We start from the raw sequence: 144179 nt of genomic DNA on the forward strand, positions 1-144179 counted from the left end.
GATTAATAAATAAATAAACAATTTATAAAAAAAATTCAATAACATATTTTCTTTTTGTTACTTTATTTACTTTGGCGGAACATTAAACATAAGCATTCCTTAACTGTGTCAATGAGGTTAGCTTTGTACGTTGTCAAAATTAATCGTAAAATAACATAAACTTACCATAAAATTTCAAACTAAAATTTAAAATTACTTGTGAAAACAACTGTGTGTATACTATAAAAAAACTTTAAAAATGCAAAAATTCGACCAAATAACAGCAAAAAATTGAACAAACTGACAGCCACAAAAGTAAACAAACCAAAACGTCAGAAATTGTACTTAAAATGTGAAAACATCCCTAATTGTCTTTTTTTGTACCTATCTCTTTTCAATGTATTGAGGCTAGATCGTTTATAAAAATAACATGTGTTTTTACTTAATAACAGGCGGTAGCTGGTTTGTCATTAGTTTCATACGTGTAAGAGAATGACGCACGGGTAAAGACTCGCGGACTCAAGTGTAGGTCTATGTATAATGTAGGATTTTTTCTGATCTGTAACAACAACATTCGTGAAACCACAATTCGTGTCGTAAATCGATGAAAAGGGGTTCTGAGAAAATATTATCTTGTATCATGTTTAAGTTAAATATTGAATTTATATGGAATCAAACCGCAATTTCTACATTTTATAATTGTTTGACATTTCGAACACCAATCCTCAAATCGTTTTCAAGAAAGATTATTACAAAACAAGGAGTTTTTTTAACCACTGTAGTTTTTAATAATAATTGAGCGCAGTGATGTGGAAGAGATCTCTTCGATATTCCATATCACTGATCAGCCAATTTGATAGAGGTGCCTTAGTGGGCCTCGATTGTGTCGTTAAATAACCATGTTTCGAGTGGAAATTCTGTTCAGTTAATTGTAAATGATGGATCTCTGAACTTCTATTAATCTATTAATGTTAGTAGATCTATAGTTTCGTTGACTTCTTATTTTATTATTAATAACCAGATTCTGCTACGTTATGTTCTCTTCTATGAATTTTAACTCAAAACATTGCTATTTGCTTATAATAGCCAGGCCAAGTAAGTCACCTGTCAAATTGGCTGAAACTTAGCCTAAGGCCAGACCAGAGACACGTTAACAATAGACCAGGCTAGGGATATGCCACTCAATGCATCGGGGTGTAACGCCAATATCAAGTACGGTGGTCTAGCTATCTTTGTCTGTTGTGTGAGTGTGAGCGTATCTAACAAGAGGTGGGAGCAATGGAACGACACAAGCACAGTGGTGGCGGCCATCATATGCTAGAGAGAGAAAGCTAAGCTCCGGTAGAGAGAGATAGATAGACCACCGACCCGAACTGTTCCGCGTTACGCTATTTTTTGGACCTGGCCTAATCTACGTGTTACTGTATCTATGGGCTAGACACACGATAATTTACGGCGCTGTAAGAGCAGTAAGCGCTGTAAAAAGCATGGCCAGACGGGGATGTAAATTACGGAGTGTGTCGCAAGGTGCAAATACAACGTTTTGGTTGTTGTTGTGGCGAGATTAGCTACAAATTTGGACAAAGTACATTCGTTTTCGACATGACGCCAAAGATGGGCCCGTTCGATATTGCTGCGCGATATTTTACAGCTCAGTCTCATCCACTACTCTCACCGTGGAACCCATTTTCGCGCTTCATTTTGCGGCTTTTATGGCGCCGTAAATTATTGCGTGACTGGCCTTAGGCTTAGCGCAAATTAATAAACAACTACCAGGTTAAAATATCTCCTCTTTTTATTAATGAGAAATTGAACCACTCCCTGAGATTGCGCAGCCATTCATCTCCTTCCAACAATATTATGCTCTCCTAAAATCTTTCCTTGCATGATATTGTGCAGAATCTGGTATTTTGTTCCTCTCACTACGTGGCCAAGGTATTGTAGTTTTCGTATCTTTATTTCATTATTCAGTTCTGTTTTTTTTTTGGAAGTCTTCGCATGACTTTTTCATTCGTGATTCTATCTACGTAAGATATTCTCAGGATTTTTCTGTAAAGGCAGTGGCGCACCCAGAGGGTGTTTTGGGGGTTAAAACCCCTCCCAGGGCATGTAAAAAATATACAAAAATAGTAGGAAACTGTAACTTCCCTTTCACAAACAATACAAAAAAATGTCCAAGCCAACCCCCCCCCCAGAGAAAAATTCTGGGTGCGCCACTGTGTAAAGGAACATCTCAAAAATTTCCAATTTCCTCATGATCATTTAGTCAGGGTGGCTGTTGATAAACCGTATAGAAGAATACTAAATATTTAATATCTAAGCATACGCATTTGTATGTCGATACTCAACGTTCTATTGCAAAAAAATGATTTCATTTTCATAAATGAGTTACGTGCAATTTCAACTCTACTTGATAGTTCCTTTGCCACATTATTATTCTAATTTATTGTTGTTCCAAAGTGCCTATTTATTCACTAAACAGCAAAATTACCGCAGCACCTTAAAAATGGGACATTTTTAATGTCTCGAATTTCCTAAACCTTTTGTCCGATTTTAGTGATTTTTTTTAGTATCTTATAGCCTTATTCTTTAAGAATATCGGTGTAGAAATATTGTTGCTGAAAAGGTAAATGTCATTGTATACCGGGTGTAACATTAATACTGTGATTTTTCCTCAAAGTTCGGAACACCCTGTGGAATATTCTAGCGTTAAAAATTATTTAGATTAAAACTCAATTGTAGCCTTAGGCTTTCTTAACATTTTGTTTTTTGACTCATTCACTTTATTATGTTGGATAATAAAAAAGTTAGGTACTTTGACAACTAGCCATGTTCTTCATCAATACAGGGTGTTTCTAAATAAGTGCGACAGACTTTAAGGAGTAATTCTGCATGAAAAAATAATGACCCTTTGCTTTGTAAATATATGTCTGCAAATACTTCGTTCTTGAGATACGGGATGATGAATTTCGCTCTAAAACCGGCTGCAAATGAAATTTAGTGGGTTTTAAGAGGTAGTTATTGCGCATTTTTATATTCACCATTGGCGTGCATACGGGTCATATTACCCGGTCATATTACCTGTATTCACGTCAATGGTGAATATAAAATTTTTGTTTATATGTCAAAAAATATGAAATAACTACTTCTTAAAACCTACCAAATTTCATTTGCATATCTCAAACGGCTTTGGAGCAATAAATAAATCGTCATTTTGTAAGAAAAAAATTCAACATCCCGTATCTCGGAAAGGAAGCATTTGCGGACATATTATGTTTATAAAGCAAACTGTCATTATTTTTTCATGCAGAATTATCCCCTAAAGTTTGTCGCACTTATTTAGAAACGCCCTGTATTGATGAAGAATATGGCTAGTTGTCAAAGTACCTACCTAACTTTTCTATTATCCAACAAAAGTGAATGAGTCAAAAACAGAATGATAACAAAGCCTGGCTACAATTGACTTTTAATTTGAATATTTTTCAAATTCTAGAATATACCACAGGGTGTTCCGATATTTGAGGAAAAACCACAGTATTATTGTTACAATGACATTTACCTGTTCAGAAACAATATTACTACATCGATATTCTTACATAGCTATAATATACTAAAAAAGTGACTAATAATATGGGACAACAGGTTTAGGAAATTCGAAATTTCGAAAATGTCCCATTTTTAAGGTGGTGCGTTAGTTATTATTTTGTTGTTTAGTGTATTTATATACATGTCGGCTATCAATAAGAAGTTGAGTATTACCTATTATTGTGTTTCTCGGTAAAAATTTTCAATAAACACGTGTAACGAACGCGCTAATAAGCGGCAAAGTAACGCAAAAGATGGAAAACCTAATAAGTTGTGACATAAAAAGAGATTAAACTGGTGTAGGAAATAAATTATCTGTATAAACCTATAAAGTTACATTACATTACGATATTTCGCACCTTTATATACATTAGCTTAAGAACTATAGTTCACTTCAGTCATAATTATAGGTATGACGTCGAAAAAAAAATTTATTTTAATATCCCATGTTAGAAAAAATGATTGAATACATTAAGACAGATGCTAGTAAAAAAACATTAATTAACAGCCATTTTAATATTAAAACAAACTAATAATATATAAATAGCTCAACTAAAATATGGATGCCTCAGAAGTCAAACGGTGTAAGTCAATTCTCCCTAAAAATGACTTATCGAAGTTTAACACACATTATTATATATAATAATATTATTATTTCCTTGTTTGTATTTCTGAATATGTTACCCATATTATGATAAATAAAGACGGTTTATTTGTTTTTAATAATTATTTATATTTCTGCAACTACATTCAGAAACATCTTAGTATCTCATTTTAAACACTTACTGACTTATTACACCGATTGGATTCTGAGGCACCAATATTTTACTAAACGTCATACTAGACGTCATACGGATAATATTATGACTGAAGTCAACTTAGTCCAATCAACAGCCATTTTCTCGTGGAATTTTGAGAACCAAGGTCGATTTCCTTGAAAATTTGGATTTGGGTAGTAATTATAACCTTTGTCAAAATCTACCCTATGTCGAACTGCGCTTTTGCCCTGGGGGTGAAAACAAACCCATCTAGTGGATGAAATTTTTTATAGAATGACCAATTCTGAGTAAATTTTGTTTTATAAATTTTTTTTGAAAAATTAACACTTTCCAAGTTATTTGCGATTGAAACTATGCATTTTTCATTGAAAAAACTATAAGGGTGGCGGTTGTTGACAAAACACCGGTTTTCGGTTATACCGTTTTTTTTTACCTAGGGTTTAACCTGCCGGTTATAACCGGTCAAAAAACCGGTTATTACAAAAGCCGGTGTTGGGTTTTTTTTAGTTATAGCCAATACCCTATAGGTTACATTTACATTGCGCTTTAGTTTGACACTTTATTCAAATCCATATCAATATAGAAATCAGTCATCAGTGCTGTGAAATTGGTTTCAGTCAGCTTAAAATTTCTCATTTAGGCGCGGGGGCGAAAAATGTTCCCATTTTTTTCTCTAAATTCAGTATTTTTTCCGCTTATCCGGTTTTTCACCGGTTACTATTTTATAAAGAAAAAACCGGTTATAACCGGGACAAAAAAACCTTAAAAATCGATTATTGCAGAGGAAAAAAACCGGTTTTACGTTAAAACCGGTAGGTTTTTTCCATCCCTAGAAAAAACTCACGTTTTATAACCGTTTTTCATGAATAACTTCTAATTTAATAATATTAATAACTATTTAATTTTATAAGAAGAATCATTAAGAACAAAAATGTAGCTAGTAAAAAAAAAGAGATTCGCGTCTGAAAGACCTATGTAAACCCAATTACTCCAGTGAAATAAGGCAAAAATATACCATGTTCGGGACACATGAGCAGCCAGGTTGCAAATAGGTTTTTTGGGTACTATATACCTAATATATTATACATACAAAAATGCCGGTCACAGTTCGGACGAGAAATTTAGTTATTAACAAATAAGTGTCAAAAATGGCAGTTTTTTCGTTTAAATCGCTACGGGTAAAAATAGGGTAATTAAATATCTTATTTATACTATTATTCTCGTAGTAGATGAGCCAAGGTTTAAAATGGTAGTTTTTGAATTTCGGTTCGATCATTTGTTGCTTCAGAAATTGCAAAATAAGACTAAAATTTCTAAAATAAAAAAATTGCTATAACTTTTGTGAAAATGACCTTAAGACTTTCATATTGCAAGAAAAGTTGAGACAAATAGTCCATATAATGCACAAAAAATTTTAAGACGATTCGCAATTAGTTTAAATTTTATTCAATTTGTTTATCCCAATGAGCTTTTTTTTTGGAATAATATTGTTCAGAAAATAGTAATGTAATAGCAATTCTGTGAAAACCACATGTAAGAAGAAAAGTCATCATTTCAAAGTATTCAAAAAAATCATTAAAACTCATTTCTATCATTCCGAAAATATTTTACTAAAGTAGGGTCATTTTTAGTTCATAAACAATTTGAATAACTTTGTTAATATTGACTGTAGATTAAAACTACTTTGGGATTTGAAAAGTTGATATTTTTATACGAATTTTCAAAAAAACACTTTTTGCCTAGGCTAATTACAGTCAAAGTTAGCCACTTTTTTATTTAATTGACAGCTTCTTTGTTTATAACAACTAAGCAACCCAACTAGCGCCATTTCGAAGTTCTTCAACTTCGAAATATATAAGTATATAGTTTATGTGTAAAAGTTTGAGTAAACTTTAAACTTCAACAGAGTTGTTAATAAAGCTTTAAAAATAACGTTCTAACGAAATCGATTTGTGGTGGGTGGAAATGAATTATTAAAATCCGTGCACTCAAAAAATGAAACTGATTCTTCAAACATATGCTGCGATTAATATCTCCAGAGCTTTTTGATGCATTTTGATCATATTTTTTTTAAATTGTATGTACTCGTAGTCTTGTAGAGTATGTTATGTACGTAAATCCCCACTTTACATTTCAAAATGTTAGGGGGAGTTCCCCTTATCACTCAGGAATATGAAAAATAGATTACGACCGATTCTAAGACCTACCGAATATACATATATAATTTCATAAAAATCGGTCAAGCGGTATCGGAGGAGTATGACAAGTAACACTGTGACAGGAGAATTTTATAGATGTAAATATATAGATGGGTATTAACAAATAGGGGTTGGTGATGGAAAAGTGTAAATTAAGGGTTGTATGTATTTTTTAATCCTACATCATATAAAATTAAGATAGACAATTTTGTCCAAAAAAATAAAAAAAAAATGTCAGGCGGGCAACCCCCCTTATAACTTATGGATATGAAAAATAGATTAAAACCTATTCTTAGTCCCATAGGATACACTTGTAAAATTTCATAAAAATCGGCCAAGCCGTTTCTGAGTAGTATGATAACTAACACTGTTACAGGAGAATTTTATGTATTCTTGTTTTCATGATCATTTTTCAGTGCGTCATTAATTATGACGTCATATACTGTATTGGGTGTGTCGAGACTTATTTCATGTAATTATTGACGAATCTGACAGATGCCAGAATCGTACTTAGCCATAGGTGAAAAGCTTGTGGAATTAAACTAATTAGTAATTTAGTAGATTTGATTTTTACACAATATGTTAACATGTAGGTATTTTTTATAAAGGGGAATAAAATTAAAAAGTAAACAATATTGTTAATTAAATTTATAAATATGGAAACATTAAAAAATGACACAAAACTTTCCATAAACTGTGTGTTTATCTTCTTCTCTAGGTGCTGTCTCCGCTTCAAAAGTTGATAATCATCAGAGCGATCTTTATTTCTGAAACCGCGGCTCTAAATAATTCATTGTTATTACATCCAAACCATTTCCTAAGGTTCTTCAGCCATGAGTTACGTCTCCTTACTATGGATATTTTTCTTGCATAAAGACCTGGAGTATAAACTAACTTCTAACGAACTAAATTCTAAACCAAAATACAAAACTAACTTTTAACGAACTAAATTCTAAACCAAAACACAAAATAATGCACAAAAACGTTGTGAAACACAAGGGAAGTCGAATTCGAAATTTCAAAATGACAGTTACACAAAATACTGACCTGAATAATAACCGTCACTTGACTCTTTGACACTTCTAAAAAATGGCCAAAATGGACGAAGTTTTCGTCAAATGTTCGTAATACGTGTATTTGATTGGCTAGAAAAAACGCGCATTCTAAATATCAACGAATCAAACGTAGGTTAGGAATAGACATCTTATGTATATAACCATTGTAATGCTGCATTATTTTTGTGTTTAATCACGGAGCTACCGCTTTTTCCGTCTCATCAAACTTAATGCATTAGAGAGAAATCGAAAAACTGTGACGCACTGAAAAATGATCATGAGAACAACAATATATTGAAGTAACTGTGAATTAAATAATAAAAGTGGCTAACTTTGACCGTAATTAACATAGGCAAACAGTCTTTTTTTTAATTTGTGTAAAATAACAGCTTTTAAAATTCCAAGGTAAATTTACTCTACAGTCAATATTAACACAGATATTCAAATTGTTTTCAAGCCAAAAATGACTCTACTTTAGTAAAATGTTTTCGTAGTGACAAAAATTACTTTTTAATGATTTTCTTCAATAATTTGAAAACAAGATTATTGTTCTTTCATGTGGTTTTCACAGAATTCCTATATAATTATTATTTTCTGAACAATAACATTACAAAAAAAAGCTCTTTGGGATAAACAAATTTAATAAAATTTAAACTAATTGACGAATCGTCTTATAATTTTTTGTGCAGTATATGGACTCTTTGACTCAACCTTTTGTGAAATATAAAAGTCGTAAGGTCACTTTCGCGAAAGTTATAGCAAATTTTTTATTTCCGAAATTTTAGTTTTATTTTGCAATTTTCGAAGCAAAAAATGATCGGACCAAAATTAAAAAACTGCCGTTTTAAACATTGGCTCATCTACTAAAAGAAGAATACTATAAATAAGATATTTAATTATCCTATTTTTACCTGTAGCGATTTAAACGAAAAAACTGCCATTTTTGACCCTTATTTGTTAATAACTAAAATTCTCGTCCGAACTGTGACGGGCATTTTTGTATGTACATATAATGTATTAGGTATATAGTACCCAAAAAACCCATTTGCAACCTGGCTGCTCAAGTGTCCCGACAAAAACCTTATTTCCCTGGAGTAAATAACTACTGAGTTATTGCTCTTTAAAAGATGGTTATTTTCGAAGAATATCGAAATGGAGAACCTTTAATCTCAAATAACTCAAATGTGGTGCAATTTTTTGGGAAAACTTAGGATACATATTTTAAAGTCCATTAAAATTACTTTCATATAAGCATTGACAAAAATTTTTTTCATAAGAACTGATTGACTTATGACGAAAATAATGTCGCTGTCTGATTTTTTTCTTTTTAAAATGTAAAAATTAAACCATCGTCGTTACAATACTAATGAAATGAATAGTTTCCCACTTTAAATTAATTTTTTAGGTATAATTGATACGATCCATGTGATTTGACCGGTTTGGAATGCTTAGTTTAGAAAAAATAGTTGATTAAATCAAAAATTACATTAAAATTTAAAAAAAGTGTATTTTTCTTAAATAAATCTAAAAGTATTCATAATATGAAAAAATGTTTCAAATACTAATTGTAGAATTTCTTTTACTTGTTTTTGTATCATGAATATTTTAGGTTTGTTTAAGAAAAATTCATTTTTTTTCATTTCTATTAGGATTGTAACGACGAGGGTTTAATTTTTACATTTCAAAAAGAAAAAGCAAAAAGCGACTTTATTTTTGTCATAAGTCAGTCAGTTCTTATGTAAAAAATTTTTGTCAGAGCTTATTTTAATGAAGTTTAAAAGATCTCTGTTTCTCCATTTCGAGGTTCTTCGAAAATAACCATCTTTTAACGAGCAATAACTCGTCGATATTGGGTTTACCTAGGTCTTTCCGACGCAGATCTCTTTGTTTTTTTTTTATTAGCCACAATTTTGTTCTTAATGGTTTTTTCTATAAAATCAAATTTTTTTAAGTTATTGATGAAAAACGGCCATAAAACGTGACTTTTTTTCAATGAAAAATGCATAGTTTCAATTGCAGATAAATTAGAAAGTGTAAATTTTGCAAAAAAAATTTATAGAACAAAATTTACTCAGAATTGGTCGCTCTATCGATTTCCATAGTTCTTTTGATTTAAAAATATTTCATCCCCTAGATGGGATTGTTTTCACCCCAGGGCAAAAGCGCAGTTCGGCATAGGGTAGATTTTTAAGAAGAGTGTCAACAGAGCTTAAACCCAAATTTTTATTAAAACCATTTTACAGTTTTTTTACTGCTGATGAGTGGTCTAAACTAGAGCTAATGACTAAAGGTGGAATATATCGTAATGTAATGTATATTTATCATAGACGTAATACGAATAGACTAGGCATGTGACAGACAAAGATGGCTAGACCACTCAAAGTGAACATTGACCAATTACGTCCCTGATAATGGCGTTACACCTCGGGGCACAGAGCGGCCCATACCTTACCTTGTCTATTCTTATTACGTCTATGAAATTTATAGGTTTATACAGATAATTTTTCACCTCTACTAGTTTCATTTTTTTTATATTTCATATCGTATTATGTTTTCTATCTTTTGCGTTATTTTTCCGGTTATTAGCGCTTTCATCACTGTAGTTAATCTAAAATAAAATAAGGACGCCACTTTGTTACAGTGTATGTATTTTTGTTAAATAGAGATTATACAAAATGGCATACCATGTAATGACAGCGTCAGTGGGCGATGGCAAAGATGTGGATGCTACAGAGATTGCAATTTTGTTCGTTATTATGAATCTACTAATACAGTCCATCTACAGAGGAACTTTACTTCGTATTTACCATATTTGTTGTAAGTAATTAACTAAGGGCCGGTTGTTCGAACGCTAATCAACAATGATCACTATCAAATATTTAATTACTGTCACCAAAACTGTCAATGTCAACTTTTATTGGGTTGCTGAAAACATAATTATTAAAATTATGAGATTAGTTAATCAATTAACATAACAATTATTGGGGGACATGAAAGGAGCCTCCACGTAGATTGTGATCACTTGTGAATACAATCGGGCGTCCCCTGGAAACGAGTAATGTCGGCTAATCCTTTCAACACCGGTGAACCAACAACACAGATGTAATCAACATCAAAACGGTCTTTATCAAGGCCATTTTTGATGACGACCTCAATTAATATTGAAGGACTATCAGCAGATAAAGAAGACCTGTTGTCTAATATGTGCAGAGAACATGGTGTCGATGTTCTACTGGTTCAAGAAACCCATAGAGGTACTGCAAGCCGCAGACCAAGGATTCGGGGTATAAAGCTCATACTGGAGAGACCACACGACCAATGTGGTAGCGCAGTCTTCGTCAGACCAGATATCGACGTAGCATCCACATCTCTAACAGATCAAAATGACATCGAGATCCTCACAGTGGAGATAAACTCCTGTACAGTAACGTCAATCTACAAACCACCAAACGCTGACTTTGCTATTGAGGAACCGAATAACTTTCAATCACAGCAAATCAAATTCGTAATGGGTGACTTCAACTGCTGTCACAGTGTCGCGTGGGGTTACAACGAAACAGATTCCAATGGCGAAGAACTAGAAAAATGGGCTGAAAGCATGAACCTAAAACTTATTCACGATCCAAAGCAGCCTGCGTCGTTCAACAGCGGAAGATGGCGCAGAGGTTACAACCCAGACAATATATTTGTCAGCGACAGAATTGGAGACCAGGTGACAAAAATCGTTGGAAGCGCCCTCCCAAAGACACAGCACAGACCAATAATTTGTCTTTCCAACGCGGCAATCAGATACGAAATTGTTCCTTTCAAGAGAAGGTTCAACTTTACTAAAGCAAAATGGGAAAAATTCTCTGAAACATTGGATCAAGAAGTTTCCCAGCTAGAACCTTGCCCTGATTCATACGATAAATTTGTAGAAATCGTAAAGCAAGTATCACGGAAATTTATCCCTAGAGGTTGTCGAACTGAGTACATAGCGGGGCTCAATGAAGAATCTAAACCCCTACTTGAAAGATACGAACAGCTATATGAAGAAGACCCTTTCTCGGAAGCGACAATACGGGCTGGGGAGGAAATGTTACATGCGATATCCGCCAACAGAACGGAAAGGTGGTGCAAGCTGGTCACGAGTCTGGACATGAAACAAAACAGCAGACGTGCCTGGAAGCTGATTCGGAATCTTGGCAACGATCCCGCTGCTCCGGCAGTCAACATGACAGAAGTCACACCCGATCAGATAGCCCATCATCTTCTAATGAACGGTAAGACGACATCAAGAAAGAACAAGGTGAGAGCTCAACGGAATATCGACGAAGAAAGAGATGTTCTAGGTACCTCTTTTTGTCTAGAGGAGATGAGAGGCGCGATCCATCAAATGAAAGATAATAAAGTGGCTGGCCTGGACGACATACGAACAGAGCAAATAAAGAACTTTGGACTAAAAACCGTAGAGTGGCTCGTAAAAATGATGAATTGCTGCATCCGTATATTACAAATCCCCAAAATCTGGAGAAAAGCTAGAGTGGTAGCCCTCTTAAAACCAGGGAAGGATCCGGCGGATACAAAGAGTTTTAGACCTGTATCTCTCTTGTGCCACCTTTTCAAGGCCTTTGAAAGAATGATACTGAACCGGATCGCAGAATATGTGGAGACTAAAATTATTCCAGAACAAGCAGGATTCAGGCCCGGAAAGTGCTGCTGCAGTCAAATTCTTAATCTCACCCAACATATTGAAGATGGTTTTGAACGGAAGGAAATAACAGGAGTAGCGTTCATAGACCTAACTGCCGCCTATGATACAGTTAACCATCAACGGCTACTCGCAAAACTCTACGAAACTACAAAGGATTTCCGACTAACAAGGTTAGTGAAATGTCTCCTCCAGAATAGACGCTTCTACGTAACGCTCCAGTCCAAGAACAGTCGGTGGAGGGACCAAAAAAATGGGCTACCACAGGGAAGTGTCCTCGCGCCGATTCTATACAACATATACACCAACGACCAACCCATACACCAACAAACAAGGCAATTTATTTGCGCTGATGATACAGCGGTGGCAGCTCAGGGAAGAACCTTCAATGAAGTCGAAGTGAAACTGACAGATGCCCTGGGAGACTTAGCTCTATACTATGATAAAAACCATCTGAAACCCAATCCCACAAAAACCCAGGTATGTGCTTTCCACCTGAGAAACAAGCATGCCCGAAGGTCGCTGGAGGTGGAATGGCGTGGTCAGATGCTGGAACACAACAAGACGCCAAAATACCTTGGCGTGCGTCTGGATAGAACTCTGTCTTACCGATACCACTGTCAAGATGTCAAGAAGAAAGTAAGTGCCAGAAATAATATTATCCGCAATCTAACTAATACAAAATGGGGAGCACAACCACACACTGTCCGCACTTCTGCCTTGGCATTATGTTTTTCGGCCGCGGAGTTTGGAGCACCAGTATGGGCAAATCCTGCTCACGCAAAGAACGTCGACGTGGCTCTAAATGAAACGGTCCGTATAATATCGGGTTGCCTGAAACCGACACCTATCGAAGAGGTATACCCCATTGCTGGAATTGCTCCACCACCTATCAGGAGGAAGGTCACGTCAGAGGTAGAACGGAAAAAGCAGGAGACGGACCGAAGACACCCCTTATATGACCACCAAACTCAGCCAAGCAGACTAAGATCTCGGAAAAGCTTCCTGAAAACATCAAGATCCATCCCCGAAGCGCCAGAGACGCGCCGAATACACCTATGGTAAGCGTCAGCTACCGCGACACATTTTCCTCCCTCGGAGGAAATGGCTGCTGGACACAATTTACCGTATCCGACTTGGAAAGCGCTAAACAGACTAAGAACCGGCGTTTCACGTTGTGCTAGTAACCTGAAAAAATGGGGATACCAGGAGGACGATACCTGCGACTGTGGCGCGGTTCAGACCAGCCGGAATCTACTATCATGCACAGAGATGAGAGAGACCTGCACAGAACAAGACTTAATTATAGCAAATGACAGGGCCATCTTTGTGGCCAACCATTGGAAATACAGAATTTAAAGTTGTTGGTGTTCCGGACACGGAAAGTAAGTAAGTAAATAAGTAATAACAATTATTAACATAATTGATTAAGTAATTTCATATTATGTTTTCAGCAACCCAAACAAAGTTGACATTGACAGTTGGTGACAGTAATTAAATGTTTGATAATGATCATTGTTGATTAGCTTTCGAACAACCGGCCCTGTGTATTAAGTAAATTATAAGTTGTTAATGTCTCAGTATATTGCATTTAAGTTTTCTAAATTTTTGTTTCACCAGCAACACATCATGGTACCATGGTACAGCATATACCGATTATGGTGAAGTTTTGTCCCACGACTTGTATAAGTCTTTTAGCGGTATATTTAATTTATCGGTTAGACGGATGACTTTTGTCGTAAAAGGTCAATTTCATACCCACAGGTTCAAGCTTGTTTTAATCGATAGATTATGATGCCAATAGTTTATGTTGAAAAGTTTATAGAAAATTTTCAATGGCAACTTATTTATTTTTAGTATCATTTCTCAATCTATATACTCAATCAAGTATAGATATCTGACTAAACAGCTAAGTGCTAAAGCCAAAAATAAAAAAACCTATTTATTTTTAAAAAATTTTAAAGAATTTATAAAAATTTGCTTTTTTCGCATTAAAACCATTTTTTTATAATTTGATTATTTTAAGTTGACAGTTACCTATTCCTGTGATTTTTTATAGGTACATTGAGCGTAAAATGTAAATAAACAATTAAAAATGCTGAAAAGGCTGTGTCAATGAAGCAGAAGGGACGGTATTTTTTTATTAGAAAAAGAAGTCGCATTCACCAAAAGCTTATTAGCGACGGAACAAAATATAAATAACAAAAGTAAATAACTACAGATTGTACAAAATGTTTATGGATCTTAGATAATTAACTATATTGTCAAACAGTTTTGACATAAAGCCTCTGGTAGAGCGTTTGAAATATTGTACTTATTAAAAAGTTTTCGACTCGACTGTTAATCGGATGTTACACTGATCACATCGCACCTTTAATAAAAAAAAAAGAAATAACTCAAAAAACACAGTTTGTGGGAATTGGCAGTCAAAGTTTTTAAGTTTTGCACAGTACAGGTTAAAAATTAATTTCACAAAAATCATACGGGTTAGAGAAATTCTAAAGGTTGGTGTGGAGAGTTTAATTAGTAAGCTCTTAGATTTTAGTAAATGCTAATCCTCTCGTCTATTGTTAAGGGTGCAAATGGGTTGTTCTTTTGATAGTTTGTAGTTATTTCACTTTATGATTAAACATATATTCTGCGCCGATGAAATAATTCTACATGATGCTCTTTTATTGCTAAATGAACTGTCATGTAAAATAAACAATTAGGTTTGTTGCAGTTTTGATGTAAAAACTTTGAGTTGACACTGAATTAATCCTATTTGTTTCTATATTTTCTTAAATACAAAATGAATTTTCGTTTTCTTTATAATAAAATACTGATTATTCGTTTATTTATCTTTAAACAAAATTGCCTGATTACAAAATTAAACTAAAACATAAGTAACACTATAATAATACAATGAAAAGATGTTAATACATTTTAAAAATAAACCCAAAATATAAAATAGATTGTTTCAAGAAATTTGCGTGGCTACTCTCAAATATGGCACAACGTTTATCTTGGATGAATTTAAAAAACGATTAAATTATTGAATTATAAAATTGGGAGTAAAAAGAAGGAATCAATCCTTTAGATAGCAATGCTTGCAAATCTTTCCGTTTGTTTGTACTCAATTTTTGTTTTTCTGTATAGGCGGGTTTGAGTGCTATTTTCGTTATTGATCCTATTTTTTTTTCGTTTGCTCCTTACATCTACCTGTTTATAAGTCTCATCCTTGTATGATGTCTTATAAAAAAATATGTAGGATTATCTTTGTTCACTTGTATTGCTTTGATTTCGTTTCAGTTAACATTTTCTCCCTCAGTATTAATTGTAAAATTATACCCCAATTCTTCTTGCAAACCTTTTAAATCATAAAATGATTTGTAATTCATCTCGTGCACAATTAAAGGTGGGTTCGCGATTTTCTAGCATTCCTTGTTAAAGTTACATATTGGTCTGGAGTGTAAATAGATCCAGATTTCAAGCTCTTTTTAACTCCTTTCTCAATAAGACTGTGCACACTATCGGCTTCGTTCTGACTGTGGCCCCTTATTAAAAATGTATGTGTAATTCTCTTAATTTTTAACGTGTGCACAGCGAATAAATACAGCGACGTTATATACTTATTCTTGTTTTGGTCCACAGCAATTGTTTGAATACAATATGACTTCTTTTTCACCATCGCCCTCTTCACTTATATTTTTTAAATAGGCCCATATGCAAGAACCGATTTCTATGGAGCCTTGTTTTGCATCACATTTAGATCAAAAATAAGAGTGTACATTTTTATATGCCTGCTTAGATTCTTTCTGTCAGTTTCGACACCGTTAAATTGTAACAGTTCAGTTTTGATTTATAATAAAATGAAGAAGACTGACCTGTATGACATTGCAGCACCGCTAGCTACTCTTACATTTTTGCTGACTTTGTTTCGGTCATTTAATTTCTCAGCCCTAATCCAGTTTTTTTTCTTCTAAATTTGATTTATATTTTTGCTCCAGGTCTTTATTTTCATTAACATTGGAATTGTTGTAGGTATTACACAGATCGCATTGATCTTTTTTTTGGTTGGAAGAAACCGATATTAAATTCAGTAGTAAATATTTTATAATAGGTAATATATGTACCAATTTCTTTATTGTTCCGCTCTTGTTCTAATTTAAAATCATTGTATAAATCTTTAATGCTGCCTTCTATGTATTCTCTTGAAGTAGAAACGCGTAAGTAAACTCAATTGAACGAGTAAGTAATCTTGTATATCTGGGTACTCATATTAATGAAAGCTGGAACCCTAGTACAGAAATAAAAAGTAAAATTGCCAAAGCAAGAACAAGTCTTATGAAATTTAAGAAAATCCTGTGCAGTCATGATCTAAATTTGGAACTTCGCATAAGAATGGTCCGATGTTATATATTCCCAGTACTACTTTACGGGGTCGAAGCATGGACACTGACAGAATCGCTTTTAAAAAACCTAGAAGCATTTGAAATGTGGATCTACCGCCGTATCCTGAAGATCAGTTGGGTAGAAAGAGTCACAAACGAAAGGGTTTTGCAACGTTTGAATAAAAGTTGCGAAGTAGTGAACACGGTTAAAAGGCGCAAATTGGAATACTTTGGTCATATAATGCGTCACCCAGAAAAATATGACATACTTCACCTTGTCATGCAAGGTAAAATAATGGGAAAAAGAAGTGCGGGCCGCCTTTTTTACTTCTTGGCTTAAAAACCTACGCCAATGGTTTGGGAAAACTAGCACTGAACTATTTCGTGCGGCTGTAAATAAGACAATGATTGTTAATATGCTGGGCAACATGAGAGCCAACGATCGACAAGCGGTCTCGGCACCTTAAGAAGAAGAAACGCGTAGGCAGTGAGATTCAACCCTTGGTATAGAATTAATATGCCCCTTGATGTCCGTTATCAGCTCGGGATCATTTTTTCTGTGCTTGCCATGTTTTCCTCTTAAATCATCCAGTTCAAAACCATTTGCATCAATCTTAGTCTGTATTGTAAAAATCATGCGGTCAGAAATATCTAAAGTTGATTTAAAAAATGTTTTGCACACTCTAATTTTGACATCATTTATAACAAAATGGAAAGCCTGGTTGCAGCGCCTAGGATTCTCAGCGTTTGTGTACCTGTACTTAGGTTGAATATCATCCATACAAGAATTTATGTATGCTCTTTGCTTTAGCAAACTGCCCAATTCCCAGAACTTGCAAAAAATACCATATCTGTTTGCTGTATTGATATTAGCGGAGCACTTAGTCTGCACTTTTCTGTACATGGCTCTTTCAGACAACGAGCGGGGATAGTTTTTTTTTGTATTTTTTGACATAGATACGTAAGTTTACTATTATTACGTAAGATACTGTTACTGTTTGATAGAAACAAGTAAAAGCCTTAGTTTATAATAAAAAAATGTGTATTTATACATATATTAAAGTAATACAAATTGAAAATTACTTCTTCCGTAGTTTCACATTTATTATTAACGGGTTTTTCATTGATGGAATTATTATCCAATGAGGAATTTTTCGCTACTAATCCAAGTATTTTTGTGCTCTAGACTAGAAGACGCCACTCTAAAACAACAGTATAAATATTATACCGGTTAGTTAGACAAGAAGCTGATAGTCAACAAGAATCTAATTAAATTGGATTATCAAAAAATAAGTACATAAGTATCAATGCAAACATCAAACCATTGCACATTAAAAGTATTACTATTACAATAATTATTGTTGATTTTATAATAAAGTGAAACAAGTCAAAAACGTGAAGGTTTCTAACTACCTATCTAATAAAATAATAGTAGAATATTGAAATAATACTTATTGTACTTTAGTAATTTTTTAAATTTTTAATTAGAAACTGCATAAAGTTGAAATAATACGGCACATAATAAGAAATAATTTCTACTAAAATGAACTAACTCATAAATGAACTTTCAAGAACAAGGAGATCTTAATCATATCTTTTTTAACTGTTCCAAATATATTCAGCATACAGGAACTCTTTTAAGCAGCTTGCAAACGCTGCAAATATTTCCTCCGTACCAAATAAATAACCTATTGACTACTAATGACAAAAGAGTATATGATTGTCTAATCAAATTTATACATAGTACAAATGTATGTCTGTAATCAATTTTAGCCAATTTCGTTAACCTTTTTTTTACCCAATTGTTTATTTTCCCTCCTTTTCCCTATTTATAGTAATGTCTTTTAGTAATTTTTAAGAGGTTTTTTTTTCCTTTGACAATTTTGATCTGTTTGCAATAGTAGGTATAGATAGACACTTTTTTATTTAGTATTAAGTAAATTAGAATAATATGTTTTTCTTTTTAATAATTTGTATTAGGTTTAATAGTTTTTTTTTTGTATTAGTATTAATTATTATCAAGTTGTATCTGGCTAAATAGCTAAGTGCTAAAGTCACAAATAAAAAAAAAAAAAAAATAAATGAACTAACAAATCTTCAACTAGTTTTCTAATAAAGTGAAATAAATCTGAAAGAATACACTTTTCTAAAAAGCGATAGCAAATAATATACTTACTCGTTAGTAAAACACAGAATTGTTTCGTATTGTATCACTTTCTTTGAAAATACCGGATATCTTACCTCCAAACACAGCCGGAGTATAACTGAATTCCACCACTTTACGAGTACCGGTTTGTGCAAAGGCGTTAGTAGAAAAGAGCGGGAAAATCATTTATTTTTCTCATTTTCATCATTTTAACCTGGCTGTTAAACGGAACAGGTTCTTCTCGTCTAGTTATTTCACTTTATGATTAAATCTCAAAAACCATGAATTTTGAGTTATTTCGCTTTTTTATTAAAGGTGCGACATATTCTTTGTGAAAAGGTAAGAGTGCGTTAACCTGGTATGTCCTAGACATAAACGCGCAACCACAATTTGTTCTCGTCTATTGCGCGACGATGGAATCCACTGAGACACATTATTTTTGATTTTATTCAGGTTAGAATTATTTTGAGACCACTCATTTCGCCACAAACACAACACTTTATTTTTAAAATAAGCTTTTAAGTCACTGGAACCACACTTGCCTATCGGCTCCGAAAAATCACTTAAAATTGCCTCTCGTGCAGTCCTGTCAGCTTCTTCATTTCCTGTTATTCCGACGTGTGAGGGAACCCATAAAAATTGGACGCTTCTTCCATGTTCATGAGCTTGGGACAGCTGGTAGGGATGGTAATTAATCTGATTCTTTTGGTCCTTTATTAAATAAAACTGTATTTCGGTTCAGACAACATTATATTTAGATACATATCACATACTATGTCGAAACGCAACCGTCTACATATCACATACTGATCTAACACACTATTTCGAAATAGCCTTTTCTAATAATAATATACGAATCATGCATGTCTTTGAACCCAGTCTGTTTGCTCGAAACAGGTGTTAGTCACCAGGTGCAAGATTCGAACTATACGGCGGATGAGTAAATACCTCCCACTTAAATTAAAGACACGAGTTTATCAGTCACAATGCTTGGCCGTCCACTTCGTTCTTGCTCGAAACAAGTGGTACTCAGGCAACCAAATAACGTTTACAAAACGTTAAAAAGGCGTCATAATTATCACCAAACAACGTTAGTTTATCACGTTTTCTCGACGTCGAAAGTCACGTGAATTTGTCCCACCATAATTGACGTCATTTTTATCACGTTTTAAATACGTGTTATCAAAAACGTAGTTTTTACATCGTTTTTTAGATTTATTTTTCATTTTATGGTTTTAAAAATACACAATAATTATTCCTCGTTTTAAATTTAGCCCATAGGCTGAAAGTAAAACCAAATGGAAGACTCTCTAAAATGCATAGAATTAGGTACAATACCCTCAATTCAACATAATAGAATTTTCACTTTTTATAAGTATACCTACCGTGTCAAAACTGAAACAACATATAAACTAATAAATAATTTATTAACAAATTATTCAGCATATCTTAATTTAACACTATCCATTAAATCAAAAATAATCACGAACAATTCATTCTTGGAACTGCCTGTATAGGTGCAGTATACATGAGCTTCATTTTTATCCACCAGCTCATAGCTAAATCTTGTAGGTTACTCTAAAGTAATCTTAGAAGGCTAAAAATAAATTTAATTAAACTCGATAACTCATAATTAGTTCATTAACATAAAGTAAACACCAAAAACAAAAACAACCTTAAAAACTCACCTGAGCAAAAAACGAATAAAAATCTCTTAGTTAATACGTTTCTTCAACTAAATATCTAAACGAAATGTCTTATTTTACCTCACAAAGCACGTAAACAATAAATGAAAAATTTCTTAGGCCGTTATAAACGAAATTGTTTGGAGTCAATATACATAGATAAATAATATAGTATATACGGATATAAGTGATATAAGCTTTAAGCTCCTAGCTCCTCCCAATTTTGTGACGTCAGAAGGTAAAGCATGAAATGAAAACGTTTTTTGAACGTATTTTAATGTCATTAATCTTCCGTATTTAAAATCACCTACAAAGGACGTCTATATGACGTAATGTTCAAACACGTATATATATTCAACCAAAAACTGATGTTTCCTCGACGTTATTGACGTCACTTGATTGCCTGGATAAACCCCGGTTCTACGTTTTGCTTGACCGACCGCAGTATGTTTCTCTACATAATCACAGTAATTAACTGGGAACAATTTAGCTTTAGTAAATTCAAAGAGATTTTTCAGCGCTGCCTCTCCGTCTATTAGCCTTGGAAACAATTATTGTAATCACTAAACTAACGTTCTGAAATGTTCGTTATGTTTGCACACTTCACACTGATCACTTCCTATCATTTTGTATTTGACTACTACATAATAGGGCTTTTCATTCACAGTCATTTGTTTCGAGCTTCTGTCATATGTCGTATAATCCGTGTATATTAATAATATACATACAGATTATACAACATATGACAGTAGCTCGAAACAAATGGCAATCGATGAAAAGCCCTATGTTTTAAGTATAGTGATTTCAAAATGACGTTTGTTGTTAACAATTTCAACCTTCTGCAGAACTTAAAGTGCATATTAACGAAAACCTGTATGGTGAAATTTTAAACAAGGATTATTAAACATTTATTACTGAGAGGGTATCAAAGTTGCTTTCCTACGAATGTAATTAAATCCATTTACTAAGGCTGAAAATCAGTACACACATTCTAAATTGAATATAAAAAGAAGTTAATATAGTCGGTCAGCTGTATGAAGGAACAGAGCCGGTCGGTCGGCCCCAATGAATGTACAGGGTTATTCACTATATGTGTATTATGTAAACTGCTTTATTTACATAATTAGAAAAAAACGTGAAATACAAAAGTTATTCGATTTTTTAATTATGATTTTTTGACATATATATCGTACTAGTGACGTCATCCATCTGGGCGTGGTGACGTAATCGACTATTTTTTTAAATGAGAATAGGGGTCGTGTGCTAGCTCCTTTGAAAGTTTATTCAATTCTATATACAGCACTGTAAACATTAAGATCATTATTTATACAGGGTGTCCAAAATTTTTTTGAATTATTAATTAAACAATTAATTTGATTAAAAAACATTTTTTTGACATCCTGTATAATTAATCATGTTAATGTTTATATTAGTGAATCGGGAATTGAATAACCTTTCAAATGAGCTAGCATTCGATCCCTATTCCTATTTAAAAAATAGTCGATTACGTCATCACGCCCAAATGGATGACGTCACTAGTACGATATATATGTCAAAAAGTCATAATTTAAAAATCGAATAACTTTTGTATTTTATATTTTTTTCTAATTCTGTACATAAAGCAGTTTACAAGGGGGTCAAAATATGGTGAATAACACTGTACATTCACTGAGGCCGACTGACCGGCTCTGTCCCGTCATACAGCTAACCGACTATAATAACTTTTTTTATATTTAATTTAGAATGTGTGTACTGATTTTTAGCCTTAGTAAATGAATTTAATTACCTTCGTAGGAAAGCAACTTTGATACCCTCTCAGTAACCCCTGTTCTACGTTTCGCTTGACCGACCGCAGTATGTTTCTCTACACAATCACAGTAATTAACTGTGAAAAATCTAGCTTTAGTAAATTCAAAGAGATTTTTCAGCGCTGCCTCTTGGACTATAACCTGACCAAAGCTATGTTTTGATTGAATAAGCTTAGAAATTGCTAACATCACAGAAATATTTTGTTGCAATCCAAAGAGACCACAGCTCGCTCTAATGATTCCAAAAGAATGGAATGCATATGAGCGAATGGTGGTACTCGGTATACAAATTAAATCTTATAGGTCTGGATCTCGCGTATGAAAAAAAAGTTGATTAATAGCAAGTTGAAAATTTGTTAATAGTTAAGGGTGTCTAGTCGGATAAACTTTGATATATGTGAACACTGGAACAGGAGCAGTTTTAATTGTGGAACAGGTTTAACATTTGGAACGGTCAGACTACGAAAACGGCACATTTATTTTGTTCGACAGAACAGACTTAAACTCTCCGAACAGAGATTAAACTCTCATGAAAAAATCAGACTGCCATTTATCACCTGTCATAATTCCTGTCATTTGACATATTCTACATGTTCCACTCATTAAAACGTCCATTTGGTGATAAACAGCCGTCTGATTTTTGCATGAGAGTTTAATTTCTGTTCGGAGAGTTTAAGTCTGTTCTGTCGGACAAAATACATGTGCCGTTTTCGTGGTCTGACCGTTCCAAATGTTTAACCTGTTCCACAATTAAAACTTCCCCTGATCCAGTGTTCCCATATATCAAAGTTTGTCCGACTAGACACCCTTAAGCTATTAACAAATTTTCAGCTTACTATTAATCAACTTTTTTTTCATACGCGGGATCCAGACCTATAACTTTCTTATTTTAAACACAGCTTATTGGCAGTATAATCTATCTATTAAAACAAGTTGCAACTTGTGAGGATGAAATTGACCTTTTCATAAATCGTGACAATCAAACATTGGCAGGCGTAAATCTGTCTGAATAGCAGATAACACCACTTACTTAGCAAATACTTACGCCACTAAAGAAATATAGAGCCTCCTATTAGTTCGTCGATCCGAGGACTCCAAGCGAAAACACTTTATTTAAAGACTGTCACCATAAATGACGTATGTTGTACCAAACATCCATTGATGCTTATTACATTAAATTTTTTATATATTGATAGTGGTGGAGTTGAACTGAAAGATCACAGTGTCTTAAGAATATACTTCAGGGATCTAGTTGGCTTTAAAAATAGAAGGCAACTAAACTTCACTTGGGATCAACTCGTAGGTAACTATACACAACATTTTCCTAGAGTACGATATTACCCCCTAACTACTGACGTGGATGTTTCATGACGTAGACTGTAGACTATGACGTGCGGTATGTCATACCATTGCCTATTTCTCTTTGTTTTCAATATGAGTTTGTCTTATAACACTGTATTTGTTTTTTAAATCAACTACGGAATCTTTCTTCACACAGCTGTAGAATAAAATATAATACTGCTTTAACTAAAATAAACTTTATTTTTTCAAGAAAATTATGAAAGCATGTATAAAATAAAAAAAATGGTAAAGGTTCTTACAAAATCCTTTATAAACTGAATTACAAAAAACTTGAGTATTGGTAACAAAAAATAATAAAAAAGTGTTTCCACTTGAAGGTAGAACAACTGAATTTGCTACCATACTAATAGCGAAAGAATTCACTAGACTGCTTTTACCTATAGAAACAAAAATACTGGCATGCGGTACGTGGTACCGCAAGATAACTTTATGTCAACGTAGCTCAAAGACTAAACCATACTAAAACTGCAGCAGTCGGAAGCAGGTATAATTACACACGTCTTGACGGTACACAGATAGTGTTTTGGAAATCTTTTATTAAACACGTTTTATAACAAAATATATTTTCGACTAGCTATGACATACCGCATGTCAGTGGTTAAGAGTTAAGGGGACTTTTACTTCCTAAATTGCAAGACAATTTTAAAATATTTTTAATAAGACTATTAATTATACAGGGTGTCCCGAAAAGATTGGTCATAAATTATACCACACATTCTGGGGTCAAAAATAGTTCTATTAAACCTATCTTACCTTAGTACAAACGTGTCCATAAATAAAGTTACAGCCCTTTGAAGTTACAAAATGAAAATCGATTTTTTTCAATATACCAAAAACTATTAGAGATTTTTTATTGAAAATGGACATGTAGGTATCATTTTTATGGCAGGAATATCTTAAAACAAAATTATAGTGAAATTTGTCCATTTCATAAAAATTTTATAGGGGTTTTGTTCCTTTAAACCCCCCCAAACTTTTGTGTACGTTCCAAATAATTCATTATTGTGGTACCATTAGTTAAACACAACGTTTTTAAAACTTTTTTGTCCCCTAGTATTTTTTCGATAAGCCAGTTTTTATCGAGATCCGGCTTCTTTTTTAATACATTTACATAAAAATTTTATGGGGGTTTTGTTCCTTTAAACCCCCCAAATGTTGGGGATGGTGCCATTAGTTAAACACAGTGTTTGTAAAACTTTTTTGCCTCTTAGTCTTTTTTTTGATAAGTCACCTTTTATCGAGATGTGGCTCCTTTTTCAAAATATACCTAAAAATGTAAATTATAAATAAATTTTCAGATTATTAACAGGTCTCTATAATCGTACTTAACCATATACAAATATGTGGTGGATTCGAAAAATATTCAAAATATCTCGATAAACACTGGCTTATTGAAAAAGTACTAAGGGACAAAAACGTTTTAAAAATATTGCGTTTAACTAATGGTGCCACAATAATAATTTAATTGGAACGTACACAAAAGTTGGGGGGTTTAAGGGAACAAAACCCCCATAAAATTTTTATGGGGTGTACAAATTTCACTTTAATTTTTTTTAAGATGTTGCTGCCATAAGAATGCCACGTGTCCATTTTCAATAAAAAATCTCTAGAGTTTTCGATATATAAAAAAAATCCATTTTCATTTTGTAACTTCAAAGGCTGTAACTTTTTTTGTGTGCATTATTGTATATAGGTAAGTGAGGTTCAATCAACCTATTTTTGACCCCAGAATCTGTGGTATAATTTATGACCAATATTTTCGGTAGATAAAATTTTTTTGCATTTTTAAAGAAGTTTTGGGGGATACAAAAAAAAATTTTTTGGCACTCCTAGTTCTTTTTCACCACTGCAGAGGGCGTATTCCAAAAGATGCATTTTAATTTGGGAGACTTAATTCTGCGCCTTTCTGTAACATTTTTTTTATTCCAACGGGATTCAATTCGTGAGACTTAAAAAGACCTACGTCACAAATACGTCTATTTTGGGGGTGAATTTACCCCTTTACTAAAAAGGTGTGGTTTTTTAAGTTCTAGATGTTTAGTAGTCATATATTGTATAATTTATCAAAAAAATTTTTTACCGAGATAAGTCCAGTAGATTTACGAGAAAAACGCGTTTAAATATTTTTACTGCAATTTTATAGCAAAAAATGGTTATTATTAAAGACCGGATTATATGTTTTTTGCATATCGAAAACCATCAAAGATACAATCAAACGCTTCAGGATGTGGACGAATTATGATAATTAAAGGCGTTTGACACTAATTTAATTTTACATATTTAGAATATTTTCGGTTTTTTAACATATTTTGATGGTTTGAACATATTTTCGACCGTTTGACATATTTTGGCATATTTTTAACATATTTTGGCATATTTTTAACATATCTTGGCATATTTTGACATATTTTTGGCTGTAAACAGCTTGACACAGTTAACCATGTAACAATGGTTAGGTTTTTAAATGATGCATTCATGAACTTTTTCCTTCCCGACATTGTTCCAGCTAACAAAATCTTGCTTATGGTTTCCGATGCTGCGTCATACATGGTCAAATCTTGCCAACAACTAAAAGTTTTATATCCCAATTTAATTCATGTGACGTGTTTGGCGCATGGTTTAGACTTTTAGACAGAGTGGCGGAAGAAATTCGAAATTCATTTCCTACATTTAATAGTTTAATTAGTAACGTGAAGAAAATATTTTTAAAATCGCCTTTAAGGATTCAGATATATAAAGAAAAATTTCCAAATACTCCTTTGCCACCGGAGCCTATAATCACAAGTTGATGAACATATTTAAAAGCTGCCTGTTTTTATGCGGAACATTTTCTCCCCATAAAAGAACTAATTTTATGTTTTGAAGAAACAAATATTGGTGCGATTTTAAAATGCAAATCAATTTTAGAAAACAGAATCGTTTCCACTACAAGAGTCCCTTAATTTAATTCAGAAATTTAAGGAAAACGCTGAAGAAGTTTCTGGAAAAATTGGACAATCAATAAATAAAAAATGGATTGAAACTTTACAGAAAAATAGTGATTTAAAATTATTATTACAGGAAGCAAACCAAATTATTTGTGACGATTTTGATGTCACTACCAATTTAAATGCGGAGATTGTTAAAGTTATAAAATTTGCATCAATCACATCAGTTGATGTTAAACAAAGATTTTCAACATACAAATTACTACTAACGGATAGGCGACATAATTTTACTATTGAAAATATTTTAAAAAATTGTGAATTGTTTTTATAAGAAGGAATAAAATGTAGAAACGTAAGTAATAGTAATAGGTACTAGATAGGTATACATTCGTATATTTAGGTTAATTTTGTCAATATATGTACTTACCGTTATTTAATAAAACTTTTATACATTTTTTAATGCACATTTTCTTCTTAATTTAAAATATTTTTCACATATTCCACATATTTGGAACATATTTTAAACTTTTAGGGAATATTTTCAACATATTTTACTCATATTTCAGACATATATATGCACATATTTCAGTCAAAACAGGAACATATAATCCGGTCTTTAGTTATTATTTATTTTTTCTTACAATCAGCGATTCCTGGGGCCTATTGGGTGCCCTCACTGTCCAGCAAAAGCTATAAATGATGAAATGTCAATGATCAAATTTTTGTTCATAATTCTGCCCTCTTTTGATGCCTCGCTGCTCCTTCTATTTGCTTGAGCAATATGAGCTTCGACAATATTTCCGACCAACTGGTTGGTATTTCTCCAATTTTTATTGGTGCATTTAAGATGCATATATTTTATAAGACATCACTAGATGCCGTGTAGAAATTGATTACCTACCTTTAAATTTTCTTTTAATATTATACGTCCCCTTACTTCGACTGCTTTTTAAATGACCACTTGATCCATAGTTCAGAGAAATAAGGAAAAAAAATATCATGTTGGTGACACAACCCCCTCCAGGCCGAAACCAAATTTTTTGAGTAGTATGGACATCTATATTAATAACCTATATGTTTCCTGCAGCCGATTTTAATGATATACATAGTTATAAACAAATGAAGATCAAAAAACGCTAAATTTTAGCTTTTTTCGTCTATAACCAAAAAGTTAAGCATTTTAAACAAATTTGAGAGTGAGAAACTCATAAATCGTATAAAAAACTTCAATATTTCGTCCGCTGAATATGTCTATCCTTATTGGTTGCTTAGAAAATTGCAAAATAATTCATAAATTTTGAGTTTTTATAAATATTCATAAGTTATGTAAAGATTAATTTAGAACCTTCTTATTACATGGAATGCTGGGACTTCTGGTGCTTAAATTATACACTATATTTCATCACAATTGGTCAAATAGTTTAAAAGTTATTTAATTTGTTTATCCAAAATTAATTTTTTTTGCAACACTGTAAGTCAGAAAATTATGAAATTACAGTAATAGTTTGGATAGTTTATGAAAGGAGATGGTTTATGCTAATAATTTAATTTAAAGAAAATGACAAAAAATAATTCTAAGTATCGCAAAATTATTTTGCAAAAACATGTCGATTTTTTGCTTATAAACAATTAGAATAACTTTTTAACCATTACCCGTAGAAATATTATTTTTTCATATTTAGAATGATTAATTTTTATACAAATTTGAAAAAGAAAAAATTGTCCTAGGACAATTAGGGATCAAGTTGCCCGCTCCCCATTTTTTAAGTCACAGCAGCTTTCTTTATAACAATTACGAAATCAGATCAGTCACATTTAAAAGAACATACTTCAGAGCTTTAATGTACCAAATATAAAAAATATATACTTACAAACAAATCTTACACAAAACTTCAAAATGTGAGCCTTAAAATCGGCCTGTTTTGAAACTTGGGAGATCGATGAGAAGGGGAAAGGAACTATTAGCTGTATCTCTTGTTCTCGCCTATGGATTTCGACGTTTCTTTTTTTAATTTTTATGTACTTTTTGCGTACAGTACGAGTATGCATTATTTAAATAAATTAATTGTTATATACACCATCAAATTTGTTTAAACAATTTTTTTTTTCAATTTTTTTTATAATATTTTAAGTAATTTTAATCACAAAACATGAATATTTATGAATAATATAATAATACATAGTTTTTTATTAAACTTAGTAATAATTTAAAGTATGAAAAAACAAATTATCCCATTCAATTGTTTCTAAAAATAGTATTGGTCTATGGAAATCAGAAAATCTCAAATGAGATTTTGGTACACTATTTTTTGGTAAACATGCTATTAGATGAATGAAAAACTGAAGTTACAAAACCACCAAACAAGAGATAAACGTAATTGATTGGGGTTGGAAATTTAGCTAAGAACCGTTAGTATCAATCCGATCAACAGATCTTCTTTATACACGGGCGCCCATATAAAAATTTTCAGGGGGGGCGGACGTGAAGATGTTGCACATTATATTTTGTATACTTTGGATAACCATATATAGTTAATAGCACCCGAAAAGCTACGGGGGCCACGCCCCCCCCCCTGCCCATGGCATATCTTTACACCAAATATTTTATTAAAATAAACTATCTGCTCTTACAAAACTGGTTGCACCGAGTACTTGTTAGTACAGAGATTAGAGATATAAATAGTTTATGGACTTCGATAACCAAAACCTCCATCTTTCTCTATTATCTATTTTGGAATTTCTGTTTTTAATCTGTATGTACTCTTTGCGTACGTTACGGATATGTTTTTTGTTAATAAAGTGGTTATTTAAATAACTATGTAAATTGTGTAAACAATTTTTGGAAATTCTTTTACGATATTTTTAGGATGACTTTGTTGGCAATCATAGGATTGGATCATATGCACTTGACTTTACAATAACTTATAATAAATACATAAATAAAAATACATAAAAATGTTTTTCATAAAAATACAAGTATTCCTAAATAAATCTCCTTTAATTTTATTTTAATAGTCTTGTTATAATACCAAAATGTATGAAATATCTTAATTTTTGCTTTTTTGCAATCTTAAAATTATAACTTTCAATCTTGTAAGATACAATTATTACAATGTTGTAGAAAATTTCTGAAAATAATTTTGTTCTTTTTATCCTCTCTCTAATTTTGTTACGTTTCATTTTTCGTTTTCTAGTAGCATGTTTATCAAGAAATAAAACTTAGTTTATTTGAGATTTTTTATTTTCAATTCAATATTATAAGCCAATGTTAGATTTAGGAATAATTGAATAGGATTAGTATATAATAATTACGGGGCGTAACAAAAATACAGGTCATAAATTTAATCGCATATTCTGGAACCAAAAATACTTCGATTGAACCTAACTTACCTTAGTATAAATATGCACATAAAAAAAGTTACAGCCCTTTGAAGTTACAAAATGAAAATCGATTTTGTCCAATATGTCGAAAATTCCGCGAGATTTTTATTGAAAATAGATAATATGTGGTATTTTTATGGCAGGAGCATCTTACAAAAAAATTATAGTAAAATTTTGACACCCCTTAAAAATTTTATGGGGTGTCTTTTTTTTGTACGTTCAAACTTTTGTGTACGTTCCAATTAAATTATTTTTGTGGTACCATTAGTTAAACACAATGTTTCTAAAACTGTTTTGCCTCTCAGTACTTTTTCGAAAAGTCAGTTTTTATTGAGATATTTTGAATATTAGTCAAATCCACCACCTATTTGTAAATATAGTTAAGTACGATTATGGAGACTTGGTAATCGTATGAAAATTTATTTATAATTTATATTTTTAGGCATATTTTGAACCATATTAAAAAAGAAGCCACATCTTGATAAAAGGTGCCTTATCGAAAAAATACTAAGAGACAAAAACGTTTTAGAAACATTGTGTTTAACTAATGGCACCGCAATAATAGTGTAATTGGAACCTACACAAACATTTGGGGGGTGTAAAGGAATAAAACCCCCATAAAATTTTTATGTAAACATATTAAAAAAGAAGCCGCAACTCGATAAAAACTGCCTTATCGAAAAAATACTAAGAAGCAAAAAAAGTTTTAAAACTTATAAAAATTAGTTATAATAAAGTTTATAAAATTTTTATGGGATGCACAAATTTCACTATAGTTTTTCTTTAAGATCTTCCTGTCATAAGAATGATACATGTCCATTTTCAATAAAAAATCTCTAACAGTTTTCGATATATTGGAAAAAATCGATTTTCATTTTGTAACTTCAAGGGGCTATAACTTTTTTTATGTGCACATTTGTATTAAGGTAAGTTAGTAATCGATCTATTTTTGGTCCCAGAATATGTGATTTAATTTATGGCCTGTATTTTTGTTACGCCCTGTATAACTAATATGTACATTTTACAATAAAAGTTACATCAAATATTATTTAAAAAATTGAAAAAAAAATGTTTAAACAAATTTGATGGTGTATATAACAATTAGTTTATTTAAATAACGCCTATTCGTAATGTACGTAAAAAGTACATACAAATTAAAAAAAGAAACAACGAAATAAATAATCGAGAACCAGTGATACAGTTAACAGCTCCTTCCCCCCTCTCATCGCTATCCCAAGTTTCAACGCCGGCCGATTTTAAGGGCCATACTTTTAAACTTTGTGGATGATTTCCTTGAAAGGAAATCTTTTGTATACTTGGTAAGTTAAAACTTTGAAGTATGATCTTTCAAATGCGGCTAATTTTATTTTTTAGTTGTTATAAACAAAGCTGCTGTGAATTAAAAAAGAAGGGTGCTAACTTCGTCCCTAATTGTGCTAGGACAATAATTGTTTTCCTTTATGAATGTGTATAAAAATTCAGTCTTTCTAAATATGGAAAAATAATTTTTCTACAGGTAATGGTTAAAAAGTTATTCTAATTGTTTATAAGCAAAAAAACGACATGTTCTTGCAAAATAATTTTACACTATTTAAAATTAATTTTTGTCATTTTTTTAAATTAAGTTAATAGCATAAATCTTTTTCTTTCATAAACTGTCAGAAGTATTAATATAACCTCATTGTTTTCTGACTTAAAGTGTCGCAAAAAACATTAATTTGGGATAAACAAATTAAATAACTTTTAAACTATTTGACCAATTGCTTTGAAATTTAGAATGTAATTTAAGCACCAGAAGTCTCAGCATTCTGTGAAATAAGAAAGTTCTAACTTAATTTTTACATAAGTTATGAACATTTATAAAATCTCAAAATGTATGACTTAGTTTGCAATTTTATAAGCAACAAATAAGGATATAGATATGCAGCGAACGCCATATTGAAGTTTTTTATATTATTTATTAGTTTGTTACTCTGAAATTCATTTAGAATGCTTCACTTTTTAGTAATAGACGAAAAAAGCGAAAATTTAGCGTTTTTTGATTTTCATTTGTTTATAACTATGTATATTATCAAAATCGGCTGTAGGAAACATATAGGTTATTAATATAGATGTCCATACTACTCAAAAAATTTGGTTTCGGCCTGGAGGGGGATGTGTCACGAGAAAAATCTTATTTCTCTGGACTACCAGGCATTTTTCCCATTTTAAAAACAATATTTTCGAGAAATTACAATATTATAAAATACGTACTCGCTTTATAAGTTTTATAGCTCAACTGTCAAGTTGCAGGTGCACAGGTCAGGCGCCGCGTGCGTTTTTGTATAAAAACGGGTTTAAGCTTAAGTAGGTACCGTTATAAATACAGCTATAACTTCGTTTCTATTTAGAATTTAATAATCAAATTTTAGGATAGTATTTCGATGACACTAAGGAATGTTTTAACGTAACAAAACAAGAATGGTTTTTTTTTATTTAGAAAGTAAAAGTCCCTTAAAAACGTAAAAACAGTTGATTTTGATCGTCTTAAGTGGGTAGGCTTCAAATTTTGGCTCCAATGATTTTTAAATGTATTAATTTTTTTCGAATTCTGAGAAAACTATCTAACTACTGGAGCCTAAATTTTGCGCCTACTTTCTTAAGTGAAAAGTGCAAATAATATTTTTAAATTTTAGCATTCTATGGTGGACTCCTGGGCATATTTCTGGGCTTCAGTATCGTTTGCGGCATTGAAATATTGTACTTCTTCATCAAAAGTGTTCTTACGCATACAATGGAATACATGGTAAAACATTCCCCCGTCCAAAAGTATGGCAATTTTCGAAGAGTTTTAAAAGGCACGCCTATACAAGTATATCCAGCCAATACTAGAAGCAAAATACCAGCAAAATAAAATATTATCCTAAGATAATACTTAAATATATATTGTGAATACTTGCCTAATAATAATAGTTTGTTGTAAGGTTGCTACCTGTAGTTGAAACCTGAATATGTATAAATAAAGTACTTTAATAATGCTTTTAATTGAGTCCATCAAAATCAAAACCTGCTAAATCCAAATTTTTTGTTCTGCTAAATTCAAACTGAAAGTATAAATTTCTGACGATGCCGATGTAAGGGACATGCAGAAAAATGACAAATTAGTGTGGCATTTTATAATATTTATTGACGCCCCTTTGACTGAGAAATGCCTGATACTTTTGGAAAATCTACATTTTTAATGTTTTTTGAACCTCCTGACAACATTTCAAAACAAGAATCTAGCAGGTTTTGATTCTATAGGACTCAATTTTCTAATACTGTTGCTTGTAATATTATCTTTTAACAAAGTCTCTTCATTTTTATATTTTGGTAGGTAGGTATACTTTAGCATTGTCATTTTGATAAGAAGTAATAGTAAAAACAAATTAAAGGGAAGATCACAGTGATTGGCGGTATACCCACGGGCGCCCATATAAAAATTTTCAGGGGGGCAGATGTGAAGATGTTGCACATTATATTTTGTATACCTTGGATAACCACATATTATAGTTTACAGAACCCGAAAAGCTAGGGGGGCACGGCCCTCCTGCCCGTGGGTATACCGTAGTTAAAAAACTTACATAGAAGTAAAAAAACTTCGGTTTGTATAATGGTATATAATTGTTATTAACATCGGTCTGTGTCATTCAACTTGACAAGTTCCCTTCAGCTATTTCGAGCAGGGAAGCCATGCTGCTTTCGAGTACTACTAATATCATATCATAATCTATTAATATCGACATTGTGTCGTACTACAATAGTACAATTAAAGCAATATTTATGTATCAACTAGTGGGCTAGTTTCAATTACTATTCAGAATGTCACTGAAGATGATCTGACTAGATCGAAAACGTTCTGATGTTTTTATAATCCATTTGGATGACTTTTTTTAAACTTTTTTAATAAAACTTATATACCATTATACAAACCGAAGTTATTTACTTCTATGTAAGATTTTTAAGTAATAATAAATGTAATGAGCTTTGCTTTGGTTTATTTTGGGGCTGTCTGTTATAAACATAAAATTTAAAATGAAGAAAGTTTTATTAACATTAAAAATTATGGTTAATTTCGAAAACAACATAAGTCCACAAAATTAAAAACTTAAATAATGTTACCAATTGAACGGTAAAGGTAGGTAATATAGAAATGAAAACCCCAAATAAATAGAACAAGATGAAGGCCCCGTAAAAGATGGATGGACGATGTAGAGGAGGACCTATAAACTACGAATATTAGGCAGTTGAAAACTAAGGTAACTGAAGTACCAAATGGAAGAACATTAAGCAGGTCACAAAGGTTTGTACTTTTATAGCGCCAAAAGAAGAACACATGCTTTCCTGTCTAAATTAGTTAATGACGTTAATTTCACGATATTAATTGAGTAAGGCGGCTGCACAATTGCCCGGGAACGGTAACGAGAACGGAAACGGGAACGGGAAAAAAGTTAACCTCTACGTAAATTAATGTTGTAGATGCACAATAACCGAGAACGAGAAGCTGTCCGGTAACGGGAACGGGAAAGTTGACCGTGTTTTAACTTTCTCGTTCCCGTTGTATTCCCGGAACCAATCAGAAGGCAGTATTAAAAATACTGTCAAATGCCCAATAAAAATTTGTTAGAAGTGTGTGACCAAGTTTTACTAACAATTTTTATACATTTTGCATTAAAATAAATGACGAATTATTGATTTCTTTATTGGAAAAATAATGTCCTCAACCGTATGGTGATTGATGTAGATCATAGTACGTACTTATAATAATATGGTAATTAGATACATAATAATAATATAAATATTTGAATGATATGCTTTTTATCTTTATGCTGACAAACCTTTGTGATTGAACAGATATTGTGTAAATTAGTTCCAAGATCATAAAAGACGAAAATATTAAAAGCTCGTCATCAAATAAATCCATATTTTTAGAGAAGAGACATTTTCTTTTAATAAAATTAGAAAAAGATCGTTCCACAAAATTTATTTTGAGACGAAAAATAATTAACAGCACAAGTGACAGTGACACAAAACAGCTGTTTACCATTTAATTGTGAATCTGCTGATGCTTTCAGTTTCCGCTCTCGTTTCCGTTCCCGGTCAATTGTGCAGCCGCCTTAAGAATAGACAACCACTTTTGTCACATAAACACATATTTTAAGCTCCTCCATGTAGTTTTAATCATGTTATTTATTTATGATGTCATGGTTTTAATCATGATACTATAAATAACGTTTTAATTATCCTAATAATTGCATTATGGAAATTTGGATGGCATATCTAAATATGTCGACTCTACCACGATTCGGAACCTACTTCTGTCAAAAGTCGACTTCACGTTCTGTTCTGTGTCAAATTCTCTTTAATTGCTGTTCTATGCCCGGTGTTCATGACCGACGTTTGTGGTGGAGTGATGTCTAAACAAATTTTTGTATGTAGTTAAATAAAAAAAGTTACAATAATGGGTGCTTCGTCAAGTGCAACAAGAAAGTTAACAGTAGAAAACGATGATCCTACAAGCGTCATTAAAGTTTCAGAAGAAGTTGTGGATCGATTAAAAGGAAGTCAAGGTAAGGTTATGAATGTTACATAAACTTGTATTCAAATAAATTTGATATTTCTCAAGTTTTCAATTAAAACTCAATTTTCCTTTGTGATATTTATAGTGTAAAGTCTTTTAACCTGGTTAACGATAAAAGTAAGGCGCCCTAAAATAGATATATCCTAATTCAAAACTTAAAAATAGGAACTGTTAGGTACCTTTTGAGTGATGACATACCCCATTTGATAGAAGAATAGAATCCAAAGAAATTTAGATATAAGTATATTGAATGAAAAGAACTAATTGAACAATTAAGACTGGCAAATTATGAGAGAGCTAAAAAAATTGTGAAGAAGGTAGTGATTTGTAAAGAAGAGTAGTAGTGACTACAACCATACAACATTGATTTAATTAATGAAATAGTTGGGAGAACAGAGGAAATTACTTAATGAGTAGCAGAAGTATTGATAGAAATATAAAGGAGTGACACTAGATCAATACATTAGAAAAAGGATATGTTTAATTATACTGATATCTGATAATGAAAACGGACTAAAGGCAGCTTTTATTGTATATTGGAAGATTGAAATAAGATTGGACCGGAGAGAGAACAAAACTCCTTTAAATATTATAATAAGTAAACAGGGTAGCAATGAACAAATTCGTAATTACACTTTTTACTTTATTATACTTAGGTAGTAAAATGTTTACAGTTTTCAGTGAGTTATACATAATATATGGAAATATCCACAAACTATGTCACCAAAAAAAATGAACTGCCTACCCTCTCTCTCTCCTTCATTGTAATGTGTGGTTTACAGCTAATGTAACCCCCTCATGTGAATGTTGCAATTGCAACTCATGACCCCCTTTTCAAAAAAACAACTATAAACTTTATTTACGAAACTCCCAAACATTTTCGACAGGGTTCATATCAGCGCTATTACTGGACAATCCAACAAGGGGCTGTTTTGTTCTGCCAAAAAAGCTTTAACAAACCATGCTGTATGGCAGGGAGCTCCATCTTACATAAAAATGAATGGTTCCCCATTTAGAAACCACTCTTGGAGCTGCAGAATCAACTGCCTTTGCAAGACATAATTGTACTGGTCTTGCCGCATCATTCCTTTTACTATACAGACGTCCAGTACCTTTGTCATTGACTGACCAAATCATCACTTTTGAAAGCACATTTGAAATTTTGCAGAACAAAGCTCAGTTTGTGCATTGTTATCATGGAGAAAAGTTTCATCCTGTGTTGGTCAAACTGTGAAGCACCCTACAAAAGTGATGATTGGGTTAGTCATTAGTGGCAAGGGTACTAGACGTCTGTGAGTGGTAAAAGGAATGATGCACCAAGACCAGTACAAAGATGTCTTGCAATAGCAGTTGATTCAGGAGTTCCAAGACTGGTTTCGAAATGAGGAACCAGTTAAGGAATAGAAAGAATAATTTAGGTGTGGAGTCATCATCCTCAAATGTAGAAGACAGTACAGGTTTGCATTGATAGTATGCCATGCAGAATAAAGCTCTAGTAGATAATAAAGGTTAACATTTTTTATAAAATCTTACAGTGTGCCTAATAATTTAGCCAGGGACTGTATGTGCACTCATGCCCCACTCCCTCTTGCTGTATACCATTGTAATAAGCTAAGTCACCCCTTCCCCTTCACTACATCATAGTTTATGGATGTTCCCTAAGCATTTTAAAAGTCTTTGATTTTAATTTTTGTTAGTGTAATCTCTCTCAGATAGTAGGATTTTTGTTGTCACTGTAGCGACAAGCTACAATTACTATTTTTTAATTACTAATATTCAATAACTTTTCTTTCTAAATTAAACAATAGGATCTCTTTTAAAATTTACATTTTTTCTGCTCCTAATATACAAAAACATATTTATATCATTAATTGCCTAAACCTCTTTCAGTTTCTATGTATACAAAACAAAATACTATATCTAATCAAGTACATCATCCAGACCGTTACAGCAATAAATTTCCGTTTTAAGAGGGTTCAAATCTGAAACCCTTGATTGACAAAAATTAATATGAGTTCAGTTGAGTCACAACTAGCGTTCGGTCAGGAAGGATGAACCACACCTCCTTCGAAAAATAAACATGCTTTTTACAGTAATAAATACACATTAATAACAGTTGTTTTACATTTTATTTAATTTTATTTGTTTCTGTGGACAATAAAGTTATCACATGCAATCAATACAACCACGGAACATCGCCAATATTTGGATGCCTCAGAAGCCAATGAGTGTAAGTCAATAAATGTTTGAAATGAGATATGATTTTTGTGAAAATAGCTGCAGAAAATTGAGGAGCCATTAAAAACAGATAAACCGTCTTTATAAATCATAATATAAGTATTACAGTAGAACCCCGCAAATCCGAACCCCGCAAATCTGAACTTTCGGCAAATCCGAACCAACGGAAAGTGAAAAAAAATTTTAAAAATTCAAAATAAAAATTTAAAAACATGTTTATTATGTGAGAAAATAATTACGTAAGACGCTAGCTACAGTATTAAACACTGGAATACTAATGGGTGAATAAAAGCGTCGAGTTAGACTAAACACAATCAATAAAGGAATGTGCATAATACACATTTTCCATGGTATACTATGAACGAAAACATTGAAAAAGATAAGAAACATGAGAAACATAGTGTAATCAATATCCAGATTACAAATTAAATAAATCATTTACATGGCCGAATTCCCATGTCCCGTGACGAAACAAAACTACTGGCGTTAGCGATTTAATATTTCAGTGACCTAAATATTTTTCAGCTTTAGAATATTGGAGGCATAAACGTGCGGATAGAGTTTCATAAAGGGATCGGTGGCAGTCCAAATCTTGTAAAAATCATCTTCGTTAGCTTCTTAGGCTAACTTTCGGATAATCCGAACTTTTCGGAATCCGAACAGGCTGTCCCCCCAATTAGTTCGGATTTGCGGGGTTCTACTGTATATTCATAAATACAAACACGAATAAGCGATTTGTCATTGGTGTTACATCTCATAAGTCATTTTGAGGGAGAACTTAACTTACACAGCTTGATTTCTGAAGCATCCATTCAGCTCTGCTTGTCATAATAAATTCTATTCTTATTATCTGAAAATATTCATTGTTTTCAAAGAGGTTTTTATAGTCTACAAAACAGGCATATCTTGTTATGGACACTCTTCAGATGTAGACACGTTTTATTATGGAGTAAGTGACTTCATATTATGCAGTTGTGCCCACGAATGTGTTAACACAATCTAGTGGTAGTGAGATCACTATAAATGCAAATTCAGTTTCTTTGGCATTTCTAAATATATGAACTAGTTCTCGCTTCCTGTAAACTTAACTATACAGTAGAACCCTGCAAATCCGAACTAATTGGGGGGACAGCCTGTTCGGATTCCGAAAAGTTCGGATTATCCGAAAGTTAGCCTTAACTAGTAGTTCAAAGCTTTCATTGTGATTTTGAGTAGCCAAACGTTCTCGCAAGAGTGTGGACAATATTTTTGGACTCAAGTTGAGTACGAGAGAACCAAAGTAAGTTTGTGTTTAACCTTTATAAACACTTTATAAACCTATATATTAAAGTATAATATTTATTTTTAAGAAATTTTAAATGTCAAAGTCCTAGTAATTCTACATTGTCCAATTTTCTGGCTTTACGCTGTATAATACACATGTTTTTAAGTTTTTGTCTTGAATTTTTAAATTTTTTTCACTTTCCGTTGGTTCGGATTTGCCGAAAGTTCGGATTCGCGGGGTTCGGATTTACGGGGTTCTACTGTATAACTACTTTTTCTAACTATTTTTTTAATATGCCCTATTATTCTTATAATGCAGTAATATTGGACACTTTTTAGCCTTTCTCTTAGGTTCATCTCATGTAATATGATTTCCCAATGTTTTCAAAATTGAATATGGCAGATTATCTGAATATAATACTTAACAGTTTTTTAGAATTCCTAATAATACTTAATCCTAATAACTTAATAATAAAGTATGACCCACATACTATAACTTTCATTATTTGTTGTTTTAGTGGTAAGAAATGAATTCAAACAACAAGCTGTTCCTCCACCAGTTCAAGGGGGCTCTTTTCCCATATTTATAAATGAACCTAGTTTAACCTCCTATCAACTTCGACAGGCAAATGTAGCTGAACTGAAGAAAAACGATGAGTATTGGCAACAGAGGCTGAAAAACTTAGAAGAGAAACATAAGAAAATGAATGATGTCTTGGACCAGGAGTATCAAAAAGCTGTATGTAGTATGACACCTTAGTAATAATGTTGCAGTTAAGGGGAGGGTATAGTTAGAAATTCAAATTTCAAGCACATTTTTGTGATTTTTTTTTGAAACTATGGTACACTTATTTTATTTTTAAATTAAATACCTAAGCATATTAAGTACAATTCACAGAATATCCAAAAAAAATTTTAAGGAAAAATATTGAAAAATGAGCCAACAGTGGCCAATTTTTACAAACACCTAAAAAAATGCAATTTGCGGTGCACATCAGAAGTCATCACCGGATTATGTGAAACAAAAAATTCAAAAAGATTTTATTATCTTACGAGTTCGTCGAGGTAACCATATTCCATAATTTCATACCATATTCCCCCTTAAAGGCGGGTTGACATTACTAGTGAATAACGAATGTGGCTCACGCTTACGTATTTTGCCCGTGTGATTGCTAGATATTGTATTATCTATTTTCTAACTCAAGCAGTACTTAATTTGTATCTGCATTGCATAAATACAAATGTACTGCTCGAGTTTGAAAATAGATAATAAAATATCTAATAATAGCATGGGCAAAATACGTAAGCGTGAGCCACGTTCGTTATTCACTACTAATGGCAACCCGCCTTAAATCAAATTGAATTTTAACCCAGATATGCCTAAAACTTATCTTAAAATATTTTTTAATATTTTCTTCAAATGTACGTGTTATGTAAGGTAACAAAAACATATTTGTCGTTAAAACAAAATATTTGTGTAAAATAAGTAAAAAAAATGCTGTACAAAATATGGTACACCAGGCATATAACCTACTATTAGGTTTGGGTATAGTATAAAACAAAACATTTGGAATTTAAGCATACATTGCATTTTGAACATCATATTTATGAAATATTATGGCACAAATCATACTATCGAGTTCTTTTTTCCTGTGGAATCACCAAATGGTCTAGTCGATGATAGCAAATTTAGACGTTTTCATTGGCAGATGGACGACTTAATCTAAATTAGCGTCCTCTAAATTATAACTGATCCAATTGTGTAGGAATTTGATGTTGACAACAAGGAATGTTGACATAACCACTCAATAGTAGAGTTCCCAGAAATGCTTTGACCTCATACTCCAGAACTTCTTGTTGGCGATCCTTCTGTGAAGCATATCGATTAGTTGCTTAAAATCATATTTTGGAAGTCCCTTTTTCACCAATACATTGACCTTCTCTCTGCATGTTTTCGTTTACCTAGTGATATGTATTTTTTCTTTGATCCTTTACCTGTCCATTTATCTCTCAGCTCTGTGAATGGAATGTTTTACTGAGAATCGGTTAACAATATGCCTTCGTCATTATTTTGCACATATATTTGAGAACGAGGATATAATTGCGAGCTAGGTAAATTATCCATTACCTTTATATCTCTATCATTAGTTTTCGTCTGTTAGGACATCACATTCATACTGGAGACTCCAAGGCAATACTGTCTACAATTGCTACTAAATTTTCATGATTCTCCAACATACCAAGCGCATCCTCCAGTGAAAAGCCCCTAATAATAAATAGTATGGTATTTCCTGGCGTACAATATTTTGTACACTAATATGAAATAGCCCAACGCATATTGTAGAATAAAAATTGAATCAATTTCTAAATCTAAATAGAAATATTCGTGTTCTCTACCGGTATGTACAAAAATACATATATATATTTTCTGCATAAATATGACAAATATTTAATTATTTATAAAATCGTTTTCCAATTATCGCCAGATATCACAAAGTGAGCAATTCATAACTACACCTTATGCTGGCCACTCACTTGAGGATATCGAAGAGGCCGGACGACTGACAGGTGGTTAATTGAAGGCCAAAATCACCACATACAGCAGTTTTCGTAAAGGCGTTGGCACGCTCGCTCACAAAACTGCATATGTGTGGCGTCTCAACTGCAGTTCATTAACCTAACTACTCAAATAACGGCCTTCAGTCCTGGCCTACAGGCCATGGCCTCTTCGATATCCGTAAGTGAGTGGCCAGCATTATGGTTGGTTAAGACTTACTGAAAGTATTTAAGCTGTTACCAAGACAAAGAATGTGCATAATATGTACAAGTCAAAACAGGTTTATGGTGTACAATTTATTGTACATCTGGGTGTAATTTGAATTAATTTATTCGCTGTCTTAATATATTTGTACCTATTTATTGTAGTTAGAAGAAATGTCATCTGGAAAATTAGGAAGATACGCCCAAAATATACCTCCATGCAAAGATACAGAACGTGCTGTCATGGAATGCTACAAGTGCAATCCTCATGAACCAATGAAGTGTGCTAGAGTAGTTCAAGCCTTCCAGGAATGCGTAGACTTGAAAAGAAACTGCCTTCTTGCTAATAGAACAATTGCAAGTAACTAAAGGAGTGGTATGAAGCTTTTAGATTTCTTTTTAGATTGTTTCTCTGTAAATATAACTTTTGTTTAAAAGTTAATGGTTTTATTCCTTAATCCAGATAAGAGAACAACCCTCTAGGGAATGTAGCTATACATAGACCTTGGGCCCACACTTAAAAAAAAAATTATTACCTCATATGACTTTTTTTATTCAGTTATTCATGTCGAGTCGGGCAACGTGTCTATTTCAGAAAATTTTTGTGAGGGAAGTGTTTTGTAAATATAGAGGTTTCTAAACTTTGGTGCCTCTGACAAGTGGAGTACTCTTAAAAAGTTGTCGGGCAATGTTATCAGTTAATTATAAATATTTCTATCAAACAATCTTGCAAAAATCAGATGGGAGGGTATAAATTTTATGACTCTTTATCCTATATGGGGGTGCCACTATTAAGTCATAGATTATGATATTTTGTTGCAGGATGATAAAAATACTTACTGTTTACTGGTAGTAAGGTCCGACAAATGTTTAAGGATACTTCAGTTGTCAGATTCATGAAAGTTTAGAATCATCTGCATATAATAATTACAAAACGCCCCCCTCGCGAAAATGTTCCGAAATGGGAAATTTTTATGACTTGGTTGGCAGGTTCAAACCAACATGCTTGAAACCTTGGTTTAAACCAATTGGTTTTTTTAAGAAAAAAACCGAACTGGTTTAAACCAACTGGCTTTTTTATGAAAAAATCCAAACTGGTGTTTTTATTTACAGTTTTTAACACATCTGTCGCAAATGAAGAAACTGAAGATGGTGCACCATATAAAAAAAGACAAGAAAGATTCTTTATCGTAAATTAAACGCTGAATTTAAAAACAATTTTTAATTTAAAATATCCAAGCATACTATTTTTTTCTTTAAAAAAATTCAGACCATTACCCGTAGGCGCGCCACTGATGAATACAAAATTGTTATTTGTATATCACAAAATGCGCAATAACTACCTCTTAAAAACCACCAAATTTAATTTCCATAGCTCAAACGGTCTTGGAGTAAGTAATAAAAAATTCGCAGTTTGAAATAAAAATTTCAACACCCCGTATCTCGGAAACAAAGCATTTGTGGGCATACGTTTATAGAGCAAACTGTCATTATTTTTTCATGTAGAATTGCCCCTTAAAGTTTTTCATACTTATTTACTAACACCATGTATATACGATTATAATCTGTACAGCTTATAAGACTATACAAATCAAAGAAAATAACCATTTTATAAATGCAATAAACACAATTGATTTGTTTTTATACCAAATTACAAATAAAAGGGTTATACTTCAATACCCTTTTCATATTTGGCTGATTACAATTCTGATAACTCACTGTCAGGTTTAACTAAAATGTCATGTCATAAATGCCCAGATAGCAATATAAACTTGTTTCAAACTTGCAACAAGTTTGATACATCAAACATGAAAGCTTGCTGCAGGTTTGCCATGACAACTTTGCAAGCTTGCAGCAAGTTTAAATCAAACTTGCTAGTTGGAGTGTGACAAACTTGTATGAAGTTTGCTTTTTCAAACTTGATATAATAAACTTGCTGAAGGTTTGTTTTTGTTTTGTTGCATGAAGTTTGTTTTTTCAAACTTGATACAAACTTACTTAAGGTTTGTTTTGACATACTAGCCACAATTTGAATAAAAAATAGAATACCATTTTATATAACTATTTATTCAGTAATCACTCAACTAAAATACAATCTATTGCCTAAAATTATTTAATCGAACTTACATTAAACCCGCTAGCTTTAGATTCCGATGCTCAGTTTTGTCTCAGCTCTGAAACAAATACAAGAAATTGTTATAAAGTCTTGCTGGCTGAAAACAGAATTAATATTTGCTATTAAAAGAGATAAAAACATGATAAAGTAACAATTTTGCAATAAAACCTAAAACTTATTTATAAATAATATATTATAATAGGTTTATTTTAGATAGTATGTATGTAACTACAGTTAGAAGCTACAAAAAACATAAAAAAACTTACCTCAATTTCACCAAAGCAAAAAGAATACCAATCTACCTAATCAGCACAAGCAAGTGGGTCTATGAAAAACTGAAGAAAACAAGCTTCAGCTTAGTAATTAAAGGAATAGTCTCGGAGAATTGTACGGTAAATGTAAAAAAATCAAAGAAAAATATCAACATAGGATAGGACATAACCACAAATTATCACCGCTTGGCAGGATGGCAGGTTACTTTCCCCGTGTTGCCAGCTGTCGAGTAAGCTTTTTCCCTCAAACTCAATGTACCTTAAAAATTCCCCCTTTTATGATAAAATTCCCTCCTATGCTGCTATTTAAAAAATCTGTGAAAATATGTTGAATTATTTTCAAATATTTTGATTTTTATAAATATTTTACAATTTTGACTGGAGCAAGGATTCCCTTATAAGTTAACTTTTTTCCTTTTATGTTGAAAATTCTCGCAGAAAGGGAAATTTACCACGGGTGGCAACACTCTCGTTTTCGTGGGCGTGACATCAGTCAGGGTAACGAACGAAACCGAACCGACTGTAACTGCAACTGTACGCTTGCAGCAAAGTTGCTACAAACTTGAATCATCATCTTTGTCATAACAATATTGCAGCAAACTTGACACAAACTTGCCTCGTCATATTTGACGCAGCAATTTAAAATCAAAGAAGAATCAAACTTGCCACAAGTTTACATGCTATCTGGGTGTGTATTATCACGGACTTACTTTTTTTCTCTCACTTGTGACTCACTGAAAAGTGCCTGTGAAAAGGACCATAATAATTATCCAGCTCGTAGGATACTTAACATATATCTAATGATAAGTTCTAGCTTCCAGGCTATTAGCTTTGAGGTAAATCACTTAACACGTTCGGTGTTCATCTTGAACAAGCGCCACTTGGCAGGTACCACATACTTAAATCGTTCATTTAGTAACACAGTACTTCTGACGCCACTTGTGCGTCATCGGTACCTTTGATAAAACCTTAGTGATGCTACTCATGCGTCATGGGCACCGAACGTGTTAAGCAGATTTCAACAGAAGTGATGTGTGGGTAAGTCTTAAAAGAATTCTAGATATAAAAGATATTTCAAGCTTTAAAAAATAATATAAACCTGACTTTGAAAGAAATATACAAGAAATAGTTATTTTCCTAACTAGTGCGGAAAGTGATAATTTCACGCACGAGACTGCCGTTGACCCGAACGATGCGACAGCGGAGTTCGGGCAAGCAGTCGAGTGCGGGGAAGACATTTTCCGCATGAGTTAGGAACAATATTTTTTCTAGGGCCGTACGTGTGAAAAAAAAGCCACAAAAAATAGAGTTATATCAATTTTTATTTAGAAGTGAAAATACACAAATTAATTCTTTGACAAGGTTGTCAAAACCAAACTTTCAATATAGTGGATTACCACGACGACGATATTGGTTTCCATGACGACGATTCAAAACCATTGTAATTGTCTACTGATCTGACTTTTAAATATTATGTCAAAATAATTTTATTTCAGCGAATTATCGCGCTAATTTCATTAAAACATGAACACAATAAGATAAATTTGAAATAAAATTACTATAATATCTAAATATTAGTTTATTTCATGTATTATAATATATTATAATGCCATATTACAAGGTATTTTACTTTCCCGCACGCCGTGCGGGAAAGTGCAACTTTCGGAAACGAAATGCGTGCGTAAAAATGGCTCTTTTAGCACGGCCGTAGGAAAAAATTTATTTGTTTGGATTCTGATTGGACTGGGCCATTTAACAGATAGAGTGTGTGTGTTCACAAAGAGGGGATGGCAAAGATAAGGGGATTAACAGATAGAAGATCAATTATTATAGTTGCTTAATTGAACCTTTTGGAAATATGGGTCACTAAAACACAAAATTGTGTCAGTCTTTCAAGTTCAGAAGCAGACTTAATAGCTTTATGTGCAAGAGTGTTCATGTATTAGAAAATTGCTTATTGATATGAAGACTACAAAAATATTTCATTGCTTAAAAACGTATATACAGGGTGCGCCAAACCTCTGGTCTTCTTTGATTACGGCTAAACTATGAGATATACAAAAAAATGTTTATAACAAAACTAATGTGTATCAAAGAGGTCTATAATTGAAAATAATTTTAAATTATAGACCTCTTTGATACACATTAGTTTTGTTATAAACATTTTTTTGTATATCTCATAGTTTAGCCGTAATCAAAGAAGACCAGAGGTTTGGCGCACCCTGTATATAATGTATAACTTCAGTAAAAAAATATTTATTCTATTCTATTTTATATTGCAATATGGAGTCAAAGAAACTAGGAATAAATAATGTGACACAACTGGAAGCCTTCAACATGCGGATATCTGTAAGAGTGCTACAGATCTTGTGGTCACAAGAAAACATTATTTTTTCCTCAACTTAACTAAAATATCTATTCAATCTATATCTACAACTATTTTTCATCAATTATTTCTCCATCGAGAATAACTTATATTTATGCTAAAAGTAATTATTAATAATATTAAAAAAATTGGAAAGAAATCCTTTGTAAAAGGTATAAATTTTTTTTTTTTTTTTTATTAAAAATCCCTTAAAAGGGCTACATCACAACAAAACGTTTTCGATTTTTATAAAAAATCATCATCAGTGTTCGATAAACTGGATGCTAGCTGAGCCACAAAAGAAAAATATCTGGGTAAAAACCCTTTACATATAATATAGATGCCTTAAAAGTGCATACTTCGATAAAAAGGCCTGTGATGGTCACATGGCAAACAGGATAATGCCCTAAGGTAAGGTATACAGGTATCCCAACACGTGGGATCCAAATTGAGTTGATCACATTTCAATGACTTGTTCAATGACTCACCAGTTGCCATTAAGTCATTGAAATGTGATCAACTCAATTTGGATCCCACGTGTTGGGATACCTGTATACCTTACCTTAGGGCATTATCCTGTTTGCCATGTGACCATCACAGGCCTTTTTATCGAAGTATGCACTTTTAAGGCATCTATATTATATGTAAAGGGTTTTTACCCAGATATTTTTCTTTTGTGGCTCAGCTAGCATCCAGTTTATCGAACACTGATGATGATTTTTTATAAAAATCGAAAACGTTTTGTTGTGATGTAGCCCTTTTAAGGGATTTTTAATAAAAAAAATTTTATACCTTTTACAAAGGATTTCTTTCCAATTTTGTGATTGATGGTATACAGCCAACTACAGGAAAACCTTTTCTTTTCCTTGTGGATTTAATTAATAATATTGTTTTATACTGCTAGTGCAGTTTTCAAATATACAGAATAATCTGATATTTTTGTGCAAACATTATACAAGAAAAGTGCCACATTTCAACTTGCTAAATATACTATCGGACCATTGTCAAAGTAATACTTAGCTAGTCCATTGGTTCTCAATCTGTGGTACATATACCACTGGTGGTACATATATCATTATTTGCGCTGGTACACAAAAAATTAAAATAGTAGTAGGGGAGACCGAGGAGAGTTGAAACAAAGGTAAGTTAAAACAACAGTAATTTCTCGGATCCTAAAAATGTTAGCGAACTGGCAATGTTGTTAATTTGCCTCTCCTGTCACCACCCAAACAGTCAGTACTAGTACTAGTTCACGCACCACAATCGACGGTTACTCTGCTAGGAAATTTCGAGCGAAAAAATTTATAAAAGTAAGTTTTTGTTATAATTTTGTCTTTATCTAAATTCTGATTAAGCAACTGTTTTATCCTAAGTTTTTTACGTTATGAGCAAGCTTATTCATCGAAGATTTAAGAGGTAATAAAGATTTTGCTTGAATGTGTTGTGTCACAGGGTTATGCCAAATCAACTGCAATGGCGGCCGATTTTTGTACCTTAGGAGAGTTGAAACAGCCTGTTTGCAATTTGTTTGGCATTGGATTTTTTTTTGCATTGTTGTTTTGATTTAACAATTTTATTAGCATATTCGAGACTATTAGTTAATTTAATTTAGATAAAATCGATACATTTTTAGCAAAGCAACCTAACTCACTTTTTTGGCAAAAATCATGTTTTTCCATTAAACTAACACTATTATTGTTTAGAAGGTGCTGTCAAAGTGTAAAGCCTAGAATTACTTTAAACATAATGTTTGTATAGGCTTACTACACTTTGACAGTGCCTCCTGAACAATAATAGCGTTAGTTTAATGGAAAAACATGATTTTCAAAAATGTCACTTACGTTACTTTGCCAAAAGTGTATCGAAATTTTGATAAATAAAATGATAAGTAACCAACTATGAGCTATACTGTTATCATATAAGTAGAAATTTGTTATTGGCTTAGTGTGTAACCATGATTTAAACTATACAGTCTGCGTTAGAGCTGTAAGTTTCCCAAATAAATAAATACAATAAGTAAAATAAATAAATATTTTTTTGTTTGTTATGTTGTACATGGCGCTTAGTTGTACATGTATTTTTTGTTTTAGGATGCCGAACATATACAAACAGAAGACTGACCGGGATATGGCAAGCAAAGAAATATACGAATTAGCCGCCGAAGAAGTAATCATACGCAAAAAGTCTCTTCGTGATGCTGCCAAAAGCTATGATTTGAACTACACATCGCTTTATAGATATGTACATAAAAAACAAAAAATCCTATGAAAGCAATGAAACAACCCAAGCACCATCAGTTGGATATCATAAGCCTACAGTTTTTTTAAATGATGAAGAAAAATCTCTGTGTGAATACCTCTTGACGTGTTCTGATGCCAATTTCGGGTTGAGTACAAAAGAAGCCAGAAAACTTGCGTATAAACTCGCTGTGGCATATAACAAAAAATGCCCTCCTTCCTGGATACAAAATGAAATGGCTGGTGAAGTTTGGCTCAAAATGAAACGCCACGTTGTTTTGTCTTTGAGAATGCCACAAGCGACCAGTATTGCTCGTGCAATCAGCTTCAATAAGACCAACGTAGAATTATTTTTCGAAAAATTATACTTCTATACTCGATAAATATACCACCTGGAAGCAAAGGACATCTGGAATGTCGACGAATCTGGAATAACCACTGTACAAAAACCAGATCGAGTTATTGCAAGACGAGGTCAAAAACAGGTCAGTGCCATGACCTCGGCAGAAAGAGGCACTTTAGTCACCATAGCGTTACCTGGTAATGCGATAGGAAATTGTGTTCCCCGATGTTTATATTCCCGCGAAAGGCCGTGACGGGCCATTTGGATCCATTGGATCAGCTAACGGATCTGGACGGATGCAAGAAGATGATATTTATTTATTTCTGGAACATTTTAAAAATCAAGTCCGACCTTCTAAAAATAATGTGGTTCTTTTGTTACTGGACAACCACGCCTCGCACACTGCAGTCAAGAATATAAATTTTTGCAAAGAAAATGGAATTATTTTATTAACATTTCCACCCCATTGTACCCACAAACTCCAGCCCATGGATCGAGCTATCTTTGGCCCCGTGAAAAAGGCAGTCAACACAACATGTGACAACTGGATGCGCTCATACCCGGGAAAAGTAATGACAATATATGATATTCCAGGGATTGTCAAAACTGCCTTTGACATTGCAATCACCGTAAAAAATGTGACTGTGGGATTTCGGACGACTGGTTTATGGCCGCTTAACCCTTAAACGCCCAACCTTTTTTAGGTTCCATGTACGCCCAAGGGTGGGTAAAAAATGTCCACCTCGAAAATAGCTAATATATTTATTGAGAGTTGTTGGAAATGGATTAAACTTAAGAATCTTATGCTTAATACACACAGCATCTTCTAAAATATTAATATAAACAATTTAAAAACCTTACAACAAAATTACAATGTACATCAAAATTAACATACCAGTAAAACCAGTAATTCAGATTTGTCGATTTTCTCCACATTCTTCCTTTCAGCCTCCTTATTGGCGGATAATTATGTAGATTATGTAATTATACGTCGATAATTATATAGAGTATCTTCATAAAAACGAGAAATTATATAGAAACCTTTAGGAACAAGTTTTACCAAGGGTGTACTTTTTATGCTCATACCTATTTAACTCAAGATGCTACTTTTATTTTCAAAAATATCGGTAGAACCAAATTAACATTCGATAAAGGGCTGACTTTGTAACAATAAATAATTTTTAAAAAATTTTTTAACACGTAATAAATATGTTACAAAGGAATACGCATTAGGTGGACATTTTTTACCCACCCTTGGGCGTTTAAGGGTTAATACTGAAATATTTGGAGATGACGAATTTTTACCCAGTCAAGTGACTGATCGAGCTTTGCCGCCATCAATTGTGCAAGAAAATCCTGTTGTCCAAGTAGATCCACCTGAAATTGAAAGAGAAGATCATCGAACTCCAAGTCCTTCGATCATTGATGCAAATGCAGCTGAAGTATCATCGCATTCTCCTAACTTGATGGCATCAGATACTCGCGCTATTTCAACTCCATCTCTAAACGATGATCCAATTCGTGATTCAATGCCAACAACTTCGAATGTTGCTCGTTCGAATGTCCCTTCAACTTTCAAACGAATCAACAAAAAAACCCATAGCTGCTGCAACTGCTGTATTTTCTACAGAAACGGTCCGTCCTCTACCGAAAGCAGAGCCTAGAAAAGGCACACAAAATAGAAGGAAGGTAAAGTCTGCCATATATGAAAACAACGAAAAAACTATTAAACAGAAAGAAAAAGCTAATAAGAAAGAAGATAGCAGCAGTGATGATGAAGAAGACTGCTTCTGTGTAGTTTGTGTGGAGCCTTTTTCACGAAGTAGGCCAAATGAACAAATGGATCCAATGTGTGGAGTGTAAGGCATGGGCCCACCTGGAATGCACTGGAAGCGAGGTGTTTTATGTGTGCCACAATTGTTTATCGGACTAAGATTCTTTTTGTTTTAATAATTTACTATTTTTTATGTTTAGGCTATTTTGTAACTAACATTTACTTCCAACAACAGTGTTTTAATTAACATATTGCTTGCCAAGTAATAAGCGTTTCAACTCTCCTAGACTATTGTTTCAATTTACCTCGGTAAGAGGAGAGTTGAAACAAAGTCACCAGTTGTCTTCAAATCGAGTTTTTATTGGCGAAAAGCAAAAAATAGCAGGTTTTGTCCTGACCATTTGTTAGACCAATCAACAAGGTTTCATTTAGTAAACTACAATTTCTATGTTATCACTTATTTAAAAAGTTATGGGTAAAATTATAAAAAACTGTTTCAACTCTCCTCGGTCTACCCTATATGTACTTAGTAAGTCTTGAAAATACAATCTAAAAATGTAGGCGGTACCAAAAATAATTAAAAGAACTGTACCTAAGTGGTAACATGACTCAAAAAGGTTGAGAACCGCTGCTCTAGTCTAGATACTCTACAGATAATATATTTATACCTAGTTAGGTACATATTTTGGTAAAATATTATTTTCCAGTTGTATGCAAATCAGGAATATAGATACAATAAAATCTCTAATTTTATTAATTTTTAACCAAGACAAAAATACTGCAAAGAGTAAAGAAATGCAACCAAATAGGAGGAAAAGAGGATGTCGTAGATTACAGTGGAATTGGACAAATAAAAACAGCAATGAAAAAAAACAGACCTTACTGAAGAAGACATAATATATCGTTCCCTGATGTAAAAAATGCAATAATCAAAAATATCCGATTTTATAGGAGAGACAAAAAAAACTAACTGTGCATAACTCCACTTGTATACAACTAAATATAATGTGAAAATTGCACAAGTCCCTAAAACAATTTAAATTCACGTTTCTAATAATCAATTTGTTTAATTATCATACTAATGTATCATTAAAGATTATTAAAGGTACTGGAAAAGGACATAAGATGATGGAATAACAAATAAAAATCCTCTGTTATGCTGACGACGCAATCTTAATTTCCGATAACGAGGATAACCTACAGCGAATTGCACAAACTTTCAATACAGTGGCGAAGAACTACAACATGAAAATATCAACAGCCAAGACAAAATCCCTGATAGTGTCAGGGAAACCCATAAGATGCAAATTAGTAATTATTAACAACGAACTAATTGAATAAGTCTCAAGATTCCAATATCTGGGAATTGAAATATGTAGTTATGGAGATGATAAAAAGAGCGTCCGAAAGCAAGCAAATAAAGCCAATTACGTGTCAGGGATGTCATCTGGAGAAACAAAGATATGAGGCTGAAAGGGAAAGTACGCATATACAAATCATGTGTAAGACCGATCATGACGTACACGATAGAAACAAGATGTGACACAGCAGAAACCAAGAGGATACTGAGAATATCAGAAATGAGAACGCTGAGGTCAATAACTGGGATCAATACAGAACGACAGAATAAGAGATCTCTGTAACATACAAGATATAGTACGGTGGGGAAGACATAGGCGACGAGAGTGGAATCAGCAGTGACGAGAATGGACAGCGAGAGAATAGCCCGTATAGCCAGGGATTCGAAGCCAACAGGCAAAAGACCAAGAGGAAGGCCCTTTAAAAGGTGACGAGATAGCTGGCAGTCAACATCACAGCTACGAATACAAGCTCAAAATCGGTAAGGAACAGGCCAAGAGGCCTATTATAAGAAGAAGATCATACAATGTGTTGTTTATTTGTTGTTCAGTTTAACTTGTATCCTGTAGGTACTCACCCGTTTACAATGAAGAGTTGTTATTGTATAAACATCAGAAAAAGCACCAACTATTGTAGACTTATGTCTATACTACCAACTTATATACTAGTCGACTTATGTAGACTTCATTTTCACAATTTTAGCCAAATCTAGTGAACTATATTAGAAGAAAAGAGCCATACACAGCTTTTGGATAATGCTAACAGATGCCATCAAAAGTCTAAAATTGAATATTTTGGTTTTATGCATTTTTCATGCACCTCGACACCTTACGGTATAAGAGGATCATCGATTATGTATGTATGTATCATCGATTATGTATGCATTTTTCATATTAGGTCGATGATATGACAATTGGGATGTGGTAAACCACAAACAGAATATGCTGTGTAAAGGCACAAATAAGTAATTTGTAACCACAAATTAAGAGGTCTAAAAACTAGGATATTACATACTTCTAAAGAGTGAAGCTACATAAATACAAAATACCTAATTTGCTGCCAATTATAGCTCTGAACAACTTCAATTTCCAAATCGATCAATTAGTAGGTATGTATAAAAAAGATTGAAGATACAAATATCCCATCAATATACTAACAATAAAAGGTATAGGTTCTTTAAATCCCTACATAACCATATACATTCTCAGAAGTTTGAATTATATGGATTCCTATAAAGCCTGGAAATTTTTTATGAAATTATGAAAATTGACCACTATATCTATGGATTCTTATAAAGGCTGGAAAATTTTTAAATTAAAATATTAGGATATATTGGAAGTACAGTGGAGTCCCAGTAATCCAAAATATTTGGGACTGAACTCATTTTTTTCTTAAAACACTATTTTAATAAAAAATATCAAATAATATGCCTATCATTAAATACAGTACTTTCGTTTTGAACTCAATAAGAGCCTATGATAATAAGAAGTGAGTAATGAAACCCCTAATAGATGAATACTTTCTTCTGAGACGTACGAACACTAGTTTTCAAGACAAAAAATTTATTTACGAAGAAATACCAGATCTAGAGGCTGAAGAAACTAATTTGTTACGGGACCTTGTGCAAAATATTCCTGGCTGTGACGAGGCGAATAACAATGATAGAGACCAGCGGATGATGATGGCCACGAGATATATGATGATCGGCAAATCATTGAAATGGCTACAAAACCTTCAACATCCTCGGATGAAAGTGATGGAGAAGATGTTAACAGCGGACCCCTCGAATGTAACCCACACTGTTGCCACGCCAGTAGATAGCATGTTTTTGAGATGCTTAAGGGAGAGGAATTCTTCATTAAAGCAAAGATATTTCACTATTTTTTCAAAAATGTTAAATTTAGTAAATTACTTATAAAAAACTAAATTATTACTTAGTAAAAGTACTTATATAATAGTATATTAAGTAGCCGTAGTATTAAAGTGGTTTTTAAAGTAACTGCATATTTATTTTCCCCAAATCTATTATCAAATTCTCTTTCGGATTAGCGGGACTCAGTGTTAAAATTTTTAAAGTTCACAGATGAGACATATTGAAAAATAAAGATATGGAAAACACAATTATTAAAAAAATAATATCAAAAATAGTTGTAACTATATTTATTTTACAAAGACATCTTTTATTTAAATAATACACTTTCTATTGGAAAATTCTTTTAATGGTGTTCATACCCATCGGGTAAAGCATTGCAGTGTGGATTGTGGAACAAGGATTTGTTGCCATCGCCCCATGGGAATCTCTTGGTGCGAACTCTCATGTGATCATACTTGTGGAACTCTGGGGGTTCGTGGTGACCGCTTTGGTGAGAAAGATAGCAGTTAACTGCACACAGTATAATTGATGGGAAAGCTACGAAAATGGTGAGGTTTTTCCAAATCTTATAACCACCTTCATGTCCACCAGATACGGCTGAGGGGCCTTCAATTTGGGCTGCTCTTTTTGCAGACGTTTGCATGAATCTACGAACGCCCTGGTTAAGCAAGTATGCCATTTTCACGGTTTTTTAGGACAGCCTAAAAATTACAATTATATAATATTCACTGCACAATACCTCCAAACTCAAAGATCAATGTGACAGTGGCAAGCAGGGTTGCCAGATGAAGTGAAGCCAAAATCGTGAAACTCGACTACTGAAAATCGTGTAAGTCAGAAAATGCTTAATATACCGTCCTTGAATGGTTAGGGGTCTGCGCAGTAACGAAAACTGTGTTACTGCGCATAATTATTCGCTATCGCACATGCGCGTAACCATTCAAGAACGGTTGGTGACTGGCTAATATTTATACCTTCCTAATATTTTCAGGGGATTCCCCTGTATTTTACTTTAGTGTAAATGAGTACTTAACTTGAGACTCTTCCAATGATGTTTATGTTATCATTATGGTATGTTATGATTAGGTATGAAAGTATAGATTACAAATATCCGAGGATTTCTCTTTCTTTGCAAAGTAATTTTTAAACAATACAGGGAAGTATTAAGTGAATTTTAATAAAAATGTATTAAAAACACTACTGAAAATTTTTAATGGTAAAAATCGTAAGATTTCGTACTTGATTCGTGTAATCGTGTAAAATAGGAACAAATCGTGTAATTACACGATAATTCGTGTAATATGGCAACCCTGGTGGCAAGTGACAATTGACGATGTTACATGTCACTTATATTTTTGACATGTCGTTAGTGGCACCAACAAAAAAATTATTCAAAAATTTATATCCCTATTAAGGAAAATTGGCCAAATTCAAACTTTATCATAAGTCCTAATATGATGGGTTAAATTAAAATAACTGATAATATCTGATTTTTGTTGTTTTTATACATCGCTTATTAGACGAAATTGTAAGGATAATTCAAACTCTGGCTATATACACGGCAATAATGAACTGTAAGTTGCCTACATTTGGCGTAAGGGAGTCTTGATTTTTTGAAGTTGTTGAAGTTAAATAAAGAGGTTAAGATTTTACAATAAACAATTTTGACAATTTTTCAAAATTTTATAAACAATCAAATCGACGTATCTTATTCACGTATTTGGGTCTCAGTACTTATTTTTATAATTTTAAATAAACTCGTCTCTATCTCTACAAATAGGTATTTATGAGAAAAAACTGTTATGGAATCATTTTTAAAAAGAAAAATAGACCAGCCAGGTACTTATACTTCTTTATTATTAAATAATACTGTATTAAATAGAAACTATATAATAAAAACTATAAAATATGTTTTTCAGATACTAATGGCAAAAAAATCAAAAGAGAAAACTGTCCTCACTCAGTTAAGTGTTTCAGAAAAAATCCACATCATTTCAAGGAATTTGACCATCCTCATTGTAAGTGACAGTGATATATTTTGTATAATATTTCAAAGCTTGTAAAATGATCAAAGTTATTGTAGGTCCTATCCTTAGTCACAACATATGGTGTGAAAATCTCTTCAGTTAATTTTATATGTATAGTGTTGCATCTTTCTATGTCTTTTTTTTTATAAATTAGATATACATGTATATTCAGTGGCAATTTGACTTTATGATATCTTCATTTTAAGCCTTATGTTACTGGCATTTTGATATACGTACAAAACATATATCTTATACTCATGTAAGTCCTGTATCTACAAAATGCTTTAATTTGTTTTATTCTGTAAAGATTATTTTCATGATGAAGTGCACCGCATCCCCAACAACCATTAGGCAAATTACCTTAGACTTACCAACCATGCAACTGAAGAGTGGGATACAGAATTAGAGCAAACAATTGAATATTAAGAAGATAGTGGAGATGAAGGCAATAATGATGAAATAAGAGCAGCAGCAGAAGAAGAGAAAGCATAAGAGGAGGTCAACAAATAACAGAATACTACAGTACTGACTAGATAGCAAAATTCCACATGCTAATTATGACAATTGGCCATAGGGAAAAATTTTCAAAGTTCATCACCAAAGACGAATTAAGTAGGCTCTTTTCTGGAAATTATTATTAAAGTTGGGTTACATAAATCAAATAGGGAAGATGTAACTAAGTTGTGACAATTAACTATTCTGCCAATTATTTGTGCTGTTACGTCACAAGATCTTTTTCAATTACTGTTGAGAACAGTGGCGTGCGGTGACATTTTCGGAAGAGGAAGCGATTCAATAAGGGTTTAACAAATATTTTCTTACGAGGGTCGAGATCAAAATATATACCTACTTAATAGGTGTATACCTAATGTATTACCTGTTAACTTATATGGACTAAAAACAAGAACTACAAAAAATTAGGTATAGTGTTTAACCCAGTCTGAGAGACATGCATACGCCTTGAGAATGAGATTCGGGTGATACAAATTCATTGAGGCAAGGAGGATTTACTGTTATAAGCGGGCGTCACTCCATCCTGCCCCAATGCTTCATACTATCCACTTCCCCTCCGATAGCACTCTGATGCGCTATATGGGCTCTATCAGCAAAGTGCTTATTATGTGGGAGTCCTGGATACAAGGACTCACAAACGAAATCCTACCCCGATCAATGCAGGTTAGTGACTCTAGTGACTTAGTATATCGTATATCTAGTGACTTATCATCGATCTGTACTGCTTGCTCAGGGTCGAGTCCCTGCTCCAGGCTTGGTTTCTTTAAACTTAAAAAGAAGAGTTCTATTCAAAATTGTTTTTATATTCCGATTTCGAGTTACCTTCCATAACACACGACTTTCAACAATATGACACTTACTTTCTTATACTTGAGTCCTATTCTCTTATCAACCAATGCAAATTTTTTGTCGATAACATCGTCGTAAAATTTTGGATTTTCTGATAATTGTTTAATAAATGCACTCTGTTTCAATGGATAATAGGGCTAACTTGGAAAGTCTGTCTTCACTTGTAAAATTTATTGTAAAACTTTTGATGCGTTTTAATACTGAAAAACTTCGTTCAACTGATGCACTTGTAGCTGGGATAGTTAGTACCTACTACTTAATTCACACAACTTGCCCACTTCACACAGAGACTGATTTAAACCAGTAGTATTCAAAAAATTCAACCGATTCCTAAGTATTTCTTTATCACTAATTTCAGGTGTTTTATAAATGACATTTAACTGAGAATGCAAAGCTAGATTATCAAAAAAAAATCATAATTTAATTGTACTGAATTAAATAGGTACATACCTCTGTGGGAGATTTTAATGAAATATAATTAGACATATTAAAATTACATAATTCTACATATTTTATTTCTTTAAAATTTTCAAAGTGATAATTCATTTGTTGTAGAATATTATTAAAAATTTCGATGTATAATCGTCGATAGGTCTCTCTTTCGCCGACAATATCAATCATCATTATTTTTCTTTTAGGTTCGAAGCCCATATTTTCAGCTTTATCCCAAATATTTTTGAACAGCTCATTTTTTTTAATCATCATAAGTCATCAAATTGTCTTATACAAAATGCAATGTCACTTGACTTCGTCTGTAAAATGTCGTAGGTACTATAAAATATCAGTAAAAGGAAAAATCTCAAAATGTAAAATAAAATATTAGTAAAAATATTAAGCAAAAAATTTAATTCGAGCCAATTGTACCTAAATACCTACCCCTTATAGCAGCAGTAACAGAGTCCGCATCTCGTTTTCAGAATCGGAAACGGTCGGATGAGCGCTTCTAGGCGTATCAAAATTCGCGTGAAAGGAACATGACTAGCGGGTGAGGTTATTAAACCCTGACCAATTTTTGAACGGGACAAATGCATGACAAGCAGCGATTTTGAGATGTGCTTCCGTCAGGACCGGACTGAATCGTTGAATTGTGTGCTTATTTGAGACCGTTCGTATGCGATCAATTTTTAATGTTTCAGTGCCTATTAGTTACATAATAGATTACTTAGATTAGGGAAACATTGTTGATAATTAAATACGAATTAATAATATATGTATTTTCTTATATGGAAGAATAGGGAAGCGGTGCTTCCACCGCTTCCATGGACCGCATGCCTCTGGTTGAGAATTATTAGTTTTGATGATTATAGACAGATTATATGACAGTCAACAAATAAAGCTGCTCCAATCCATGATATCTTGACCATGCTCAACATTAATTTGAAAAACAAGTACAAACCGTCAAACTGTAGAACTGTAGATGAGGAGCTATGCAGAGGATATGAAAATTTATAAGACTATACAAATCAAAGAAAATACCATTTTATAAATGCAATAAAGACAATTGATTTGTTTTTATGCCCAATTGCAAATAAAATTTGACAACTGTCAGATTTAACTAAAATGTCATGTTAGAATAAATGTTATAAATGTATATTATCACGGACTTGCCTTTTTTTCTATCATTTGTGACGCACTGAAAAATCCTCATGAAAAAAACTCTAGAACACAGTTATTCTTATACCATAATTAAGTGTAAATTAAATGCAAATTTAATGTTCCAAGAAAAAATGTATTGCTCTTTCTTTTAAAAGTTATTGCATGTTCTGCTAACTTGATAATCAAGCTAGCAGAACAGTAGTTCAAAAATTGATAAATCATTTATAATTGAATGCCAAAGTATTCTCTGAATTAAATGCTAATTTAATGTTCCAAGATTTATTGCTCTTCTTCTTTAAAACTTATTGCATGTTCTGCTAACTTGATAATCAAGCTAGCAGAACAGTAGTTCAAAAATTGATAAAACATTTATAATTGACTGCCAAAGTATTCTCTGAATTAAATGCTAATTTAATGTTCCAAGAAAAAATGTATTGCTCTTCTTCTTTAAAAGTTATCGCATGTTCTGCTAAGACATGCTATGTTCTGCTAAGAAGAGACGTAAACTTTTTCTTGGAACATTACATTTGCATTTAATTCAGAGAATACTTTGGCATTCAATTATAAATGATTTATCAATTTTTGAACTACTGCTCTGCTAGCTTGATTATAAGTTTGCAGAACATGCGATAACTTTTAAAGAAGAAGAGGAATACATTTTTTCTTGGAACATTAAATTTGCATTTAATTGAGAGAATACTTTGGCATTCAATTATAAATGATTTATCAAATTTTGAACTAGTGTTCAGCTAGCTTGATTATCAAGTTAGCAGAACATGCGATAACTTTTAAAAGAAAAGAGCAATACATTTTTTCTTGGAACATTAAATTTGCATTTAATTCAAAGAATACTTTGGCATTCAATTGTAAATGATTTATCAAATTTTTGAACTAGTGTTCTGCTAGCTTGATTATCAAGTTAGCAGAACATGCGATAACATGCAGAGCAATAAAATTTTTTTGGAACATTAAATTAGCATTTAATTCAGAGAATACTTTGACATTCAATTATAAATGATTTATCAAATTTTTGAACTAGTGTTCGGCTAGCTTGATTGTCAAGTTAGCAGAACATGCGATAACTTTTAAAGAAGAAGAGCAATAAATTTTTTCTAGGAACATTAAATTAGCGTTTAATTCATAGAATACTTTGGCATTCAATTATAAATGATTTATCAAATTTTTGAACTAGTGTTCTGCTAGCTTGATTATCAAGTTAGCAGAACATGCGATAGCTTTTAAAGAAGAAGAGCAATAATTTTTTTCTTGGAACATTAAATTAGCATTTAATTCAGAGAATACTTTTGCGTTCAATTATAAATGATTTATCAATTTTTTAACTACTGTTCTGCTAGCTTGATTATCAAGTTAACAGAACATGCGATAACTTTTAAAAGAAAAGAGCAATAAATTTTTTCTTGGAACATTAAATTTGCATTTAATTTACACTTAATTATGGTATAAGAATAACTGTGTTCTGCTGACTTTGTTCTGCTAACTTGATGGACGTAGATAATTGAATATCACCAGGCAGTGAACGCCAAGTCAATGTTGGGGAAAACACTGTTTTGAATTTCGGGAATCCATACAAAAAGATCTAGTAGAAACTTAACCACCGAAGATTTTTTCACTACACTACAATTGGCCCATACATTGAATTGTTGGCATGTGAATTTAGATGGTACAGCGAAAAAACAAGTGGGCCTACCACAAAATAAATGATGTAAAATTGAAGTTTAAATTTAATATAATTGTTACGTGTTCTTATACAGGGTGTCCAGAAACTCTACCGACAAACGGAGATAGGAGATTCTTCAGATAAATTTAAGATAATTTAACCCAATTCACTTGTACGAAAATGCTTCCCAAGGGAGCTAGAGCTCTTTGAAGATGGCGTCTTTTAATTAGTTTTTCTTAAATACCTCCAGAACGCTTCTATTTAGAAAAACAAAAATTGGTACGCGTATTTATCTTCAAGATATAAATCTAATCCATCCATTGCAAATTTCTAGTACCGATCATAGGCGTCCGTTTTGGGTAGGGCAACGGTTATTTTATCGCATAACTTTTTTATCTTTAACTTTTATGCATTTCTGATACTGGATTATTAAATTGGGAAGTATTTTAGTACTAAAAGGTACCCTTATTTTAAATCGGTAGGACACACCGTTTTCTAGAAAAATCGATTTGAAAACTTTTCGCTTTTTGAATAAAAAAAAATTTCAAAAAAAACTGTTTAGAAAGACGAAAACTGGTACATTTATTTATATTCCAGAGATAAATCGATTTCATTAATTGCGAATTTCTAGTACTGGTCATAGGCGTCCGTTTTGGGTAGGTCAACAGTTATTTTATAGCATAACTTTTTTGTCTTGAATTTTTGAGCATTTTTGACACTAGATTATTAAATTATGAGGTATTCGAGTACTAAAAGTTACTCTTACTTTATGTTGGTAAAATACTTCGTTTTTTGTTGAAAAGTTCTTTCAATTTTTTTTTCAAATTCCAAAAATTAAATACTTTCAAATCGATTTTTCTAGAAAACGGTATGTTCTACAGACTTAAATCAAGAGTACCTTTTAGTACTAGAATACCTCACAATTTAATAATCCGGTGTCAAAAATGCATAAAAGTGACGGACAAAAAAGTTATGCGATAAAATACCCGTTGCTCTACCCAAAACGCACGCCTATGACCGGTACTAGAAATTTGCAATAGATGGAATCGATTCATCTCTGAAAAGTAAATATGCATACCAATTTTCGTTTTTCTAAATAGAAGCGTTCTGGAGGTATTTAAGAAAAACTAATTTCATGACGCCATCTTCAAAGAGGTCTAGCTCCCTTAAGAAGCATTTTCGGACTAGGTGAATTGGGTTAAATTGTCTTAAAATTATCTGAGGAATCTCCTGTCTTCGTTTGTCGGTAGAGTTTCTGGACACCCTGTATACACAATCTTTTATCAATAACATAGATAAACTACAGATAGATGAAAGAGCATCGATTAAAACTTAGGATGTATAGGAACACAACAAAAAATTGTTTCCAAATGGTTCCGATCAATCTGATGAAGATTATCGAATTAAACTTTAGCTTCTTTTTCTTCTTTACATGCCATACACCAAAGTGCGTAGGTGACTGTCTCATTACTAAGGTTTTGTTCTTGACAGCGTGATACAGCTCGCCTGTGTTGTGTATTCCTGGCCATTCCTTAATATTCCTTACCAGGATAGTTGTTTGCGGCCGACTCCACTCCTACCTTCAATCTCCACCTTTACTTTAGCTAACCTTTGTTTTTTTTTCTCATATAGTATTGAAGCTAATAGATATGGGTAGCCCTGTTGAAATACCAAGTGATTTTCCACAACCACAACAAGTTTATTTGGAACAAATCGAGATGCTTCAGTCACTTTTAAAGACTTCTCATTTAAAAGACATACAAAACCTACCAGGCAGCTCAACTAGTGCAGAAAAAAAGCCTGAGAAGCAAGAAAAAAGTAACTCTAGTACAAAAACCAGTCCAGCAAAGACTCAGAAAGGAAAAAATATTGCTCCAAAGTCAAGTACAGTTCTAGAGGAGGATCATGTGGAAGTTGTGCATATTTTAGATAGTCCTATATTGAAAAAATCTGGCCACGAAACAATGATGGAGAAAATAGAAAGGATGGCACCTTACAGTGTATTTTTTACCACAATCATTAAAGCTCCCGAGACTAAAAGACAAGAAAACGCCATAACATTTACAGGTAATCATTAATGTTGATTATTTGAATGAGTAATCAAATGAATACATAAAATAATAATGATATTGAAATTTTGTATCAATTCTCATAATATACCTATAATTTTTTATCTTCATTTATTTTTTTTTAGATTTACTGTGTCCAAGTTTAGGAATCTTAAAAAATTCTCTACAAATTAACTTCATGATTGATATAGATTGGTTGTTAAAGCAATATAAAGAAAGAGGTCTGAGGTGAGGAGCTAATAAACAATGAAGAAAAAGAGTAATATAATCCTTTCTGTATTTTTCAGCTCAAAACCTCTTACCATTTTATATGGGGATGATTGGCCTGATATGGAAAAATTTATAAAGATGTTTTGTCCCAATGTTACTAGTAAACTTGTTAAAATGAAAGATCCCTATGGATGCCATCATTCGTAAGTATTTTTAGTTTTGAAAGGGGGGTTTTAAGTTATTTTCATTATAAAATATTAAAAAACTCATTGGTTGCTTAGTAGCTATTTCTTACATTTGTTTTTAAGAGGAATATACTTTCGGTGATTCAGAAAATTTCTAAAGTTATTTAATCAAAAGTACAATATATTATCCTTAACACGATATAGGTAGATAATTAATTAATGGATAAAACTACTCAGAAATATACAAGGTAACTAGAACAAGTAGCTTCTCATCTAGGGGCTCATTAAGACACTTTTAATTAGAGGGTTGGAAATGTGTTATTGAAGAGGTGGGACTTAAGGTTAGCAGGTCAAAATGGAGACTATACGTGGTTGGGAGGAATAGCAATGGTTTTAATATCGAATTTATCATCATCATCAATCAGCCCTGATGTGTCCATTGTTGAACATAGGCCTCCTCCAGATATTTCCATCTTCTTCTGTTCTGATGCTAGCGTGTGTTGACACCAGGGTGTTGAAATATGTTTTGGAAAAACAGTACATTTACAAATACTAACAGATTTGGACACTAGAATATTGAAACCAGCGAGCTTTTGTAGTGGCTATACATGTCAGATGCTAACAGTTATTGACACTGAATATAAATACCTATTTCTGTGGAAAAATATTTAAATGATTTAGGTACTAATAAACAATTCAACGTTGTTCGGATATTAAAAATATATACAGTAATCTCCACCCTACTAGATACATAGGAACATTGAGCTTTTACAATCCTGGACCCTTCACTCGTTGCAATGTTTATTTTTACGTTTAGTGACGTTTAGAACGCCAGAGAATGTATAGAAACTGAATATTAACATAGAAAGTTTACAAATAATAGACCAGCTGTATTTGACGTTTAAAGTTGTCATTTTGTTAAAATTGTAAAAGTTTTAAAGTTTTCTAATATTGTTGGTGTTTGAATAAAGTTATTTTAAAGCAGAGGAATAATACTATTAATTAATGTATTTTTGTATGGAAACAAATATATTTTTTGTATGAAAAAATAATTATTTTGAATAGTTTCTTGACACGAATGAAAGTCACATCTGGGAAAGAACAGAATTAGCCCATAAGCATAGCAATTAGGTACCTACCCATGTATAGCGTGGAGCTTACTGTATGTTAAGACAAAAGAACAACTTAAAAAATAATATTAGGTTAATGAGCAGATCTACGCCCTTTAACGTTAGGTAGGTTCTATGTGATGTTTCTCATCAGGTTTCTAGTTCTTTTCTTCCTTTTGCTGCCTCGGTTTTGGACGGATGCGGGCGTTCAGATTGAATCCTACGAGATCCGCAAGACAATCCTTCACGATGTTTTTTTCTGCTGACAGTAGTTGGTTGAACCTTAATTTTTCTGCCTTTAAATAGGGGCTGATTATTGACTGACGTGCAAAAATCAAAAAAATCTGAGCGGTTATCGATTTTCTTTAGTTTATTGTTAAATAGCCCTAGCATTTTCTTCATGTGATTGCCTTGATTGGAAGTAATTATGTTCCTCATGTTTTCTATGTTTTTCTCGAAATTATTCATTTGTCTTTACAACTTTCATTATCAGAAGGATAATTTTGCTTTTGGCAAATTTTTAACAGAAACATTTATGTTTGTACTCATTTATGTAAACTGTGTAAAGCGTGACAAAGCTAAATGGAATAAATTCAATATTTCGTGAACATTAACATTAACATGATTATTTATACAGGGTGTACAATTTTTTTTACTTAAATTAATTAATACAAAAAGAGGAGTGTGCGTAATTTATTTAATTAAAAATACATTTTGCTGCTGTGAGAAACCAGAAAAAATGTTTATGTCACAAATAAACATAATTAAATGTTCAAGCTGCCACCCACCTGCCTCTTGACAGTTTGAACATTTAGTTTAAGATAAAAGCAATGTTTATTAGTGAAATAATGATTTTTATTTGTTTTCTGACAGCAGTAAAATGTATTTTGAATTAAATAAATTACGCACATTCTTCTTTTTGTGTAAATTAATTTAATTAAAAAATTTTTTTGGACACCCTGTATCAACAAGTATGTTAATAAAATAAAAATGTATATCATTTTTATTTAGTTGCAATGCGAAGGCAAAACAATCTTATTTTTCACTTAGAATACGGAGCGCAGTCCAGCACTCTTAATCGACGAATTTCGACTCTTATAGGAGTCATCATCGGAGAGGCGTAGGCCTGCTGCTCTCTACTCGAAGTGACCAACCATGAAAGTTTATCCCCACGCTGCAACTGACGTGTATGGATTAGGTGGCTAACGTCATCTGGCAATTGAAAGGTAAAGTTTTCAATCCTAATAGCAACATTAATAAGTACAATATATGTTAATGTTTACCTTACCTTTTAAGTATGTTAATGTTTACATTACTGAATAGAGAATTAAATTACCTTTCAAATGAGCTAGCACACGACCCCTATTCTTATTGAAAAAATCATCGATTTCGTCATCACGCCTACACGGATGACGTCACTAGTATGATATATATGCCAAAAAATCTTAATTGAAAAATAAAAATTGACCTGTTTCGCGATTTATTTCCAAACTCGTTCATTCACGAAATACTGAATGTATTCCATTTGGCTTTGCCACGTTGTATATCCTCCCAACATATTTCGCAAACCAGCAACGCGACAACCGCCATTTAAAAGCAGTGTCAATAGCCGTTAGCATATGTACATGTATAGACACTACAAAAGCTCGCTGGTTTCAACACGCTGGTGTCCAAATCTGTTAGTATTTGTAAATGTAGTGCTTTTCCAAAACCTACCAGATTTCAACACCCTGGTGTCAACACACGCTAGCATCTGTAAAAAATATGCGTCCCGCCTATCTCCACTTTTGCCTTGTAGTACGTTCAATGATATCTTCCACTCCGGTTCTTCTACAAACTTCCTCTATCGTACAGTAAACTAATTACAGTAAACTTTGCATCTGGGTCTTTTCGCCGTCTTCCTAGTTTTACTAGAGATGTAGAGCTGTTTTGCATCTCAAAGGTGAAATTACTGCATCGCGGTGATTTCCCTTAAATGGCAGGCTTGTTGATTTTTGTTTCAGAGTTGGGACTGCATAGCTACACTGATGAAGCATAAGATGCAGAAATAGCTATCTGTAGATGGTGGTCCAGCTCTGAATCAAATTAAAACAAAACTGCCTTTCCCCCTTCCCCCTTCTTCTATCGAATTGCTTGGAGAACACTAGGACCAGTAGAAGAATTTAAATATCTGGTTTTACATAACGGAAAATGGGACACTAGATCGAGAAATTGCCTTCAGGATGATAAAGACTGGTTGGTTTAACTGCCGCATAAGTATAAAACTCTAAAAAGTTGCGCTTACTTGTTCCTCACGTTGTTTGCTTCAACATACCTGTGCGAATCCTCATATTCAAAAATGAAATATGCAAAAAATTTGTACCGATCCTGACTCACTGATTCGCACCAGGACGAAGTGACGTTTTAGTCCTGTCGCCAGGGGGGGTACAACGGCCTCGTTAATTCAGATGGACTTACCCAAGTTTTTTTTATGTATTTTGACCCGTAGAACACGAATTTTTTGGGTAACAGTTGATCCGGATGTCGATAAGATTGTTATAGACCAAGAACTTGAGGAATCAAATAACAGCGATTTTTGGCAAAACAAAACAATATTTTGTATTTTTTGGGTCATTTTAAGCAAAAAATATTTCTACAAGTTTTTTAGTAGGATGCACAGTTTTCGAGATAAACGCGGTTGAACTTTGAAAAAATCGAAAAACTGCAATTTTTAAACCCGAATAACTTTTGATTAAAAAATAAAATAGCAATTCTGCTTAGCGCCTTTGAAAGTTCAAGTCAAATTATGTCGGTTTTGATTATTTGCATTGCTAAAAATTTATTGTGTTATTGTTAAACAAAGCTACAAACAACTAGTGCGTGAGTGATGTTTCTATGATTTCTCATTTAAAATCGAACGAGTAGGTAGAATAGGTACTAGTGCAATCAAGACTATTTCTACGTTACATGCGTTAAAACGCATGTAAAAGCACGGGAAACCCTACGTGTTTATAGCTTTGTTAAACAATAAAAAAATAAATTTTTACCAATGCAAATAATCAAAACCGATATAATTTGACTTAAACTTTCAAATGCGGTAAGCAGACTTGCTATTTTATTTTTTAATCAAAAGTTATTCGGGTTCAAAAATTGCAATTTTTCGATTTTTTTAAAGTTCAACCGCGTTTATCTCGAAAACTGTGCATCCTACGAAAAAACTTGTAGAAATATTTTTTACTTAAAATGGCCCAAAAAATACAAAATATTGTTTTGTTTTGCCAAAAATCGCTGTTATTTGATTCCTCAAGTTCTTGGTCTATAACAATCTTATCGACATTCGGATCAACTGTTACCCAAAAAATTCGTGTTCTACGGGTCAAAATACATAAAAAAAACTTGAGTAAGTCCATCTGAATTAACGAGGCCGTTGTACCCCCCCTGGCGACAGGACTATTTTGAGAGTGGCTTGTAGTAATTCCTACCAGATTTATCAAAAATGAAGTGGCTCGAACTAAACTGTTTACGTCAAGCCACAGCGAAAAGCGGAACTTCTTGGTCAAGCGGCAACCTTGCCGCAACGTCGCCAAAATAAAATTATTCAACGTAGAGTAAAACTCGGAAAACCACAGAAATCACATATAGCTCCCGATATAATAATATACTACTTCAGCTAAATTGCAAATTGTTACAAAAGGGTTCTCAAGGGGATATCTAAGTATCGAATCAAATCTTGATATAGAGTCTGATCATACTCCTGTAGTAGCAACTGTACATTCAGGAATTAAAGAAAAAGGGCCTCTGCCCAAGTTGCACAATTACAAGACCAACTGGTAAGCTTTCAGAGAAAGGGTTGAAGCAAATATTGAACTAAACGTATCACTAAAGTCACCAGAAGAACTAGAAAAAGTAATCCAAAATTACACAACAACGATTCAGGAAGCTGCATGGAAATCAACACCTCCACCAACAAAAGCAAAACAAAAAATTAATTGTCCAATAAATGTCAGAGCAAAAATAATTGAAAAAAGGTATCTGAGTAGAACTTGGAAGCAAACTAGACATCCAGATGACAAGTTAAGGCTCAATAGAGCAGCACGACAATTGAAGGAACTACTAAAACAACTAAACAAAAACAGCCTTCAAGAATACCTAGAAAATTTAACGCCGAAGGCTACAAAAAAATTAAAACAGCAACATCGTCATATCCCACCAATTAGAAAATCTAACGGAACATGGGCCAGAACAAACAATGAAAAGGCAGAAACTTTCGGCGAATACCTAGAAGAAGTTTTCAAACCTATACCAGCTGCTGCAACAAATAACGATCAAGAAATTTACAATTTCCTACAGAACCAAACCCCGACAGGAGAAAACACACTACACGTTTCACCCAAAGAAGTTCAAAACATAATCAACAATAATCTAATAAAAAAGAAAGCACCTGGCTATGACTTAATCACAGGTGAGGTAATTAAAAATCTACCTACCAAAGCAATTAAAATGCTAACTCAATTGTGTAATGCGGTACTAAGGCTAAAACACTTCCCAATCCAATGGAAAATTGCGGAAATTATCCCTATACAAAAATTAGGAAAACCTCCAAATGAGCCCACTTCATATCGACCAATTAGTTTAATGCCAGTAATGTCTAAGATCATGGAAAAAATAATAGAAAAAAGACTTCTACAAATACTAACAGACAGAAATATGATACCCGACCACCAATTTGTCTTTAGGAAAGAGCATGGTACCGTCGAACAAGTTCACAGAGTGGTCAATGTTATAAATAAAACATTTGAAGAAAAAAGTTACTGTTCAGCAGCATTCCTCGATGTTAGCCAGGCTTTTGATAAAGTTTGGCATCAAGGACTGTTGTATAAGCTGAAAAAGAACTTACCAGAGGAACTATATACACTTCTTAAGTCGTATTTATCAGTAAGATACTTTCGAGTGAAGTTTGAGTCAGCGTTTACAAAACTATATCCCATCAGATCAGGGGTACCGCAAGGAAGCGTTCTGGGACCACAACTGTATCTGATTTACACAGCAGACTTACCCACAAATCGTGATACAACGACCACCACCTTTGCAGACGATACTGCAATCCTAGCAGTACACAAAAATCCCGTCGAAGCTGCTGCAAAACTCCAGAGAGTATTAAATCAAATAAATACATGGGCACAAAATTGGAGAATTAAATTGAATGAACAAAAATCAAACCATATTGTTTTTACAAAATGTCACGGTGAATCACCTACAGTAACAATAAATAATAAGGTAATTCCCTCAGTTACCGCTGTAAAATATCTGGGCATGCACTTGGACAGGGGATTAACCTGGAGAACGCATATATGGAACAAACGGAAACAACTGGGCATAAAATTTAGTAAGCATTATTGGCTTCTAGGGCGTAAGTCTAAGCTCACGACAAGAAATAAACTGCTAGTCTACAATGCAATATTCAAATCAGTCTGGGCATATGGTCTGCAGCTCTGGGGAACAGCATCCAAGTCGAATGTATCCATAATTGAGAGATTCCAGTCCAATGTGTTACGTTCAATAATCGATGCTCCGTGGTTTGTTACTAACAGGGATATTTACAATGATCTGGAAACGAAAACCGTCAGTGAAGTGATAGTGGAGTTAAGTGCAAAATATATCGTACGTCTTGAAAGCCACGCGAATGTGCTTGCAATTAATTTGTTAGACAACAGTCAGGAAACAAAACGGTTAAAGAGACAGACACCATTAGATTTACCGCACAGACATTAATATTGTTACAGTAGCTAAGTTAATATATGTAATACAGTAATTTAATATTATCTCTATAGAGATGTGTGGCGCTGGTCACAATCTCTTTATGCCATTATTTCTCAGATAAAATGTGCCTATTGTTATATGTTATAACAGATTGTCTAATAAACAAAAAAAAACCTAAATTGCGGCCCGCAACCTGTGGCAATAGCTACAATGCTACTATATGGGCCCAGAGAAAAAAAAGGTTGAGTATCGCTGACTTGGAGAGATAGGTTTAAGAGTAAGGAACAGCGATCCCTGAAAAGGAAAAGGTGAGGAAAAATAGAGTAAATACAGGAAAAAGAATACAGTTAAATAATTCAGCTGATTATAAATAGATTATCTCGCTGTAGTTCTCTTGCCATACTTGGTCAAGTCCAGATTATCACAAATCTTGGTGTTCCATTATCTGACGTCTGTGGAATAGTCAAATCTTTTTTGTCACTTACAACAAGGTGACATTCGAAATCAGTATGTGAATAACTTATTTTTTTATTATTTTAGCAAGATCGGTATTTATGTATATGAAGATAACTCAATCAGGATAGTGGTGTCCACAGCTAATCTATACTATGAAGACTGGAATCACTATAATCAAGGGTAATGTATTCGTATTTTTTATTTAAGGTAGGTACAGTTGTTCCAACGGATATTTGCACAAACGTAATGATTGATTTGCAGATAAGTTAAATCAAAACATTCAGCGAAACGTATGTCGGCATGTACACTTCCCCGTCATAAAAAACTGGTACACTTTTTTTCCCAGTGTAAACCTGTGTTCAGACTGGACACAATGGTTCGTGAATCACGGCGTTGTTGCCATAACAGATAACGGAATTTCACTAAATCTAAGTACAAAAAAATGACTTTTAAAAATGTATAAAGGTTTTAGATAGGTATTATTTTTATCACTACCAATTTACCATCATAGAAGAAACCTGGAAAAGCTTGGACGAAGATGAAAATTTATAAATAAATTTATTTCTCAGTGCCCAGAAGATGAACAAGAAGTGATTAAATGGAGTTATGACAAAATATTAATATTTCAGCAGTTTCGAATTGTAATACATATATTTAAATTCCACACTTGTTCACTGTAAAAGTTATTCATATTGTATTAATTTCAAATCATTTTTTTTATTTTTCCCGTGTGTTTATTCTAGTAGGTACTTATCCCACAACTCAATAGAGTTTTGTATCTACAGTACAATTTACGAGAAATGAATCACGCTTATCGATTTTAATTTAAACATAATAATTTAAAGTTATGTCTAGATTTATTAGGTAACTATCATTATTCTTGAATTGAAATATTTTCATAAATTATAATAAAACACCAATCAATGTATGGGTACTTAATTGAGATGACTAACAACGTTGCCCTAGAAATTAGAATGACACGTTTGACAAGATCAACTTACACAACTTGAAAAACACGATTTTCGGTTATAGGTCTGGATCCCGCGTATGAAAAAAAAGTTGATTAATAGCAAGCTGAAAATTTGTTAATAGCTTAAGGGTGTCTAGTTGGATAAACTTTGATATATGGGAACACTGTAACAGGGGCAGTTTTAATTGTGGAACAGGTTAAAAATTTGGAATGGTCAGAACACGAAAACGGTACATTTATTTTGTCCGACAGAACAGACATAAACTCTCCGAACAGAGATTAAACTCTCATGCAAAAATCAGACTGCTATTTATCACCTGTCATAATTCCTGTCATTTGACATATTCTACATGTTCCACTCATTAAAACGCCAATTTGGTGATAAATAGCAGTATGATTTTTGCATGAGAGTTTAATCTCTGTTCGGAGAGTTTAAGTGTGTTCTGTCGGACAAAATACATGTGCCGTTTTCGTGGTCTGACCGTTCCAAATTTTTAACCTGTTCCACAGTTAAAACTTCCCCTGTTCCAGTGTTCCCATATATCAATGTTTGCCCGACTAGACACCCTTAAGCTAATAACAAATTTTCAGCTTGCTATTAATCAACTTTTTTTTTCATACGCGGGATCCAGACCTATTATAAGAGTTGTACCAGTTTTTTTTACGCGAAGTGTACTATCAATGTAATTATTAGGAAATGGTTTTTCCGATGGACGTATTTTATAAAGATATTTTATTGATAACGTAGTATGAAATAAACACTTCTGTTGTATGTAGGTATATGAATTTATTACAAATTATTTAAAATTTATCCAAAAGGTAATGTAAAATCACAAAAAACACAAAACGTTTTCGGTCTAAACTGACCATTTTCAGTGTGAAGACCAACTTCTGTAGAATATGTGAAAACCTTTCAATTACATTAACATATTTAACATTATAATCAATGCGACATTAATAGTATGATACAGTTGATCCAAAAGATGGCATAACCCAGACATCCAAAGTGAAAGTTATCCTCCAACACCAAATTGTTTTATATGGTCCACATAATGTTCAGGAAAAAGTCACACCATTTTGAGCGCCGGGTTTGGGGTAGGGATGGGAAAAACCTACCGGTTTTTTTACTTCGCAATAACCGGTTTTACCGGTTGTTTTTTTTGTCCCGGTTATAACCGGTTTTTTCTTTTTAAAGAAATAACTGGTGATAAACCGGAGAAGTTATTATACTTACTTACTTTACTCCTCTTGATTCCATTTGGAACATAGGGCCTCTACAGTCCCCCTCCATTCATCTCTGTTTCTGGCCAGGGCTTTCACTTCTTTCCATGTTAACCCATTGTCTTCTAGCTCTCTGGTAATATTTCTTTTCCAGGATGTCATTGGTCTGCCTTGTTTTCTTTTTCCAGTTGGTTGGTAATCCAGGGTTTGTTTGGTTATATCATCTTCATTTTTCCTTAATGTGTGTCCAATAAACTTCCATTTGCGTCTGTTTCAGTGTTGCCAATCTGCGGATAATTATCCGATTTGCGTACCTTTTTGAGAGTTTTCGTATCTTCTTCGTACCTTTACATAAATCGGATATTTGCGGATATTTTTCAGTGTATCTACCATCGACTAAAACTTTCTCATCCATATATTCTCAACACCAACATTAATTTTGTTTGGTTCCACCCAAAATTTTATAAATAGCCTATACTGGATGAATGTTAGTGACATCCGATACTTTTCGTCTTTTGACAAAAGGGACATGTGCCGATTCTTTTGTTTAGAATTTAAATGCACAAGTGCATCCACTTAAGGCATACTAATCCAATTCAAATTTCAAAAACCGTCTGCCGTCCGATGTTATTTATGAGTTTTTAGTTTTTAGTCTTTAAACTTATGAAAGCTAATTCACGTAAGATTTAGTTTTATTTTCATTTTATGTAGTGCAGTGCTTAAGTAAACCTCTCGTCTGTTGAAATAATTTTGGTTTGTGAAAATACTTTTTATAATGGATAAATAATGGTCAATAAAAAATGTTAAGGTGGGTAAAAATTTTTACTAACGTGTGGATATTGAAATATAATAATGAATTTGTTTTAGACCAAATCAAATAATAAAAAAAATATTGCTGAAAAGCAGCCATGCCTGAACAACAGGTAATTAGTAGTAGTAAAATAATTAAGACTTCACTATATAATATACGGGTGTTTTATTACTAATTGGACATATTTTAACTATATTATAATGATGAGCTTATACAGTATGAAAGGTACTTATGGAATAAAATTATTTGTGTCCTTGTTTTAAAGAATTATAAAAAACGCTGGGACCCGTCGATTTTAATATATAAAAGTGCACTTTTTAAATATAAATTTAAATCTACAGGGTGATTGACGCAAGCCTGGCAGAGTCCATATGTTTTATTTTTATTGGCACACCCTATATATTTAACGAAATATAATTAACAATAATGCAGGGTGAAATTTTGAAATTAGAAAGTATCTACTTATGGAATAAAATTGTTTGTGTACTTATTTTAGAAAATTATTAAAAAATTCTGTGACCCGTTAACTTTTAAATTCAAATGGGCGCTTTATAAATATAGATTTAAATATACAGGATGCGTCACGAAAGTCTAGCATAGTCCATGATCTTTAGTTTTAATGAATAACCCAGTATAATTTTGTGTTATTAGAAGCTACTTAACAACCTCATCTCAAAAAAGTGTATTATGTAGGTTCTATTATGAATAATACAAGGTGAATTTTGAAACTATTTAAAACTTTTGTCAAGACATTAAATACAAAACCCAATATATATTAGTAGTTTCCAAATAAAGTAGTTTCTAAGAACATCAAACTTCTAAAAAATACAGGGTGTTTCATTAAAATGGACAGGATAATGTACTATGCTAGACTTGCGTGAATCACCCTGTATATTCAAATTTATATTTAAACAGTGCATATTTGAATTTAAAATTTGGGGTATCCTAGGGTTTTTATAATTTTTAAAATAAGGACACAAAACTACATTATTTCATAAGTGGTTCCATACATTATAATTTCAAAAATCTCACCCTGTATTATTCATAATTATCATACATTATATAATTCATTGAAATCAGGTTGCTAAGCAGTTTTTAAAAATATAAAAATATATTCATTTTACGTATCTTGCTGAGATTGCTAAATCCTTATTGGTTAATTGATGTTTATTAAGAATAAAATTGTAAAATAAAACAATTAATAATTTAATAAATAATAAATGATTTAATTTCTATTCGATAGATAATAAAGAATAATATCACCTATAGATAATAATATCATTTGTAGAATACCAAATGTAAAGTTCAAAAGATTTTCCAGATTTATCGGACATGAGATGTAGTTAAATCGGTTCTTTTTTGTAAAGTTCTATCAAATCTAATATCTTAAACAAAACCATTTCATCAAAACATGCTATACCTAATTATATTTATGATTTTTTTGAGAAATGTAATGGTACTATGCAGAAAAAAACTTTCCGGCACAGAATCGTCACTTTTCTGCACACTCCTGTCGGTTATTCTGTGAGAAAATATTAAGTTTGTTAACATAAAATTGTGCAGAAAAATCCATTTGGAATAGTGGTTGTAGAAAAATCTACTTATTTGAAACTAGTAATATCTAGATATCTACTAATTAACTCAAATATCCTTCAAATTTTTTGCCTATAAAAATTATTTAGTCGGGCATTAACGTTGAACGCACCACGGGTATTATGGATAATAACTTTGATACCTTTATAACTACAAGATTGTCAAATACATTTCTATTGTTTTAGTTGTAATAAATCTTTAATTGTTAAAAGAGCGTAGGCGCAAAATTTCGGACCAATAATCTTTAAACGTATTCATTTTTTTCGAATCCTGAGAAAACTAATAAATATTTTTGAAACATTTGAACGCAGAATGAAAGATTACATTATTACCGAGGGCTTAAAGTCCCTTAGAATAAACAAAATGTTTCTTTTGAATGAGATATTTGAAATTAAAAATCACACCCAATATTCTCTTTTGCTTTTACCCCTGTAACATATTAGAATAAAACTTATAGAAATCTTCAGGGACTTTCGGTCCTCGGTAATAATGTAATCTTTCATTCTGCGTTTAACTTTTTAAATAATTTTTATTAGCTTTCTCAGGACTCGAAAAAAATAATGCATTTTAAAAGCATTGACCAGAAATTTTGCGCCTATGCTATTAATGTAGCTGTAGTTTATTTTGTATTGATTTATTTATTATTTATTTTTCCAGTACCTAGTTTAAGGTAGGTAGTTATTACGTTTTAATAAAATAATATTTAAAAGTGTTTTTTTTTTTACTTAAATAATTATAATAAATTAATATAACGATCCAAATAATGAAATATTTAGATTTATTTATATATTTAGAATTTAACACTTACGATAATACAAAATACGAATAATATAATAATAGTAAGTAAATAGTATCATACATACATGAATTAGGTAATAATCAGCTAGGATACGAGATTTTCATCTATAAACGAAAATTTTTAAACTGTGAAATAGAGAATCCACTAGATTAAAGAGCCGGTTGTTCGAACGCTAATCACAAATGGAATCAACTGATCATTATCAAATATTTAATTATTGTCAATGTCAACTTTGATTGGGTTGCTGAAAACATAATTGATTACAATTATGAGATTAATTGATTAATTAATCAATTAGGTTAATAATTGTTACTTTAATTGATTATTAATAATTAATTAATCAATCAGTTATGTTAATTATCATAATGATAATTGATTACAATGAACTAAAAGAATAACATTGGCAACATTGATTTTAATAAAAGAATAATTTTTTACCTAGCGTACCTTTTCGTGACAAATCGGATATTTTTAGAGCGATCATCGGATAATTTAGAGAAATGCGATTGGCAACACTGGTCTGTTTATCGTTTTGGCTATCGGCTCTTGATTAGTTTTTCTCCAAAGTTCCTTGTTACTTATCCGATTTGGCCAATATATTTGCAATATTCGTCTAAGGCATCTATTTACAAATGTTTGAACCTTTTGTATAATCTTTTTCTCTATTTTCCAAGTTTCTGCTGCATATAGCAAAATGATCTTTACATTTGTATTAAATATCCTGATTTTGGTTTTGGTTGTTAATTTATTGGACTCCCATGTTTTCTTCAGAAGTTATTATACCTCTGAAAAAAATAATGAAATCTTAAATATGTAGTTAAATAGTTTTGTGTATCTTGTGTAAAAAGGAATTAATTTTTTTACGGAAATTTAACAAATTTGACAAAAAAAATATAGGCCTGGATCCCGCGTACAAAAAGGTGGTAAGTTTTAAGTGTGGAACATGATTTTAATTGTGGAACTTGTCATCCTGACAAGTTTATGATTGTAAAAACTAGCAGGTTGTTTTTAAGTCTATTCGATAGAAAACTTTATATTATAATATATGCAAAAATGTTTGTCCGACAAATATGTTGGGCGTTTTAATAAGTCCGACACGTAGAACATGTCAAATGACAGGAATTATATTGGTCGTAAATACAGTCTGATTTTTGCATGAGAGTTTATTGAAAGGGTAAAAAATCAATTGAAAGTTCTGTCCGACAAAATACATGGAACGTTTTCGTAGTCTGACCTTTGAAACCTGTAACCTGTTCTACAATTAAAATTTCCCCTGTTCCCGTACATCTAAGTTTGTTCGACTAGACACTGTTAAGCTATTAACAAATTTTCAGCTTACTATTAATAAAGTTTTTCTTGGTACGTGGGATCCAGGCCTATAAGGACAATAGGTCTAGTTCAGAATTACAATGATTCATTATTTGTTTTAATAAGTTTGACTATTTTTAATGTTGCATTTTTGTTTTATAATCCATATACATATACATACATGCATATATTATACGTTGTAGCCTAATTTACTTCATATTACTTTTATATTCTTTTAAATAGGTATATAACTTCACTACCTTTTGTATTTTTGAATTATTTAGTTTATTTGGACCCAAAATATTCATTGCGTTAGTTTATTATATTATTTGACCTCTAATATTTGTTTTACAAACTAATTTCTCCGCTTATATTGGAAACTGGCACCCGATTTTAAAAATAGCGGCTGACATCCGAGTACCGAAACCGAGTACCTTAGCTAGTCTGTCTAATCTCTCTAATCAGCCCTAAATATCCATCCTTGGATATAGGCCTCCTCTTCCTCCGTGCCTCTCTATCTTGGACATTTTGCATCCATTTTGACCTGTCGTGTTTCTTCGGGGCATCTTACCATCGCATTTGTGGCCTTTCCCTTTTTTTGATTCCACGGTCTCCAATGTATAATCATCTTAGTCCATCTTTCAATTTTCTGCCTTAGGGTATGTCGTATGTCCTGCGGACTTCTGATGACTGATTTCTGTTTTCAATCCCTGGAGGGACGCCGGTGTTCAACATTCCTCCATGGAGAGTTTGGAGTAGTTCCAATGTCTCTTTCCAGCGTTTTGCACTTGCAGTAAGTTCAATGTGTCGCTAAGCCTTCGATAGCTAAGAGGAGAACTTTTAATGAACCGTAAGATGCTGTAATTCTGGCCTGTTGAATTGTTAATGTAAATAAAACACTTTCTATTTTGCTATGACTGTAATGAAGTTGAAAAGGGCAAGAAATAGAATTTTACATGTGAACAATTGAGTTAACAACTTATCCGTGAAAGACGCCACTACACATATATTTACACTTTGTACCGGCTTTTTGCTAATTGCGGCGTGAAGAATTCTCTTCGAAAAAGCGTAAATGAAAAGAGGTTTTTGCGTACGTTCTTAATGAGTGTTGATAGTTGACTGACTGACTGTTGCACCCCGCTCTTGCATACCGTTAACAAATTTTCCCGGTTTGGGGGTGCTTTGGGTAAAAGAAGGCGGAGATTAACATTCTTGGAAGATTTCTCCAGACACTGCGTGATGGAATCATTTATGGTTGTTACAGAGGCGGCGCGGAAATTTGTTGTTGGTGAAATAGAGTTTATTTTGGGTGGAGAATACAGTTCTCCAACATTCCCCCCGGCGTTAGAGCCTTGTGGTCTAACCTACTCTTCTATACCTTGATTAGGGAGAACCGAAATTTTAGAGATTGCCCTTGTGAATTGACCATCGATGGTCTTCAACTTGACCACTCTGACTTTGCCATCTTGCCCGGGCATTGTATCAACTACCCGTGCTAAAGGCCATTTTAGAGGAGGTACATTATCCTCTCTCAGAAGAACTAAGTCATTGACTTTTACGTTTTCCCTTGGTCGGGACCATTTTGGAGAATTTTGTAACCGGTTCAAGTAATCAACAGACCACTTTTTCCAGAAACTTTGTTGTATTTTTGCAATTTGCTGAAACATGGATAGTTTATTTTCCGGAATTTTTTGTAAGTTTTGCTCAGGATGCGCTGACAGGCTGGAGCCAATTATAAAATGCCCAGGACTGAGAAAGGTGTAATCTGAAGGGTCGCTGGACATGGAACAGATAGGCCTTGAATTCATCACAGCTTCAATTTGAACCATGACAGTGTAAAACTGTTCGAAAGTGAAAGAAGAACAGCCTATTAGCCTACGCATATGATATTTTGCGCTTTTTACTGAAGCTTCCCAGAGCCCAGCCCAATGAGGAGATCTAGGGGGGATAAACTTCCATGAGGTTTGATTTTCAGAAAGGTATTCCATAATGGTTTGAGAATTAGACTTATTTTGAAAAAATTTGTATAAGTCATAGAGTTGGTTTTTTGCACCAGAAAAACATGTGGCATTGTCACTGTAAATGACGGTTGGGTTACCACGTCGGGAAATGAATCTCTTAAGTGTTAATAGAAAGGAAGAAGTTGTTAGATCAGAAACAACCTCAATGTGCACAGCTTTGGTCACCATGCACACGAAAATGGCTATGTATGCCTTGATTTTTGGCGCTTTTCGGAGTGAAGAAGATTTTAACAGAAAGGGTCCACCATAATCTACACCCACTTTTTGAAAGGGTCTTGTTGTAATGGACAACCTATCTTCAGGTAAATTACCCATAAGCTGTTGTGCAGGAGCACACGAAAATCGGAAACATATGGTGCAGTTGCGAATGATTCGTTTTGCTTCCTTTAGACCATTGAGAGCCCAGAATTTCAAACGAAGATTTGAGAGAACTGTTTGCGCACCAGCATGTCCCAATCTGAGATGTTCATTTTTGATGATAAGATTGACGATAGGATTATTGGATGGGAGCAGTATCGGATGTTTTTGCAAATAGTCTATGTCGGGACAGTTCGTAAGTCTGCCTCCAACTCTGAGAAAATTAGAAGGATCTAAAAATGGTTTTAGTGAAATGAAGTTTTTATTCGAAATAAATTTGTTATTTTTAAGCGCCGAAATTTCTTTTGAAAATGCATCACCCTGTATTTTCTTGATGATGAAATCCATTGCATAATTTAACTCCGCAACAGAAAGAGGTTCAGAAATTTTTTGTTTTTTACAATTAGAAATAAAACGAAATACGTACGCTACTGTACGTTTTAAGCGTGAAATATTTGAGAAACGTGAGAAAATTTTTATCCAGAAATTTTCCACATTAGAATTTACCACGAGGCTTATTTTTCTTTCCTCGGGCAGGTTTTCGAGAACTTTGTCATTTACTAGATTGGAAACATTGAAATTTTTATCTCGCAAGCATTTGGGACCTTGCCACCAGAAGTCGCTATTGAGAATTTCAGAACCAGACATTCCTCGAGAAAGAAGGTCTGCGGCATTTTGCGCAGACTTTATGTGAAGCCATGTAAAGTTTTGAGTCAACTCTTGGACAAGAGCTACCCGGTGAGCCACGAAAACCGACCACCGACTTGGATGACTTTTACACCACGACAGAGCTACTTGGGAGTCTGACCAGAGGCTGACTGAATGAAATTTTATAGATTGATTTTCAAAGATAGAAATTATTTTTGCAACAAGTTTTGAAAGAAGAACCATTGCGCACAGCTCAAGCCTAGGAAGTGTTACCGTCTTTAACGGAGTTATCCTTGATTTGGAAGAAACTAATGCACAAGAGATGGTCTCATCCGAATAGAAAGTTCTTAGGTATACGCATGCGCCATAAGCTGCCATGCTGCTGTCTGCAAATCCATGAAGCTCAACCTTCAGAATTATTTTTTCAGAAAAATAGAAACGAGGAATTTTTAATTGTTTTAATTGTGACAAGTCCTGTAGAAAGTTGTTCCAATCGTTTAGAATAGTTTTGTCCGAAATTTCTGTGTCCCAGTGAATTTTTTGCAGATAGAGTTTCTGCATAAGCATTTTGCCTTTAACAATAAACGGATTGATGAGTCCCAGAGGGTCGAAACATTGCGCTAAAGCAGATAGGATTTTTCTTTTTGTTATTGGTGGGCAGAAATTATTTTCGGGGACGGAAATTGTTATGTGGTCTTCCGCAGGGTCCCATTTTAGGCCTAGAACCTTACTGAATTTATGTAAAGTAAACCCATGGCGGTTTAGAACAGAATTTAATTGCTGAAGTATTTCGAGCAATTCTTGAATATTATTTGACCCACATAAACCATCATCTACGTAGAATTGGTTTTCGAGAAAATGCGAGGCCAATGGGAATTGAACTTTATTTTTATTTGAAATTTCTTGCAAGACTCTCGTCGCAAGAAACGGGGCGCTATTCGTCCCGTATGTGATAGTATTTAATTGAATACATTTTATAGAATCGTGGGTATCGTCCCTCCATAGAATATTTTGTAGAAAGCGTTGATCTTTGTTGATCCACGTCTGTCGAAACATTTTTTGAATGTCACAGGAAAATATGAATTTGTATTGCCTGAAACGAACCAGAATGTCGAATAAATCGGGTTGAACCTGATACCCTTTTAATGAAATGTCGTTCAGACTTTTTCCTGTAGAGCTTTTACAACTAGCGTCCATGACGACACGCAAAGTTGTACTTTTATTTTGTTCGTTGATGACACATAAATGTGGAATAAAATATTTTTTGTCCGAATTTTCATTTACGAACGAAAGAGGTACATATTCAGCATGCCCTAAAGAAATATATGTGTCAATGAAATTTTTGTACTCGAAAAATAATTTTTTATCTTTTTGGAATTTATTTTCGAGTGAAAGAAAACGCCGTTTGGCTATAGAAAATGAATCACCCAGTAATTGGTGTTCTTGTGCACTTTTTAATGGAATATCTACTTCAAAGCGTCCATTTTCAAGGATCTTTGTTGTAGTTTGAAATATTTGTTCGGCCAGCTCGTCAGCTTCCGACAGAATAGGTTTTTGAGAAAGTTCTTCCATGTTCCAGAATTTCGTGAGCAGCTCGTCCGTGCTACACGTAGAAAGTAGAGCAACATCTTCAGAAGCATTGTTTGCTACTGTAGGTGCCGTCAAGTGAGGAGCAATCACGCCGGCTATTAGGTACCCCAGATGAGAAGCCTGCAAAACTGGAAGCCTAGGGCCCAGAGGAATTATGTCAAGAAGAATTAAGTCGTAGTACAAATCAGCCCCAACCAAGATGTCTACCTGACTAGGTTTGTGATAGGAATCGTCGGCGAGAAAAACGTCCCTTGGAATTGGTAATTTTTTTGTAAGAATGCGGAACTGTGGAAGATTGCAAGTAATATTTTCTAAGATGGCACATGAAATTTTGAAAGACTTCTTATTATAGTTAGAATGCATTTTTATGTTGACCATCTTTTTTGAAACCGAATTACTTTGGCCTATGCCAGAAATGTTTAGAGATATGTCATATGGCTTGTAGCCCAGCCTATCAGCGAGACACTGGGTACAAAAGCTATTTTGACTTCCCGTATCGAGTAACAATCGGGCCGTTAAAGGTTTCCCGTTTTTGTCGAAAATGGTTACTTTGGCCGTAGCTAGAAGTATGTTTAAATTTTTTACGGACAAAGCAGAAAAGGAATTTGTTAACGGTTCTTGCCCTTGAAACGAAGGACCTTGAAAGTTTGAATTTGACGAATGTTCGCGTTCGTAATTGTTTGAATTTGTAGAAGTGGACGGACTTTCATTTTTATGGGTCGTAGAAAAAGTATTATGTTTACCCGAATTATTATTTGGTGCCACAATGTGCAAATTTGTATTATGGCGCCTTTTACAAACGGTACATACATGTTTTGATGAACAATCTTTAGAATTATGCCTACCTAGGCAGTTTACGCAGAGACCTTTTGAATTCACGAATTTTATTTTGTCATCATGCTGAATGTTTTTGAAAAAGTGACATTTGTAAATTTTATGACCTTGCTTTTTGCAGAAAATGCAATAAAAGTCAGAAACTAAATTATTTGACGTATTATTTTTATCTGAGTCCTCTGATGTGTTATTTCTGGATGCATGATGTGAAACTTTTACGTTTTTGGCTTGCCTAGGATTTGTATTTTCCAGGCTTTCCAGAACAATGCACCTTTTTTCAAGAAATTTAAGAAGAACATCCAATTTTGGTACATCTGAATGATTTCGCTCAGTTTCAAAAAGTCTCCTTGTTGAAAAATCTAATTTGCTTTCTAGCAGGAAAACTAAAATTATATCAATGAGCTCTGCACTTTTTTTAGCAATTGCATATTTTTTGTTACGGTAGTTAGAAAATTTCTGAGGGCTTGCGGTGAGCTGTTTCTCAGTGTAGGAATGTCTATAATTTCTGTTAAGTAAGAATTTATGATTGTGACCTTATTCTGATAGCGGTTCTTTAGAATATCTAAAGCAATCGAAAAATTTTCATTTGTGACTTTCAAAGAATCCACCAACTTAAGAGAATCACCCTGTAGGTAACTTTTCAAATAAAGAAACCTTTGGATGTCAGAAAGGGACTGATTTTGTATTATCAGTGTGTCGAAGAGCTCAAAAAAACTTTCGAAGTCCCCTATTTGCCCGGAATATTTGCATATGCTTATTTCCGGGAGCTTTACGGCCACTTGCTTAGCAGCAGCGACGCTCCCTGTATTGGTAATATCCAATGCTCTAATCGAACTTTGTATTTTTGACAGAACCGCAAAATAATTTTCTTCAAATATGGCACGATCACATTTTTGAGAATCGTCCAGGAATTCAATTTCATCCTGTACGTTATTGTAATCAGAGAACAGGTCTTGTAATCGACCTTCTCTTGTTTTGAATGAGAAAACATCTTTTTCCGAGTCATGGTTTGCTTCTAGCCACGTTTGAATTCTATTAACAGAATCTAGAATGGAATGCTTTTTGTTTAATAATTTACTTAAACCTTTTTTGCTCATTGTAATAACTTTAATTTGTTTATTTTTGAATGAAATTATTATTTATTTTTGAATTTTAACAAGCATGCAATATTAAACCAAAAATTCAACCCTGAATAGTTCTTTAAATAGTGTTTAACTTTATTAGAGTAACATTTCGCAAGAGATCTTTGAAAATTAACTTTTTGAATTTACATATATAGAAAAGTTTATTTTGTACGTCACCCCTGGGCTCTTGGTACTTGAATGTGGGCTGCTTTTCCTGGAATCAGCTAGTCCTTGAACACCACTTCTTGAAGTAAACTATTATCACTGTTTTTGTTCACAGAATGTTTATTTGTCCGTAGAATAAATAACGCAATCACTTTGTCTCTTGGAATTATTGTCTATTCGACGAGAATATCCGAAAAACGCGACACTTATAATGTCTTTTAGAAAGAGTTGGCATTAGCCAGAAATGTTTTTTAACAAAATAATAGAATTAGATAGAAACTTGAATTGAGTGTTTTTTGGCCAGAAAAGTTCGGTCGATGGATCAAATGTGGCTCTAAGGGCCAAATTCGGCTCTTAGAAATAAAATCCGGTCTCGGAGGAACAAAATGGAGGGACGCCGGTGTTCAACATTCCTCCATGGAGAGTTTGGAGTAGTTCCAATGTCTCTTTCCAGCGTTTTGCACTTGCAGTAAGTTCAATGTGTCGCTAAGCCTTCGATAGCTAAGAGGAGAACTTTTAATGAACCGTAAGATGCTGTAATTCTGGCCTGTTGAATTGTTAATGTAAATAAAACACTTTCTATTTTGCTATGACTGTAATGAAGTTGAAAAGGGCAAGAAATAGAATTTTACAGGTGAACAATTGAGTTAACAACTTATCCGTGAAAGACGCCACTACACATATATTTACACTTTGTACCGGCTTTTTGCTAATTGCGGCGTGAAGAATTCTCTTCGAAAAAGCGTAAATGAAAAGAGGTTTTTGCGTACGTTCTTAATGAGTGTTGATAGTTGACTGACTGACTGTTGCACCCCGCTCTTGCATACCGTTAACAAATTTTCCCGGTTTGGGGGTGCTTTGGGTAAAAGAAGGCGGAGATTAACATTCTTGGAAGATTTCTCCAGACACTGCGTGATGGAATCATTTATGGTTGTTACAGAGGCGGCGCGGAAATTTGTTGTTGGTGAAATAGAGTTTATTTTGGGTGGAGAATACAGTTCTCCAACAATCCCAATTGGCTAGTTCGAACTTTCAATTCCACTTTCCCTATCCCACTGCGCAATACCCAATACATGCAGACGCCATTTATCGATTGATTATATTGGTATCGATATCGATAGTATCGATATGGATAATATTGATATCGATTCGAATGGAGTATCACAACCTTAAATGCAATTTAATGTAACGTTGTAACCTATTGGGTATTGGATATTAATGCAAAAAACCGAAAACCGGTTTTTGGAACAACCGGATTTTTTGACCGGTTATCCTCCTCCTCCTCCTCCTCAGTTGTTTCCTCATTGCTGAGTGTCGTGATTCCCTATAATACGAGCAACTATCTCTTTCCATCGGCTTCTGTCCTGAGCTTCCCTCATGGATTCAGAGAATGTTTTTCCACTGACTTTCTGTACTTGATCCGTCCATCGAGTAGGTGAGCGACCTCTACTTCTGCGCCCTTCAACGTTTCCCGAAATTATAAGTCTCTCAAGATTATCATCACTTCGTCTTGCAATATGGCCGAAAAATTTTAAGACGTTGGAGAGCCAAATAGAGGAAAGCCGAGTCTGAATATTAAGCTCTTGGAGGATTGAGTGACCGGTTATAACCGTTAGATTAGACCGTAAGTAAAAAAAACCGGTGTTTTGTCAATAACCGCCATCCCTAGTTTGGGGGGGGGAGGGAGGAAAATCGGTAAATTTCTTAGTTTTTTTATGTTTTTCGTCAATATTTCTAAAACTATGCGGTTTAGCATAAACAACCTTCTATACAAAAATGTTCTACATTAAATTTGAAATAAAAAAAGGCCCTATGCATAATACTTCTAAAATGAACAGTTCCAAAGTTACGGAGGTACGAGTATAATTGGTCCAAAAATAGGTTTAACCCAGACATCCAAAGTAAAAGTTTTCCTCCAACACCAAATTGTTCTATATGGTCCACATATTGTTCAGTAAAAAGTTGCACCATTTTGAGCGTCCGGTTTGGGGGAGAGATAGGGGAGAAATCGGTAAATTAGTAGTTTTTTACGTATTTCGTCAATATTTCTAAAACTGTTGATTTCTATTGTTCATTTATAGTCAGCATAGTCTAAAAACACTTACGTGCCGTTATACCAATATGATAAATAAAACCATAGACATATTATAATATCTAGACTGCGCGCTGCAATCTAAAACTATGCGACCAATGCGACAGAGAAAAATTACTATTAGGTGTAGGCATTCCTTTTTAATAGATTTTTATGACGTTGGTTTTATCGACCACGTGACTTTCTCACTGCTGCCGATTTGATAAACCCCATCGATTAGAAAGGGATGCCTTTACCTAATACAGTAATTTTTCTCTGTCGCACTGGTCGCATGGTTTTAGATTGCAGCACGTAGCCTAGGTATTATATGTCTATGCATGAAACCTTGATATAATTATAATGTTTTTGTAGGTTATGGGTTAGTCCAGCTTGCAAAAGACTTCCAGATTCATGTTCAGAAAAAGATGGAGACTCGCCTACGAAATTTAAGACACACCTTTTAAGTTACTTAAGAACTTACAATGAGTCTATTTTAAAGCCTTTTATAGAATATGTACAGAAAGCTGATTTTAGTGCTATTCGGTAAGTCACAATTAAATATTTATGAGTACAAAGATAAAAATTTCTACTTCTGTATCATTTACTTTGCTCTTTATACATTCACCGGCACAAAATTCCGCCACTAAAAATCTTTGATTAAGTTTGACAATTTATAACTTTATTATTTGTATTCCGATTTTCCAGATTCTTGCAACAGTTTGTAAAACTGCAACACGTGCAACTTTAAAATCTTAAATAGGAACCCGCATTTTTTATTACAGATTTGGATTTCTCATAAAAAATAATTAACATTTATTCGAAACATTTTTTAGAATTGTTGATAGATGGCGCCATAATCGGAAAAATGCGATTTATTAGCGCCATCTATCAACAATTCTAAAAAATGTTTTGAATAAATGTTACTTATTCTTTTATGAGGAATCCAAAATTGCAATAAAAAATGGGGGTTTCTATTTAAGATTTTAAAGTTACTCCCACAACCGCCTTCAGTGTGTGGAGTGGGGGGTCGTATTTGGTGTTTTTCGATAGGTTTTTGAAAAATATTAAAAACGTATTCTTTGGTTTTTCACTTGAAAGTGTATTTATCGAGATATTAGACCGTTTCTATAATTTACCTATGGTATCACGATAAATCGTTTTCACCGATTACAGCGCCATCTATCCACAATTCGAAAAAATATCTCGAATAAAAGTTGCTTACTTTGACATAAGGAATCCAAATATGCAATAAAAAATGGGGGTTTCTTTTTAAGATTTTAAAGTTACCCCTCCCTCCCCCACCTCCAGGGGGCGGAGTGGGGGTCGTGTATATAGATTTTTGAAAAATATTGAATTCTTATTTTTCAGTTTTTCGATCCTATGTTCATTTCGCGAAATATTCGACCGTTCCGCTACTTTTGGGACACCCTATATATTAATAATTATTACAATTTATGAATTCACATTATGTAATCAGTTGTCTGTTGTTTGTTTCTTTGTTTATTTTATTATTTGTCTGTCATAATAAATATAATATGTCAGACCAATCAAATACACTGCCCAAAATGATCAAATCTTACTAAGAGTCGCATCAGTTTTTTTAGGAACCAGCTGTACATGTATTGATATCGTTTGTTATTATTCCAATAACAAAAATGTTTTTGCTTAGATGGCATTATACGGGGGTGAATGGAAGTGTTGTATTTTCTCTTAACTTTAAAAAAGTTCTATGGAAAAATTAAAGCTCTGATATTGTTTCGTACCGCTTTCGTATTATCTCGGAGGTGTCCTTAAGATTTTGTTTTTGAAATTATCAAAATATCTTTTTTGTTGTAAGAGTTACACAATTTTTTGTAAACAAAAACACTGATTGACTTATAAACATAAACATCTTAAATATAGGTTGGATTGATAAGATTAGAATGGCCCGCATGCAGCCCAGATCTCAATCCTATCGAGCATTTATGGGACGCATTGAAAATAGCTATTCGCCGTCATCCTAGGCCTCCAGAAAATTTGGTACAGTTATGGCCCTGTGGAGGGAATATCGGGCTATTCCCCAGGCAAGGATCATCAACTAGCCTATATTTGTCCACTGCTGAACGTAGGCCTCCCGTAAAAATTTCCACCTATTTCTATCTTGAGCTTCTTGCATCCAATTTGTGGTGATGCGCTTGATATCATCCGTCCATCTAGTCGGTGGTCGTCCTCTGCTTCGATATGCCTCCTGCCTTGGTCGCCATTCCAGAATCTTTTTGGTCCATCTGTCATCCGTCAGTCTGGCAACATGTCCTGCCCAAGCCCATTTAGCCATGGCTATTCTTTCAACTGCCTCCGTGACTCCTGTTCTTCTTCTTATTTCTAGGTTCGGTACTTTATCTCTGATGGTAATATCTAACATTGATCTTTCCATAGCGCGTTGTGTAACTCTTATTTTATTTATTGTTCTTTTTGTCGGAGTTAGTGTTTCTGCACCATATGTAAGAACCGGCAAAACACACTGGTCAAAAACCTTTCTTTTTAAACAAACTGGAATATTAGACTTGAAAATGTTATTTAATCTACCGAAGGCAGCCCATGTGAGACCTATCCTTCTTTGTATTTCAGTTGTCTGGTTATCTCGGCCTAAGCGAATCTCATGCCCTAGATATTTGTAAGCTATTACTTTGTCGATGCTATGACTCTCAATCTGAATTTTATCGCTGACTACAAGGTTGGTCATAAATTTTGTCTTTGAGGTGTTAATTTTAAGACCAATTGTTTTTGACACTTTATAGAGCGTGTGCAGCATTTTTGTAGCTTTATCAACTCTATCAGATATTAAAACGATGTCATCGGCAAATCTTAGGTGGTTCAGATCCTCCCCGTTTATATTGATTCCCATATTATCCTCTCCTTCCATTTGCTTGAACATATATTCAAGAACAGCTGTAAACAATTTTGGGGAGATAGTATCACCCTGTCTAATTCCACGTTCTATTCTAAATTTCTTGGTATCTTCATGAAGTCGAACACAAGCTGTACCAGTTTCGTAGATACTTTTAATCAAGGCGATATATCGGTAGTCAATGCGGCAGTCCGCCAATGCTCGAAGCATTTTATGATGATCTATAGTATCGAACGCCTTTTCATAATCCACGAATATAAGAAAGATAGGCTTGTTATACTCTGTGCACTTTTCTATTAGCGTTTCAGGCAAGGATAACACATCTTATTTATTCGATACTAAAGAGATTGCGAGCAGTCGTTGCTGCGAGAGGAGGACATACCCGTTATTGAAGTGTTTTGTTTTGTTGTTAATTTTGTTTTGTGTTGTTAATTTTAGTGCGTTTGATATTTTTAATTAAATAAACCTTCAAAGCTTTATTTACAGCTTTTACAAGAAAATAAATATTCAAATAATTCAAAATGCAAAATCATAGGGATAGCTCCGAGATAATACGAAAGGGATATGAAACAAAATCAGCCCTTCATTTTTTCCACAGAATTTTTTGTTAGGAGAAAATACAACGCTTTCATTCATATCGATGGCATATAATACTGATATGATATGTTCATTAAAACAAATTTTTCAGTAAAACAGCAATTTTAAAGTTTGCGCTTCTAGTTTTAAGCAGTTTTAGATTGTAGACAGAATAGATAAAAGACAATAAAAGGTATTAAAAAAGTATATAACATATTTATAAAATATTACATGCTAAAGTTAAATTATATTTTAGAGTATTTTTTATTTATTCGGCCCCAGGAAAGTATTATCCCAATTCTAATGGAAGCCATTTGCATGCTGTGGCTGATCTTCTTTCACGCAATTGTGTTTTACCAGCCAAAACTACCCCTCAGAGTGAAGGACCGTTGTCTTGGGGTATACTAGCGCAAGCTTCAAGTATTGGGTCAATGGGAAAGAATCCGGCAGACTGGTTGAGAGGATCATTGCTGAGGTAAAACAATGTGACTGTAACTGATGCATTTTTTAATATTAAATATCTTTTTGAAGGTGTTTAGCCAGCCATAAGGGAAGTCCTAAACCTATGAATTCTAGTGCTAGTATCAGCATTGTGTATCCTAGTGTCGATAATGTTATGACAGGTTATTTTAGCCATGAGAGCGGAGGTTGTTTACCATATTCAAAGGCAACAAACGAAAAACAAAAATGGTTACAAGAATATATGTAGTAAGTACTTTTATCGCCAAACGTCACTAAAGTCATTCATTATTGTACTCATTTGGCTTCATTTGCGACAGTAAAGTAACAGTTTATTGTACTGAAAGAAGAATTTTACTTTACCTGCCGCGATTAATCAAATTGACCGACTTTGAATGTAAGTGGTCGATGGCAGTAATCGAATGGCGAGTATTTGAGTGAACTTAAAATTTATTTACTTTAATTATTAAAAATATTGTACACAATTGGCGATATTAGTGAGATTTTGTGCCCTCTACTTTTTGACGTACGTTAAACGTAAACGTTATACTTATCATGCGCATTGAGTAATAAAGGGATAACTTGTTTACTTAAAATAGTTTTTGAATCCTTTCAGAAAATACGCGCACAGATTAACGTTAATTGACATTTGGCAAACGTAACCTATAAAACGGCAGTTGTGTGCTATAACTTATTTTATTGAAGTATTTGCCATAATGGAAGAACATGTATTAAGACGTTCACCAAAGACAATTTACTACTTTAGGAACACAAAACATCCATCCTAAGTTTAACACGACAATTCAGTCAAGTGTCAGATTTCTCAAGAAATGGTGTAATTTAGAATTATTCTACCAGGATTGCCAAGCAGATTATATTCAATTATATAATATTTATGTTTATTACCTGATAGTTTTTAAGAAAAACAAAGTTTAATTACAATTTTATACATCGTTACTATATTTTTTATTCTAGTTGTCTTTGGTTCACCTCATATGACTTTCTTTTCGTTTTTTATTATTTAGATATATTACATTTGGCAATCTTACAAATACGTAATCCCTTAATAACGTGAATCTTATTTCTACCTATACGTTATTTTTCTGTTAATGCGCATGAGCAGAATAACGTATAACGTTTAACGTTGCTGAAATAAGGGGCTTAAAAACTCTCTATTATCAATTGAAATTATTAGTCCTGTCGCCAGTAGGGGTACAACGGCCTCCTTAATTCAGATGGACTTACCCAAGTATTCTTTATGTATTTTGACCCGTAGAACACGAATTTTTTGGGTAACAGTCGATCCGGATGTCGATAAGATTGTTATAAACAAAGAACTTGAGGAATCAGATAACAGCGATTTTTCGCGAAACAAAACATTTTTTTCTATATTTTGAGTCATTCTTAGCAAAAAATATTTTTACAAGTTTTTTCGTAGGATGCATAGTTTTCGACATAAATGCGGTTGAACTTAAAAAAAATCGAAAAATTGCAATTTTTGAACCCGAACAACTTTTGATTGAAAAATAAAATAACAATTCTGCTTACCGCATTTGAAAGTTCAAGTCAAATTCTATCCGCTTTGATTATTTTCATTGCTAAAAAATATTTTTTTATTGTTAAATAAAGCTATAAACACATAGTGATTGAATGATGTTTTGAATGCATTTCTAATTTGAAATCGAACGAGTAGGCGCGCATACAGAATTTCTACGTATATTACGTACATTAAAACGCATACATTTGGCACGGGAAACACTATGTGTTTATAGCTTTGTTTGACAAATAAAAACTGAATTTTTAGCACTGAAAATAATCTAGGCCGATAGAATTTGACTTGAACTTTCAAATGCAGTAAGCAGAATTGCTATTTTATTTTTTAATAAAAAGTTATTCCGGTTCAAAAATTGAACTTTTTCGATTTTTTGAAAGTTCAACCGCGTTTATCTCGAAAACTATGCATCCTACGAAAAAAATTGTAAGATCATTTTTTGCTGAAAATCACCCAAAAAATACAAAAAAATGTTTTTTCCGAAAAATTGCTGCTATGTAATTCCTCAAGTTCTTTGTTGATAACAATCTTATCGACAGCCGGATCAACTGTTACCCAAAAAATTCGTGTTCTACGGGTCAAAATACATAAAAAACTTGGGTAAGTCCATCTGAATTAAGGAGGCCGTTGTACCCCCCTGGCGACAGGACTATATGCCAAAAAGGAAAATTCTGTAGTATTTTGTAATTATATTCATATAAAATTAACTAAAACTTTACCGATTTAGTAAATTATTCGATAACTATCGATTAAAAATCCAAAGCTGCCATCTTGCTAAAGTTATCTGTCATCACTGTCATGAAATTGTTATGACGTCTAAAATTTAAAAAGTTTTTAAATTGTAAATTGAAATTAACTATTTAGATGGGAAATATGCCACAATTAAATTGAAAAAATAATTTTCTTAACGTTTCGACGCCCAAATCGGGTGTCGTTGTCAAAATACAAAATACTTTGTATTTTGACAACGACAATATTTTATATTGATTTGGGCGTCGAAACGTTAATAAAATTATTTTTTTCAATTTAATTGTGGCTTATTTCCCATCTAAATGCCACAAGGAAATAGCTTCAGAACAACATGTAAATTGTAAGAAAGTGTTAAAACCAATATCAAATTGTTGGCGATACAATTTTGTATGCACCACGTCAGTAAAGACTCTTTATCGAACTCGTTGTTATTCGCCTCGCTCGCTATGCTCGCTCTGCTCATAATATCAGACTCGTTCGATAAAGGGTAACTTTACTGACTTGGTACATAAATAACTATTATTTAATTTATGTATCTTATGTTTTTTGTTTGAAAGAAACATACATAATTTTTTTATTGTAACAATTTTACAATCTTCTATGGCAATTTTAGAAGGGGAAATACAAGGGCAGTCCGATAAGTACTTAGCCTACAAAAGAAAAACGAAAAAATTTAAAAAGCGTTCATTTATTTCTCAACATAGTCTTCTTTTAGCTAGATATACTTCCAGCAATGCTCCAAGTTCTTTAACCCGTTTGAAAAAAGGTATTTTCGAAGTCTGCAAAATACGTCTCCGCGGCGGGATAGATAACCTTCACATTCGACTCCAATGTCTGCCCTGCGAGTGACTTTCAACTTTGGAAACAAATCTGGAGATTCGGGTGGATGGGACAGTAGTTCACAGCCCAATTCCAGCAATTTGGTTGAGGTGTGAGCTGATGTGATGAGGAAGAACACTATTTCCTTCGCCATATAAGACTGTTTTTTCTAGTTCTAATTCGACGTAGAATCGGTCCAATAATTCGGCATAGCAAATCCCTAGGACCGTTTTGCTCTTCTCAAGATAGTAAATGTAGATCACACCTTGTGAATCCCAGAAAAGGGTAGTCATCATTTTTCCGGTCGATAGAACAGTCTTAAACAGCGTCAAACACTGCTGTGAAGTGGTCTCACGGTTGCGCTTGTTATCCTTAGTGAGCAAACTTTCTCATGTCCAAAATTCCATGCAGGATATGACCCAATACGAGATTGTATATTTTTGTCACGTTACCCTCCGTTGTAACAGGGCCCACTTGTCAGCCCTTTAGACACTTCAGACCTCCTACGGCGCACAGTATTGAATTTTGCCGAAAACCTGGCCAAATTGCAAAAATTTAAGTTTATATATTCCAAGAAATTTTATATGAATCTTGTTGCTCTGTAGGTTTTTGAGAATCATAAACAGCCGTTGAGGGTAGAACAATACAAGCATATCACATATTTATATTAGTGTAAAGTTGGGATTGAACGAAAGCGGTCCGAATAAAATAAAGTGTGTTATACATTTGAGGCATTGTTAGGTTTTCGTTTAAAACTATAGACGTGTATTAATTATTTTGTTATTTTATAGTGGATGCTATTTCTGGAGGGAAACAGGGTATTTTATTATACTTTTTAGATTTTTTTTTCATAAAATAAACTCTACAACATATTTACAAAATAATGGCAAGAATTTTCAATCGTTTACTGTTTACCAAGTTTTAAAATGGGAAAAGTAAAAAAGTCAGCTTTGGTCAGCAAAGATTTTTTGCTTAATAAATAGTTGAATATGTATATAAATATTCCTCAAAAAATTATCTGCAACAAGTTGCAAACTTAGTGGAATTTTTCATTTAAAAAAAATGTAACATGCTGGAGTATTTCTGCATTAAGAGACTTTAACGTTATGGTCATTTAATAAAGTAAGAACAAAATATGAAGCAGATGATCCAGTAAATTTACAGTTTTTTTACACAAACAACCGCGTTTTTTGTTGTTATTTTTTTGCTTTCTTCTTCTTTTTTTTAATCTTTAAGTCCTTTTACCTTTATGTATTCGCGGTGTGCAAGTACTTGGAAGGGAAACGAGAAACGACCGTGCGCGAGTCGCGGAGAAATATTGCAACTATCTTAAATAATTCATATTGTCAATTGAAATTGTCAAATTGACGTATATTTCATACCTTCTGTCATTGAAGCAGAAAAATTATATATTGCTCCACAATACTGATATGATATGCAATTATTATATAAAGGTAAATTTAATTAATTGTATTTTGCTTGCAGTACTGCATTTTAATAACTAATTTTATTTACTACATACAATTGTTTATGTTTGCATAACATAACCTGCATCTTATTTTTTCTTCTTATTATTTTTTTGGACTATGGCCTTGACAATTATCCAGCAACCAGGACTAATATAATTGGCCAATATAATTAAAAGTGCGAATAAAAGTACAGAGCGTAGAAATAGAGGTCGCTTTGCCGAACTTGCACGGTCCCAATAGGTCCATCTTTTTGCTTTCTTATTTTTATATTTTTTAATAATTTTGGTCGAGTGAATCCAAAAATTTGCATAAACGATACTTTATATTAAGAACCCAAAAATAAGTCAACTAATTAAGTAAGTCATTAATTATAATTATTACCTACCAATTTGTCGCTTCTTAACACAAAGTATCGTTAACGCATTTCATTTCTAAAAAAATTAAAATTTTTAGCTCACACGACAAAAATTATTAAAAAATATAAAAATAAGGAAGCAAAAACATAGGATTATACATAACACTAAAAGGACTTAAAAATTAAGAAAAAGAAGAAGAAGTTTGCAACTTTTTGCACATGATTTTTTGAGGAATTTTTATATACATATTGAACTACTTATTAAGCTAAAAATCTTTGATGACCAAAGCAGACTTTTACTTTTCCCTTTTTAAAACTTTGCGAATATGTTGTAAATAAAGTCTATTTTACGAATAATCTAAAAAGTATATTAAAATACTCCACTTACCTCCAGAAATAGCATTCACTATAAACTAACAAAATAATACACGTCTATAGTTTTAAATGAAAACCGAACAATGCCTCAATAATTGTATAACACACTTTTTTGTATTCAGTCCGCTGTCGTTCAATCACAACTTTACACTAATTTAAATATATGATCTCATAGGCGCCCATACCCATGGGCACGGCCACGGCCACCCCTAGCTTTTCTGGTGCTTTAAACTATATATTGTTATTCAACGTATACAAAATGTAATGTGCAACATCTTCACGTCTGGCCCCCCTCCTAAAAGTTTTTTATATGGGCGCCCATCTGCTTGTACTGGTCTACCCTTAACGCCCGTTTATGATTCTCAAAAACCTACAGAGCAAAGTTCATAAAATTTCTCGGAGTATACCTATAAACTAATAATAATAATTCTGCTAATAAATAATAATTTTTGCATTTTGGCCAGGTTTTCGGCGAAATTCACCACTGTGCGGCGGGTCCATTGTATCACCCCTATCTTACGGAACAGGTCCAGAAGAACCTGATCTTCGGCGTTTTTGGGCCCAGGCTGCACCGGGCTCCCATGTCTGTCAGAATCAGCAGGGGCTACAAATCGGAGCTCCTCCTGCAGCCCTGGACGTCTAATCGTTCAGCAACCTTGTGGCCTCACAAAAAGCCACAAGTCTCTTCAAAGGCAACTCCATCACCTGACTTGGCCGCATAGATGCCGATACCAGGATCTGACACCTCCGATAGGCCAATGTCGGGCACTTCTAGAGGACATGTGAGGAGGTTTCCTCCTCCTCATTATATAGACGGCACCGTGAGACATCCGCCAATTCAAGCAGATGAAGGTGCCGTCGGGAGTCTACAGTGGCCGGTTAGCATACTGACCACCAGGGAGCATCTTCTGCGATCCAGAAGAAGTTGGGCTGTGAGATTTTTGAATGGCCCCACTATGTGGAACCTAACCTGTCTAAAACCTCCACCACTGGCCGAGGAGTCCTGGAACCTCCGCAAAAGAAGCTCCCTGAGACTACTCCGATCAGTACTGAAGGGCACCCCAATCACAGGCTGTGTCCCGTAGGCAGAGTGGATGAGCCTTGTCTTGCCAGGGCGTCAGACCGTTCGTTGCCTGCCACACCTGTGTGTCCCGGTAGCATCTAAATATTCCGTATATGTATTTGGCACCTAGGAGTTTTCTATTGGTTCCTTGCGGCACGCTGTCATATTTCAACCAATAGGCGGCGAGGTGCCATTCACGTATACGGAATGTTATTCGGTGCAAAATTCATATACGGAATGTTAAATATTCGTAGACGGAAAAAACAACTTTTTATTAGAGTCAATTAAAAGGAGATTGATTTTAAAATACTTGAATGTATTATTCAATAAAAATTAGACAATAATTATAGTATTTGGAATGTTATTTGGTGCGAAGTTCATATGCGGAATGTTTTCGTAGACTAAAAAAGACGACTTTTTATTTTTATTAAGTCAGTTAAAGAAGACTGATTTTAAAATATTTTGTTGTATTATTACAGAAAATAAAACAATTATTACCTAATATGGAATGTTATTTGGTGCGAAATAATGCGAATGGTATAGATTTGAGAGACATTATTTCTTTATGTGACTAAGGTTTCGCTTTCGCAGAATTTTTAATGACTTGCACGTGTTGTTTAGTATGTTTAGATATGTTTCAGCTATTCAATTCTGTGTAAGTTTAGGGCTGTGTGCTACCAGACGAAAATAGTCGTCTTTTTTTATCTACGAAGTACGAACATTTTTTAACATTCCGTATATGAATTTCGCACCAAATAACATTCCATAATATGCTATAATTGTTTTATTTTTATTTAATAATACATTAACAAGTATTTTAAAATCAATCTCCTTTTAATCGACTCTAATAAAAAGTTGTCTTTTCCGTCTACGAACATTTAACATTCCGTATATGACTTTCGCACCGAATAACATTCCGTATACGTGAATGGCACCTCGCCGCCTATTGGTTGAAATATGGCCGCGTGCTGCAAGGCACCAATAGAAAACTAGGTGCCAAATACATATACGGAATGTTTAGATGCGTCCCGGTACCCATACTAACCTAACCCTGTTGGTCAGAGCAACATCATCCAGTGCTCTCTTGCACTCAAGAACCAGCTTAGAGCTGATCTTGGGCGCTTCTAAAGCCCTTAGCGCTGCCTGGCTGTCAGAGCAGATAGAGATGGTCCTGCCTGAGCAAGCCCTGTCTGTAATCTCTTGAGCACATACCAGGATCGCAAAGATCTCGGCCTGAAAGACTGATGCATGACAGCTGAGAGCCTGACTAGACTCAAATCCGACTCCAGCACCTGCCAGCTCGTCCGTTCTGGATCCATCTGTGAACAAGGTGAGCCCATTCCGACAGATTAGTGTGGGTTTTCGTTCTACCCACTCATCCAGGTCAGGAAATTGAACCAAGAAGGAGGATGAGCTACAGTACGGGGCGAGAAGTATGGCATCCTACGACTCATAATGCAAGGAAAGATAGATGGCAGAAGAAGCATCGGAAGAAGACGAATTTCATGGTTGAAGAACCTGAGCGAATGGTTTGGATGCAGCTCAAAACAAGTAAACTTACGTGCATAGAAATCGGCCCACTTAAAAATTTGGTCATTTTTGAAGTCTCGTATTTCCTAAACCTGGTGGCCGATTTAAGTGATTTTTTTAGTATGTTATAGCCTTATTCTTTAACAATATCGATGTAATAATATTATTGCTAAACAAGTAAGTGTTATTGTATACCGGGTGTAACAATGATAGTGTGTTTTTTCCTCAAAATTCGGAACACCCTGTGGAATATTCTAGCGTATATAAAATATTGAAATTACAACTCAAATGTAGCCTTAGGCTTTCTTAACATTTTGCTTTTTGATTCATTCGCTTATGTTGGATAATAAAAAATTAGGTATTTTAACAACTAGCAACGTTCTTCATCAATACAGGGTGTTTCTAAATAAGTGCTACAAACTTCTGCGGAATTCTGCATGAAAAATAATGACCTTTTCATTTATAAACATATGTCCGCAAATGCTTCGTTTTCGAGATACGGGATGTTGAATTTTTTCTTACCAACTGTCGATTTAGTTACTGCTCTAAAACCGGTTGAGATATGCAATGGAATTTGGTAGGTTTTAAGAGGTACTTATTGCGCATTTTTTGGCATACAACTAAGAATTTTATATTCACCATTGGCGTGCACACGGTTAATATGACCGGGTAATATGACCTGTATGCACGCCAATGTTAAATATAAAATTCTTAGTTGTATGTCAAAAAATACACAAAAACTACTTCTTAATACCTACCAAATTTCATTTGCATAACTCAACCGGTTTTAGAGCAGTAAATAAATCGTCAGTTTGTAAAAAAAATCAACATCCCGTATCTCGAAAACGAAGCATTTGCGGACATGTGTTTATAAATGAAACGGTCATTATTTTTCATGCAGAATTTCCCCTTAAAGTTTGTCGCACTTATTTAGAAACACCTTGCATTGATGAAGAACGTTGCTAGTTGTTAAAATACTTAACTTTTTTATTATCCAACATAAGCGAATGAATCAAAGAGCAAAATATTAAGAAAGCCTAAGGCTACAGTTGAGTTTTAATTTCAATATTTTACATACGTAAGAATATTCCACAGGGTGTTCCGAACTTTGAGGAAAAAACAAACTATTATTGTTACACCCGGTATAAAATAACACTTACCTGTTTAGCAATAATATTATTACAGCGATATTGTTGAAGAATAAGGCTATAATATTTTTAAAAAATCACTTAAATCGGCTAACAGGTTTAGGAAATACGAGATTTCAAAAATGACCAAATTTTTAGGTGGGCCGATTTCTATGCACGTAGGTTTATTTAGAGCTACTGCCTCAAAAATTAAAATAGCTATGATGATTGCCAACCTCCGTAGCTGAGATGGCACCTGAAGAAGAAGAAGGATGAGCGCTACACGATACTAAATTTCTCTTGCGATAGAGGCGCCATCGGGCGGTGAGGCTAACTACTTATCGGACTACCGTCGTAAGCTGCTTATTCATGTTTTGCAAGTTGTTATCAAGGTTAATGTAACGTAAAAATTAGAATGAAAACAAGGACTGTTATTTAAAATACTTCCTAATGGAAATCCTAATTTTTAGTCAATGGAAAGCAGCATCCCATGGTAGAACTAGAGCAATGCCCCACATAAAAACCTACTGCAGAGTATCCCCATGTTTGAGCAAGATTGCATACTTCTTGCTCACGAGTGCTAATCTGTCCAAATCTGCTTGGGGATCAGGCTTTGGGAAGGATATGGGAGTGTACATTAGATCATACGAAGCTGGAGTTTTGTTTTTACCACCATTCTTTGATGAAGAATATTTTGAGATTAGTACTGCTGACAATAACAAGAATAAGCGATTGTTTCCGTTTATGTATGATCTACCTTTGACGTCATACAAACGTGACGATTATCCATGGTGTAACTAATTTTTTATTTCTAATTAATAAAGTTTTATACTACTTTCTAATAAACGTTTTTGTTTTCACTTCACTCTGTAGTTAGTACGAAAAAGTAAGAAACTCTGATATGACAGAAATTTTAACAGAAATTATGACAGACGATATACGAAGGTGATAAATAGTGGAAATAGTCCAAGATAAATATAATAAAAGTATTACATTTTATATCCACAAACTTTGTGATTTTCTTTGATGTATTCATCCGTTTAATTATTTTTATGGAATAAAATTTTGTTTTTTATAAATTGTTTTAAATATATTTGTTTTTTTCTATATAATATCCTTTTTTTACATTGCTATAAATTGCTATAAATTGCTATTTAGTGACCCAGTAGAACTAAATAGGTTTGTTGTTTAAAGAGTTGTCTGAAATATGGCGTGACAGGAGAAGCTGCTTGTTGAACGGGTTATCTAGAATATGGCGCGGAACAAACGGCAGCAATATTCAATTTAACTACAAATCCTAGGGGAAGTTAAAACGGCAAATACTCATATAAAAATCAGTGAATGCATAAAAACTGTAGGTGGTATACACCTACAGTGGTATTAATTAAAAAATTGTTCTAAAATGGAATTTGAATCTTTGTATTTACGATATCTCAGGCTACCGGGAATTAATCGGGACAGAAAGTACCGGCCCCAAGAATAACAGACTTAATAAATGCAATTACAATTATTATTATTATAGGTAATATTAGTATTAAATATTAATCAATGCCGATTTTGTTCGCTATCGTCAATTCCCCACTGTTAAAATTCTGGACATCTATTTATTTTGTACGACGGTGATATGAGGATGTATACTTCAATAAACCTGAAATAGACAATCCTAGTTCCTAATTGATGAACGGCTTAAGAATAGAAGGCATAGGATAGTTGTCCTCGTAGATTAGGTAGATTAATCTTTATAACAGATAATAGTACCTACTAGGATGAAAAAAGATGTAGGATCAACTAAGACGCGAATAAAAGAAGGAAAAACTTGAGAAACCGAATTTAAAACTATCCAATAATCAATGATAAGATTTGTTATAACAAACTGAAAGCTGTTTGAGGTAAAAATATATATTGCAGAAGCAACTATGGTCAAAATAGGTTCTACAGATGGTTAAAGAAGAATAAGAAAAGGATGGGGAAGTGAAGGAGAAGTAACTACAAGTTTTATTTCTAATAGTAATGATATATAAAATAATTTTTCCATGTAGCCAAGGTGAGATAGTAATTATCATCATAGAGCCTCCAGCATCCATTGCTGAACACAGGCTTAGCGCATGTTTCTCCACTTAGTCTGTATTAGTCGACCTCTGTTTCTGTTAGCTTGTATTTGGGGCCTCCATTCCAAAATTCTTTGCGTCCACCAATCATCAACTGCTCTTGCTAGATTACTTGCCCATTTTTCTTTTGTTTCCTGGGTCCGGCCTATTGTGTTTCCTACATCCAGTCTAGAATTGTTTTACCATGTAGAAGTGCGTACAGAAGTGCGTTTTTTGCTTGGTGTGCCCTAAATATACCAGGATCTCCTCTTGGTTGTCCATATAGTTTTTGTGTTTTGCGACCCAGCGCCTTACAATCGCATAATTAATACGTTTTCCCATTCCTGGTTTCTTATCTATTCCACAGAGTCTGCAGTGAAGGTCTACATTATAAATGCATATCTTGTTAAGGGATTCTCTTACTGGTGCTCGCCCGTTACAGTCACATTCCTGTTACCGTTCTCAGTTTGTTCCTGCCCATATGGAACAGTTCCTCTGTTCTTTTTGTACATGGTTCACCAATGAAGATATTCCTAGATGTTTCTTTCGGGATTCTCTCCGATTACCACACATGACTTTCTCGGATCCAGTCCTCTACAACCCTACATATGTATTTACTGCACTATTGGTACACCCAGAGTCACAGCCAGTGCGTTTGATCCATTCGATCATCTCTTAGCAAGTTGATCAGCTTTTCAATGCCCTGGTATCCAGACAAGTTCAACCTTGTTCCGGTCTCCTAATTAATTCAGTTCTCTAATGCAGTCCCACACCAGCCTGGACCATAGTCGTAACCAGGGGGTATTGGGGCTTATAACCCCCCCATTTGTTTGTACTTTGAGCTCTATACGCTTAACACCATTACTATTCCATATCCCCCAGAGATCATCAAGTAGTTGTAACCCCCCCCCCCCCTTATTAGGATCATGTTGACGTCACTTCCTGACCTGTCCAGTTACATTTTCGTGATGTTATTATTTAAATAACTTATAATAGTCCTGCTCCTTGGCGTACAGTACCCTTAGGTATGGACAAAGGAAATACCAATTACATAAACATACACTCAGGTGCAAAAGAATCGATCCACTAAAAATTTGGTCATTTTTGAAGTTTCGAATTTCCTAAACCTGTTGTTGGATTTAACTGATTTCTTTTTACCACGTTATAGCCTTATTCATTGACAATATCGCTGTAATAATATTGTTGCTAGACAGTCAAACTATCATTGTATACCGGGTGTACGAATCAAACTGTGCCTTTTTCTCAACGTTCGCATCACCCTGTGGACTATTCTAGCATTTATAAAATACTGAAATTAAAACCTAACTATAGCCCCAGGTTTTCTTAACATTTTGTCTTTCGATTCATTCGCTTATATTGGATAATGAAAAAGTTAGGTACTTTAACAACTGGCCATGTTCGTCATCAGTACAGGGTGTTTCTAAATAAGTGTGACAAACTTTAGGGGGTAATTTTACATGAGAAAACCATCACAATTTGCTTTATAATCATAATGTCCGCAAACGCTTCGATTCCGAGATACGGGATGTTCAATATATTTTTTTTACAAACTGACGATTTATTTATTGCTTTAAAACCAGTTGAGATGTGCAAATCAAATTTGATGGGTTTTAAGACGTAGTTATTGCACATTTTTTGACATACAATTAAGAATTTTATATTCACCATTGGCGCGCAAACGGGTATTATGACCCATAATATTACCCGTACGCACGCCAATGGTGAATATAACATTGTTAATTGTATGTCAAAAAATGTGCAATAACTACGTCTTAAAGCCCACCAAATTTGATTTGCCTATCTCAACTGGTTTTAAAGCAATAAATAAATTGTCAGTTTGTAAAAAAATATTGAACATCCCGTATATCGCAAACGAAACGTTTGCGGACATATGATTATTAAGCAAACTGTCATTATTTTCATGTTTAAAATTACCCCTTAAAGTTTGCCGCACTTATTTCAAAAAACCTTGTACTGATGACGAACATGGCCAGTTGTTAAAGTACCTAACTTTTTATTATCCAACATATGCGAATGAATCGAAAGACAAAATGTTAAGAAAACCTGAGGCTATAGTTAGGTTTTAATTTCAGTATTTTATAAGTGCTAGAATAGTCCACAAGGTGATGCGAACTTTGAGAAAAAACACAGTTTGATTCGTACACTCAGTATACAGTGACAGTGTGACGGTTTAGCAACAATATTATTACAGCTATATAACGTGGTAAAAAAATCACTTAAATCGAACAACAGGTTTAGGCATTTCAAAACTTCAAAAATGACCAAATTTTTAGTGGATCGATTTTTTTGCACCTGAGTGTAGAACGAGGAGTGCGTCAAGGGTGCATTCTGTCCCCTCTACGAACATGTCTATGCCGAACATTACAGAGCTTCTCTTGAAGATCGCCTTGAAGTCAGAGTAAATGCCAGAGTCAATGGAATCATCATTAACAATGTAAGATATGCCGATGACACTGTAGTATTAGCGGAAACAGAAGACCAACTAAAAATAATGATGGACATATTATCAGAAGAAAGTCACAGGCTGGGCTTGATCATTTATCATCATCCAGCCTTCTGCATCCAAAGTTGAACATAGGCCTCTCCTAATTTCTTCCAGTTTTGTCGGTCGTGGGTTTCATGCAACCAATTTCCAGCAATCCTTTTGACGTTGTCTGTCCACCATGTAGGTGGTCTACCTCTACTTCTTCTGTCTGCTCGTGGTTCTCCACACTGTATATTTTTGGGTCCACCTCCGTTACATCATTCTGGCTACATAGCCCGCCCAATTCCACTTCAGCCATGTTACTCGCTCTATGACATCTGTGACGCCTGTCCTGATTTCTTCGTTTCTGACCCTGTCTCTAGGAACCTGGATTTCAGAGAAAAATGATCAAACAACAGAAATAAGGACCAGGATAGAAATAGCAAGAAATGCGTTTGTAAAAATGAAAACATTTCTCTGCAACAAAGACCTTAGCTTAGAACTGAGAGCAAGAGCTTTGAGATGCTACGTGTTCTCGATACTACAATATGGACTTGAAAGCTGGACATTAAAGCAAGAACACATAAATAAGCTACAGTCATTTGAAATGTGGTGTTACAGAAGAATGCTTAGAATAGCATGGACACAGAGGAAAACGAACACGGAAGTACTGCGAGAAATGGGTAAAGAATGCGAAATAATAAACACAATAAAAATAAGAAAGTTACAATATCTGGGACACGTAATGAGGGGACCGCGATATGAAATGCTAAGACTGATAATACAGGGAAAGATAAGAGGCGGAAGGAGTATAGGAAGAAGGAGAGTGTCATGGTTAAAGAATTTAAGGGACTGGTTTAGATGCAGTTCTATAGAACTCTTTACAGCAGCGGTGGATAGAGTAAAGATAGTGATGATGATATCCAACCTCCGATTAGGAGACGGCACTTGAAGAAGAAGACCCTGTCTCTGAGAGTCAGTCCAAGTAGTGACCGTCCCATTTTTCTTTGGGCCACTATAAGTTTGATTGCTGTGGCCTGGGTTAACGATAATGTTTCGGTGCCGTAAGTCATGACTGGAAGCACATTATATTGGCCAAACGTCTTCTTTTTCAAATAATTTGGCATGTTGCTCTTGAAGATGTATGATAGGGCTCTATATGCGATCGATGCTAAGGTGATTCTTCTTTGTAATTCGGAAGTTTGATTGTCCTTGGCAATTTGGATTTCATGCCCTTAGTATAAGGTAGTGTCGCCAAATAAGGCCAGTGTCTTAATTAGGCCAATTGCTAATATTTTCTTAAATATAGATATTATATATTAGAGGTCACCGTAAATGTCTTTCTCAGTGAAAATCGTCATTCAGTCGGTAGTATCACATAGCAGCGCCAAGTAGACTAGACACGTGTTTGTTACGGTGCGGAAGTTCGTTTATAAATTTTAGGTAAGTTTTAAAATTACTAAAATGGTACTTAATGAATATAAGCCAATTATTATTTCTTTGTAAAGCGATAGTAAATTAATACTTTTTAAGGAACTGGAACTGTTTTTCTCTATATTGCTTTTTATTATTTTTTTATGTTAACCCGGCACCTGCCACGTGGGGTGCTACCAGCACCCCATAACATATTTTTATTATCAAATATTTGGTATTTCAAGTTTGGTAACGGAGCTTGTGTGTCATAGTAGCTTTCTATAATATTATAGAGCATAGATGTGTTAGTATTTGAAGTGGTTATTTAGTGTCATTCTGAACTTATAGCTCTAAAATCGAATTGAGGTGGCACTTTAAGTTTTAAATTTTTGTTGTATTTTTGATAAACAGATCAAATTTACATGTTTTATTGACATAAATGATTTAAATTATTAATATGAACTATATACTCACTAAATCTTAATTTTTTTAGATATTTTACTTGACTTCATTTATTATGGCTTGGTACTTGCTAATTTGCTTATGACACCTTTTTCATTTTATTTTTTAACTTTTATAACATATTAGTGGCTAATAAGTCAATAAAACATGTTTTTTTATATTCTTGTGTTACTCAACACATTATTTTGTTTTTTAAACAAGTAGATCACAAAAAAAATTTAAGGGGTGCTGTGAGCACCCCACGTGGCATTTGGCGCCTTGCAAAGCCACGTGGCAGGTGCCGGGTTAAATAAAAAAAAGTAGACAGTGTCCTAATAAAGCCAATTGTCCTAGATGTGTGTAAATGTGCGATATGTGTGCTTAATGTATTGACAAATTTTTGTTTTTAATATGAATAAAAGTTTCTTTCACTAAATTTTGTATATGTTCTTTAATTTTTAGGTTTAAAATTTATTATCCACCTCAATTTGCGTAAAAAATGAAACTGGCCTTATTAAGCTACCAGTTCCTAATAAGGCCAAATATTCCAGATTTATTCAATGTTAAAATTTTATATTTATTTATTTAGTAAGTATTTTATCCTGAAATTCGATAGCTAAAATGTTAGGCAATACGTATACAAGCGTTTTCTCCCATATTGTTCCTGAATAAAATATTACAGATATTTAAACGTTAAGGTGGCCTTAATTGGCGACCTTACCTTACATATTTATTTACCAATACTATTTCGTTGAAGTGAACTTTTGGATTTTCGTTTGGTACCAGAGATTTTTGCTTGGACATTAACCTTTCCAAAACCAAAATCATGGTATTCCATAAGAACCCCCATGAAGAAATTAAACTAAACATAAACGGTATCACCCTTCAGAGTTCCTAAAACTTCATATACCTGGGCAGAGAGCTAAATAGTCAGCTAGACCACTCAAAATAAATTAGAAGACGCATTGAAATAGCAAAGTCTGGTTTCATGAACATGCGTAAAATGCTCTGTAACCCCAAGCTATCAGTCACAATTAGATTGAGAGCACTAAAGTGTTATATGTGGTCTCTATTACTATATGGCTGTAAGACCAGGACATTAAAACAGTATGACGTCAACAAACTGAATTCATTCGAAATGAGGATGTACCACCGAGTGCTAAGAATAAGCTCGACCAGCAGAATTACGAATGAAGAAGTACTGGAAATAGTGAACACACTCATCTGGTCAATACAATCAAAATTAGAAAGACGCCATATCCAGGACACATAATGCGCCATAGGGAATTTGAGCAGCTCCAGGTAATATTAGAAGGAAAAATCGAAGGTAAAAGGGGTATATGCAGAAAGAAAAATCCTGGCTCCGAAACATCAGAGATTGGACCCACACAATAGGGAATGATTTAATTCATCAAACCTAGAACAGAGAGTTTGCCATATTGATCGCCAACCTCAATAGAGAAGGCAGTTAGGAGGAGGAGGACCCTTATAGGTATTCTATCACGTAGACAAACCCCTAAAATTATTTGTACTTGTAGTTTACTCACTGTTGTGCTTATGCGTATTAAGATTTATGCACCATATTATGTAGTCAATCAGTTATTACCTGAGAGTTGACCGATGATAGCAACACGGAGTACCAACTAGGGAAAGCAACAAAAAGGCTAAAAAGACCAGTAACCCATTCTCCACTCATTAAACTAGAAGACGGTAGCTGGGCTAGAAGTAATGAGCAAAAGGCAGAGAGATTTGCCACACATTTAGAAAATACATTAAAACCGCATGATGACAAAAATAATGATCAAATATCAGTTAGTCAGTAACTCTGGTAGCGTGAGGTTGTGTATGTTTTGATTTGCAACACGGCCAACTGCTAATTGTTGTGTTTACGTGTTTGTTTTGATTTGTGGAGTGTTGTGAGTTACTAGTAGTAAGTCGTTCTACTTTTTGTTTACTTTCATCGACCTTGTTTATTACTGCAATAGAATTTTTGACCACGACATACAGCTGTGAGAATTGTCTTTCACATTTTTCTGATTCGAATAAATTGAATAATTTAAGATGTAATGGAGATTGTCGGAGAACTTTCTTTATGAAGTGTACAGGTCTAAACAAGTCGTTCACAAAAGCCTTATTAGATCAAAAAATTTCCCATCTAAAATTTTTTTGTACACTATGTGATTCGCCTAGCTTAAGATATTTAGATGAAAAAATAAATAATCTATCAAGAAATCAAATACCTCTAGAAAACTTTGAGGCCTTAACACAAGTTACTAAAAAGCTTACTGATAATTTGCCAGTTTTTATGGAGACTTACGATTTGTTAACAAAAAATGACGACAAACTGGACTATATTATTAAAAAAATTGACGAGATCCATAGACTGAATAACCTGCTGAATCCTGAAAAGGTTTTCAAATCTGTAAGGCAGATGGAACATGATATTTTCAATTTATCGTCAGTTTTTTTCGGCGGTTCAGATGAGACTATAAAGGTTCAAATCCAAGACTCAACGTCTACTGAAATTAAGGTAGGATTAGAAAGGCTTTCTTCAAATGTCAGTGAAATCTCAAATCAAATGAGCAATATTTCCAAAAATTTACCTACCTTACCAACAAAAAAAGAGGTATTGAACAAAAAAACATTTTATGCCACCACAAGTACCCAAACTGAAGAGCCTCAATGTTGCGAAGTAAGTCCAGAGCAAAAGTCAAAAAAACAGAAGATAAATGTCAGTTTGTAATTATTAGTAACTTAACCCCAATATACACCCCTATACAAGTGGTACACTACATTAAAGAGAAGCTAGGTATCAAAGAATATATTAGATGTTACGCCCTCGTTAAAGATGCCGACACATCAACTGGTTCTTCATTTAAAATAGGCATAAAATCTAGATCATCGATTAACTTACCATTTAATAAGAAAATTTGGCCACCTGGTGTAATCATTAAATGGTCCATTGAATCTTCATATTCCGAACCATCCGAGTCACATAAGAATCCGAAGAATATCAGAAGCCCTGTTATCCCGGAAAATCCAGTTACCAGTTTATACAACAACAAAGATGAAGTACAGAACACAAATATATGTTCAGACAAGCAGGCCATCGCAATTTGTAAATCTAAGAATCCTTTCCATTCGCAAATTAATTTCGTTAAGAAAGGTACTTTAGAACCATCTATACATCTGGATCCTTTGACTCCACCAAGAGTTAGATTAACCAATAACTCTAATAGTCGGTATCTTCTAGCCAGATTAAGGGAACCGGATATCTTAAAAGCCATTAAACTTCATCTTGCTTATCTACACGACCAACCTGCTTCTGTATTTTACGATGGATTTACGAACACAAGCGTTAAACTGTTTTTGGCTTCCGAAGGGCTTCCTACCAACACGGAAGATCTACGAAAAATTCTTCTAGAATTTAACGAAGTCTATGGAATTGGTCCAGATGAGGTGGAAGCTGATCTTGCTGCTTTTAGGTCCTTTCTCGCTTCTGAAAGAACTATCCATTTACAAAAATCAAGGGAATGTCACCAAAATTACTATTCCGCTGTGTCTCCTAAACGAAATTTTTAAACATCACGACGTGTTCTGAGGGAATATAATCCTCAAATTATTTTAGTGATAACAACTTTAGCATGGTTCTGATTAATATTCGTTCTATAAGATATAAAACTGATGAATTATTTCTATTTCTAGAGGAATTAGGGTTTCCTCCGATAGTTGCGGTTACTGAGCACTGGCTTGAAGTCAACGAGCCTTTTTTTGTAGAAAAATATTCCACTATTGCTAGGTACGATCGTCAAAGTTCAGAGCATGGAGGTACCCTGATTCTTTCTACAAATAATGATTTTTATCTGTAACAAAATATGATTTTCTATTAAGCGAAGCATTCTTTGAGTTTTCCTTAGTTTACAGTAAGAACTTTAATTTTTATATTATTTGCATTTATAGATCACCTGACTCTTCCGTGGAACTATTTTTTCAGAACCTGCTTAATTTGTTAGATGACCTGCCCCATAAAAGCAGAAAAATTTTATGCGGGGACTTTAACATTAATTATGCTGCTGCTTGTGCTACACAAATATCCCTAGTCAACATATTTGAATCGTATGGTCTAAAAATGCACATTGATTCTCCTACAAGGATTACAAAAACTTCATCTACCATAATTGATTATATTGTCTCAGACTTCTCACCCCGTGATGTCTGCGCTACAACTGTTAATGCGGGACTATCTGATCATGAAGCGGTTTATACGAAGTTTAACATCTTTAGCAAGCACTCTTCGAAAACTCGACGTTTAGGCAGGATTTTTTCCGCTCGGAATTTTCGTAAATTCCAAAATTTATGCTTAACCTCTGAGTGGCCCTTTCCTTCTATGAACGTCGATAATAATTTCAGTGACTTTTTGAATTGTCTGTATCTTTAATAAAGCATTTCCTTTAATCACAATTAAGCCAAAACATCAGAAACCCTGGACTACCAAAGGTGTCCGCATATCAGCCAAAAATATGCGTTTACTACTGTACATCAAGAAATTTACTACCAACGTCTCTGTTACTGAATATATCACCAAGTACAGGGCAATCTATTTAAAACTTATAAAATCAGCTAAAAAATTGTACTATCAAAATCGTCTGAGAAGCTCTAAAAGTGTTGCAAAAGAAACTTGGTCCATAATAAACGATCTTCGTAATAAAACTCACACAGCTCAAACATTTTCCCTTCCAGACCCAGAAAATCTAAATGAATACTTTGTTAATGTGAGTAAAAATATAACATCAACTATTGTGTCACAACAAGATCCCATTTCCTATCTCCCTAATTCAGGAAAGGTCTCGAATTCATTCTTTATAAGACCGGTTGATAAATCTGAACTGATTCAGACAATCAATAATATCAAAAGCAAATCTTCCTGTAGTACCGATGGACTATCCATAAAAATTTTCTCAAATCTCCCAGACAGTGTGTTGGGAGTCCTTATCTCTCTAATTAATGATTCTTTTGAGAAAGGTAAATTTCCAGAGTGCCTAAAGACGGCCATCATTATTCCTCTTCATAAGGGTGGTGAAAAATCAAATGCCTGCAATTATAGACCTATTGCATTACTACCGGTACTCTCAAAAATTATTGAGAGACTCATAAAAGCCCAACTTATGTCCTTTCTCGTTGATAACAATATTTTATCACAAAATCAGTTCGGCTTTTTAAATAATAAATGTACCACAGATGCCATGTTTTCTGTACTACATGAGGTTTATCAAGCATTAAACAATAATCTGCACACTGCCACTGTTTTTTGTGATTATGCCAAAGCTTTTGATTGTGTGAATCACGACATTTTGATAAAAAAACTAGATTTCTACGGAATTCGAGGTATTTCTTCGAATTGGTTTCAATCTTACTTGGATAATAGGAAACAACTGGTTAGAGCAAATGATACAGACTCTAGTCTCAAAAATATTGTATGTGGGGTATCACAAGGTTCAGTATTGGGTCCTCTACTTTTCCTTATCTTTATTAATGACATCACTTGCTTAAAAATCGATGGAAAAGTTTTTCTTTTTGCTGATGATACCAGTATCACTTGGAGCAACTCAAATATCGCAACTCTTCATGCTACTATAACTTCTGATCTACTTACAATAAAATCTTGGTCCGATTCAAATTTACTCTCTTTTAACGTAGATAAAACAGTAGCATTGTCCTATAAAGGAGCTCTTCAACCCTTACCTCTTCATAACAGCCAGATCAGTATCGTTGATTCTGTAAAGTTTCTTGGTATTTTTTAGATAGCAATCTGAAATGGTCCCTTCATATTGATGTGTTAAGCAAGAAACTATCCTCAGCTTGCTTTGCAATAAGATCTGTTTCGAAGGAAATGAATTTAGCCTCTTCCAAAATAACATATTTTTCTTTGTTCGAGTCACATATTCGATATGGTCTCCCTTTTTGGGGTTCTGGTACGGCTGCCCAAACTGATGTTATTTTTAAATTACAAAAAAGAGCAATAAGATATCTGTTTGGCCTCAGAAGAACAACACATTGCAGAAGCTACTTCAAAGATCACAGGATTCTAACACTACCTTCTTTATATATTTTAGAAACTGTTTGCTTCATTCGTAAACATCTACATGTCTTTCCAGCAAGACCTAGACATTACTATTCCACCAGAAATTCTACCTTTGACATCTATTTACCGAGCCCGTCCAGTGAGTTAGTAAAGAAATCTATATTATATTCTGCAAAAAAACTTTACAACCATCTCCCTCTACAACTTTAATCTGCAACATCTTTCCCCAAGTTCCGTAAAATGACTAAAGCCTATTTATCTGAAAGACCATATTATTCAACAGCAGAGTTTCTTAACCAATAACTAAGAAAGTACAGTATTCTTATTTATAAGTATAATCTTAATCTATATTTGAGTGTCATATGCAGCAGCTTAACTTAACTTATTAAATTTCTTAAGGTAGAATATGCAATTTGCAAATTTTTTTTTAAATTTTGCAATAGATTGTTACTGTTTTTTTTATTTCTCTTCATTATTTTTATTTATATAGACGATTTATATCATTTTAGTAAATTGTATTTGTTATTTGTTATTGTTCTTATTTATGATTCTTGTAAGCTTTGTTTATAAAATTGTTAAATTTTTCATGACAATAAAGCATATTTCTATTCTATTCTATATCGATAGAGTCTAATCAGACAGAGGAGAGAATCAGACCAACATCCCCGAAAGAAGTAGCTGATGAAATAAAAGACAATATAAATCCTAAGAAGGCACCATCTAATTACTGGATAATTACTAAAAAACCTGCCTCGTAAAGCCATAGTCAAATTGACCAACATCATCAATGCTGTATTTAGATTGAGATATGTTCAAAATTTATGGAAAATAGCTGAGGTTATAACGATTCCAAAACCAGGAAAATCACCAAATGAAGTGTCTTCATATAGACCATTATCACTTTTACCAGTGATGTCGAAGCTTTTTGAGAAACTTCTGCTAAAAAGAATGAAACCAATAATAGAAGAGAAAAAAATGATTCCAAACCACAAATTTTGCTTCAGAAATAAACATTCTACGATTGATCAGGTACACACAATTACTAACATAATTGAGAAATCATTAGAAGAAAAGAAAGTCTGTTCTAAAATCTTTTTAGACGTAGCTCAGGCCTTCGACAAAGTATGGCATGAAGGTTTCGTCTACAAACTCAAAATTCTTATGGCTAAACAATATTCAGAAATTTTACAATCATAGGTACAGTATGTCCCTGTAAGTTGTATCCATATGGAAAACTTTATTATTAATTTTACGAAAAAAAAGTTATTCTTTATAAAAAGTTCTGCATGGTCCAAAACTCGAGATTAAACCATCGAGATATCAAATTTTATGAATGTTATACGAGGTATGTCAAAAAGTTTGAATTTCACTCAAAAGTAAACTAGCTTTATTTTTCACAATATTGAAAATTGCTATTATGAAAAGTTGTTTGGAATTACAAACTATATTCTAATATGCAATTACATCCTTCTAATTGAAAAAAAAATTGAAAAATTATGGATAACTTACTTACATTATTTTCAGTTCTTTCAATTCTGATAATAGTCCAGGAACCGAAGCTTTTCACCTCGCAATTTTTACAGAATGAATCGATTTGCTTGAAAATTTGAGAATAAGTAGTGAATAGTCCAAGGATCAAAATCTATATGATGCCAAAAGGCGCTTTTACCATGGGGGTGGTTGCCACCCCATCTCGGGGGTGGAAATTTTTTATTCTATTTTGACCACAAAAGTTGATAAAAACGTTCATTCTAAGCAAAAAATGTTCTATACATTTTTTTGATAAAATTAATAGTTTTCGATTTATTCGCTATCGAAAGTGTTAGTTTTATATCGGAAAAATCAATGTTTTACCAATTGTACTCATTTACGATTCACTCAATTTTTGCCGTAGAAAACATTTTTTCAAACCAAGTTCTTGGAATTAAATAACCTACAATTTCATTATTAAACATTTTTTCGTATCTCTGATGCTAATCTTTCTATTCTGAAGAAAATGGCATTTTTTACCAAACTACAAAAATTCGTTATTCGCTTTTAACTCTAGTTTTTTAAAAACTTATTATTTTAAGCCACTCAAACTTCTAGAATATATTAATAATACATAAATAAAGAAGAATCAATAAGGCCAATGACTAAAAACACCGCTATCTATTATTATGCTTCCAATTTGATTTCTCCTTTTTTTTTTTTCAAAAAAATATATTGATTTTTGAACCGTAACTTTTTTATTTTTTATCTTAGAAAGTTTGGTAAAAAAAATTTTTTTAGGTTTTTACAAGATCTATAAGCATATTATTATCAAATCTTGTAAAAATCCTCAGTCGCAAAAAGAGGTGACTTTGAAAGGGTTGGTAAAAATGGTTTTTGCATGTTATTACAAGATTTAATTGTCAATAGTTCACTGAATTTTTGCCGCATAAAAAATTTTTGCAAACCGGGCTCTTGCGAATTAAATAAGCCACAATTTCATTATTAAACATTTTTTCGTATCTCTGATGCTAATCTTTCTATTCTGAAGAAAAAGCCATTTTTTTCAAACTACACAAATTCGTTATTCGCTTTTAACTCCATTTTTTTAAAAACCAATCATTCTAGGCCGGTTAAACTTCTAGAACCTATTAATAATACATAAATAAAGAAGACCAAATAAGGTCAATGATTAATTTTAATTAGGGTGGTGATTAGGGCGGTTGCTTCCGATCAGTTTTTCTCTAAAAAAATAGGGACTGACATTCTTTTCATTATAAGTCACTTAATTTTTGAGTTAGAGATTTTTTCTATTTTTGGAGATAGATATTTTTAAATACTTTAAATTAGTTTAAACAAGTTATCCTCGAAAAATGCATAGTTTTCCCGTCCCTCGACTTTGAAACTACAATATTTAGCATTTGACGAAGAAGAGCTAGCATATAATGAAGTATAGCTCGATTGCTATTGGTCTAAAAGAAAATTTAGAAAAAGGATTTTGTTTATTTTTTCAAAAGGTACATTTTTGTTAGGTAAAGTTGTTTTGATAAAACGAAAACTTTTGGAGTTATTAGCAGAAAACTTATTAAAAACATTGATTTTTTCGATATCAAACACTTTCGATAGCGAATAAATCGAAAAACATTAATTTTATCACAAAAATATATAGAACATTTTTTACTTAAAATGAATGTTTTTACCAATTTTTGTGGTCAAAATATAATAAAAAATTTCCACCCCCCAGATGGGCTGGTAACCACCCCCATGGAAAAAGCGCCTTTTGGCATTATATAGATTATGATCCTTGGACTATCCACTACTTATTCTCAAATTTTCAAGCAAATCGATCCATTCTGTAAAAATTGCGAGGTTTTGTTCTATTTTAAGCTTCATTACATGGACTATAACTCTTTTATTATTAATTTTACTAAAAAAAGTTATTCTTAATAAAAAGTTCTGGATGGTCTAAAACCTAAAATACAACCATCTTATATTAAATGTTATCAATTTTATACGAGGTATGTAAAAAACCATAAATTTAGATCAAAAGTAAAGTACCTTTACAGTTCAGTATTTCAATTAGAAGGATGTAATTACATACTGAAACATAGTTTTTAATTCTAAATAACTTTTCATAATAACAATTTTCGGTGTTGTAAAAAATAAACGTATTTTACTCTTGAGCGAAATTCATATTTTTTTACATACCTCGTATAAAATTGATAAAATTTGACATAAGATATTTTAGGTATTTTAGGTTTTAGACCATGCAGAACTTTTTATTAAAAATCACTTTTTTTCGTAAAATTAATAATAAAAGAGTTACCTGAATTGAAATAACTGAAAATAATGTTAATTACTTATCCATAATTTTTCAAAAAAAAATTAATTAGAAGGATGTAATTGCATACTATTTTTTTTCTTTTCATAGAATATAGTTTTTAATTCCAAACAACTTTTCATAATAACAGTTTTCAATATTGTGAAAAATAAAGCTAGTTACTTTACTCTTGAGTGAAATTCAAACTTTTTGACATACCTCGTATAATATTCAAAAAATTTGACATTTTATGGTTAAATCTTAGGTTTTGGACCATGCAGAGCTTTTTATGAAGAATAACTTTTTTTCGTAAAATTAATAATAAAAAAGTTTTCCATACGGATACAACTTACAGGGACATACTGTATATATCTGACAGATATTTTAGAATTAAGCAAGAAGACGTGTACATACACTGATCTAAAAGAAATCAGAGCAGGAGTCCCTCAAGGAAGCGTATTAGGTCCTGTTCTCTACCTGTTAGACACATACGATACACCTGAAATGGAAAATGATACTATAGCCACATTTACAGATGACACCGCTATCTTAGCAGTAAGTGATACCAGCGAAGAAGCAGCAGAGAAATTACAGTTAGCAATAAATAAAATACACAAATGGACTAAAAAATGGAAAATCAAATTAAATGAATCTAAATCTATTCATGTCAATTTTACAAATAAAAAAATCGCAAACATTCCAATTAGAATAAATGATGCCAAATACCAAATACATAATAGTATGCATCTTCTGCAAAATATTTAGGTATCACACTTAATGCACGGCTTCGCTGAAAAGTCCACATTAAAAAGAAAAGGGAAGAATTAGGTATCCGTTACAAAAAAATGTATTGGCTGATGGAAAAGAACTCTGCATTGTCCACATATAACAAAATACTGCTATACAAACAAATAGCTACTTAGACCAGTATGGATGTATGGTTACCAACTCTGGGGCTGTGCCAATTCAAGTAATATCCAGATTATGCAGAGATTCCAGAATAAAGTATTAAGGAACATCGTTGATGCTCCTTGGTATATCCGAAATGTCGACACAAGGATCTTGAGATGGAAGATGTAGACAAAGTTATCAAGAAGATGGCAGGTAGTCACGAACAACGGCTCCATAGTCATGTAAACATCGAGGCCATCCAGCTCCTCGATAATACTGGGTTAGAAAGAAGACTCAAACGAAGAAAACCATTTGAGTTAGTGTAAAGTGTTAGTGTAAAAGCAGAGCATAGTGTTGTATTGTGTGTTAGCTTTAGTTTTAAAATGCATACTTTTTAAAAAAATAAGACGACAGCATAGGGTTAAGATCTTAGATTATGTATCATTTAGTAATTTAAGTTAAAGAAGAACTGATAATTGGTCAACTGATAACCAGATTTCAGTAGTATAAACACAGCTTGTATCTAATAAAAAAAGTCATATTATATGTAGTTATTGACATTCATTCCATTGAATGATAGTGGCAGAGAATTCGATGTCAATATAAAAATAAACTTCTTATAAACAAGGGAATTTTTCACATACCAATCTCTTTTATTTATAGTTTTAATTAAGAGGTGCAAATTCCTAACAAAATATACCTACCTATGTTCATAATGTTTATCGATGACGAATACTCAATCGATAAAATATAATACTGTTTTTTTTCTCACTACAGATACTACTTTTTGAAAACTATATTCTGTTTTTAACGTGTTTTCTTAATTCGCCTAATTTTTCGAACAGCCTGCAGTGAAGTTCTGAACATACTTGTAGTTAAAATAATTGCTGACTTAAATAATTAAAGAACTCAGCGACCCATTCATATACAACTCATTGAAATAAAACCGCTGGTGACGTTTTTATTTGATTCATTTACTTTTCTGTTGGATTTTCCACCCTCTGATGATCCTGCAAAAACTTTTACAAAGTGCTATGATGAAAGTTAATTGGTGCCGGCGATGTTGAGGTTGAGGCGCTTTCGGCCGAAGGATTTGTGGAGTTCTCGAATAAACATGGAGTTTTGTTTGTTGATCTTAGGAACGAATCTGCTGCGGTGTAATAGTTTTATATTATTCTGAAAATCTTTCGCTGTGTCTTCTCAGAATTTACGAAAACTTTCTGTGGGAGTAAAGCGCAATCATAAAATAAAGTCTCTATTTGACGTTTCGCGTTCCACCGGGAAGCCATTTTCAAACTACATTTTGAAGTTATACTTCTTTAGCAGCGATTGGTAGTAAATGTAAATTTGTCCGAATTCATCAAAAATTTTTAGTCCTACGCGCAGATGAACGTTACACCTTTGCTCTGATTGGGCATTGCAATGACCTGTCAAGAATTATTCAATATGGCGGCTATGGGTAAACAAATGTTGTGTTTTAGTTTTTATTATTGTGAGAACAAAAATAAAAGTATTTTAATTCCCCAAAACTCAAACTAATTTTATTGATTCATCAGACAATAAGCCAATATGACCAATTGTCAAAAAGTTTAAAACATTCAGTTGGCGTGTCCAATTGGGTGCAATAGGGCTTTTCATTCACAGTCATTTGTTTCGAGATTCTGTCATATGTTGTATAATCCGTGTATATTAATAATATACACAGATTATACAACATATGACAGAAGCTCGAAACAAATGACAATCGATGAAAAGCCCTATTTTAACGTGTTTGATTCACAACCTAAATAATGCTAATATACACGGGTTCGATCGATTATGCAAATTATAATTTTTTATTTTTTTTATACATTTTATGATTATTAAGTATATTTTAGGTAGGTACTTGCATAATTTTTTTTTTTCAGAAAATACGTATTTAGTTAAAAAGTTTGCCAACAATTGTTTCGAAATCATTTCTTTGTGGCATGTTTCAATGTGTTTGTGTTTTTTATTTTTTTTTATTTTTGGTATTGTTTTAATAAAATTTTTTGTAAAGTAGTAAGTAATAAAATTAGTTTAATATTTAAATAAAATATAAATAAACTGTTTAAATTATATTTAATTCGTTGAAATCATAATAATAGAAGTATAACTTCTTACGTGCGTACAAAGTACACACAGTTTGCAGCACCATGGGTCCTCCTTGCAGCCTGCAAAAACTAGCAGAAATCCAGTTACAACCATATGCTAATAGTCACTTTTGATATCACCAGCCTTTTCACCAATGAGCCATTGAAAAACACAATATGGGGCCACCCACTGACTCAAGCGAGTTGTGCAGTCAGTCAAGACCATTGACATATTAAGCGTAGATAAGGCATACTCACCAAAAAAGCGTAACGCGGAAGCAGCATGGAAACAGTCGATCGGTGGTCTATCTATCTCTTGATGTGGAGAGTGAGAATAAAGAGAGTGAGAATAAATTGAAAATAATGCGACAATTTTTCGAAAACTTGTTGTAAACTGGAGCATTATTTTCTTATATATTCTTACTATCGTGTGATATTCAAAAGATTAGTTTTTAGTACCCACATACAAAAATCAAGTATTTGTAAATAAACATTCAGTGACATTTTATCATGGTAGGGGAGCCCAAGCGGGGATTTTTGCAGTTATTCGAGCGCATCAGATTATCATATGGCGAGAAACCTGATACCCTGCAGATGTACCTCTACCATATATTGGCTCTTAACACAGATAAGTTCTTTAAGGGGACCCGAAAAAAAAATCTATCCTTAAAAATACTCGAAATTGTCAGATTAAGATAAAGTAAGTTAAGTACATGCAAAACAGTGTATATGTCAAAAATCTGACGATTTGAGCGGGGCGAAAGGAATAGGTCTGGATCCCGCGTATGAAAAAAAAGTTGATTAATAGCAAGCTGAAAATTTGTTAATAGCTTAAGGGTGTCTAGTCGAATAAACTTTGATATATGGGAACACTGGAACAGGGGTAGTTTTAATTGTGGAACAGGTTAAAAATTTGGAACGGTCACAGCACGAAAACGGCACATTTATTTTGTCCGACAGAACAGACTTAAACTCTCCGAACAGAGATTAAACTCTCATGAAAAAATCAGACTGCTATTTATTACCTGTCATAATTCCTGTCATTTGACATATTCTACATGTTCCACTCATTAAAACGCCCATTTGGTGATAAATAGCAGTCTGATTTTTGCATGAGAGTTTAATCTCTGTTCGAAGAGTTTAAGTCTGTTCTGTCGGACAAAATAAATGTGCCGTTTTCGTGCTGTGACCGTTCCAAATTTTTAACCTGTTCCACAATTAAAACTACCCCTGTTCCAGTGTTCACACATATCAAAGTTTATTCGACTAGACACCCTTAAGCTATTAACAAATTTTCAGCTTGCTATTAATCAACTTTTTTTTCATACGCGGGATCCAGACCTAGAAATGGCGAGTCAAAAAGTTCCACAAAAAAAAGCGAATATTTCGCGAAATGAACGTCAGATCGAAAAACTAAAAAATATGTCTTCAATATTTTTCAAAAATCTATCGAATGGCACGAAACATGACCCCCACGGAGAGGGGTGGGGGGTAAATATAAAAATTTTAAATACAAACCCCGCGATATTTCGCAAAATGAACATCAGATCGAAAAACTTCAAAATACACTTTCAAAATGTTTTTAAAAAATCTATCGAATGGTACCAAACACGATACCCCACGCGCGGAGGTGGAGTTAAGGGTTACTTTAAAATCTTAAATGGGACCCCCAAATTTTTATTGCAGATTTGGATTCTTTACGTAAAAATAAGCAACTTTTCTTCGAGACATTTTTCGAATTGGATAGATGGCGCTATAATCGGAAAAAACGATTTTTGGAAATGGGAAATTTAATTAAAAAGTGGAAAGTCCCCACTAAAATAGAAAATTTTACTTAAGTTTTTTTGGTTTTAGGACCTAATAATCACAAACCAATAGGTCCCCATAACGCTTTAGTGACTGCAAATTTAGCGTACTTTGCTCCCCTACCATCACAATTAATGTTTTATAACTTTCCAAAATGAACAGCATGAACTGGTTTAGCAAATATTCAGACGAAAATATCAGTAAAATATTAGTTAAAATGATTTATAAACACAGTTTTATTCATGAAATAATCTTACCGATACACTCGAGCGCTTAAAATTGCCGATTTTTACTGCCCTCGTGACAATTTGACATTAGATGCAGAACTAAAACTTTATTTTGGTTCATTTTCTTAAATGTGACACTTGTCAAAACTATAAAACTCGGTGTAATTAAACAGAAAAAAATACATAAATTTGTTCTCAGTATAATAAAGTAAGTAGATTATTCCCAGTATTCGCTGTGTGCAAGTACTTGGAGGCGATACGAGAAACGATCGTGCGAGAGTAGCGGAGAAATCTTGTAACTTTCTTTAATTCATATTGTCAATTGAAATTGTCATATTGACATATTTCATACCTACTTGCCCACTGTCATTGAAGAAAATGGAATTTCGAAATGCTGTGTTCTAATTGTAAAAATACAACAAAAAATTGTCAATTTAAGTTCTTTTCGTTTCCAACTTCTAAGCACAAATTAATACAAAGAGAAAAGTGGATTTCCATACAATGTTTACCTTTTAGTAACATAACCTCAATCTTACCTTTTCTTCTTGTTCCTTTTTGGACTATGGCCTTGACAATTGTCCAGCAACCAGGACTAAATATAATTGGCCAATATAATTAAAAGTGCTAAAAACGTTGCTGAACTATGAAACCCAGTGTCGCTTTTCTGAACTTGCACGGTCCCAATATTAATAATCTGATTGTACAGAATTAAACACGTGATTTAAAATCTTTAAGTTAAGAATTTATAAAGCCAGTTTATAGTGGAGTCACTGAAGGTTTTCACCTCCGATTTCGTTGAACCTTCATCGATTTTCATGAAAATTGGTAAGTAGTTAGAAGATACTTCAAGGAACAAAGGTGACATGATGTTAACTTGCGCTTTTACCCTGGGGGTGGTTGCCACCCCTTCTCGGGGGTGAAATTTTTTTATTAAAAATAATACCAGAAATCGATAGAGGGGCAACTTCTAAGCAAAATTTGTTATATAAAGTTATTAACATAAATCAATACTTTTTGAGTTATTAAATATCAAAGATTTTATTTTTTCTTAAAAAAATGCATGTTTTAAAGCTGTTTTTCACGTATTACTCAAAAACTATAAGCTTTTCTAAAAAAGCTATTATAACCAAAATTAAAGATAATAAAAAAATTAATACACTCCCTACTTAAAGAACTAAACTAATGTTATTTTAAAGTGAGTTATGGGTAATTGAATATATATTTCTTTCGACGAGTACTCAAATCTAAGTATTCAAGCTTACATAACGGGAAAACGATGCATTTATAGAATATACTTGTTAAACACTTGTCAAAGTACTTCGGAATACCTATCAAATGAGCTTCAGTAGAAGTTAATAGCATCAAAATTAAGCAAGTTATGATGAAAATAAGAGAACCCTTTCGATTTTTTTAGGAAAAAGTTAAAAACTAAACATACGCCATTTCCGCAAAAATTAAAATTTGTCGTAATCCTCACAAGAATGTCTTTATGTTATCATAGTTAATTATTTCAACAAATTTGACCGGTTTAGAATGCATATTTTTGAAAAAAAGTTATAATTTAAAAAATCAGAATTTTTAGAATTATCGTACTTTTCATTTTCTTTTGATAATAACTCCAAAAATACTCAATATACGTAAAAAATGATAAACAACTAAATTTTAGTTTTTTCTGTAACAAATTTGTTAGATAACTTGCCTCACAAAAGCAGAAAAATTCTATGCGGAGACTTCAACATAAATTATGCTGCTGCTTGTGCTACCCAAATGTTCTCGGTCAACATATTTAAATCATATGGTCTCTCAATGCACGTTAATTCTCCTACAAGGATTACAAAAACTACATCTACCATAATTGATTATATTGTCTCCGATTTCTCACCCCTTGATGTTTGCTCTACAGTTATTAATGCGGAACCTCCTCGAAAACCCGACGTTTAGGTACGATTTTTTCCGCTCGGAATTTTCATAAATTTCAAAATTTATGTTTAACTTCTGACTGGCATTTTCCTTCTACGGACGTGGACTATAATTTCAGTGATTTTTTGGAGAAGCTTGTCTGTATCTTCAATAAGGCATTTTCCTTTAATTACGAATTACGATTAAGCCAAAACGTCGCAAACCCTGGACTACCAAAGGTATCCGCATATCAGCAAAAAATATGCGGTCACTACTTTATATCAAGAAATTTACTACCAACGTCTCTGTCACTCAATATATCACCAATTACAGAGTCACATACCTAAAACTCATCAAATCAGCTAAAAAAGCCTACTATCAAAATCGTCTGGGAAGCTCCAAAAGTGTTTCAAAAGAAACTTGGTCCATAATAAACGATCTTCGAAATAAAACCCACGCAGCTCAAACATTTGCCCTTCCAAACCCTGAAAATCTAAACGAATACTTCATTACCGTGAGTAAAAATATAACATCAACTATTCAGTCTCAACAAGATCCCATTTCCTATCTCCCTAATTCAGAAATTGTCTCGAATTCATTCTTTATAAGACCAATCTATAAATCTGAATTGATCCAAACGATCAATAGTATCAAAAGCAAATCATCTTGTAGTACTGATGGACTATCCATAAAAATCTTCTCAAATCAAATCTCTTTAACTGATTGTTCCTAACGGAACAGATTGTTAAATAAATTGGAGTAAAAAAAAATCTCACAGATAATGTGTTAGAAATCCTCGTGTCACTAATTAATGATTCCTTTGAAAACGGTAAATTTCCAGAGTGCCTAAAGACAGCCATTATTATTCCTCTTCATAAAGGTGGCGAAAAATCTAATGCCTGCAACTATAGACCTATTGCCCTACTACCGGTACTCTCCAAAATTATTGAGAGGCTCATAAAAACCCGACTTATGTCCTTTCTCTTTGATAACAATATTTTATCACAAAATCAGTTCGGCTTCTTAACTAATAAATGTACAACTGATGCCATGTTTTCTGTACTTCACGAGGTTTAACAAGCACTAAACAATAATCTTTATACTGCCACTGTTTTCTGTGACTATTCCAAAGCTTTTGATTGTGTAAATCACAACATTTTGATTAAAAAACTTAATTACTATGGAATTCGAGGTATTTCTTTGAATTGGTTCAAATCTTATTTAGACAATAGGAAACAATAGGTTAGAGCAAATGATACTGACTCTAGTCTCAAAAACATTATATGTGGAGTACCACAAGGTTCAGTATTGGGTCCTCTACTTTTCCTGATCTTTATAAATGACATCACTAATTGAAAAATCGATGGAAAAAATTTTCTTTTTGCTGATGATACCAGTATCACTTGGAGCAACTCAACTATTGCAACTCTTCATGCAACTATAACTTCTGATCTTCTTACGATAAAAACCTGGTCTGACTCTAATTTACTCTCCTTTAACGTGGATAAAACGGTAGCATTATCATATAAAGGTGCTCTTCAACCCCTGCTTGTGAATAGCAGCCAGATCTCTACAGTTGATTCTGTAAAATTTCTTGGTATTCTTTTAGACAGCAACCTCAAATGGTCCCTTCATATCGATTTGTTAAGTAAGAAACTCGCCTTGGCTTGCTATGCCATAAGATCTGTTTCGAAGGAACTCAATTTAGCATCTTCTAAAATAACATATTTTTCTTTATTCAAGTCTCATCTTCGATATGGTCTTCTTTTTGGGGGTCTAGTACAGCTGCCCAATTTGATGTTATTTTCAAATTACAAAAAAGAGCAATAAGATATCTGTTTGGCCTCAGAAGAACAACCCATTGCAGAAGTTACTTTAAAGATCACGAAATTTTAACCCTTCTATCTTTGTATATTTTAGAAACTGTTTGCTTAATTCGTAAACACATGCATGTCTTTCCAGCAAGGCCTCATCATGACTACTCCACCAGAAATTCAACTTTTGATGTCTATTTACCGATCCCGTCTTCTGAGTTAGTAAAGAAATCTATACTATATTCCGCAAAAAAACTATACAACCATCTCCCTTTACAACTCAAATCTGCAACATCCTTTCTCAAGTTCCGTAAAATGACAAAAGCTCATTTATCTAAAAGACCATATTATTCAGTAGAAGAGTTTCTTAATGACTAACTAAGAAATCACAGTAATGTACAAGTAACTAAAGTGTATTTATCTATATTTGGGTGTCACATACAGCAGCTTAAACTTATTAGTTCCTTTGTTTGTGTTTTATTATATTGTTGTATGTTCAATTTTGCAATTTATAGTAATTTTGCAATATATTGGTTTTTGTTTTTTTACTTCACTTTTTTAACTTGTTTATATTTTTTTTATTGACGATTTATCTAATTTTATAAAATTGTATTTGTTATTGTTATGTATATCTTTTTCGTGAATCTATGTTAAGCTTTGTCCATAAAATTGTATAATTTTCAGTGACAATAAAGCATATTTCTAAATACTTTACCCATTTTACTATTTTCGTAGAGTAAAAAATAACCGAGATAGAAACGTTTAAAATTTCAATTTTGCTGCGAGAACCATGTAACCGGGGCCATTTGACCTTTTATTTTTAAAAAAGTAAGAGGTATAAATGACTATTTTGACGTTTTTTAATAGCTCTTGGAATAAAATTTTAACCAGTTATTAGATAAACTTGCTACTTTAAAATTTAACGGAGTTATTTACAAAAAAACAATAACATTTTTTAGAAAATTTTTTAAAAGATACATTTTGAAACATTTTTGGTGCATAAACTTTAATGCTATCAACTCGTTCGAGCACTTATTTGATAGATATTTCAATGAGCTTTGACAAATGTTTAATAAGTTTATATTATAAAATGCATCATTTTCCCGGTATTTAAGCTTGAATACTTAGATTTGGGTACTCGACGAAAGAAATATACATTCAATTACCTATAACTCACTTTCAGTTAACATTGAAAGGTTTTTCTAGTAAGGAATTTATTTGATTTTTTATTAGCCTCAATTTTGACAATATCTTTTTTGTAAAAACTTATAGTTTTTGAGTTATTTATGAAAAATCGGTTAAAAACATGCATTTTTCTCACGAAAAATTAAAATCGTTGATCTTTAATAACTCAAAAAGTTTTGATTTATTTTAATAACTTTATATAACAAATTTTGCTTATAATTTGTCGCTCTATCGAATTGTGGGGTTATTTTTTATAAAATAATTTTCACCCCCGAGGAGGGGTGGCATCCACCCCCAGGGTAAAGCGCAAGTTGGCACCATGTCACCTTTGTTCTTTGAGATATCCTCTAACCACTCACCAATTTTCGTGCAAATCGATGGAGGTTCAACGAAATCGGAGGTAATAGATCATATTCACCTTCAGTGACTGCACTATTAAGACAATAATGCCATATGCATCAGAAACAAGACCCGATATAGCCCCAACACAAAGACTACTGAAAATGGCAGAGATGAGAGTACTGAGAAGAATTACAGGAAATACACTGAGAGATCGAAAGAGGAGCGAAGATATTAGAAGACAATGTAACGTACAGTGTATAAACGAATGGACACTAAATAAAAAAAAAAGAATAAAATAACCACATAACCAGAATGGGCGAGACACGTGTGGTCAAAATAGCACGAGATAAATCACCAATCGGCAGAAGAAGTATCGGCCGACCGCGCAAAAGATGGAGTGACAACCTTCCATAGAGGTATCAATCCGCCAATGAACAAGCAGAATTGCTTATAAAGAGAAAGAAGAAGAAGAAGAAGAAGATTTAAAATCTTACTACACGAAAATTATGGGAAATTAAAATCATTAAAAAATAATCACGGTAATACGGTTTTTGTATACAAGCTTATACGAATTTTCTAATTTTGCTTTCTTTGATTGAATTTTGTTCATCATAAATTTTCTTCTTAACAGTAGGTACATTCTAGACTTGTAGAGCTCGATATATTGCAAACAGTTCTGCGGAACAAAAATGGTTTAATTATTTAACGTTATGTTCTTGATTATTTTGGACATACACAGCACAATCAACTCCAAAATTGGATTTTGGACCATTTGTTAAAATGCTATATATGACTTGCGAACTTGTCTAAAGTATACAGGGTGTTTCATTAATAATTGTCCATATAGTAACTGGAGAGACCTTAGCACAAAATACGAAGATTTAACCTAAAACACTTAAATAAAATGTGGTTCCTTACTGAGTTAAGTACATTGAGAGAGTGAGCAAATTCAAATACCTAGGAACGTGGCTTTTTGAAGACTGGGCATCGGACAGGGAAGTAAAATGTCGCATTGAGCAAGCTCGACAAGCTTTCGTAAAATTCAGGAAGGTACTGAGCTGCTCAGAGTTCGACCTTACACTGAGACTAAGGTTTACTAAATGCTACGTGTGGTCGGTGCTGCTATATGGCATAGAGGGCTGGACACTCAAAACGAGGGATATAAACAGATTAGAAGCCTTCGAAATGTGGCTTTATCGCCGTATCCTAAAGATACCATGGACGGCGAAAGTCACAAATGTGGATGCCCTTAAAAGAATCAACCAAGAACGTCAGCTTTTCGAAAACATCAAGAAAAGAAAAACGGCGTATTTGGGTCACATCATGCGAAACGAAAAATACCAGTTCCTTCAACTTATAATCCAGGGTAAAATTGAAGGCAAGAGAGGAATAGGACGCAAGAAAATGTCCTGGCTCCGAAACATAAGGCAATGGACACAGGGATTACCGACATACAATCACTGATTCACATTGCAAGAAACAGAGAGTTAATGGAAAATGTGATCGCCAACATCCATTAGTGGATTTGCATTTGAAGAAGAGAAGAAGACTGAGTTACAGGGTGTTTTATCTAAAAATTCAAAAACTATTTTTGCTCAGCATTTTAAAACTGTTCGACGTATCATTTTCATACTTGGCAGACAGTGCGACTACTTATACACCCTACTAAATTATGATAAACAAACCTTTCTAGCTACTAGCAGAGGCGTACGACAGGGGATGGTGAATGGTTGACCCTTCTCAAATTCTACGTCACTGGAGGAATTACTATTTTAGCACCATTTTTAGATTTTCTAATACTTTCTACGTAAATAATATACTCTTCATTGGTAACGATAAAGTCATTAGTTTTCGAGATATTTGAAGTTAAATATGAAACGGTACAGTTATTTTGATTAATTTATGATATGTTTCATATGATTAGAATTTAAAAATTATTTGTACCCAGTAGTTACTTTAAAACTATTTGGCGTATCCTTATCATACTTGGCAGAAAGTGTAGGTACTGTACACCCTACTAAATTAAGACAAATAAACGTTTCTAGCTACTACCAGAGGCGTACGACAGGGGATAATGGCTGGTTGATCCTTTCCAAATTGTACGACACTGACGAAATTGCTATTTTAGTGTAATTTTTTGATTTTCCAATACTTTTTATGTAAATAAGATACTTTTCATTCTTAACGATAAAGTCATTAGTTTTCGAGATATTTGAAATTAAAAATGAAACGACACAATACATTAATCAAAATAACCGTGTCGTTTCATTTTTAACTTCAAAGATCTCGAAAACTAATGACTTTATCGTTACGAATGAAGAGTATATTATTTTCATAGAATGTATTGGAGAATCCAAAAATTGAACTAAAATAGCAATTCCGCCAGTGGCGTAGAATTTGGAAAGGGTCAACCAATCACTTTCCCCCGTCGTACGCCTCTAGTAATAGCCAGAAACGTTTGTTTAACATATTTAGTAGTCAAGTATATTCAAATGGGAAATAAGCCACAATTTTACCTAAAAATGATTTTATTAACGTTTCGACGCCCAAGTCGGGTGTCGTTGTCAAAATACAAAATAATATGAAATAAACAAAAATGTTGTTGCTTAGTAAAAAATATTTATTAATATTTATTAATAAAAATATTTAGTAGTTTTTATAGTACTTATACTTTCTGCCAAGTATGAAAAGGATAAGTCGAATAGTTTTAAAACGCTGAGCAAAAATAGTTTTTAAATTTTTAGATAAAACACCCTGTAACTCAGTAAGGAACAACATTTTATTTAAGTGTTTTAGGTTAAATCTTCGTATTTTGTGCTAAGGTTTCCCCAGTTACTATATGGACAATTATTAATGAAACACCCTGTATATTTATCTAAATTTATACCCTCATCCAATGTAAGCGCTTTGATTTTCGTTTATGATAAAACTAACACCACAAATCATAAAATAACGACGGTTTATTCAGGAAAATAACCGAATCATTTTCAGGAAAAGTGCATCCACATAAAAACATATAAATTTCACTTGTTTTCGAATAGCTCTATCGTTATGATTTGCGCCGTAACTATCACCTGGTAAATGGAGCTAAAATTAGAGCAAAATAATATTTTATGCATACAGTAAGCAGATCTTTTAGCATAAAATTTCAATTTGCATCTAAGAGAAAGTCACTCTCACCATATTTGTTTTTCAAGGAATTGTTTACGAAAGATTAATGATATAGACTACCGGGATCCGTTCCTGCTAAAACGATAGACATAGAGGGCGTTTATTCGACCCTTTTTTTGTTATTAGTACAGGTAACGATTCAGTATTGCCAAAACAATGAGATTCTCGTTCAAACCAATAAAGATAAGTGACTTTTTCTAATGGTCGCATATGAAATGCCTTCCGAAAAAGGGTATCTTACCTGTCGCTAAAATGGTCACATATGAATTGCCTCCCAAGATTTAAATAAATTACATGCTTCTAATCTTTATGTGAAGGTAAAACGCTGCCACATCTTCGTCCCTTTATAAATTTTTGGCAAAATTGGTATTTTGTTATTTAATTTTCAACCTTTATGTATTAAACATTGTTCACACTAGGCGGTGTTTATAAATTTCAACTAACTACTTATACATAATATACAATTAGTTTTATAACCTAACCCCCTCTGTGGCGCAGTGGTAAGAGCGCCTACCTTTGAAACGAAAGGTCGGGAGTTCGAATCCTACCAGGGGCAGAAATTTTTCATTTATTATAAATTAACACTTTAACTGCCAGGTAAATTCAGAGTAAATTTTGTACCGGGTCTTCTGGGCCAAAATATTTTTTTCATCATAATTACTCTATTCGTGTTTGTTTTTAGCAAAAATCATAAAATCATATTTGTTTTTTGGGTATTTTTGTAAAAATTGCTGTGTCCTCATGTGGTGCATGCGGCCTGCGATTGTGAACTTGTTCCTAATGTCTAGTTGCAGGCCATGAGTACCATAGATGGACACTTAAGGTCAAATAGTCCGTTATCTTAGGGAAGGTCCTAAAAGAAAACCTGCAGCCATTGTCGAGTACAATAACGCAAATGTATTTGTGAACATATCAGATCAAAAGACAGCTTACTCAAACTGCTTACGAAAGTCTGTCAAATGGTACAGAAAAGTGACATTTGAGATGATTACTGGTACTTCACTGGTGAATACTCTAATTAATTTCAATAACATCAACCAAAGCAAAATGTCAGTTACAAAATTCAAAGAAAATGTGTGAATGCAACTTCTTCAAAGTAGTAATCTACTTCTTCCTGTACAAGTTCAAGCCAAACATGAACTTACTCAAAATGCTTTGAACAAAAGAGGCAGATGCACGATTTGTTACAAAAAAACTCTGAACTCCGTAGTCGAAATTATGCTATAAAAAACACAAAATGAATAACACGGGTATGCAACGGATGTGAAGACAGCCCTTTTATGTGCTTAGAATGTTTCTTTGCCAACCATTTTTTCACAAAAAAATAACTAAAACATGTACAATAAAATTGACTCTCAGTACCTAATTTTCTAGTTAAAAAATACTACATTATTTACTTTTTATTATAATATGCTGTACTGTAATAAAAATAAAAAAAAGTTAATGTATAGTTAATTTTCATTTTATTATCCCTTATACCTTTAAAAGTTAAAAAAATCCCAGGATATTTTTAAACGTTATAGTTCTACGCCAGACTCAATGATATTCCCATTTAAATATACGGTAAATGTATACCAACCAAGGACACATGGCTGAAACGCTGATAAAACCTGTGTCCAATACACATGGCAGAGAACTAAAATTGCCCGTGTCCATATCTGGTACACATGGCAGTTAAAGTGTTAATAAATGAAAGATAGTTTCTGTCCTTGTGGGATCGGTACTCACCGGAGGGACCGCAGACGTTCGGAAACAATTAGCGTCTCTTTGCAAAGACAATGACGTCGACTTTGCAAAGTAACAAGACACTTACTCAACACACACACTACACATTACTCCCCTGACTTAGTGATAAGTTATACAATTACGTGGCTAAAGGTTCTAGTTCTAAACCAAAGCCAGAATCAGAGAAAAAAAAGTTTTATAACCATTATAATATATTTAATAATAACCATTATTTTTTGTTATTATAGTTATTGTTATTAAGGTACCAAGGGTATTATAAGGATAATAAGGATTGAGGTTTTGGTGGGTTAATATTACGATGAATCTTATGTCTTAATCACATAAAACTTAAAAAAATGAAAAAAATTAAATTCTGGTAATGAGGGAGGGTATTTTTTAATTTATGTATCCCGTCCATAAGTGGAAAGTTTGATGCGCCACTGTAGACGCATGTGCCACTGAAAAGTGACGGCACAGTGCTCAAACGTTTTCTTTTAGCTTCTACTATTTAAGTTATAGGGTCCCGTCGTGCCTAAAATGATTAAGAATTTTCACCTATAGCGGCTCTTAGTCTATAATACTCGTGGTGCCTTCAACGTTTACTGTCCGACTAAATTATTCTCTATATGCAAAAAATTTGCATTAATTTTGAATTAATTAGTTTTCAAATAAGTACATTTACCAGAAATAGTCGTAACGTAATTGTGGTAACCATAGTTTTATTTAGAGTTTTATTTGTCAACTTGACAGTATTTAACTCGTTATTTAAATTTAATAGGCCCTAGGGCGTTATTTTTCAATAACACGCCCTTGGGCGTTATATCGTACTTAATAGACTTCGCTATAATGTCATTATTTGTCAAATAATAAACCAGTCGGATATTAATAATTTAATGTCCGACTGGTATATTATTTGACAAATAATGACATGATTTCGAAGTCAGCTAAGTATGATATAATGCCCTAGGGCGTTATTTTTAAAAACAACGCCCTAACGCCCAAGGCATTAAATTTAAATGGCTAGTTAAATACTGTTAAGTTGACAAATAACAACCTAAGTAAAACTATGGTTACCACAATTACGTTACGACTATTGCTGTTACGTACGTATTGCTGTAACGTTGTTACGTACTTATTTTAAAACTAATTAATTAAAAATTCACTCAAATTTTTTGCATATAAAAAATAATTTAGTCGGACATTAAACGTTGAAGGCACCGCGGGTATTATAGATAATAACGCTTTCGGTCAACGTATATCCCTCGGACCAAAGGCCCTCGGTATATACACCATTGACCTCAAGCGTTATTATCCTTATAATACCCTTGGTACCTTAGTAACTATAACAGAAAATAGAAAGACATAATAAGTACATATTTTATAGATTTATTAAAAATAACATCACAAAAAACTTATTTGGAAAATATTACAAAATGTGTAGTCCTGTCGCCAGGGGGGGTACAACGGCCTCCTTAATTCAGATGGACTTACCCAAGTTTTTTTTATATATTTTGATTCGCAGAATACGAATTTTTTGGGTAACAGTTGATCCGGATGTCGATAAGATTGTTATAGACAAAGAACTTGAGGAATTACATAACAGCGATTTCTCGCAAAACCAAACATCTTTTTGTATTTTTTGGGTAATTTTAAGCAAAAAATAATCCGACAAGTTTTTTCGTACAATGCATAGTTTTCGAGATAACCGCGGTTGAACTTTCAAAAAATCGAAAAATTGTAATTTTTGAACCCTAATAACTTTTGATTAAAAAATAAAGTAGCAATTCTGCTTACCGCATTTGAAAGTTTAAGTCAAATTATATCGGTTTTGATTATTTGCATTGCTAAAAATTTATTATTTTATTGTTAAACAAAGCTTTAAACACCTAGTATGTGAGTGATGTTTTCTATGATTTCTCATTTAAAATCGAACGGGTAGGTAGAGTAGCTACAAGTGCAAGCGAGGCAATTTCTACGTAGCATGCGTTAAAACGTATGTATTAGGCACGGGAAACACTATGTGTTTGTAGATTAGTGTAACAATAAAAAAATTAATTTTTAGCAATGCAATTAATCAAAATCGATATAATTTGACTTAAACTTTCAAATGCGGTAAGCAGAATTGCTACTTTATTTTTTAATCAAAAGTTATTCGGGTTCATAAATTGCAATTTTTCGATTTTTTGAAAGTTCAACTGCGGTTATCTCGAAAACTATGCATTCTACGAAAAAACTTGTAGGAATTTTTTTTGCTTAAAATGACCCAAAAAATACAAAAAGATGTTTTGTTTTGCGAGAAATCGCTGTTATGTAATTCCTCAAGTTCTTTGTCTATAACAATCTTATCGACATCCGGATCAACTGTTACCCAAAAAATTCGTATTCTACGGGTCAAAATATATAAAAAAACTTGGGTAAGTCCATCTGAATTAATGAGGCCGTTGTACCCCCCTGGCGACAGGACTAGTGTATAGAAATATAAAATTACAAAATATTTTTCTTAAATTTATATGATACTACTTTGACAAATTCAAATCTATTTATTTTACATTCTCTTAATTCAAAAATTTTTTCATTTAGAAAATTTATTTTTGCTTTACTTTCGGCAACATTTTTTTTTGTGTCGAAACAGAATTCATTTTAATATAGGTATGTATTTGAAATTGTAAAATTATATCAATAAAATTATTAATGTTGGAATGAGGGCAGTAGAAAGAAGAATTATACTTGAAATGAACACTTTCGCATGGGTTTGTGGTTCTTTGTAAGGATGAAGAGTGCTCAGCCCAAAGATGTGGAGGAAATGTTGAGTTTTCAGATATGTAATTATCAACAAGATAATCACAAAATTGGTTGACTCTTTCATCGACTGGTTTAATTTCTGCCAAATTTATAGCAAAAAAATCGCTAAGAACTTCAGGATATAAGAATGAAAGACCAAAAATATAAATAAGAAAATACGTAATTTCGGTTGAGTTAACACCTTTTTTCTGGTATTCTGGAGCTAATCCCAGTGCTTGAACCTTTCTATACCATGCCCGTCCCAAATGAAAACGACATCCATGAAAATCTGCTTCAGGAAATGCTATAAGAATACCATTATGAATGGACATTTCAAAGTCTGAAGTTGTTACAGAGGACAATTAATTGTAAAACATCTTTGTCGTTTTTAATTATAAAATTTTCATTTCTATTTGTAATAATAGAAGATAAATCAAGAGCTTGATGAAATTCAGATATATTTTTGGGAAGTTTAATTAAAGAATTAGTGGTTCTAGCATAATATAAATTTTGTCTCGCCTTATTGATATCATTGATAGTAAATGTCTCTATATTTGTCTTCTTAAGTTCTTTACAGATGAGCTTCATTGGTTTTTCGCTGAGATCTTCCACGGCTGCTCTTTTTATTGGATTGCTTACGGCTTTTCTATTGTAAACTTCGGCAGACAACTTCTCGTGGTTATGATCTAATATTGATTCATTTATCGTATTTTCACATCCCTGTGTTTTCACGAAGTGTTTTCACGAAGATCTTCAATTCCTTATTGATCGAGTCACTAGAGAATGCTCCAATAACGGACTTAACATAAATGCAACAAAGACAAAGTTACTTGTGGTTAGTAAACAAGACGTCGGCCCTATGCAACTAATTGTCAGTGATGAATCAATAACAAAAGTTAACCATTTTAAATACCTAGGATGTTGGATAAACGAGACACTAAATCCGGATGAAGAAATTAAAACTCGTATAGAAATTGCAAGAGGAGCATTTATGAAACTTACATCTATTCTGAGCAACTCTCAGCTGAATTTACAACTAAGAATCAAGTTCCTAAAATGTTATGTGTATCCTGTATTACTATATGGATGTGAAACCTGGATCATGAAGGTTAACATGATGAACAAATTAGAAGCCTTTGAGATGTGGTCGTATCGTAGAATGCTCAGAATATCTTGGGTTCAACGCATTTCAAACAGAGAAGTCTTAAACAGAGTAGGTCAAGGCGAAGGTGACTTAATGAAGATGATAAAAAAGAGAAAACTTGAATATCTGGGGCATATAATGAGAGGTAGCAGATACAGGATGCTGCAGTTAATACTCAATGGAAAAATCGACGGAAAAAGAGGAATTGGTCGAAAGAAATATTCATGGCTCCGAAACCTTCATCAATGGACTGGCTTATCAGCAGATCAATTGTTACATGCCGCACAAGATCGAGAACGATATCGGCAAATTGTTATGGAAGCTACCCACGCCTAAAAATTTGGGCACGGTACTTAAAGAAGAAGAAGAGTGTTTTCACAAATGCTTTGCAGGTTTTTTTAGTACATTAGTAAATATTAAGTACATATTTAGTACAATATCAACAAACAAAAAGATTAAGGTAAAAGTAGGTACCTATTCATGGAATCGTTAAGAAGAGATAAGAATCGTAATTGGAATTACCCAGAAAAGCTGGCTATTAGATTGTCGGAACAAGTTTCTTTTCTAAAAAGAAATATGTCATACTATGAAATATTTATGTTAGCATATTTTATGTACATTTTAGTACCTATTTAAATTATGATTTGGCAACATTGTCTCATTATACAGAGATTAAGTAGACAAAATATCAGCCTAAATGTTTAACAAACCGGAGGCATTTCTATTGTACCTGGGAGGCATTTCATGTATGAAAATATTTACCTGAAAAAGTGGGAGGCATTTCGATAACGCCGTTTCTAATATTGTTATAAAGTGTTTCACGGAATTTCAGTTTACATGAAATATCATTCTCGCAATAATTATATAAAATATAATTATAAATTAAAAGGGAAATCCTAGTAATTGGCTCTATATCATAGTTTAAAGAAAAAACTTACAAAGAAGTAAAAACTTAGTATGTAAAAGGTACATGTTTCATAAAAATACTTTTAAAAAATGTATAAACATTTTCAATTTCTTTGCAACATGAAAATGCAGCCGCTGCATAATACTCTGGTTAAATCGTAGAGTGCAGGAAGAGTCTATATCGGTTTCGGAGGTCTTTTCCCCCTCATCAGTAGTCCCATATCCTCTCTTAACCAGAGTATTATGCAGCTACTGCATTTTCTTGTTGCAAAGAAATTGAAAATGTTTATACATTTTTAATTCATTTACTCTTTTGTAGGAGTATTAAGGAATCTTTCTTGTTGGAACTTTTACCACGCTGAGCAGATGAGTTGTGAATTATTTAAAATTCTCTTATTTTAATTTCCTCGGCATCCTGTTTAATTTATAAATTTTGAAAATCTCAGGAGGTGTAACCAAAGAAAGTATTCCACCTGTTGTCAATCTGGTGGTATGCGAACGATATTTATTGTCGTTTTCTGTACTACTTCGATTGATACCTTACTTTACTTTTAAAAAATTATCTAAACGGATTATAAAAATTAGAGAACGTTTTAGGTCTTATCAGACCATCATCAGTGAAACTCAGAAGCAAGTATTTCCACGTTAAAATGAATAAAAAGGGTAAAATTTTGACTGTTAAACAAAGCATGTGGCATATGACATTCTACACGTAGTTGAAACTAGTCCACTTTCTTGTTTATAAAAACCTTAGTGTTACCTAATTGTGATGTTTTAATTAAAATTTGAAACGACACTAGCTCGATGTTCCATCTGAACTGATCCAAACAATCAATAGTATCAAAAGCAAATTTTTTGTGGTACTGAGGATACTGACTATTCATAAACATTTTCTCATATCTCCCAGAAAATGTGTTGGAAGTCTTTACGTCACTAACCAATGATTCTTTTAAGAAAGGTAAATTTCCAGAGTGCCTAAAGACATCCATCATTATTCGTCTGCATAAGAGCGGTGAAAAATCTAATGCCTGCAATTATATACCTATTGCATTACTACCGGTATTCTCCAAAATTATTGAGAGACTCATAAAAGACCGATTTTGTGCTTTCTCGTTGAAAAGAATATTTTACCGTAAAATCAGTTCGGCTTCTTAAATAAAAATGTACCTACCACTGATACCATGTTTTTTGTACTACATGAGATTTACCAAGCACTAAACAATAATCTTCAAACTGCCACTATTTTTTGTGATTAAGCTTTTGATTGTAAACATTAGGTAAGACATTTTGATAAAAAAACTGAATTTCTACGAAATTCGAGGTATTTCTTTGAATTGATTCCAATATTACTTGAATATAATAGGAAACAACTCGTGAGAGCAAATGGTATAGACTCTAGTCTCAAAAACATTGTATGTGGGGTTACCATAAGGTTCAGTATTGGGTCCTCTAATTTTTCTTAGTGACATTTAGTGACATCACTAGTTTAAAAATCAATTAAACACAATTTTTTCTTTTTGCTGATGAGACAAGTATCACTTGCTATGCTATTATAGTCCAGGAACCGAAGCTTTTCACCTCGCAATTTTTACAGAATGGATCGATTTGCTTGAAAATTTGAGAATAAGTAGTGGATAGTCGAAGAATCAAGATCTATATGACGCCGAAAGGCGCTTTTACCATGGGGGTGGTTGCCACCCCATCTCTAGGGTGGAAATTTTTTATTATATTTCGACCATAAAAGTTGATAAAAAAATTCATTCTAAGCAAAAAATGTTTTATAGATTTTTTGATAAAATTAATAGTTTTCGATTTATTCGCCATCGAAAGTGTTTGTTTTATATCGAAAAAATCAATTTTCCGATATACTTACTCATTTACAATTCACTTAATTTTTGCCGTAGAAAATATTTTTTCAAACCAAGTTCTTGGGAATTAAATAGCCTACAATTTCATATCTAAACATTTTTTCATATCTCTGATGCCAATCTTTCTATTCTGAAGATAATGGCATTTTTTACCAAACTACAAAAATTCGTTATTCGCTTTTAACTCCAGTTTTTTCAAAACTGATTATTCTAAGCCAGTTTAACTTCTAAAATCTGTTAATAATTCTATGACTAGAAACACCGCTAACTTACATTATTATGCTTCCAATTGGATTTCTCCTTTTTTTTTTCAAAAAAATATATTGATTTTTTAAACGTAATTTTTTTATGTTTTATCTTAGAAAGTTTGGTGAAAAAGAATTTTGTAGGTTTTTATAAGATATATAAGCCTATTAATATTAAATATTTTTAAAATCCTCAGTCTCAAAAGAGGTGACTTTGAAAGGGTTGGTAAAGATGGTTTTTGCATGTTATTATAAGTTTTAATTGTCAATAGCTCACTAAATTTTTGTCGTAGAAAAAATTTTTGCAAACCATGTTCTTGACAATTAAATGATCTGCAATTTCATATTTAAACATTTTTTCGTATCTCTGATGCTAATCTTTCTATTCTGAAAAAAAAAACCATTTTTTTCTAAACTACAATAATTCGTTATTCGCTTTTAACTCCATTTTATTTTAAACTAACTATTTTAAGCCGGTCAAACTTCTAGAACCTATTAATAATACATAAATAAAGAAGACCAAATAAGGTAAATGACTAATTTTAATTAGGGAGGTGATTAGGGAGTTTCTTCCGATAACTTTTTCGCTGAAAAACATAGGGACCGACATTCTTCTCATTATAAGTCACTTAATTTTTGAGCTAGAGACTATTTCTTTATTTCTGGAGATATATATTTTTCAATACTTTAAATTAGTTTAAACAAGTTATCGTCTAAAATGCATAGTTTTTCCGTCTTTTGTCTTTGATACTACAATATTTAGCATTTGACGAAGAAGAGCTAACATATAATAAAGTATGGCTCGATTACTATTGACATAAAAAAAATAAAAAAAAGGTTTTGTTTATTTTTTCAAAAGGTACATTTTTGTTAAGTAAAGTTGTTTTGATAAAACGAAAACTTTCGGAGTTATTAGCAGAAAACTTATTAAAACATTGATTTTTTCGATATAAAACTAACAATTTCGATAGCGAATAAATCGAAAGCTATTAATTTTATCAAAAAAATGTATAGAACATTTTTTGTTTAGAATGAATGTTTTTATCAACTTTTGCGGTCAAAATATAATAAAAAATTTCCACCCCCGAGATGGGGTGGCAACCACCCCCATGGTAAAAGTGCCTTTCGGCATCATATAGATTTTGATCCTTGGACTATCCACTACTTATTCTCAAATTTTCAAGCAAATCGATCCATTCTGTAAAAATTGCGAGGTTTTGTCATATTTTAAGCTTCATTACTTGGACTATTATAGCTGTTTCGAAGGAAATCAATTTAGCATCTTCCAAAATACCATATTTTTCTTTGATAGCGTCTCATCTTCGATATTGTCTTCCTTTTTGTGGTTCTGGTACAGCTGCCCAATCCGAGTTTATTTTTAAGTTACAAAAAAGAGCAATAAGATACCTGTTTGGTCTCAGAAGAAGAACACATTGCAAAAGCTACTTCAAAGATCACCGGATTTTGTTACTTTCTTCTTTATGTATTCTATATTGCTTAATTCGTAAATTTTACCTTTGACGTCTATTTACCGATCCCAACCACTTAGTAAAGAAATAATGTATTATACTATGCAAAAAAACTATACAACGATCTCCCTCTACAACTTAAATCTCCAACATCTTTTTCCAAGTTCCATAAAATGACAAAAGCCTATCTATCTGAAAGATCATATTATTATTCAGTAGAAGAATTTGTTAATCAATAACTAAGAAATTACAGTACTTATCCTTATGGATAAATATTATTTTTAACTATATTTGAGTGTCACTCCTTGTGTCACACCTTGAATGATTACAGTAAACTTCATTCTCGGGAGGAAAAGTAGCACTTTCCTCCGTTGTTATACAAATAGCTATTGCCGGCCCTTACTTTCACTTTCCGTTCTTGACCGGCAAAATGGTATTTTCTGGACTGGACAAAAAATTATGCAGAAGAGTACATTTTCTGGTCGGTCTTAAAAAAATGTTTGAACGTTTCACGTGTAACATTTTTTGATTGAATAGATTACAAATTATTAAGGACTCTGATATAACATAATTCTATAATATTATTTTTTACATTTATTAGTGTGAAATGTTATTAGTGAATAGAATATATTTTTTATCAGCACCAATTTAAACTTATCAAACTATCAAATTTTTTGTGTCAGACCGTACAGTTGTGACCCTATTATACAATCGAGTAATATTCAAAGCATTATTCTTGTTAGATTCAAACCACTGAAGTGGTAAGCTTGTTAAACTGGCGATACGTATGTACGGTCGTACATGTCCCTCAAGAATGGATTTTCGGACAGTTTCAATGGTGTGACATACAATAGCTACTCTCTAGTCCCATATTTCACTAGCGAACTCTAATTTACTCCCTGACATAACTGTAATAAAGGTTTTGTGTACCTTGACAACTAAAATCTGCCTCATTCCTCATATAAACAGGAAACGGGATATACGAACAGAATTGGTTATATGAAGTTTCAATATGTTAACCACACCGAAGACGCAAATTGGGGTAACACCGAACTATAAACTACCTTATTAGAAATGTTACATAATAATAATATCAATAAAAAACTTACAGAGAAGTAAACAACTTCAAGTGTACAAAGGGTATAATTTATTTAAATAACTTTAGCATTCATCCAAATGGATTACAATTCTTCACAACGTTTTCGGTCCAGTCAGACCATCATCAGTGAAACACTCCAATCATTGTAGTTAAAACTAGCCGACATTTTGGGTTAATAAAACTTTTATGTTACATACGGTTCTTCAAATGGATCTTTGCATAAACGTAATGACTGATTTGCAAATAAGTTAAATCAAAACAAAAGTAAAACGTGCGTCGGCGTGCACCTACCTAATATCAATGTAATTATTAAGGAAGGGCTATTATCCCGGTGGACGTATTTTATAAAGTTATTTTATTGAAGGGTTTCATCTTTTTTCACTATTCAGGAGTTTGATGAACTCAACATTAAACACCTTGAACATCAAACCGACATCATAAAGACTGTCAAAATCTGATTTCAAAAATATATTCTACTAATAATTATTGCTTGTTCATTAGCTAATCAAGTAGTCATCATTTTCCAACTGTTACATTAAGAAATTTCAATAAAAACTAAAATTTTAGTTGATTAGGTGTTTAAAATGTGGGGTTCTTGTATCCTGACACGCAATAATCTAATGGGGTAAGATTTGGAGATCACGAATTGATTTTTCAAACATCCTATCATTCTTCTAGCTTGCATTAATCTTTTTTTATTTCTTGATAATCTTTCCCTGTCGCGTCGAAGACTGTCAGATACTTCCTTTTTGCTGTTTTAATTTCCAATTAATTTCAAGATACTTGACGGAACTGTTTAAGGGAAAGGAAAATAATAAACAACACAAAAACGTATCTGAATTAAGACACGAAATAGAAATCAGTTTTCAGGAAGTAGCGATAGCCATAATTTCACTTAAAAATAGAAAGTCACCAGGACCAGACGGAATAACCAACGAGCTTCTAAAATACGGAGGAGAAAGTATAACCCTAGAGATGACAAAACTTATACAAAAATTAATATTGTGCCTAGTGCAAGATACCAGACGCATGGAGAAACAGCATAATAATACCAATGTTGAAGACAAGAGATAAAGAAGACCCCAACAATTATAAAGGTATATAATTCTATTGAACACCGCACTTAGGCTAACCACAAAAGTCCTAACCAACAAAATCAATAAACTAACAACTTTATCAGATGAACAACAAGGAGTCAGATATGGAAGATCCTGCGTAGACGCCATATTTGTACTGAGACAAATCACAGAAAAGGCCTTCGAGTACAATTAACCAGCATATCTATTTTTTATTTTATAGACCTTACAAAGGCTTTCGGTCGCATCCAAGTCGAAGACGTCTTACACTTACTGTATAGAAGAAACATACCAATAAATATTATCGAAAACATCTACTTCCATAATCGAATACAGGCAAAGATAGATGGAAAACTACCACAGTTTATACCAGTACAAAGCGGAGTCAGACAAGGTGACTCGTTAAGCCCTCTTCTCTTTAATATAATAATGGACGAAATAATAGAAGCAGTACGTAAATGTCATGGTTACAGAATGGGGAACAAAGAAATACAAACATTATGTTATGCAGACGGCGCCGCATTAATCGCCGAGACAGAAGACGATCTCCAAAGATTAACACACATATTCAATACAACAGCTAAGAAATACAATATGATAATATCAGCAGAAAAAACCAAATATATGACAACATCTAAATACCCACTACGATGTAAAATCAAAATGGATGGGAAAATAATAAAGCAGGAAGCAAGATTTAGATATCTGGGACTAGATATAACCAGTTACGGAGATGTTGAAGAGGAAGTACGACAACAAAGCTTAAAAGCAAGTAAAGCGGCGGAATCTCTTAATGACACAATCTGGAAGAACAAATACATAAGACAAGACACAAAAGCAAGAATCTGTAAAGGAGCAATTAGACCTATATTGACATACACGACGGAGACAAGACCTGACACATCTAAAACGAGACGACTACTTCTAGAAACAATAGAGATGAAAATACTTCGACGAATATCAGGGAAAAGTCTGTTGGATAGGGAGAGAAGCGAAAACATAAGAAGATCATGCAATGTACAAGACATAAATGGATGGGTGACAAAACGGAAACAGGACCAACACATTAGTAGAATGACAGAGGATAGGATAGTACGAATAGCACGAGATAAGTCATCAAATGGATGAAGAAGTATTGGCAGACCAAGAAAAAGATGGCGCGATTATTTAAACAATTTAGGAGGCTAATATTGAAGAAGAAGCAGGCTTTAAAGCCTACATACAAGAAGGAAGAAGAAGAATTTCCAACCCCCACTTTTTATATTCCTTTTGAAGTTTCCTCGCCATATATTCAAGATCATCTTTGTATATGTATATAAATATTTCGGCAAGGTCTACACCTATACCTCTACGTTTGCGTTTACATTGTTTCAATACCTTCGCAACATGAAGTTCCTTTACCTAACGTTCATAACGCTTTCATTACAGTGAAACTAAGATTGGTGGCTAGTAATACTTTCCAGAGCTGGTGTGTAGGAACTGTATGTATCATAAGCCTTCTGTAAGTCAATAAACATAAGGTGAGTTTCTTAATTTGTGTTTAATTTTTTTTATAAGTTTTTTCAAGAAATAGATAATATATAATATAAGAATATATGGCAAGGTAACTTCATGGGGAATATATATATATATATATATATATATATATATATATATATATATATATATATATATATATATATATATATAATGAATAATTTTGGGGAATGCAGTCAATGTGTTTTGGGCTGATTAGAAGAGAAACACTTTGAACTTTTGTCGAGCTTTCGGACAATTTATTTCCTTTATCAAGACAATCTAAAAATACAAATGTTTAAATTTAGATGAAAACTAGAAAAATAACAACTTACTGCTCGTGGTTTACAAAATAACTAACATACTTATAAAAAACATAAAAATTATTTCTAAAAAATATAAATTGTAAACGTAAATTAATTTTGAAATATGTCAAAAGGACATTAATCAAATGTAGTTAGACTACTTTAATAACTCGATAGATTGGGAAAGAAGTTAGTTATCAGTGTATAAAATAATGATATAAAGATGTAAGCAAATTTGAAGTTATAATTATTAGTAAAAAAAAAACTGATAGTAATGTAAAAAAAGTTGATTTATCAAAACTTTGAACAGTCTTTATACCAGAACTAAGACTCCGCTAAAAATTATGGAGAGTTCTAATGTTATTTACTCCATACCTTGTAGTACTTGTGGTAAATGTTACATCGGACAAACTTCACGTAACCTATCTCTTAGACTAACGTCTCATAAAAGTGATATCAAGAGAAATATCCCTTCTTGTGCATTGGCAGAGCATGTTATTAATGAGGATCATGTTTTCATTTTTCAAGAAGCAACAATTTTGGAAAGAGAAGTAAATTTACGTAAAAGAGAATTTAAAGAAATAGTTTGGATAAAAAAATCAAATTGTATTAATAAGAGATCTGATATCAATAATCTAAGCATTATTTATAATAACATTTTGGCTTTGACTAACTAACTTTAACTGTAATTTACTAACTTTGACTTTAATTTTGAGATCTGATATTACTAATTTATGCATTTTATAAACAATTTGGTCTTATTAATTTTTAAAATTTCACTAAATAGTATCAAAAGAAAAATATTTATAACATTCTAAATCAACTTTTTTTACATTACTATCAGTTTTTTTTTTACTAATAATTATAACTTCAAATTTGCTTACATCTTTATATCATTATTTTATACACTGATAACTAACTTCTTTCCCAATCTATCGAGTTATTAAAGTAGTCTAACTACATTTGATTAATGTCCTTTTGACATATTTCAAAATTAATTTACGTTTACAATTTATATTTTTTAGAAATAATTTTTATGTTTTTTATAAGTATATTAGTTATTTTGTAAACCACGAGCAGTAAGTTGTTATTTTTCTAGTTTTCATCTAAATTTAAACATTTGTATTTTTAGATTGTCTTGATAAAGGAAATAAATTGTCCGAAAGCTCGACAAAAGTTCAAAGTGTTTCTCTTCTAATCAGCCCAAAA

The 144179-nt window shown here is 33.0% G+C and overlaps 3 protein-coding genes across 3 annotated transcripts; 2 read left to right on the forward strand and 1 right to left on the reverse strand.

The window, feature by feature from the left end:
- Positions 1-35331: 35331 nt before the first annotated feature.
- Positions 35332-42265, forward strand: LOC114325890 (MICOS complex subunit MIC19). Its single transcript, XM_050642329.1, has 3 exons — positions 35332-35556; positions 39587-39807; positions 41994-42265. Exons 1-3 carry the CDS (start codon positions 35448-35450, stop codon positions 42195-42197), a joined length of 534 nt encoding a protein of 177 aa, XP_050498286.1. The 5' UTR covers positions 35332-35447; the 3' UTR covers positions 42198-42265.
- Positions 42266-54439: 12174 nt separating this feature from the next.
- LOC114325872 (cytochrome c oxidase subunit 6A, mitochondrial) lies at positions 54440-55023 on the reverse strand. The gene has a single exon (XM_028274005.2). The coding sequence runs from the start codon at positions 54844-54846 to the stop codon at positions 54511-54513; it is 336 nt and encodes a 111-aa protein (XP_028129806.1). The 5' UTR covers positions 54847-55023; the 3' UTR covers positions 54440-54510.
- Positions 55024-55779: 756 nt separating this feature from the next.
- Positions 55780-99918, forward strand: LOC114325871 (probable tyrosyl-DNA phosphodiesterase). The gene is made up of 10 exons (XM_050642302.1): positions 55780-56006; positions 56087-56185; positions 62463-62897; positions 63025-63127; positions 63187-63312; positions 70683-70778; positions 86483-86653; positions 89830-90048; positions 90105-90281; positions 99543-99918. The coding sequence occupies exons 1-10, from the start codon at positions 55970-55972 to the stop codon at positions 99871-99873; spliced, it is 1794 nt and encodes a 597-aa protein (XP_050498259.1). The 5' UTR covers positions 55780-55969; the 3' UTR covers positions 99874-99918.
- The last annotated feature ends 44261 nt before the right edge of the window (positions 99919-144179 follow it).

Source organism: Diabrotica virgifera, chromosome 1 (assembly GCF_917563875.1).
Source record: "Diabrotica virgifera virgifera chromosome 1, PGI_DIABVI_V3a".
In the NCBI taxonomy this organism is placed as follows: Eukaryota; Metazoa; Arthropoda; class Insecta; order Coleoptera; family Chrysomelidae; genus Diabrotica; species Diabrotica virgifera.

Coding starts and splice junctions, on each gene's coding strand:
- LOC114325890 (XM_050642329.1), top strand. CDS start 35,448: ATGGGTGCTTCGTCAAGTGCAACAAGAAAGTTAACAGTAGAAAACGAT. Junction 35,557..39,586: donor TCGATTAAAAGGAAGTCAAG/GTAAGGTTATGA, acceptor TTGTTGTTTTAG/TGGTAAGAAATGAATTCAAA. Junction 39,808..41,993: donor ACCAGGAGTATCAAAAAGCT/GTATGTAGTATG, acceptor TATTTATTGTAG/TTAGAAGAAATGTCATCTGG.
- LOC114325872 (XM_028274005.2), bottom strand. CDS start 54,846: ATGGCATACTTGCTTAACCAGGGCGTTCGTAGATTCATGCAAACGTCT.
- LOC114325871 (XM_050642302.1), top strand. CDS start 55,970: ATGGAATCATTTTTAAAAAGAAAAATAGACCAGCCAG. Junction 63,313..70,682: donor CCCTATGGATGCCATCATTC/GTAAGTATTTTT, acceptor TTATTATTTTAG/CAAGATCGGTATTTATGTAT. Junction 90,049..90,104: donor TTGAGAGGATCATTGCTGAG/GTAAAACAATGT, acceptor ATCTTTTTGAAG/GTGTTTAGCCAGCCATAAGG.